The sequence below is a fragment of the Eriocheir sinensis genome, chromosome 67, assembly GCF_024679095.1.
Source record: "Eriocheir sinensis breed Jianghai 21 chromosome 67, ASM2467909v1, whole genome shotgun sequence".
Lineage (NCBI taxonomy): Eukaryota > Metazoa > Arthropoda > Malacostraca > Decapoda > Varunidae > Eriocheir > Eriocheir sinensis.
The window spans coordinates 5,738,088-5,859,983 of NC_066575.1; the positions used below are offsets into that span (position 1 = coordinate 5,738,088).

The window sequence follows — 121,896 nt, forward strand, 5'->3', positions numbered from 1 at the left end:
TTTTTACAGCTCTAGATGCGGTCCTGTGTCCCATGGTAATGGGTTCTCACCCCCCACAGGCTCAAGGTCCAATGGAATGGAGATGAGTGCCGAGGCCACGCTTGGCTGTAGTGCCACCCCATACCTTTATCGTTGCTCTTACTTGTGATTCATTATTGTTTCTAATAATATAGATCATAACTAATGAGCTTTTATGGAACAGATAGTTTTGTTTGGGGCCCATATATTACCACATGATAAACCAGGGCGTGGTGGGAGCCCGATACGTTTAAGAATAATTTTCTTAATCAAACGTATGCGGAGAAATAGAACGAGCCAGTGGCTGATCCAGGGGGGGGGGGTACCTGGTCACGTGCCCCCCCAAAAATAAAATATTATCATTTTTAATAACGGAATGAATAATAATAATAATAATAATAATAATAATAATAATAATAATAATAATAAGTAGTAGTAGTAGTAGTATCATCATTATTATTAAAATGAATAAATGAATGTTTATCTATTAGTTCGCGTTAACATATGTTTTAAAGCTAAAAAGAAGAAAAAAATGTTAAATACTCCCCCAGAACATGTATCTACACTACAGTTTATTCACGCTCTGCGAGTTTCGCCTCGCTGAATGACTGTCTAGTATGCATACCGGGCGGATACTGGACGCAGGGGAGAGAGAGGCTGAGAGAACTGCGGCTGGTCGCTATTGATGTACATACAAAGACTACCTCTTAATAAATGATCCAGTTCTGGGCCTGGGATAATTTACATGATTATGTCACTTAATTCAGAATGTGGAGATCACGTTGGTCTTCTAGCTGTACCTAAAAGCTCCTTGCCAAATACTGTATTTGACACATATGAGCAGTGCTTACAAAATTATCCTGTTACAAAGAAATTATTACTTATTTATGCCACTTTGCCCATTCCATCTGCTACAGCTGAACGAAGTTTTTCTACACTTAAACATATAAAATCATACAGACGGTCAAATGGGTGAGGATCGAGAAATTGAATGGGCTTGCGAAATTATACATTCACCGTGAACTGACCGACGGTGATCTAATTGAAAATTTTGTTACGACTGTCACTGATATATTAAAAAAAAAAGTGCCCCCCAAAAAAATTATTTTCTAGATCCGCCACTGAGAACGACTGTATGGGCATTGTAAGTCCCATTAGTAGGCCTTGAATATCACTTGCACGTTATCCATCCCAACCATGTTAAAACAAAGATCGGGAGAAAATTTGTCCTGACCTTTGTTTTAACAAGGTTAAGGACAGGAGACTCCGAGCAGGGCGTGCGGCCGCAGTGACCCCTGGCAGAGGCCGTGCTCTGCTGGACGCCGCGCCGGGGTCACGTGGGTCACGCCGAAGGAACACACCGGAACACACAGACTCGATCTAGGAAAACTTCGTAAAGGAAAAGGAGCAGCATTAACATTCATGAAATTCTTAAGTACTCCCCATCGAGCAGGAAAAGTTATTCATTTATTTCCAGTGAGAGCTCTAGGGAATAATTGTTATACTTAAAACCCAAGAGTAATAACACCCCTGACAGTGAACAAATATATTATCAAGGTTCTTGTGTACAAACCCTGAACTGAATTACATTAGCTATTTATTATATTAGATGAGTGGGATTCCTGCGGTGTCACAATATATGGTTGCTTTATGACCAAGGCTATGACCGTGCGTGTGCCTTCTGATAATTAAATAAAAAAATAACTGAATCTGTACTAAAGTCAACCCGGTGACCTTGATCGAGGCACCATTACAATACTAAGCACTTCGTATGAGCCAAGGAGGATCTGTAGGGTGGTGCATGCAATTTTGGTGTTTGGAGGGGAAGAAAAAAGCCTTGTTTGCTTCCTGTAAGGGGAGGCAGGATGCTGGGGAGGGGGTGAGGATCGAGGCACAGCTGGGGTGGTGGGGTGTTAAGGAGGAATGGCCGCTGAGGAGGGGATGGGGTGCTGATAAAAGGATGGGGTGCTGAGAAGGGGATGGGGTGCTGAGGAGGGGATGGGGTGCTGGGAAGGGATGGGGTGCTGAGGATCGAGGGGATGGGGTGCTGAGGAGGGAATATGGGGTGTTGAGGAGGGGATGGGGTGCTGAGGAGGGAATATGGGGTGCTGAGGAGGGGATATGGGGTGTTGAGGAGTGGATGGGGTGCTAAGGAGGGAATATATGGGGTGCTGAGGAGGGGCTGGGGTGCTGGGAATGGATGGGTGCTGGGAAGGGATGGGGTGCTGGGGAGAGCTGGGGTGCTGAGGAGGGTTTGTAGAGGACTAGGGGGGTGGGGTGCTGAGGATCGAGTGACTGGGGTGCTAAGGAGGGACTGGAGTGCTGGGAAGGGATGGGGTGCTGAGGAGGGGCTGGGGTGTTGAGGGATGGGAAGCAGAGGTGCTGAGGAGGGTTTGTAGAGGACTGGGGGGATGGGGTGCTGAGAAGGGGCTTGGGGTGGGATGGGGTGCTGAGGCGGGGACGGGGGGGTGACGGGGAGGGGCTGGGGAGGCGGCTGGGTGCTGGGGGATGCCGGGGTCCACCAGAGGGCAGCACTACCATGGCGGAGGATCAGGTACGCCTCAAAACAACACTCTATATCAGCCTTGTTTGTGGTTTCCTAAATGAACAAAGTTGTCGTGTAGCCCCAGATCGAGAGGTGCGGTGAGGGGGCTTGCTCTCCCCCAGCTGTGTGCCCCAGGGTGAAGAAGAAAGACGCAAACCAGCCATCAGAACAGAGGGAGCCCCCACTTCGTCATTGAGAGCAAACTTCGTCTGTCTCCCCTGGGCCCGTGACAGCCTGGTGTTGGGGACCTGAGGCACCACCCGGGGCTCTATAAATAACGCCGGGGCCTCAGAATGCATGTCAGTATCCCTGGTGTTCCATGTACTCGTGATGTCTTAGCTAATGGGGCCCAATTTACACGTCGGCCAGGGGTAATGTAGCCCCTGGAAGCCTCACAGCGTCTCGCACGGGCACCAGGAGGGGGCATATTACAGCTCCCTGGTGGACCCTCGTGGTGACAGGCATATGACCCTCTAGGAAGGGACTCAGGGCCCAGGGGAAGGGGTCAAATGAGTCGTGTAGGGCCATGGAGGGAGGGGGGAGAGGGCCCTTTGTTGTGCATGTTTCATCAGGTTTACTCATCACTCCACATAGGTTTTACATGGACCAGAATAGACATGTTGTACCCTTACGTTTTCAGAGGGGGAGGGGGTCAGTTAGCTACAATGTTGCCCTGGTCCCTCATGGAAGCTGTGGAGATAAAACTCATCCCCTTCAGCATTCATCTTGTACTCATCACTCAACATAGGTTTTACGTGGACCAGAATAGACATGTTGCAGCCTAAAGTTTTCAGAGGGGGAGGGGGTCAGTTAGCTACAGTGCTGCCCTGGTCCCTCATGGAAGCTGTGTGGGCTGAGTGGAGATAAAACTCATCCCCTTCAGCATTCATCTTTTACTCATCACTCAACATAAGTTTTACATGGACCAGAATAGACATGTTGCAGCCTTATGTTTTCAGAGGGGGAGGGGTCAGTTAGCTACAGTGTTAGCTTGGCCCCTCATGAATGCTGAGTGTGGTGAGTGAAGATAAAACTCATCCACTTCATTAATTTTGTACTCATCACATAGGTTTAACATGGACCAGAATTGGCAAGTTGCTGCCAAATCTTTTCAGCCGGGGGCGGAGTTAGTTTGTAGCCAGTAGCTTCAGAGTTATCTAGAAACATGCCTGTGGTTACCAAGGAGACATGGCAGCACTATTTGTTTTCATGCATATTTAAGTGCGGCTGATGGTGAGGTTAATCCACACGGAATGGAAGCGTCCTGCCAGCACGTAAACTGTCATTCCGGTTCAAAGTTATATGCTGAAGCCAGCCGCTGCATGCATTTGTTGGGGACTCAGACATCTTATTCTCAGTGTGATATAAGAGATTTTACTCTTCCTGTCTGCTTAATTTTGAAGAGTTTAATAGTAAACAATCTATTTCAGAAGATTTTTAACAGAATTTGGATTTCTGAGCAGTACGTATCCACCTTGTTGAACACATCTTAATAAATTAGAGGATTTTGTTGTATTGACTCATGGGAACAAAGACAAAAACACTTTACCGGTAAATCTAATAAGGTTATTTAAGAAAAAAAAAATATCCCACAAATGAGCATGATTGATTAAACTTTAAAATGAAAATTTAAATGACTGAAGAGAATTATTGGCATAAGTATCCTTTCCGGAATTTAGGAATGTACAAGAAGTGTAAAATGAGTATTTGGGTCAAATCTAGTGCTATGTAGGTTTCAAATGTGGCTTTATGAATGGTTTCTGGCTTATTATTAGTACATGCAATCTATGGCATGGTCAGCACTGCTTGGGGGTTAGGTTATGGTGGTTCTGTTGTAGTGTTGGTTTTATGTTTACAAATTTGTGCTCCAAAATGTGACAGCCTCTTGACGAGAAGTGTAGGACTGCATTAGCTGCATTACTTGCATGTCGTAAAGTGTCTCACTCCATTCAGACAAACTTGCTGTTATAGTTTGTGATGAGTTGTGATTTTGTTATGTATAAACATTGCATGGATGTATCCAACATACTTTGTGCATGTGTGGAGGGTGCTGTGGTACATTTCTTGGGCCAGTCTTTCCTCCTCATATATATTTCCTTGTTTTAATCTGATTCCCCCCCTCCCCCCCAGTCCAAAAACATGATGATGATGAGTCATTTCAGTTGTATGGCAATTTGAATGCACCTCAAGATAAGACATACACAGTAAAGAGCCAGGCAAGATTTGCTTCAATTAAGGTAACAATAAGCAACATGCGTGTTATGCACCTGATTGGTGCCCTGCATTTTATTGTCCAGATCCAGATAAGCCTGTGCACTAGAAAAAGACTTTAATACTAAATTATTATTCTCTACTAATGAGTCTCCAAAAATCTCAAAGTTATAAATTAATTTGGGTATTATTAAATCTTTTCCTATAACATTGTCAGAAGATACAAGTTGATTTAAAAAAAAAAAATTGCTCAAGGCATATTATATGTTTTCACCCAGTATTCAAAAGTTTTATCTAACCAAACCACTTCATACATTTTAAAAACTCCATTTAAACACTTGCTTGTCTAATGCTTCTTGACTTTGGGCAGACACTGGTGTCAGTTTCAAGGGGATTATATATTGTTTGAAGAACAGGAAAAAGTTGTTAAATTCTCCTTATCTGACTTAGATAACTGACCAGTACAAATGTGACTCCCTCCTTGTTCTTAAATCAGAGCTGTGAAAAGTCCCAGGAATAGAATTGATCAAGTGACATTTTTGTTTAGATTTACTGCATGGGCATATTTTCTTTACATTTTGGTGATTACTTTTTGTTCAGGTTGTTTTCTGCACGTGCAGTGATGGGATAGACAAACACTGAATAAACTAAAGTCCTTATATTCTATGGAAAGTAACAGGACACGAACATGTACATGCGGGTGTGAACTGGGAGTCACCGAGGGACAAACTGCTGACACTATAGAATTAACATTGTCCACCAGAGGATTAAAGGTGCCTGTACCCCAGACTATCATTACCCACATTACTGAGCTACTTAGTAATGTTGTCTGATGATTTAGACATTTGCTTCAATCTACTTTAAATTCTAGTGAAGGAGGTGGCCTTGGACGAAGACTCCAATTCTCCTTATTCATTCCCCTCTCCTCTCACCTTTCTTTCCTCCCACTTTTCACATGCATTCTCCAGCTTAATATCCGTCCATATGTCTGGTGATGTTCAAACTGCCCTTCTGTTTAACTTCCTGTGCTCGTCCTTGAGATACATGATATTTGCACTTGTGTCTGAGCATGCCCAAATCATCTCAGTTTATTATGGCCCACCTTTTCCATTTTTTCCACAACAGCAGTTACCTATCTCATTTGCTCTCCCATTCCATCCATTCCCTTTGAGTCTGTAGGCCATCATTTTAGAAGCTTTTGACCGAGCAAAATCTTTTAACACAAGGTCTCGTCGTATCTTCACAAGAGGTGGTGAAACGTAACATGGCACAGAAAATATTTTAGGGATCGGCTCGTAGACTTGGCATACTTCGGGGGATTATTATTATTATTATTATTATTATTATTATTATTTTTATTTATTTATTTTTTTTTTTTTTAAGCATCCATGGCTGTCAAATCTAAAGTAGGAGTGTGCAGTTAGCTAGAGGCCATGTGCATTAATATAGCCTTTTGCTCTCTCTCTCTCTCTCTCTCTCTCTCCGTCCATCTCTCTCAGTAATGACGCACGACACAGACCCCAAATGCCTTGACCTATGTCGATACCCTTTGGCATGTCACACTAGAGTTGTCCACCTTATGCCCTAAGAGCCCAGGTTCGACTCCCGGACAGGATATTGAAGGAAAATACATCCCGAGTAGATCAATTTCTCATGTGGTCCAAGTACTTGCAGGTCACCCCCCCATGACAGTGATAGTAAGGCTGTGGGTATCCTTTTCTTCATTTTCTTTCTTCATAATGGAGCAAGAAATGGATGCCTAATGTCTTGAAAGCAGTTAGGTTTTTCTACCATGGAAAATGTGAAGAAAATCAAAACACAAAGAAATTTATCTAAATGGGAGAAGCGAAGTCATGTAATGGGCTTAGACGTGGATATGACTCCGAAGGCCTTGAGCCACGAGGATATCCTTTTGCTCAATCCCATTTTGCTCACTCCACTTCTTCATCACAGGTTCTTATAGTATAGTAAAGAAAGCAGCTGAAGGGTAAAAAGAAAATAATAATGAGAAAAAAAGAGAGTCAGAAAAGAGGTCAATTCCTGGGTGGTAGTTGGAGGTTCAGTTAGATTAGAGTGAAGCAAGAGTAGTTGATTGGTGTCAAGGATTGGTAGAGGTTCAGTATCATTGTTAATATGCCTCATTTATTATTTTCTGCTGGTAACTGAAAATTTTTATTGTGTTTTATGTTGTCATTTGTTTTATTTACTTGTGTTGGGATGGATTAGGTGTGGCATCCCTGAGTGTTAGGATGCAAAATGTATACCAGTGTTCATTGTCATAAAAGTTCATTGGTCACGTGGAAAGTTTGATTTGGTTGTTTTTAGGTTCGTGTTCACGTTCTCCACATGGTGAGGACCTGTAGTGGCATTTAGTCTTGTTCTGAGTTGGGATGAAGGAAAGTGCATTAATTTTCTGACATTTATGAGGTAAAGAGGCAGATACCCTTGAGAATTCACAGAATTTACAAATGATAGTTATTATTGACCCTCAAAATGACTTTAACCCGGTAGCAGCGGGGATCATGTTTCTTAATGGCCCCTCTAAGCGAGAAAAATGAGAAAAAATCATCACTCACACAAACCATTTCATAATATATATCAAAGCATTTGTGATCAGTTTATGCATCATCTATTTTGGGGGGTTTATATCATGGCACAAATTTGGCCTGTCGCTGCTACACGGTAAAGCCACAAATTTGGCCTGTCGCTGCTACCGGGTTAAACTTGTTTTAGTACCTGAAAACAAAACTACAAACATCAGAAAGTGTTTAGCTCATACTACAGTGCACATCATGTTCATGGAAATTCTCATGAACTTCTTTGTTGGCCATTAATTATGTTCAATGGGGATCTCTATTTCATGAATATATGAATTCACAATTGTTGAATCCATAAGTGTTTGCAGATTTTGGTACTAAATAGACATATTCACTCAAAGATACTCGAACTGACTTTATTATTATTATTATTACTATTATTATCATCATCATCATCATCATAAGTATTGCGTTGTGCATCTACGGATTTATTTTCAAAGCTGTGTAGTGTGCGTTAGATGTTTTGTGTGGCTAATCACCCTGCATTGTGCTCCCTGCTGTCCTGTAGCTCTCTGCTGCCATGTTGCTTTGCTGCTGCAGGCACCAAACTCTAGGTAACTGCTACTACTCATCTCACCCTTATGCATTTTCAGTCTGTTTTTATCTGCATGTCACTAGCATGCGACTAATGAAAAGTCTCGGTAAATAATTTATTCTGCTGCGAGAGGCTAAGCATGTGTGTAGTGCTGGACCCTGCGGCTGAGGACTTGTCTGGGAGGCTGAAGACACTAGAGCAGAAATTTTGGCCAAATCTTGACTCACACTCTTTTGCAGATCTGCCTCAGTGTGTTGTGTTCTAATTTGACCCGTTTTTGTATTTTCAGGCAAGGTGTATGTGTTTTATCATTTGAATAATGGGTATAAAATATAGATTATGTGCCCTGATGTGCTCACTTATCAGTACATATTAATTAATTTCTTAAATGACAGTGAGTTTGTTTTAAGCATTTTTTCATGCAAAACTAGTCATTAAAACTTGAGAAAATATTTTTGTTTCATTTACCCACTTGATGATTGACTGGAAGGTTCAAGTGACGCATCATAGGAGAGTGGGCACATCCCTCTTACTACTGTAGCTTATTTCAATGTACTTAGAAAATAGACGTGCTATAGATCTTACCTCCTATGAACTCCTGTCATCAGATCATGTAAATTGTGTAAATATTTAGACATTCCTTAAAACACTTCACTTGTAATCAAACACCAGACGAGCTGTTCAAACTGTATTAGCAAAAAGGTGCAAGTTCTCATTGAATTTAACCTAATTAAAACAACAATAAGGTAATTTAGACAGTTCAGATTCTTAACATGTGGATTCAGTACCTCTTGAATGGCATTTGAACAGCTATTAAATTTGCCTAACATCTGCCTTTACTGAGTGGGTACAAAAAATTTAGTCAAGTACAATCGTGAAGCTGCTCACTCAGAAGAAGAATATAAAGTAACTTGTAAGAAATGGCATCATAATGGCAGCAATCAGAGGTCATGCATGGATGTAAAGGAAATATTCTCATTTAATAGTCAACCCTTCAATGGTTGGATCACTGAGCAAGTCCACAGCTTTCACAGGACTTGACCCGACACCGAGCAGACCAGCTTGTGTGGCGGTCAGCTGTGTGGTGTCTGGAGCATTGTGGCTGAGTGTGGAGGGAGGAGTATTGGCCAGAAGGGAAAGCTGGTCTTTACTCCCATCTCCAGCACCTTCCTTCCCTCCCTCTCCCTCAAGTGCTTGCCTCCAGTGCCTAGACTCTTCATGCTCTATTCCCTCCAAATAATTTCTCAGTTATTCTTTGTAATTTCTTCTAGTTCATCACTGAAGCCTTTTGTGTATTCCTGTATTCTCTGAAACGTGCAAAATTTCTTGCTCGAGTATTGACAATTTTTTTCCTTTCCTGCCTTTCCTCCTTTATTGTATTACTGCGAGCTCTTAGCTGCACACACTTCCAATCCCACTCCTTCATGCCACCTCAAGAATACATCTCATCAACACAGAACATTTACTTGCTTACTGTTTAATCATTTATGCTTGTTGTATTGCCACATATTTGCATTTACTTCTTAATCAATAGGTTTAAAGTAATCTTGCACTATATATATATATTAATTTATTGTAATGTTTTATGAATATTGAAAATCTGCAAAAGATTAAGTTTAAGTAATTCCCACTAATGTCATTGATGAAGAATACTGTTATTAAGATGAGGGTGAAAATAAGCATTTTTCTCACTGATCGCCTGTTGAGCTGATCTTTTCCCCAGTACTGGTGTGGTGGCTGCAGTTGGATGGAGTCTTTGGCTGATAATAATTTTTTGTCACTGCACTAAACAGGAAAGCCTAGGAAATATACCTGAAGTTTTGATATCTGCTGTATATTACATGGCATAGATCTCTGAAATATGCTTAGAAGAAATATTTTGTTCAAATCCATGCCAGTTCGTGTGCAACATACATGTATGTCAAAATGGAATTCCCAAGGACTGGCATAGTTGGAATAACCAAGGGAGCCATTTCCCTTTGCAGGAGGTGGTGAAGCTCGAGCTGCTGTGCAAGCAGCTCCACGAGGCCAACAATGGTGCACAGCGGCAGGAGGCGGAGAAGGCCCTCGTGGAGTTCCAGTCAGGCAGAGGAGCCGCCACACTCAGCCAGTGCCAGTTATTGCTGGACCGTGCCCAATCATCATACTCCCAGTACTTGGCAGCTACCACACTTACAAAGCTGGTCTCAAGGAATCCCTGCACACTCTCACTCCAGCAGAGGATTGACATAAGTAAGTGGTTCTTGTTCTCTAATACTTTGTGGTTATCGTCAACAGTTTTTGTTCTCATTTTTAACAATGCGTGCTTGTCAGTCATGCTACTTGTACTTGTGAGATGAGTCAGCTGCCTCTTCCACATAGATTAAATCATAGTACAGTCTGTTTGCATTTCATGGATAGGTTGCATAAATTTAATTTTATTTTATTATATTTGTACATATATTTTTCAATCTCCCTAACATTTTTTTTTCAGTTTTTATGTTCAGTGAGATAATTTTACATATCTTTGCAGGAAACTATGTGCTGAACTACCTGGCCACACGGCCCAAGCTGGTGCACTATGTGACGCAGGGCCTGGTGGTTCTGTTTGGCCGCATCACCAAGCTGGGCTGGTTTGACGGTGTAGACAAAGAAAAATGGGCATTCAGAAATGTTGTGGGGGACGTGTCCCATTTCCTTCAAGTAAGTAAAGATGATTCATTCTCAACAGAGGAATTACCTTACCTATAACAATGTCAGGGTGACATGTATGACAAATTTTATCATTACTTTTAGCATCTGATTGTTAATTGTGGCACATTCCGTTGATTGTTGTTATTTAATATAAAAAAATATGTTTCTGACTTGCTTCCTCCAGGGGTCAGTAGACCACTGTGTGATTGGGGTCCAGCTCCTTGCTCAACTGACCGCTGAGATGAACCAGATCTCAGAATCAGATGCAAACAAATCCCTCACCAAACACCGCAAGATTGCAAGTTCATTCAGAGACACTCAGCTCTTTGATATCTTCCAACTGTCCTGCACACTACTAGGAACAGCACTCAAGAACTCAAAGACACTCAATTTCAATGATGAAAGTCAGCATGGGTTGATGACACACCTCCTTCGGTTAGGTGAGTTCCACTGGTGTGCTGTGTGTTGTTGACTTGTGTATGTATGATCATATGGCATGCCAACTGTTGATGGATATCTGTTGTGGTGTATGTAATATATTTCATTATGCCACTTTTATAAGTTTTTAATGCTTTTCCCTCTATCCAGCACTCAACTGTCTCACATTTGACTTCATTGGGACGTCTGTGGATGAGAGCAGTGATGATCTAGGCACAGTACAGATCCCCACGTCCTGGAGGCCTGCCTTCCTTGACTCCTCCACTGTTCAGCTGTTCTTTGACCTGTATGCCTCCCTCCCTGCAACACTGTCCCCTGTGGTGAGCCAAAACACCAAAGCAGTCTCATCATTGGAGATTCAGGAAAATTTACTGATTTAGTGATTCAAATGAAGTATTAGAAAACTATAATTGAAATCAATTTTGAATCATCAAGTTATTGTAATAAAATTGTATACTTAAGTATTTGCATACACCAACTTTTTATTTTGTAGTAATTAAATAACAAAGAATTTTTATTATGTATATTCTTACTCATTCCCCAAACACCGTTTGATCAATACGTTTCTTTTCAGACGTTATCATGCTTGGTGCAGATCGCCTCTGTGAGGCGAACTCTTTTTAATAATGAGGAGCGAGCCAAGTTTCTTTCTCAACTAGTCAATGGAGTTAGGAATATTCTACAAAATCCACAGGTTTGTGTGGAGTTGTATTTCCTGTTTATATTAAAATTAATATCATTTTGTCCCCACAACTCATTCACATAGAAGATAATGAATTTCTAATTGAATGGGAGACACAGCTTAGAATGTTGACTGTTGAGCATCTGCCTGTGTGTTACAGCCCCATCAGGCTGTGCAAGGTTCAGACATTAAGTGTTGTGATATTTTGACTGTTCTGTTTTGCTAAGATTATTCTGAAGTATGGTAATTGTCCTACAAATATGAAAGTATTGTGTTAGAATTATCACTTCAGTGTTGTGATGACCATGCATGTTTCAGGGCCTGAGTGATCCCGCAAACTACCATGAATTCTGCCGACTGTTGTTGCGGCTGAAGAGCAATTATCAACTGGGTGAACTGGTGACGGTGGAGCACTACCCTGATGCCATCCAGCTCATTGCCAAGTTTACTGTGGAGTCCCTGAACATGTGGCAATTTGCACCCAACAGCGTCCACTACCTGCTGTCCCTCTGGCAACGCATGGTGGGCTCCGTCCCCTACATGAAGGTGTGTGTTATGAGAAATTGCTTTGACAGTAGTTGCTGCAGTGAATAGGATTATTTTTCCTCCAGTTCTGATGGACGTAAATTGAAAACATAGATGTGGAAGATCTAATTATGGATTTAAAAGACAGGTGCCTCCCCCCCTCAGTAGCATCAGTTCAATCATACTTTACAGTCGTCCCTCAAATAGTACGGTTTCCAATAGTACGGTTTCGGTTTTATATGGATTGTCATGTAAGAATTTCTTAGGATTTTTAAATTTCCCGCTCATCACACCAAGTAGCCATGGTGTGAGTGGCAACACTGTTCTACCAAAACACCTGCTGAAAGCACCCAAAAGCATTTGAGAATTGTAGAAGAATTCAAATTTATAAGAAGTCACGTTTTGGACCACAGCTGGCACAGGTATTCCACAACACTATCATAGTGTAAAAGAAATTCTTGCTGCAGTCCTCTGCCAATGCTCCAAAAGTGCTGCAAGAGTGGAGATAAAGGCTCCTCTCCTCTCCTCTCCTTTGTTATGACCCTCTCCTCCCCAGCAAAATGGGGTGCTGATCTTCTGATGCAATGGAAGCACTTATGTGTGTTTTTGTTTGCCATATATTTGCTGATGACGTCATCACAGCACTCCCCTCTCGAGACGAGCCGGGAGCGGAGCGGGCATGCCGAGTTGGCAACTTGTGCTGCCGCGTCACGCATTTGAGAGCACTCGGGACGTACCGAGAGTCCCAATTCCCTCTCTCAAATGCAGCGCAGGAGTGTTTCTAGGGGGGGCACTAATATTATACGGATTTTTGAATAGTACGGGGGTCGTGAGTCCCTAACCCCTGTACTATTTGAGGGACGACTGTATTGCACTTGTGTCGTGTGTCTTGAGCCTCATGAAATGGAAGTAAACCAATCATGGCATTTACAGTTATGAGTGATGATAAATGTATATGTTAGAAAGAATTAGTTTTTATATAGCACTGTTGAGATTTGTTGAACCTCTTCATGTTTTGCTTGTCCCCCCACAGGCTGCAGAACCCCATTTACTGGAGACCTACACTCCTGAAGTGGTGAGGGCGTATGTGTCGTCACGCCTGGAAAGTGTGAGTGTGGTGCTGCGGGAGGGCTTGGACGACCCGCTGGATGATGTCACAGTGATCCAACAACAGCTAGACCAGGTAACTGTACATGGGGTCATCAAGCGTTTGTTTTCATCTCAGATTATTGTCGGTGGAAGTCCTACCAGTATTGCAAACCTGTAGAGATCTTAGGCTTATGAATCTGATTCCCATGTGTGCAGCTGTGGCTTAACTGATACAGTACATCTGACTTCAAAGGCATGGATAAAGTCATCAAAAGGATATTATCAAATTACATCCAAAGTTAACATAATATTGAAGGACTGGCTTTAGTAGATATTTTTTGTGTGTAATGACCATGAATTGCTTCCAAATGTTGCCAGTATTATTTGTACATTTGCCAGTCCTTTCAATCGTCATAATAACTTAAGCTTCACAAGACTTATGCTTATGTCTTCTTAAAATTGTTTGACTGTTAGTTGACTGATCAGTTGCCTCCTGTGTAATGTTTCCTTACCTCTTTTGATTTTTTTTTTTTAGGAGCAGCGAGTTGCGGGCTTTTTTTTTTATTATTGTTTCCTTTTTTGTGTGCCCTTGAGCTGCCTCCTTTGTTGCAAAAAAAAAAAAAAGTCAGCCTCAGTCAAGTGCACATATTAACCCTTAGACGGCGGCAGTATTGGAAAAGTAGCTCCACCCAAAATGAATCGCCTCTATATAGTCATTGTCGACCTTAGGACCGTAGCATAAATATTGTTACGCCGCATAATAGATGTTTTAACTATCGTCTATATATAGATTCTACTGCAGTCTGGAAGTGTTATATTTCTGCCATACAAAACTGACTGACTGAATTTTGGACCGTCTATATATAGTTTCACCACCATCTAAGGGTTAAAGACAAAGCTGATTGTTCCCTCAGCTTTCAACAATCGGTCGGTGTGAGTACGGCAAGACGTGTGCCCTGCTGGTGCAGTTGTTTGAGCAGACAGCACAGCGTTATCAAGAGCTAATAACAGTACAACTGAACAACAGATCACAGCAGCACTCCATGGAAGACATTGCAATATTAGAAGGTGGGTCTCATGCCGGCTGTGAAATTGACTGCTTGTAATATTTAGGCTTTCTTTAATACATGAGTGGATGACACGGCCATATTTCCCTTCAAACTGTGATAGACTTGTTGAAAATATAATAAGAGAAAGATGAATTGAAGCTTATAAGAAATATTTCCTGACAGGTGTCTCATTCCAGTCCCTCTCTCAGAACTCTTGGGTCACTTTTACCGGGGACTCATTATTACACATTGCCTTTGCCACTGTCTTCTATCACTTATGTTTCCCAATAGATAATAATTGCATTCCTTCAAGTTTAATTCACTAGCTCCTCAAGATACCCTTCCTCTCATTTATTATTGCTCTTCCTTTCACACACGACCCATCACACTCCCAGTCAGTTTACCAATGCTTGTTGTCTCCTTTGTCAACAACCAAAATAATTTTAAATCTTCATTTTGTGCTTCACTCAGCTTCATTGTTTTGTTCATAACTTTTTACTGCCTTACCCTAGTCCGTGCCTTGATTTTGATGAGCCACTCTCTCCTTTAGGTCAGCTAACGTGGCTAGTCTACATGATCGGCTCTGCAATTGGTGGGCGTGTGTCTTTCAACACCAGTGACGACCACGATGCCATGGACGGGGAGCTGGTGTGCAGGTGGGTGGCCGAGGCATTTGTACCACCCTTGTAGAGACTGCTGACAGGGGATAGATTAACATTACATTTCAGGACACAAAGAAGGAGGTTTTAACATGTGAAATTTTCCTTCTTTTGTGTTACTTTGAAATAGTTTGAAAGTTACCCTACCTGAGGAGTGTTGCATTACAGGATCCTGAGTAGTGATGCTAGAATTAACACATCCACTGCAATTGGCACAGCTTTGACTGGTAGCCTGGTAACATATACTCCCAGGTCTTTCTCTGCCTTTGTGGTGGATAGTGGAGTGTTTCCCATGTGGTATTGGTATGCTGGATATCCCCTCCCATGGTGCATGACTTTACATTTTTTTATTGAATTGTAGCAGCCACTTTTTGTTCCATCCCTGTAGCTTGGTGATGTCTTCTTGTAGGAAATCCGTAGTCAAGAGGTTAATCATCCCATTCAAGAAGTTTGTCTTAAGATCTTGCTGTATTCCATTTATTTTTTCTTTGCTTTATTTTATTCATTTGTTTATTTTTTTACAGTAATTAACTTTGTGCTTTCCTTTCAGGGTGCTGCAACTAATGAACCTCACAGACTCGTGCCTGCCTCAGGGGGGCTGTGAGAGGCGGGAGCTGGCCACAATATCCTTCTTTGAGCAGTTTCGAAAGATATACGTCGGCGACCAAGTCCACAAGACCTCAAAATTTTACAGAAGACTTTCGGAGATCCTGGGGCTTAACGACGAGTCTATGGTGTTGGCAGTGTTTGTGCGGAAAATGTGAGTGTTCTGTCAGGTGTTGTGAACCATATTGCTTCGTTTTTGTTGTGAGTTTGAAATGTTTAACCTGGCAGCAGCGGAGATCATGTTTCTTAATGGTCACTCCAAGCGAGAAAAATGAGAAAAAATCAACCCTCACACAAACCATTTCATAATATATATCAAAGCATTTGTGATCAGATTATGTATCATCTATTTGGGGGGGTTTATATCATGGCACAAATTTGGCCTGTCGCTGCTACATGGTTAAGCCACAAATTTGGCCTGTCGCTGCTACACGGTAAAGCCACAAATTTGGCCTGTCGCTGCTACACGGTAAAGCCACAAATTTGGCCCATTGCTGCTACACGGTAAAGCCACAAATTTGGCCCGTCGCTGCTACACGGTAAAGCCACAAATTTGGCCTGTCGCTGCTACATGGTTAAGCCACAAATTTGGCCTGTCGCTGCTACATGGTTAAGCCACAAATTTGGCCTGTCGCTGCTACATGGTTAAGCCACAAATTTGGCCTGTCGCTGCTACACGATAAAGCCACAAATTTGGCCTGTCGCTGCTACACGGTAAAGCCACAAATTTGGCCCGTTGCTGCTACACGATAAAGCTACAAATTTGGCCCGTCGCTGCTACCGGGTTAATGTGTTAAGAGTTGTGGTTTGTGTTGAAGCGAGTCCTGGCTGGAGCAATGCATTAGAGTGCTTATTCATTGTCACGATTGTCCTGCCATCATTGCTAGTGCTGTAGACAACATAAGTATGAGTGATGAGGTCTTACTCTAGAGGAAGTTATCTGATTTATGAAGGGAAAATAAATATCAGACTATGTAGGCCGTATCAGTAATTGCGCATTTTATACATATTTTCTGAGTAAAATTGGTAATATGTCTCAAATTTAGGGTCTCATGCCAAGTATATGATCTTAAATAATTTGCGTTAACTCAGTTCTGTTCTAAAGCTGAAGATTAACATCCCACCTTGCCTAGTCAGTAATTGCGTATTTTATACATATTTTCTGAGTAAAATTGGTAATATGTCTCAAATTTAGGGTCTCATGCCAAGTATATGATCTTTAATAATTTGCGTTAACTCAGTTCTGTTCTAAAGCTGAAGATAACATAACTCACTTCTGTTCTAAAGCTGAAGGTTAACATCCCACCTTGCCTAGTCAGTAATTGCGTATTTTATACATATTTTCTGAGTAAAATTGATATGTCTCAAATTTAGGGTCTCATGCTAAGTATATGATCTTAAATAATTTGCGTTAACTCACTTCTGTTCTAAAGCTGAAGAAGAGTAACATCCCACCTTTGCCTGTCAACCACAAATGCTTCCTTGTGAGTGCCAACAATCTGCCTTTCCAGCATCACAAACCTGAAGTACTGGGGCCACTGTGAGCAGATCCTGACCAAGACCCTCACACTCCTGTCAGACCTCTCCATCAGCTACAACAGTGTGAGAAAGCTGGTCAAACTCGATGCAGTACAGTTTATGCTGAACAACCACACAGTAAGTAACCGCACTCCATGGTTTTTGTTGCGTGAAACCTTTGCCGCCGTGCATTGGATGGTGCGGGATTGTGTCTATCTGTCAGTGTTAATATGAGCATGTGATCAGACCCTTACCATATGTAGGTGTAGCTATGTGTGTAGGTGTGAATATATCCCACCCTTATAATTTCTGAGTGCAAGGCATTACTTTTGCATACATGAGTTTGTCCCTCTGTACTTTGAGCAGCATAGATATTTTTTTTCATTGACCTGAGCATGGGGTTGTGAATTTATATAAAGCATTATTTCACAAAACTAAGATAAGTAAAGACAACCAGCTTGCTGTCTGACAACCTTTTTTTGCAACTGTTTGAGCGAGTACATGTAGAGAAGCAGCTAACATCCTTGAGAGGTAACATGTATGGATGTGTTTGAGTATAACCATTTTAACCTCAAACGCACAAGACAAGAGAAGGTTCATAAGCCGCATATTACTGATGATGCTTTGGTCCTCAGCTGCTTAATAGGTTGGCGAGTCTGCAGAGGGTAAAAGAGCTGTTCTTGCTGTGACCCAAATAGCTTTCCAGATGATTACATGTGCTGAGAGCTGCAGTGATGAACATTTTATGCCAATTTACAAAGTGATTTTAGAGGATTTCTGAAAAAAAGGATATGATATTTTGCTTCCTACTCCTGATATCTTAATGAGAAGGGAAATGAATACAGTTGTCCCTCAAATAGTAGTTTCCAATAGTTCGGTTTTCAGTTTTATGTGAATTTTCATGGAAGATTTTTTGGGGATTTTTAAATTTCCAGACAAGCAGGATATTTAAAAATCCTAAAAAGATCTTCTCTGAAAATCTGTATAAAACCGAAACCGTACTATTGGAAACTGTACTATTTGAGGGACGGCTGTAATATGAGGCGCCAGTGTAGTGAGTGGAGCACAGTCAGCACCAACAATATTGTGATCTGCAAATCAAATGAGGAACTATAATTTTGTTCTAACCAAGAAAAACATTCCTTCCCATAAACAAAACTCACACTATTTTGGAAAATCTCTACATTGTACCTTTTTTTATTTAATTTTGTATTTTGATGAATATGGGGAAGACAAGGAAGCACAACACAAGGATTAGCCACTTATTGTTTCAGAGAAGGGTGACAACATTACTGTCTTTACCCCACCATTTAAAAAACCACCCCCATGTTAACCCGGTAGCAGCGGGGATCATGTTTTTTAATGGTCCCTCCAAGCGAGAAAAATGAGAAAAAATCACCCCTCACACAAACCATTTCATAATATATATCAAAGCATTTGTGATCAGATTATGTATCATCTGTTTGGGGGGGGTTATATCATGGCACAAATTTGGCCCATCGCTGCTACACGGTAAAGCCACAAATTTGGCCCGTCGCTGCTACTGGGGTAATTAGTGCTGAGAATGATTATGAAGTCGAAGTGCATGTGTTCCTAGTAGACCCTGCAGTAGGTGGTCCTAGTGAGGTAGCCCACAGTTATGACGTAGACCGTAGTGGTTCATAGTTGCAAGTGAAGCGTGTGCAGATTTTCCAAAGTAAAAGTGTACACTGTTTAAATGATGAGAAGGAATGATTTTAATGCTTTTCCTGATTTGAAGTATGATATTAAGATTCTACTGTATTTTTACCTTTCAGAGAGAATTCAGGGTCCTTAAAGAGTCTGGTCCTCAAAATGTAAGTCTAAACTGTGCATCCAAACTGAAAAGAAACAAAGAACAAAATATTAACCATTAAATGTTTCTTGGGACCCTTGAGGAATTACTGACTAACACGGTGCAGTTTGGCTGTGGTGGAGGAGCAGTTTGAGGAACCTCTCTCTTTGTCTTGATAACAGAATGATAGTTGGCTCTCTGTAAATAGTCACCTCCATCATCAGGAAAGCTTGCGGCTTACTCAAAGCATTCCTCATTATGTAGCGGCTTTTTATTACGAGAATGTTTGTGAAATTTATGTGCTTGGATCATCTCCTTATACAGCTCTTTTGAGACTTTTACGCTGTTTTCTCCTCCTTATGTAGCTTCCATTTTTTTCACCTCCAGTCTCCCGAATAACATTTTGGTGATTTTTTTCCCGTCTGCTGTGCCATGGCAGCTGCTTCTCAGGGCGTGGATCCAAGAATGTCATTGTAGCCTTGTCCTCCCTTCTTCCTGGTGGTAAAAGAAATTATAAACTCATCTGAATGTTTTTTGTAACAGGAGAGAGATATAGAGATACATCAAAGTCCCTGTTTCCGATTCATCTATCAGTGTGGCATTTATATTTGGTATTTGAAGGTGTTTATGTTTTTGTAAATAGATGCTTTGCAAATGGCTGAGATTTTATGACAAGATATGCGTTGTCGCTAATTTGCATCAAGAAACCAGGAAGAGTATTGCTGTAAAGAGTTGATGTCGTTGAGAGGGAGGACAAGGGAGGAATAGCACCCTTTGACTGGCTAGGTGGCAGGTGAGGCAGAGGCAGACATTTGTGGCTCCCTGTGAGACGAGGATGGGAGGAGCAAGTTTGGGCCTTCACAAAGTTGTGGAGGAGGTGGGTGGTTCCTCAGAGTGTAGGGCAGGTGGGTGGCTACCTCTTGTTGTGCTCTTTACTGGGTTGGTCACTGTATGAACATTTGTTTTTCACAGCCTTGGCACATCAAGTACAGTCATCCCTCAAATAGTACGGTTTCCAATAGTTCAGTTTCGGTTTTATGTGGATTTTCATAGAAGATTTTTTTAGGATTTTTTAATTTCACGATGAGCAGGAAATTTAAAAATCCTAAAAAGATCTTCTCTGACAATCCGTATAAAACCGAAACCGAACTCTTGGAAACCGTACTATTTGAAGGACGACTGTAATTGCAGCTACAACGCCAGTTTGTGTACTGGTAATGAGTACTTGGCTTAGCTCATGCAAACCCTCTGGCATCTGATCCTTTTGTGCTTTTCCTGCTTCTGCATCTGTAGCTTATATGGTTCATAAATATTTAGTTGGAAGTGGATTTGCTTGCCATAACTTTCTCACTGATAGAGAAAGCCTAGTATACTGAGGCTGCTATAGGCCATGATATATTAGTCTATACTACCTTACAAATACAGGGTCATAGCTGCCCTGCAACATCTCAGTACTGAAGGGTCTAAATGCCAATGGACAGAAAAATGAAGCAATGTTATGCATAGATGTCATTTTGCAGTGGAAATATTGGAAACCTATTGAGATTGATTTTCTGCAGTTCTTGCTTGCTTTCAAGATCCATGTATGATGCCAGACATAGAAACATTTTCTATTAATATAAAACTGACTTTGTCATATTTGTTCTATTCTAATACTTAAGCCAACACCCCAGTAAGAAGCAGACAGTTGTAATAGCTTCCTCCGTGCCTTACTCTTATTGGACTGCACCTGACGTCACTCACTCTGAAGAGCTTTTTCCATGGGCCCCTCTGCTGACTTACCATTAACAGCAATGCTTGTGTCCATGTTTATGTTGTAACAGCTTCTGTTTAGAATTTTTAGTGAATTAATTGGTAAAGAGTTTTCCTTGTAGCAGGTTTTACTGCAAAGTTGCTCCTTTCAAGCTATGCTTTAACCCAACATGTGCTGTTAACCCTCCTGTAGGTGAAGGTTTGCTGTCAACACATGAAAATTTGCCTCCTGAATCAGGAGTGCCTGAAGTACAAGAGCCTTGGGACAAGCACGTCTTGCTGACACGCTGCTCTGATTCACATTGCAGAGTGAGCACTTCCCCTTCCTGGGCGTAGGTGTGTCCGTGCAGGAGATGCGAAGCCGAACACTCTTTTACACCTCCCTCGGCCGTCTTCTTATGGTGGAGCTCGGGGAGGACGAAGAGAAATTCACACAGTTCATGATCCCAATTACAAGTAAGTTCATTGTGCTGCTTGCTGATGAAACTAATGAAGCATCATTTCCTTCTTAATCTGTATATGTATTCTCTTGCCCATGGCCTATAAGAAAAAGATCAACCTTGCCTTCCCTCGGTAACCCTGCTTTTCTTCCCCTTCCCATCAGGTGCATTTGACAGTGTGGGTCGGCTGTTGGCCCAGGCAGAGACCCCAGTGTTCCAGGCGGAGGAGGCCAAGAAGGGGCTCATCGGCCTGGCCAGGGATCTCCGAGGGCTGGCCTATGCATTTAATACCAAGACCTCCTACATGATGCTCTTCGACTGGATGTATCCTTGTTGGCTTAGGAGCTGTTTATTGATAAGTCATATTGTGTCTCTGAATCAACAGTTTAGCGTTCATGCACTACAAATTATTGAATCTTGCTCTTGATCTTTGTTTCTATAGCTATTACTGAGTCCCCATGCGTATAATTTTAGGTAGTGGATATTGGAGATGCAGATAACTGAGGGCGTACTTTATATTTGTTTTGTTATTTATACTCTATATTTACAGTACATCATTATTATTATTTTTTTTTTTAATATTACTACTGTTGTGCACTTGAGGAGTACGCGTGTTGTTTCATCCTGTAATGGCAATGTAGGGCTTTTTTGTTTGTTTTTTCAGCTTTTCTCTGCCTACTAGCTTAACTCTTAGATGGTGGCAGTATTTGAAGAGTAGCTCCCCCAAAATGAATCTTCTATAAATAATCATTGCCGACCTTAGTACCGTAGCATAAATAGTCACACCTCATAATAGATGTTTTAACTATCGTCTGTATATAGATTCTACCGCAGTCTGGAAGTGTTGTTATATTTCTGCCATACAAAACTGACTGACTGAAATTTGGACCGTCTATACATAGTTCCACCGACGTCTACTTGTTAATGGTTTGCCACATATTCCCGTCCGCACCCTTCCTTGACTCTGCCTCTTAGCTACCCCACCTACACCGGCGTGCTCATCCGGGGGGTTGAGATCTGGTCCCACGATCCCCAGGTCACCACTCCAGTCCTCAAGCTTTTTGCCGAGCTTGTTCAGAATAGATCTCAGAGGCTGCTGTTTGATGTCTCCTCACCCAATGGCATCCTGCTGTTCCGGGAAGCCAGCAAAGTTCTCTGTACATATGGTGGGTGATGTTTTATTCTGTCCGTGCTGTTTTTTCCGGGGGTGTGGAGTTGGGTATAAAATATTTTGACTCCTACTCACCTCTCTTTCGGCCACCTCTTTGGATTCTTTTTAGGAGCAGCAAGTAGCAGGCTTTTTTATTAGTTTCCTTTTTTTGTGCCCTTGAGCTGTCTCCTTTGTTTAAAAAAAGGGGGGGGGGGGAATTATTAGGTTGCGACTCAGACTCCAACTCCACTCCCCCTCCCCCTTTCCCTCTTCTGCAGTATGGTGGTAGGCAAATCAAACCCCACCACACCACACTCCACATCACACCCAGCCACACTCCACATCACACCCAGCCACACAACATCACACATATCGTAAAGGAGTTAGTTGGCGATACTTTCCCGATGCCAACTCCACACCCCTGTTTTTTCATTCCTCTAAATTTTTTTCATGATTTTGTGGGTGACTGCTCTATGTTTTGGGTTTTCCATGTCACATTAAGCTTGTATTTATGGTATTTTTCACTTGTTATAATTTTCACCAGTTCCTATTTTGCTAGTGAATGGGTACCAGGTATTAATTGGGGGTTGTGTCCCGTCTCCTGAGATCTGTTCCCTTCTCCTATAATTCCTTCCCCCTCCTTTCTCTCTCCGGCACATGACCAGTCACACACTCTTTCACTTTTTCCTCAGGTTCTCGAGTCCTGGCCCAGGGCGACAACATTCCAAAGGATCAGATATACCCCATGCGGTTGAAGGGCATCAGCATCTGCTTCTCCATGCTCAAGGCGGCATTGTGTGGCAACTACGTCAACTTTGGGGTGTTCCGGCTATATGGCGACGATGCATTGGACTCGGCCCTCCACACTTTCGTCAAGCTGCTCCTCTCCATACCACAATCTGATCTCCTGGTGAGCATCCTGTACCTGTTTTCTCTCTTGTTTTGGTGTCCTGATGAGCTCCACACTCTGTCCTGTCATTATATACCATTAAATTTTGTTGAAGTGATTTTAGAATTTCAGTCGTCCCTCAAATAGTACAGTTTCCAGGAGTTCGGTTTTGGTTTTATACGGATTGTCTGGAAGATCTTTTAAGGATTTCTAATAAAATCCTAAAAAAATCTTCTATGAAAATCCACGTAAAACCGAAACCGAACTGTTGGAAACCGTACTATTTGAGGGACGACTGTATGTAGCTACCATTTCAGTAAGGCAGAATGATGAAGCTACTTGTAAAGAACCAACTAACGATGTAGTCAGTTTTCTCAGAGGGTAACATGCAAGGTTTCGTGTTTCTCTGCAGGTGTATCCAAAGCTGTCCCAGACTTACTATGTTCTCTTGGAGTGTTTGGCACAAGACCACGTGAACTTCCTTTCTACTCTAGAGCCCAACGTGTTCCTCTACATTCTGTCCTCCATATCAGAAGGACTCTCAGCCATAGGTAAGCAATTTGTCATGATTCCTCTCCCATGGCCTCCTTGGGTACTGCCGTCTTGTGGCTAATGGTTGAATGTAGGCATTAAACAAAACACTCACCTGTCGCAAGGTAATTCTTTGCAGCATTAACCCGGTAGCAGTGACGGGCCAAATTTGTGGCTTTACCATGTAGCAGCGACGAGCCAAATTTGTGCCATGACATAAACCCCCCAAATTAGATGATACATAATCTGATCACAAATGCTTTGATATATATTATGAAAGGGTTTGTGTGAGGGGTGATATTTTCTCATTTTTCTCGCTTGGAGGGACCATTAAGAAACATGATCCCCGCTGCTACTGGGTTAAAAGCAAATGTTTTAGGAAACAAAAAGTTTCTAGTGAAATATGATATCAAGGACAAGATCCTGATGCAATATTAAATGAATAATTGTTGTCTGTTGCTGGGAATGAGTTTTTGTAGTAGGAAAATGTATCCGTGAAAGTCAAGGTTTCTCACAATATGGATGGAAAAGGAAGTCAGCCATGGGCATTGTACTCATATACATTGTCCTGAAAAGTCCAAAATCAGTCTTAGACTTTGATATTCTGTATAGCAAGTCTTTTAAAAAAAATATATAAGTAGCAAGGAACTGAGTGTAAGCTTTTCCTCACTCGGTAAAAGTCACACATTCTTAAGAGTTTTAACAACTAGAAAACTCTGAAATTTGATTCTCTTGTGGAAGTTCATTTATTTTCATGTAGTTATCATATTTACATTTTCATAATACTCATGATATAATTTTTTATTCTTTTTGAATTTTTTTTACATTACAAGCCTGGCCAAACTCTACAGTGCCTGGGAAAGGCCCGCCCATAATACAGTACTTAAACCCATCAGCTGAACGTGAGTTTGGCTCTGACTAAAGGCTGATGGCGGGGCTTAGCCTTCTTCACTCTAGTTTGGCCCTGCTTATGTACTGCCAGTGTAATCACCAGCAGAGTTGAGAGACAAGTGCACTGACTCACTGAGGGATTTCACAAACTTTGTCAAAAAGTAGCCCAGAGCCACCTGGCTTAGTGATGTACAGTGTCTCCCTGCCTTCAGTTCCTTGCTTTTATAAGGGATTCAGTGTCCTCTAACTCTCCTTTCATTTTCATTTTCGTAGTTTATTGGGATGTAATTGGAATCTGTGTATTTTGTAATTGTTCCCAACCCAGAGCAGTAATATGAGAGGTCAAGGTTTTAATTTACTCTTTATAGAAATGTGTAAAAAATAAGCCATGTCAGTGTGTTGCATTGTTTCACCTCGGACTCTCACCTCACAGATCCTGTGTATGGTAAGACGGCTCCTGGCTTTTTGAAAGCTATGTATTATTATCGTATTCTTAACACAGTTGCATCCCTTTGGTCTGACTGATACTAGACTAAAGCATATATCAGAAATTCTGTGAATGGATATGGTTTGCTTTTGTAGCTCCTGTAGCTACATCTTGGCATTTGGGAGTGATGTGTAGACATTTTATGTTCCAGTCCCATAAGTTGGCAATTTGATTATGTCAGTAAGGTCTTCTCCCCAGTTATGCTGAGTTCAAGAGATTTTACTCTACTCTGCCTCCCCAGGGTCCAGTATGTGTAGACATTTGTGGTTGAAGGGATGGGGGAGGGGGAATGTAAATTAATGGTGTGTGTGTGTGTGTATGTGTGTGTGTGTGTGTGTGTGTGTCATTCACTATGGTTGGATCACAAGCTGAACTCTCAATTGCTGGTGTGTGTGTGTGCAGGTAGGTAGGCAGGCAGGCATAAAGTAAGAAAAAAATACAAATACCATTTCATTGGGCAATCATTTTGCCTTCAATTAACTTTCTTTTCTTAAGTTCATAGCTTTTACTGCACCCACTGCACCCTACCTGATTTCCCACAGAGAATAGGATGAAGATGATAATGGTAATGATGATGCCTCCTGAAAGAGATCATTGTCTCCTATAAAGTTATCAGGTGGCAGATACATTCATATGATTTGAGTTCCAGCATTTTCATTAATTTACAGGTTGTGAAATATATAAACTTAGGGAAGGTGGTAGAAAGAATTGGTGAGGTGTAGTGCTTTTGGCCGGCCAGCGCGTAGAGGAGGCAAGCAGGGGTGTAGCATTGTTTTGGGGTCCTAACCTGAGTGTGGTGTGGAGGCAGGCAGGGGTGTAGCATTGTTTTGGGGTCCTAACCTGAGTGTGGTGTGGAGGCAGGCAGGGGTGTAGCATTGTTTTGGGGTCCTAACTTGAGTGTGGTGTGGAGGCAGGCAGGGGTGTAGCATTGTTTTGGGGTCCTAACTTGAGTGTGGTGTGGAGGCAGGCAGGGGTGTAGCATTGTTTTGGGGTCCTAACCTGAGTGTGGTGTGGAGGCAGGCAGGGGTGTAGCATTGTTTTGGGGTCCTAACCTGAGTGTGGTGTGGAGGCAGGCAGGCAGGGGTGTAGCATTGTTTTGGGGTCCTAACCTGAGTGTGGTGTGGAGGCAGGCAGGCAGGGGTGTAGCATTGTTTTGGGGTCCTAACTTGAGTGTGGTGTGGAGGCAGGCAGGGGTGTAGCATTGTTTTGGGGTCCTAACTTGAGTGTGGTGTGGAGGCAGGCAGGGGTGTAGCATTGTTTTGGGGTCCTAACTTGAGTGTGGTGTGGAGGCAGGCAGGGGTGTAGCATTGTTTTGGGGTCCTAACCTGAGTGTGGTGTGGAGGCAGGCAGGGGTGTAGCATTGTTTTGGGGTCCTAACCTGAGTGTGGTGTGGAGGCAGGCAGGCAGGGGTGTAGCATTGTTTTGGGGTCCTAACTTGAGTGTGGTGTGGAGGCAGGCAGGCAGGGGTGTAGCATTGTTTTGGGGTCCTAACCTGAGTGTGGTGTGGAGGCAGGCAGGCAGGGGTGTAGCATTGTTTTGGGGTCCTAACCTGAGTGTGGTGTGGAGGCAGGCAGGGGTGTAGCATTGTTTTGGGGTCCTAACTTGAGTGTGGTGTGGAGGCAGGCAGGCAGGGGTGTAGCATTGTTTTGGGGTCCTAACTTGAGTGGGGTGTGGAGGAGGCAGGCAGGGGTGTAGCATTGTTTTGGGGTCCTAACCTGAGTGTGGTGTGGACTAACCAGCATGGTCCCTGCCTGTCCCTCAGAAGGAATCAGCAGCTAATGTATGAGGTGCAAGAAATGTTTTATTTCACTGCATGTCATAAATTGTGTTTTCTCACCAGTCTTATTTAGTGACTTGAAAATAGATTCATTAATACATTGTAATAGACCACACAGAGGTAGGCAGTTGTATTGAAGCATCACACTCTGCTGTCATGATTCTAAACTTCAAAGTGTTCTGTGATATAAGAAGTGACTGGAATGTTTTAAGAAGCTTTTGTTGTTTTCATTGCTTCTCAGGCAGCGAGTTCATGCTTCCCTTTTTGTAGGAGATCTTGAAGTGCTAGAGTTTGTTCACAAGTAGTGGAGTTTGTCTTGATTTATGAAGTCATGATGGTAGACAGCACAGTAGGTTAAATAGCCAAAGCAGATGTTAAGAATATTTGATCAGTTTTGTTGGAAACAGTCATATTTTTTCAAGAGTAAATGTATCTGCTTGTAGCTGATATGAAGGGCAGGATGGACTTCTTTAAGGGACTTCCTTACCGTGAGGAGCTGAGTGAATGCATTGATCACCTTGAGGGACTCAGTGAAGTGGTCCTTCAGACAGGCTGCAGCAACTGCTGAAAACTACTTTGTCTTGTACATTCTGTATTTGTCTTGTTGCTTACTTGCCATATTCCACCATGTAAAAGCACAGCATTACTTGTACATTATTGATACTTTAGTATTTGATATTTCTCTAGTCAGTTTTGGAAATTAGTGTCGGAGAAGCTCATGGGCCCCCTAACAGTGGTAGCATTAGGTACTGATCAGCATTGATGTTTTTCAGACACAATGGTCTGCAGTGGTTGTTGTGCAACTTTGGACCATGTAGTCACTTACCTTTACAAACTTTTACACCATAAAAGTAAGTGACAATCTAGACTAAGAGTTGCATGTGTTTGCTCTGTCCTGTTGCAGACACGATGGTGTGTACAGGCTGCTGTGCTACCCTTGACCACATAGTAACATACCTCTTCAAAACCTTACATCACAAGAGTGAGTAAGACTTTGACTCTAATGAATGCCTCTCCCCTAATTCTTTGGCATGACTAACAGCTAGTTTTGTTTGTGTCAGAAAAGGTAATTGCTTGCCCCTTGGATTCAGCTCATTTGCATTTGTTTATTCCCATATGCAGTTCTTATATCATTTGTTGTTGCTCCTTGTTTGTTGATTACCATTAACTTTTTGTGGTGTTACTTTGTGCCCCCTTTGTAGACCTGGAGGGAATGATAAGAACTGGCATGCTCCAGGGTGTAGAGATGAATATTGTTTTACTCTAACTTCCCAGTGTTTCTTTTTATAGTCTCCCCTTTATATAGATGTCAGTGTCATCATTTTACTGTGGGGTAGAGTAAATAGCGATGGTAGTGGTGATTATGGGTGAGACTGTGATGCTGAGAGTGAGGGTTATGGTGGTGATGGTGGCTAAAGGAGGACTTCCTCATCCTCACCTCTGTCTATACGTATTCTCCCCATCATGGTCATCATTAGCACCAAGACCAAAGTATTAGAGGTTATTGTGCTGTGATCCAAGGATTTCTAGATGAGTTTTTTGTTGCTGTTAGTCACATGAAGTAATGGTGATATGTGTTAGTTACTCTACTGCTTTCCCTGTTGTAATCTTAATTAGACTTATCTGTAAAAATGCTCAGACAGGTGATACATAAATAAATAATAAGGTTAGCATATTGTATTGAACTTCTATATTAATAATTTGTATGTGTGTGTGTGTGTGTGTGTGTGTGTGTGTGTGTGTGTGTGTGTGTGTTGCAGGCAAAAAAGGCACGGTGGACCTGGAGAACGATGCCCTGGTCAAGGTGATGAAGCACCAGCCCTCCATCCTGCAGCAGATGTTGGCCACGGTCCTCAACACCATCATGTTCGAGGACTGCAGGAACCAGTGGAGTATGTCCCGTCCTCTGTTGCCGCTCATCCTACTCAATAACGAGGTAAAGTTGATCCCATTTGCTCGAGGGGCTTTGTGGTGCAGTGGTTAGCATATTCGGCTCACAACCGAGAGAGCCCGGGTTCGATTCCCGGGCGGAGTTGAAAAATTTGGGCGGCTTTTCCGATACCTTACGCCCCTGTCCACCCTGCAGTGAATGGGTACCAGGTATTAATCGGGGGTTGTGTCCTGTCTCCTGGGGTCTGTTCCCTTCTCCTATACTTCCTTCCCCTTCTGTCTCTCTCCGGCATATGACCACAGATGTTGCACCGACTAAACAAAACTTTCCAACTTCCCATTTGCTCATTTTCTCCTCATTTCTCTCCATGCCCATTTTTCTGTTACTCATTGGACCTTTTTTATATTATCCATTGTGTATAACTTCATTTTTATATTTTAGATGAATACATTTGTCTCTTTTTCTTTATATTTTGTCTTTTCTCCTCACACCCATATCCGTGCTTCTCGTTTGAGCTATATGACTCATCCATTTTGCCTGCTTCCATCATTCCTTTTCATCCCCTCATTACATGGGTGTGTTACCGTGACTTCATTGTGAGGGAAATGAAATCCACCTTTTTAGTTGTTTGGTATCTCCGTCATCTAATTTCTTTCGTCTGTATTTTCCCAATCCTGATCATACTGCTACAAATTAACTCTGTCCCCGCCCTGTACAGTAAACTCACTTGTTCTCTTTTGTGATGTCCTTATCTTGTCTTCTTTGTTCTACTCATGTCACTTCAGTTTTATTCAACATTTTTTCCATTTTCACTTAAACTTGTATTTGCCAGAACTTGTAAATCATTCAGTGTCTATCAGCAAGTGAAAAAAATATGCTCCTGTAACCCGTCTGCTGCGATTGGCACGGATTTCACCTTCACTGGTAGCCTGGTAACATATACTCCCATGTCTTTCTTTGCCTCTGTGGTGGATAGTGGAGTGTTTCCAATATCCCCTCCCAAGGTCCATGACTTTATTTTTCTTCATTGAATTTTAGCAGCCACTTTTTGTTCCACTCCTGTAGCTTGGTGATGTCTTCTTGTAGGAAATCCACATCCAAGGGGTTAAGTGTCACAGACTGATGGTTTCTTTTTCTCCTCTTCCATCAGTACTTTGGGCAACTGAGACAGCAAATCATCAGCCAGCAGGCACCAGACAAGCAGGGGGCGATGGCTCAGTGGTTTGAAAGCCTCATGGAAGGAATCGAGCCCAATCTTCTCACCAAAAATAGAGACAAGTAAGGCCGTCATCTCTTTCAGCCAATACTGCCCGTGCTACTGTCACATTAATTTAGGGATCTCTCTTTGTTTCAGCTCTCGTGTGTTGTCAGTGTATTATGTACATAGACATGCTTTATTTTTGCTTCTCATATCTTTGCAGCAGTTTTTTCTATGAATGCAAAGAAAGAGCCCCTTGCTTTGATTTTTCTTTTGAGTAGAAAAGAGTTATGTTGAAAGCGTCGTCATATATCTAAAATATACTCAGACATATATATTTGGAGGATATTTTGGGGATGGGTTAGATGCTCTGGGTACTGGCATTAATTTTAGATTTTTCACAAATTTTGGGAAGGTCTTTTCCCTCTAAACCCCAATAATGTCAGAAGACACCTGTCTTTTTTTTTTTTTTTTTTTTTTTTTTTTTTTTGTGTGTGTGTGTGTGTGTGTGTGTGTGTGTGTGTGTGTGTGTGTGTGTAAACCCCTGTATTCTGTACATTAGTTTGAAACACATGTTGGAGTATTCTTGCATCATATTCCATCATCATAACTAGCCTAACCTGCTTGGCTGTTTGAGCCAGTCCAAAGACTGACCAGCCACAGCCAGCAGCTGGTCAGGTTAGGGTATCTTCAAACACATGATGGCCAGCACCATATGGTATAAATCAACACAGAATAACCTCACTTTGTTGTATAGAAAGTCTCATTAGTAAGGAAGCATATATGAATTTTCTGAATCAAGACCTGTAGTAACTGTTTGGGGCTTTGTTAGGCTAGGTTAAGTTTAGGGTATCTTAAAACACATGATAGCCAGCAACTTATGGTTTAAACACATGGTATATTCACTTTCAGATTCACCCAAAACCTATCTGTTTTCCGGAGGGACATCAACGACTCTCTGAAGGGACCAGTGACCAGCAGCGGCGGCGGGGGAGGGAGTGAAATGATGACATCGTGACGTCAACACCAGCAAGCCTGTCTGTCCAGCCACCCTCACCCCCGCCAGGACCTCCCCAGCCGTCGCCGTTGCTACTCCTTGTCCGCAACCACCGCCACCCTCGCCGGTTCTACAGTGACCAATGCTACCCTTAATGTTATGGCAGATTCAAATTGCAATCACTTTGCTCTACTGTGGTTGACATAGTTACATTAAAGAAGTCTTTTTGACTACCCCGTTTTGAACCATATTTTGTAATTAGACAGTTTTTGCAAAAGAAAATTACTTTTTGTACAGAAATGACAAATGGGACCTGAATGAACTTTAGTAGTGTTACATGGTTTTGTTTGTACTAGCTTCATCACAGTCTCTCTGAGGTCTTGTATATCCATGGTAGTGTGGTGATGCCACATTGCTGTTTGATCTTCACTAATAGATTGTGCCTCAGTAAACTACAGTGGGAAGAACTGATGTGGCTGAAAATACCATTGTAGTGAGTGTGGGTGTATGTGTAGCAATGTGAGTGTTGCTGGTTCCCTGTGTGCAGTTCCTTGTGATCTAGGGGGGAGGGGCAGTTAGTGGTGTCCTGTAGTTCAGAGCTCACAGCTACATCCGGCAACCACTGAAATGAAGCATAAATAACGAAGTGAACGGCCACAGAAGAGCTACAGTTGCTATGTAACTGAGATACCACTACCCTGGGAGCCTTGTCAGGTGGCATCAGTGTCCAGTTTGAGGACTGAGCACAGTGTGTAACGGGCGTGCAGGCGTCACGGGGAGGCAGTGGAAACAGGGCACTGGTTGGCACACTTATAATTTCAGTGATCACTCAGCAAAAGTGATGCTGTAGGTTGCCTTTTAATTTTAGCTTATTTATTCATTTATTTTGTTTTTTTACTATTTAAAGTTAAAAAAAATCTAATATTAAAAGTGAACTTGCATGGTTACACAAATTTTTAGGCTAGCTGAATGGAAGTTTCATTTCATTTTAGTTCATAAAATCAGTCATCAGTGCCAGTGTCTCCATGAAGCAGAGGAGTTGCTCAGAGCATTCTTGGGTCCCATGTGGTTGGTCAAGAAAACCAACAATTAATTTTGACTCATTATTACTATCTTTAGTCACAGGTTATTTCAAGTCATTACTTTAGAGTTGGGGGCAAATGGCAGCCTTCGTGCTCTCCTATCACCTAGTTTGTCTGTGTAGTAGTAAGGGCTGCAGCGTGCCTGGCCGAGGGTGTGGCCAGGCTCTAGGGCATCAAGCGTACCTCCTCAACACTTGTGAAACACCAAAATTTTCTGGCTTTTTGTAAAGTTTCAGTTATGTATATAATAATGAACAGATTATGCTAGATTTCTCTTTTTTTGTTTTCTTCAAGTTAGTGTTTACCTCATTGTTGACCTTTCTGGACCAGATATGCAAGTGTTATCTACAATGAGCAGAAGAGGTTGAATCATGACAGGTCTTTCAACATGAGAGCTGCTGGACAAACTTTCAGCCAATATGAATCTGCCACAATCCATACTTACAGAAAGAGAATTGTACAATGTTTCTGTGATGGAATAGCATATTGTTTAAATAAATAGGAAAAATTGTTTGCTGTTTATGTGATGAAGAAAAGACATTGTTGTACACTGGCATAAATGCAAGGTTTTTTCCTGGGCAGCTCATAATAGGTGGTGCTATTGTGTATGTATTGTATAGTTGAAAATAGTGTTTTCAAGATCTCTCAAGAATAGCAACTATATTGTGCTGTGAACCACACCTCTGTAGTCGGTCAGTGAGCCATGCTTCCATAGTCAGTCAGGGAGTGAACAGAGCTTCCCCACATGCAGTCAGTCCGTCAGTGATTGTATTGAAATGTGAGTCATCGTAATGGTAGTCTTGGAGTCCGGCAAATTCCTCATGAATTGAGGCACAATAAAAAGATATTGAAACTATATTTTCAATGACAAGAAAGTTGCTCGGGAAATCATTTGAAGACAGTTTACATTATGATGACAATTTCAAGCAAAAAACACAAAAAAGGCATCAGGAGGGGATTACAACATTATTATTCACTGCTGTCCAGCACCCAGACACTCAAGTAAATTCTTATATTAAGAGAATTCATAAGGAAGCAAGTAAACTTGAAATGTTTACTATTTTTCTGTCATTTTCAGTCTCTCCACCTTGCCGTGAAAATGATGATGGTAATGTATTATCATCATTGTAGTGTTGTTTCATGCAGAGGCAAGGGGGACAGAGGCTACACTTGAAAACCAGAGTTCATCAACTTTCAGAAAGGAAATCACACCAAAGTAATAATCTGAAGTATCATTCACTTAATGGACCATATTGGCAGCGCCACATGTGGCCACTCAACTCTAAGCTGTATTTTCCATAGAGTTCAAGTTATAGACTAGAGTGCGTCTGAGGCTGTCTCACGGTACACGGCCATGATGGCACCGTCGCCCCAAGACGATAATTGCACACACTTCACTCCTACCCGATTTCAGTTTTTCTCCATGTCAAATAGTAGTCAGGAAATCGGGTAGGAGTAAAGTGTGTGCAGTCGTTGGCTTGGAGCGGTGGCAGCGCCAAGGCCTTGTATCCTGGAGGCAGCCTCAGACACACTAGTACATAACTTGAGTTCTATGGAAAGTACTACTTTGACAGTTCACTGAGTGGCCACGTGTGGCGCTGCCTGTATAGCCAATACGGTCCATTCTCTCATGGTCACACCACACTCACACATTGATTATGGCACTGTTACCAATGCAATGATATATCACAACTTATAGTACTTGATTTATTTTATCAAGGGAAAATGCACCTGCCATAGAGGTCCCCACTTTCAAGTGCAAGTACATTTATGCTTCAATAAAAAAAATTGAGTATTTGGAAGGTCAGACTATGGTTATGAACAATATAGGCTTCAGCTCCAGTTTATTATGTCCTTTCCTAATCATCATTGTCATTCATCATTTCTATAACGGCCTGCTCCTACACTGTATGCTCCCAGCTCTTCAAGGGTTTCACCACCTTTGGTCTTCACATTTACTGATGTGTTCATTGGGGAGGTGGTGGCTGAGTGGTCACCATTCAAGCATGGTGTCCTGGAGGACCTCAGTTCAACTCCCACTCACTGCTACAAGCTGACAATATCCAGCCATTGCCGAGTGGCCTAAGAATACCCACATGCTGTACTGATGACCACTATCAACCCAGACTAGTAGAATTCCCTTGAGAGCAGTATGAGCCAAGCAAGACGGCACCGCTATGAAACACTTGTCTGTACCATTAACGGACAGAGGCCTTCCAGCAGGCTCCATCAAGAAAGCCTTCTAGCTGAACAAACAAGTAGTAAGATATAACAACAGCCACTCAAAATAAAATTCACCTGTGCCACAATCGGGTCATTTTTTTATGTTAATTATATTTTGAAGTTACATCTGTACTGCATTTGGAAGGTAGGAAATTTTAATATCAGTATAATAAATATTTTTTTCACGTTTTATGAAATGACCTTTTTTTTTTTTCATAATATATCTATATATCTATCTAGACAGTAATCCAGCCTACAGTCTTTGATCCTTATCTTATTCGTTTGAATATAAAACTGCATTTGGTAATAGCTGCACAGGTCTTGAAGTAGATACAACATTCATGCGAATTTTTTTTATTTCGAGAAATCGATCGCCACAAAGTTTCATTTCACAAAATATAGTGATGTAAATGTGCAGGTATTACAGCTGTTTTTTTTTATATGATATATGTATATAAGATGCAATTACCTGATATGCTTAGCACCTTGTCCCGTCCTTTTGCAAGGCATATTATACCCTGGGAGGTGTGGGTGTCATGAGGCGCCACCTCACTCTTTCTTGCAAGGTTTTGCATCTTAGAAGCCTCCAGGTTGGTAGTCCTCCTCATCCTCCCCGATCTTCCTCTTCTTGCTTTTAGGAGTCTCCATTCTTTTCTTTGTCCTGAGGTCCTTCCTCTGGAGATCAAGATGCAAGCATGTGTGGGGAGTTTCGGAGCCCCAGTGCCAGCAGGAAGCTGGAGTCCGTGTGGCCAAAGTTGTGCTCGAGAACGGTCACTGTGTTACAAAAGTGACTGATAGATTGATAGTTTATTGTTGCAAGTAAACAACAAAGGAGAAGGGAGGAGCATGCCAAGTGACTCCACTGAGCCGTTACAAAGACCTGACTGACATGGGAGGAGAAATCCGAAGTCACGTGTGACATCAAGATCAAGAACGATCCAGACACAACAACAACATGGATCCTTCAAACGAGACCGCGCAGACTTGGGTAATTATGGCGATTTTAGCCGGTTAATGGCGCCACCTCGCCCTTAGGGGTATGATAATTAATCTTGGCGGTGTGAGGAATATTAGGGGAGGGTATGAAGGCTCAGAATGGGCTGTAAGGGGAAAAGAAAGGGAATGAGCGGTTGGCGCCGGGCATGGAGGGAAGGTCCGCAGGGTTGTTTTAGGACGTGTGAGGTATATTTTATGGATTATCAGCCCCATTAGCTTATTTCTCGATTTTTTGTCCTGATGGGAAAACCATGGCATATATCCGGAATTACACACAATTCACTCTGTAGTGGCAGTGAGTCGTGGTGCAGAGTGGATGTGTGACGCGTTTAGCTCCACATGGAAACTGCTGCGTCGACGTGGCTGGCCGGGCAGGGGCGTGATGGCTCTGTGTTACGACTGTGAGGATTTCACAGGCGAGAAGTGGATTGGATGCTGTTTGTTTCTTAGGCGGTGTCATGTGAAGTGTATAACACTATAACAACGGGCTGGGCCATACCATCAGGCCCCTCCAAAACAAGCTTACAGGCGCCAAAGGAGAAGATGTAAAGGTAAATCTTAGGAATAGCGGCTCCTATCGGGTGCGCGTTTAGGGCACGGTGTGGTGGTAATTACAACATTTCTAGCACGTACGACGGGGTTTTGACAAGCAGACAGGCGTGTTTATGTCACAATAATCATATATAAAGGTAGTTATTTGGGTGATGAAAGCAGCAAACATAAGAGGCAACGTTGCACAAAGGGTGTATTTTTCCGCGCGGGCTCTTCCCTTTCTTCACCCTGGAACTCGCAGTCTCATCGCCCATCGACTTGGAAGAAATCGTGAGGCCAGCACGGAAAAATACACCCCTAGTGACATAAACACGCCTGTCCCCTTGTCAAAACCCCGTCGTACATGCAAGAAATGTTGTAATTATCACCACACCGTGCCCTAAATGCGCACCCGCTAGGAGCCGCTATTCTTAAGATTTACCGATGTAAAAAAAAGAAAAAGAAAAAAACTGTTTACTGCTCCCTGATTTGGTTCTTTGTTATAAGATATTTTATGGTATAAATGTAAAAACGTGCTCTACAATTTAATCTCCTGTAGTAACAGTGGACGACTATGTTAACTGTATCGATAAAGAACCCTTAACACTCGACAACACATGACAAGACCTAGATACTTGAATGCCCTGAGTTCAAGACTGTCATTTCAAAATCGTACACAAACCTGACTTACTTTTTTTTTTTTTTTCTTTTTCAATTCTACAGTGCCTTTTTCTTGACATGTCTCTGCTTTTATCACCATTTCCATTTGTGTTTTGATTTCCTTTCCTCTTCCCTTATCCCTCTGGACCTCAGGCTGTTGAGGACAATGTGATGGAAGGGAGAATGTGTGGGATCATGTCGGGCCTTGGCTCCTTCACACTCTTCCCCCTACAACCAGAGCACACCAGCCAGGACACTGGTAAGAAAACATACTTTTTTCTTTATTAGCATTGTTACTTCCATATTGCAATTCAATCAGTCAGTCTGTTGGGTCATATGCCTTGCCACCCTGTAAAAGTTGTAAAATATAAAATTTGTAAGTCAGATTATACTAAATAATTTTTGTACATGACAGAGTACAGTAAGGAGCATGATAAGTAGGATATGTCTGTATATAGCTTTGAAGGCCTGCTTCCTCTGGGAACTCACCTGAAGGAGGTGGCCAAGGCATTGTAGGATTTGCAGTATCAAGAGATCTCATACGTTGAATTTGAACCTCCATTTTTGGCATCTGCACAGCTCCTTGTAGGAACAATACATAGCAGACTCTATATCTTTTTGTTTCTCCTTAGAGCTGTGATGTATGTGAGAGCTAAGTACATATAGTTATTAGATGTGTAATAATAACACTCAATTCTCCCCACAGCTTCTGGATCTCAAACACAAGGCGAGCCAGTAAAGCTGTACCAGCTGCAGCTGTCCTCCTGGCTGTGGGGGCGACAGGCAAGGAAACTTGTCAACGAGTCCGTGGGAACATTTCTTTCACTACAGACAGCCATATCTGAGGCAGAGCCAGACCGCCGCAACACTGTGCTGGTCAAAAAGTGTCGAGAGTACAGGTGGGTTATCTTTTGCTATGCTTGTAGTTATAGAAATAGATGTAATATCATTAAGAGCAGGAGCAGCATGTCTGTTCAAGAAACTGGCTAACAATGCTTGGCCTTCCAGGTCCATCATCCAGGCATGTCAGCAGGAGACAGAGAGTCTGCAGCAGAGGGAGGGAGGAGACGAGACAGAGACACAGGAGGACCTGATGTCCCTGCAGGATATCCTCTACAAGATGGAGCTTATTCTGAGCCTTGTGGAGCTGCTTTTTATCGACACCGTGCCGGGTAAGAGTACAAAGGGGGTGATGCTGAGTGTTAAATAGTTGTGCTCAGGTCTGGTGTCATCCTTTGAATAAATTTCTCATGTTAATGTTTTCTTGAATGAATATTTTTTATATCTTAGTTTTTTTCACTGTTGACTTTCACTTCTTCATATACTTAAACTTTATGCTTGAGGTCTTTTAGATGTAGCCTTTAGTTATAGGCAAGACCATTAAAGGCAGGAGCATTTATTTTACAGCAGTTGGTGCTGCAGTGTGCCACTGATAGTTTGTTTAATATTACTACATGGTTTGGTCAGGGCTGACAATATCACACATTTCCAGGAGGCCATCTGTTGAACCATCTGGTGAAGTGGATCCAGATGCACTTCCCCCAACACGAGAGGAAGAAGCAGGTGGTGCTGGAGAGTGACCGCCCACACCTGCACCCAGACTACTGGCAAGCTGTGAGCGCTCCAGCAGTATTTCTTGTTCTCTGTGGTCCCTTTAACCTGTGCAGTTTTCTATGGCCATTCCTGTCCAAATGTGTTTAGTGTCACAGGGTTGGTATGGTCCATGGTGTCCAATGCGTACAACCCCAATTTTGAGTAAAGGGGGCCTGCACGGAGGCTTGCTTGAAGGGATCCATGGGGATAGTGTCATAGGGTGGGTGAGGCAACACATTCCTAAGCATATGCCAGTATTAATTGATTCATGGCAGTTTGTATTAAAACTGAAAAAGTACGGTAATGTCGGTAAAGTATGTTTGTCACTGACTTTAAATTCATGATTTAAGCATAAATGTAATAGAGTTGTCTCCTGCTTTTCAAGTTGATGGATCAGTGCTGTAAGGGAAAAGTGTAGTGTAGAGAGATGCCAAGGCCCCAGGCCCTTTAGGGGGCAGTCACAAGGAGGGAAGGTAGAGAAGTATGCTGGACACATAATCCAAAGACATAGGATAAGCATAGATATAATAGAGTTGTCCTGCTTTTCAGGTCTATGGCTCAGTGCTGCAGGGGAGGCTGGATGATGCCCGGCTCATGCTGTCCAACCACCCAAGTGCCGACACAGACCCTTTCCTCTCCATTGATGAACTGCTCAGGAAGATGCCAACTTTCCAGGTGAGTGAGGGGGCAGATTTTTTCATTTGCATAGAACAGAGGGAAGGAAGATAAGATATTCCTAAGTCTAAGAGAATGTCAGGGAAAATTAAGGGATTTGTCATGTATACTTGGCACTCCAGCCAGAGCCGGATGTAATGAGTTTGAAGGGATGAGAACCAAACTAAGCAAGCACTAAGTACAAGTGTGGACTGGTTAGTATGGGGCCATGAGTATGGCGTAAAACTGAGGAGCAAAACTGTTGAGTGTGGGTCTGATATAAGGACAGAAAGCAGTTTCACATTCACGCATGCCACTACGACAGACCCCAGCACTGTCAGTGCCTCCTTTCCTGACACTGTGTCTCCCCACCACCAGGCCTACGGGGGAGTGTCTGTGGGAGACTTTGAGGTGCGGTGGCAACACTGGCAGAGTGAGTGTGAGCGTCGCCTGGAAGAAGGTCACTTTGCCAGCTCCCACCACCTGCGGGTCATCTGCAAGGTATCCTAGGACTTACAAACTTATCGTGATAATTGCATTTCTCATTTTAGTCGTGTCCAAAAGTACTGCATTAATTTACAATTGGCAACCATAAGTTTGTTGTATGGCAGATTAGTGGACTTTTTATGACATAGTAGAATAGCTATATACTGTTCATTTATCCAAAGTTTACTGGATCAAATGCACTGAAGACATCTAGTTTTAGTTTTTATTTTGAATGGATATACTTAGCAGTCACTGACTCCAGCCAGCTGTCAGTAACCTTTTGATATACTCAGTCTCCTTGCTAATCTTCCTACTCTACTTCATCTCTACTCGGCAGATCCTGTGCGGAGACCCAGAAATACTGACCAAGCAGATAAACCTCATGGAGACATGGTACCACCTGATGGTGTCCACGCTGCTCTTCACCAAGCCCACTGTCAAGCTGTTCCACCTCTCCAACGCCAGCCAGGATGCCATAGTACGCATGCAGGACCAGCAGGTCATCACAGCCCTGGACCATGTTCTGCTGGCAGCCATGGAGGCAGACATTTACCAGGTTAGCACCAGGCAGTGTTTATGCTGTCATTCCTGCCTGATGGACCCAGTAATAGTCTAAAGTTATAATAGGGCAGTTAAGTTCACAGGTCAACTATTATGTGGACGCTGCTTTTAAGGGGCTGAACTTTATATTGAAATTGAGGCCATCATAGCAACATGTAATGCTGACACAACGGAGAAATTGATCCTTTCTCCACATCACATGCTGAAAATGAAATGTGGCATATTTCCTGTACCCATCTCCACACTACACTTGCCCCTCTCTATTATATCTCTGATGCCCTGTTTCCTCACGAGAACTTCCCTTGAGGTGGTGACCATGGCAGAAGCATCTCGAACTTTCCCTGTTCTGCCACTCAGCTCATTCAGCCCCTTGCCTACTGACTCAGTCTCTCCAATACTCATCCCCTGTATTTGATTGGGCATGTTGTTTTGTGTGTGGGTGGGGGTGTATGTGAAATGAAGAATTAATGGCATTGCTGGCATCTGTCATCATCCACACATCGTTTATTGAGTTGTTAACACGAGTCTTGTTGCACAGGTGATCAAAGAGTGCCAACAGGTGATGGATAACCCCTGGTTCACCACACACCTCACAGACCTTCTGTGCCACACCATGCAGCACAAAGGAAAGCAACAGTGAGTCACCCAGAAGGAACAGGCATCAGAGGGGACAGACAGGTGTAGATTCAGAGTTGCCTCCTCCCTTCCTGAATTTGACTTGTCTCCCTAACCATCTGTCCACTATGCTTTTTCTATTTTCCCAACTTTCACCATTTCTATCTGTAGCTCTGATGCACTGTTCCTGCCCGAAACTCTTCCTAAGGGGATGGCCAAGAGAGGAGTGAATGTGTCCCTCTTCCCTATTCAAGGAGCACAACAGCAGCATACTAATATTGATGATAGGATTGCCACTAGCTTATCTTTATTATTTTGTTCCTCAAATTTCAGTTTGGTACAGGATTGTTTATAAGAATGCCTGTTGTAGATTCTCCATTGATGTCAGTGTTATACAAGCAAGGAACATAAGTTAGTGCAGTGACTGGAGCCTGTTCCTCCACACAGGGTCCTGCCGCCACTGAGGGAAGCACTGCTTCTGGATTATGCTGAGCTGCTAGCCAGCCACTCCAGCTTGTGGCAGGTGAGCCTCCTCTACCTGGACTACTGTGGCCCCCGGGGTGTGGCCATGGCCCAGGAGGTGCTTCAGAGACTCCCCGTCACAAGTGATGCGCGTGCCCAGAAAATCATCCAAATGGCCAGTGAAAGGGAGTTTGATGGAGTAGGTAAGTAGTGGTGACCTAAGACATGGCACTCGCCTGTTAGGTTAGGCAGTTTACACAGTAGGCTCCTGAATAGCAGGACATCAATAGCCAGGTTCACAAGTTCAAGCTCAAAATATTCCATAAAAATGATCAAAGGGTGAACAGGTCTCTGATAACACAAGTTCCACTGAAGTGAATGAAATTTAATGTGAAACCCAGTGAAAATCAAGTAGTATGGCCCATAGAGTATATGTAATGATTAGCCAATATCACAAATTCACATGGTACAAGCTTGTGTATCCATAAAAATGTCACACTATTTAAGAGCCTACTGTAGCAGATGCTTGTGAAGTATCTTAAAAATGATAATGGCGATGGAATACCTGTGTGTCCCAGTAAGTAGCGGGTGTATCATGTTGGGGCTATTGGCCACAAATAACATTACACACACCTGCCACTCAAACAAAGCTGTACTCCTTCTCTTTAAGGTATTATGATCCTGTTTGTAGGTAGATTGAAAAGGCATATCTATCCTAGGCTGCACTCATTGTCATCGCCACACGTTAACTCTGAATCTAAAATGACACCAAGAATCACCATGTCCTTAGATACATATAATGCTGAATTATCCAGAATCAGTGTACCATCAACATTTGTGAGGGAGCGAGACTGATAATCATTCTTTTACTGTTCGTTGGATTTAACTTCATATTCCATTTGGGGGCTTCATGGTGCAGTGGTTAACATACTCAGCTCACAACCAAGAGAGCCTGGGTTCGATTCCCAGGCGGAGTGGAAAAATTTGGGCGACTTTTCCGATACCCTACGCCCCTGTCCACCCAGCAGTGAATGGGTACCATCTCCTGGGATCTGTTCCCTTCTCGTATAATTCCTTCCCCTTCTGTCTCTCTCCGACATATGACCACAGATGTTGCGCTGACTAAACGAAACTTTCCAACTTTCTTTTATATTCCATTTCTCGTTACCAGCTGGAAATTATCGAGGTCTCTGTTCGGTGATACTTATATTGTGTGTGCCTTGTTTTGGTTCAGTTGTCAGTGTGTGTCGTGTGATGGGACGCCAGGCACTCTCTCAGGGACGCCTTGGGGCTGCCATCTGGTGGGGGGTGCGGTCAAAAGATGCAGCCTTCACTTCACACCTCGCTCACCAGGTAGGTTGGTCTTTCACAGTTCCTTCTTTCATACTCTGCTTTTCGTTTAACATCCTTATTTTCCTTTATGGGGTTGGATGGGTCATGAGTCTCTCCCATTCTTGACGATCATATGCTCCCTCCTCCTTGTTCATTCTTCTCATGCCTTCTTATCTACATCATCTCCAGGTCTTCTTTGGTCTTCCAGCTGGTCTCCTTCCTCCTACCTCTATATCCACAGCTCCTCTCACGTTCCTTCCTTCATTATATATTTACGTGTTGTATAGAATATATGTTTTTATTTTCTACACCTTCCAATTTTTCTCTTAACCCGGTAGCAGCGGGGATGTTTCTTAATGGTCCCTCTAAGCGAGAAAAATGAGAAAAAATCATCACTCACACAAACCATTTCATAATATATATCAAAGCATTTGTGATCAGTTTATGTATCATCTATTTTGGGGGGTTTAAATCATGGCACAAATTTGGCCTGTCGCTGCTACACGGTAAAGCCACAAATTTGGCCCGTCGCTGCTACCGGGTTAAACATGGCACCCCTACTTTCCTGATAATTCCCAGACACCCTTCTTTTCATCCCTGACTCTTCATGTATAATTTGGTGCTCCAAGCCTCACGGAATAACCAGGAATTTCTTTTCTTTAATATTACAGATCCTTCACAAATACATTGCTGATGGGCAGTTTGAGTCATCCACACTGCTGGACCACCTGGGCCCTGCCATGCTGCTCTCTGACACACTTACTTTCCTAGGTGGGTAATGATACAAAGATATGTTGTCTGAAGTTTAATATTCTGCCAGTAAACCCAGCTTGATACTTTTTTGCTTCTTAACTGTATGCTGAAGAGTTGTCTGTCTGTTAGAGGAGCACTGTTGATGTCAGTATTAGTCATGTGATAGTAATGCAGAAGTATATTGCTGTAAGTTTTATCTGCTTTTATTGTTTTTCCCCTCTGACAGGATGCTGAAGAGTTGTCTAACTTTCACACTGTTATTCAAGTTACAGTATGAGTCATAAAGATACAGCTGTTTATATGTTATTCCCTTTTATTTGGGAATGGAGTGCTAAACCTTTGGGAGTTTCATCCCCCTCACTGGTAACTTGCTTTGTGTTGCAGGGAAGTACCGGGAATTCCACGTCATGTACCAAGAGGGCCGTTATGAGGAGGCGGCAGCACTCCTCGTGTCACTCATCTCTTCCAGACTTGCTCCCGAGTAGTGAGTTGATAAGTGCTTGTTTTCTGCTGGACGGAATATTGAAGAATGTAGAAGGAAGAGACGGATGCAAAGAATATCAGTTATTATAGAATTACACACCCAGTTTTGGAGTAATTTGATAAGCACTTGCTTCCTGGTGGCCAGGATACTGGAGAATGTAGAAGGAAGAGATGCATGCAAAAATATCAGCTGTTAATTACACACCTACCTGTGGAGTAATTTGGGTGCTAATCATGACTTTTGAACATTTAGTGTGGTCTATTCCTTTGACAGTATGTGCTTTTGTTTCTCATGCTCAGCCCCAACCCAATATGTGTTTTCAGCTTCTGGCCAGTGTTGTTGGTGGATGCCCTCCCCCTCCTCAAGGCAAAGGAGCCTGTCATCTCCTCAGACCAGACTTACGAGCTCATGTACATCCTGGACACCCTCAGTAACACCACCAGGTCAGTTCACCCTTTGCAGCAGCAGCATGTTGACAGGATGAAGGATTCTTCCTCTTGGGCAGTGGTTCCCAACTTTTTTTGTCCTGCTCCCCCTTTTCCAGTCACTTTTTTACCTGTTGACCCCTAAAATGAAGTAGGTTGAGCGGGCCACTCACGACCATCCCAAGGGCCAAATTTGTCAGGTGGGCCATGAGCTTGACACCCCTGGTACTGTAAGCTAATGTAGAGCAATTCTAGCATTTAAGCATTCAGTTTAAAGGATTGTGTACAGTAGTATGAATTTTATTCTGAGTCGCATGTCTCCTAATTCCAGTATAATAAATTTAAAAATAATTAGAATCTATATGAACCCCTTGAAATTGTTCCATGGACCCCTGGTTGGGAGCCACTGCTCTAGGCTTATCTGTGGATCTTTGAGTTCTTTGAACTTCAACATTTCACTGCAAATGAGTATAGGCGAAATTTCAATATCATTATGACTCGGACATGTAAGGTATTTGTATCCTAGTATCCTAGCACTTGGCAGGGGGACCATGTGCACTTAAATCTTACATTTGGGACTGTGATAAGTTTCACCAAGAGAAATAGTTTTGATTTTAGTGAGTCAAGGGCTGAAGATCAAGGCTAACAACACACACATCATAGGGTTCAGCCTTTGTCTCCAAGGATCCAGTCTGTCTTATCAGGGTTAGACAGTCTAATTAGCCGTCAGCTAATTAGCCGTCACAGAAGTCCAAACCATTGCTTGAGAGTCATGCTGGTGGTGAAGGAAAGTGTGAACTTCAATATACTTATATCCACCCTTTTTTTCAGGGATAAGGAAGATAAAATGGAAAATGAAGCGGCTTTTGCCACGTTTTCAGACAGGGAAAAAGAAATTCGGCTTGCCCTGTCCCACAACCTGGCCCAAGCCATAATCTGTGAAGGAACGGTTGAGAGCTAAGTGGTAACATCATTTAAGATAACAACAATGACAGTGGTTTCTAATTGTGTATTTTCATGTTGTTTGTGAAGCTTGCTTATGTTTAATAAAGACATTTTTTAGACAGATTTTTTGCATTGGAATATTTGTAGAGGAGAGTATTACTGGATATACTCGTGTAAAAGTCACCTTCCCCACAAGGTTATAGAGTAACCTCTAAACACTCCAGAAGTCATCTCCTCCGCCACATGTTGTTTTGTTGCCCCTCCAGAGCTCGGGAAAGTAACCCCGTTGCGATGGTGAACACTTACCCTCATGCACGCCACCTATATTATAGCTTGACATGGCCATGATGCTCATGTAGTCTGTAGTGGACAAGATCTCTTAACCCCAGAACACTGGGCAAGTGTGACATCCAGGTTACTACAGTTTACCTTTCTCAGGTACCCATTTATCGATCTACCCAAAAGGCACCAACTGCCTAGGCTGGGATTTGAACCTGGCCCTGCGAGTTTGGAAACAGGCATGCTAGCCACTACACCACCACAGAACAGGATATTAGAGCTCATCATACCTTTGTTGATGAGGGCTGACCGCAGTCAAAACTTAACCCAATCTATTTTGGCACACATTTTAAAACATCATGTTTCATATTGTATGTATTCCTACCTTGCAAAACTTTGAATTTATTATTTTATTTTGCGTGTTTGGTCATAACATTTAATCTTGCAGAATTCTGCGTTTGAAATTCAACTTCTAGAATTTGATTTGTTGGGTTCTTCAGACCAGTGGAGCTTGAATTAACTGACTCTTACTGCCTGTGGACAGCTATAGCCACTCATCAAGAGCTTCAGGGATCGGCTACAGCCATTCTCTGCTCAACTTAAAGCTATAAGTCTTCCCAGCGTCATATCTCTGCCATGCTGCAATCCAAACAATTACAGTTTCTTTCATCGTGGAGACAAAAGATTGCTGGTGAGAAAACACTAAACGTTATTTTTTCTATTCAAAATTACAACACAGGGCACTGATGGAAACACCTAGTTTCCCCACATAGCCCACGCTATGAGATCACAATTGCTTTTATGCGTGTTATGCACCTTCTTTGGTGCCCTGCGCATTATTATCCAGATCCAAAAGCTTCAACATCAATAATGTAAAACTGTTGAGCTTAGCCTCTAAAGTTCTCTTCTCTTTATTCAAATCTTTAAATTTTCCAAGGCTCAACTTTGCTAATGTGAGAATACAGGTTAACTTGTGAAGATAATAGATACAGGTATATCAGATTTACCTTCAGCTCGAGTAATGCAATTGCAGACACCTGAATACTAAAAATAGTAAGGAAAAGAAAATACCAAACAAAAAAAAATCACATTGTTATTGTAGCTAAGGTGTCCTTAGCATGTTCAAGAAGTCATAGTTCATGGAAACAAAAAGTTTAAATTTGCACTGTACAAATATATACTAACTGACCATTATGAAATAAGGCAAGGGATGGTAAATATAATTGTACACCAGTATAGGCATCAATGTGCATATGAATTCCTGCAAATTTTTAGCCTCACAGTAAGAAAAGAAAGCACCCTAACATTCACTTAAAATTATTTGTTCCATTTTGAAATATTTGGTTTGATCTATTCCACAACTCATTTCTGGTACTCATAAAAAAGTGCCTAAAACTAAAGTTAACCATGAGCTTTAGTTGTAATAATACAATTGTTGTAACTAAGGCTCCTTCAACCCTCAGAATTAACAGGATATAGAAGGATAATAGAAACTCTGAGGGTGCAGTAATGGATAATGTATTGGAAGCGTTGACAGCTGAATAGTGTAGAGGAGGCGGTCCTTGGAGGAGGGGAGAGCATAACTGTACCCTCCACCCCTCCCCCATATACACCACCAAGTGCTTCCATAAATATTACAAAAAAAAAAAGTTATAACTTTGACAAGTCATGGAATAGTTGAAAGTGATTTTTATTTTTTTTTCAGAATTCGCAAGAATTCCAAGTTTTATATTTTCCTTCTCTTTTTTGGCATATTTTTCACTTTTATGGTTATCACACACATTGTCCCGTCAAGAATGCCCTATGTACTGTCTCTCCGTTCAGTGCTAACGTAACCAGGGTGAAGCAGCCAGCAGCACCGTCAGTCACTACCACAACACTGTGGTACACAGTCAACACTCGCAGCAGATGGACTGGTTTGTTTTACTACTGTTGTTGGTAACCTTGTCCACGGGGGCCCGGGTACCCACCACCACCAGGACCACCTCGACCACGGAAGTTACCTCTCATGCCCTGCCCCCTGAACCCTCCCCGGCCTCCTCGAGGGCCACCTCCCATTCCTCCGCGACCACCTCGGAACCCCCCGTATCCACCGTAGCCTCCACGGCCGTTCTGGTAATTGCCACGGCCACCACGGAAGTTTCCTCGGCCAAAGCCTCGGCCTCTGCCGCGGAAGCCACCTCTTCTGTCATAGTCACCATGTCCATTATGGGGACCACCCCCTCCTCCCTGGACCTCCTCATAGTCCCCCCAATTTCCGCCATCAGCACTGCCCCACTTCTCTTCTCCCCCATTCATGGGAATATCTTGGGCACCCCAATCTTCCTCTGGAGGTGGCTGCTGTTGTGGCTGTGGAGGGGGTGGCTGGGGTACATTGCTGAGAGGTGCTGGGGGTTGTGGGGGAGGAACCTGCTGACCTGTCCAAGGGCTTGCTTCAGGATTGAATTCTACCTTCTCCTGCGGCCGAGCCTGCGGTGGCAGGGGGATGGGGGGCGGGGGATTGGGTGTGCTGTCAACGACTGTGTTGCTGGGGTAGACAGGCACACCCTGGGAGTAGGAGGCTACGTTGTATGACTGGTTGGTGAAGGTCTGTGTGGGGATGCTGGATGGATGTGTCGGATCCTGGCTAGGAGGAACCAGCGGAGAAACCTGCTGGGGTGGCTGTGGAACAGGGGAAACAGATCTCTGAGTGACTGAATCTGTCTTGATACTGCCAATGGAAACCACTGCTGGGTCCATGTACACAGTGGGAGGTTCCTGTGCCACTTGACTTTCCTGCAGGAAGTCAAAGCTTCCAGGAGCAACAAGATCATTCAGAGAGATTGGTTGTAGCTGTGGAGGGGGTGGAGGCTGTAGTGGAGTCTGCTGGGGTGGCTGTGGCTGGGGTGGTTGCTGTTGTGGTTGCTGAGATGGCTGGGGTGGCTGTGGTGCAGACTGTTGGGGAGGTTGTGTCTGAGGCACAGGAGGTGGAGGTGCCTGTGTGAAGTAGGATGGAGCAGGTGGCAAACCTGCTGCTGCTACAGCTGCCACCTGGGAGGCCCCAGGCACACCAGCTGAATTCATCTGTGCCATGGCTGCTGCCAGAGCTTCCTGTGCTTGTGTGACTCCAGTGGGCTCCTGGGGCAGGGAGGGAGAGAGAAGAGGTCCTGCTGAGGGGGGAGCCAAGCCAGGAGGGGGACCTTCTGTGACAGGACTAGTGATCACTAGCTCAGCAACAACAGAGACCTCCTCCTCCTCTTCCCCTACCAAACCATTTGTGTACTCAGGAACAACCTCCTCCTGCTGGTAAGAATACCACAATAATACACTAGCATACAAACTTGTACTTCATACTATTCTTATTTAATAACAACAATTTCAGACTGCAAATATAGCTATTTCTATTAAAAGTGGATGAGTTGTTGGTAAAACAAAACCATATCTCCTGAGAGTAGAAAACAAGTCGATACTTAAATGACAAACTTGAAAAATATGGTTTTGCTATGAACCTAATCTCTTTGCTGAATTTGTATACTGAACTGTTCAAATTCTTTTTATAGCTATTTGCCATACAATATTATGGAAACTGCCAGTGATGGGGATAAAATTTATGTACAGACAGGGCAGCTTAAACATTAGTCAGGTGCAGTGTCCAATATCAATCAGTGGGGGCATACGCCGGGGGAAGCATCACCCCACCCACCCTGCGATGCCAAACCTGGGGCTCCTCCTGGCAAGTCTCTTTGCAGGGCCCCTTTCTGTCCCAGGTACCTCACGACAGGATCTATCAATTTACTCAAGCTACAAACCCTGTGGACATACCCTTGACCTCCTCCACTTGAGGTTGTCTCTTACAGAAACAACCAGGTGAGCAGGGTCGGCATCTGGGTAGCTTGCCACATGCCCATATACCCGGAGTTGGTGCTGATCAACTATACTGTTAATAGATGTAGAATAACTCTCATTGAGCAGTTGCTCAATTTCCCATGATTCTGAGTAGGCAAGTATTACCAAAGGCATCGATCCGCCTCTCCATGGCACTATTCACTGTCCATGTCTCGCAGCACAGAATAAGACAAGGAGCACAAATAACTTGAAGATCCAGATCTTTGTCCTTCTGCACAGGAATCAACAATGCCATATACTCTTTCTTAGCAAGTCCATAACATCGTAGGCCAAGCCAATCCACCATACGACTCCTTGATGAGACCTCCATGCTAATAAGCTATGTTAAATTTTCCAAGATCTCGATGTCCTTGCTACACACATGGACAGACTGTACTGTTTCATCTAGTAAGCCTCCAAACACCTGTATCTTGGTCTTAGCCAAAGAAACCATGACTCCTTAAGCTTATCACAAATGGCTGTGAGGTGCCATGGGTGTGGCAATCCTACTTTTCACTTCCCTTACTCCTCACAGGGGAGAACTGATAACCTGCCCCCTTTCTCAAAGGCTTACCAAGCCCTATGATGAAATTACTCCCACTATAGCGGTGTTGCAGATTGCCTCTGGGTTACTAATCAATCCCCAGAATTTCTTTCCTTTCTGACACAGCTTAAGTCTTCTACCTAGACTACAGCCTCCACCTTAACTCCCCTATTAGTCTATACACTCTTCCTTCCCACCTTCTTCATTACCTACCTCTTCTGCACACACTTCCGACACTTCCCTCAAACCTCCACCATCTTCATAGCCTTCCCCCCCCCCCCATAGTCACCCTAGAATCTTCCAAGATATTCAAATTCCTACAGATCCTCTCTTAGTCTCGTATTCTTACAGTCTGAACCATCAACTCCCTCTATTGTCCACCCACTACTGCTCATTTTCCCCCTTCTCTGTCTTTGCTCTTTGCCCCTTGACACTAAAGTACTTTACTATCCTTGCAAATGATCTTTACTAATGACAACTGGATTCAATATATGGGAAAAACAGTAAGCACTAAGTCCCCAATGGAAAGCAAAGGCTTTCCATTATCCCTACTCACTGTCTCCACGATAGGGTGTGGTTCTTGTTCCTCCTCGACTTCTTCCTCCTCCTCCTCCTCTTCTTCTGGGACGGTCGGCTTCCTTTCAGGGTAGGGGCAGTTTGCTATCTCTTCCACCATGTTGAGAAGAGCCTTGTACGTGCTACCAGCCACTTCTTTGTTCTTTCCCTCCCGCAACAGAACCATGTGCTCCGCCGCATTCTTCATGTCATTCTGACAGCCACATGCAACAGTTTTAGTGAACCATGCCCACATATGAAGTAATAAATCAATAAAAACTAAAGTACAGTGGTACCTCAAGATTCGAACGCCTTTCAATTCGAACAATTCCCAATTCGGACACATTTATCAAACAAATTTTGTCCTACAATTCAAATGTGAGTCTCAATTCGAACACAAACAAACGGCTGCAGACGAAGCCACCAGTGTAGCCAGGTCAGTGAATGTGATACCGCGGACTCCAGCCTCAAAAAACGCCAACCCGCGACTGCCATTTTTCCCCGCACACTCCCTTGAAAAATAGCCCAATTGCGCCGGAAAAACGTGGACCTGGCAACACTGGAAGCCACTCTTGTCAGTTACACTTGCGTTTCCCTGCTTTGAACACCACTCTTTGTTGTTCTTGATATTTTAGCATATTTTCTTGAAATTAACCCTCATTATGGGTCCCAACAAAGTGAAAAGTGACAGTGCAAGTGGTGGTAGGAAGCTTAAGCGTTATAGTATGGAAATGAAGGAAATAATACAAAACCAGAGAAACTACCAGCATACCTTTCATCATCACTGTCATCATCAGCACTCTCCATATCCATCCGTTTTTCCTTCATTCGTGATCCAATTCCTCTTCTCTTTGGTGTATTCCACCCCAAGTCATCTTCCCTCCCACTCATCTTACAACCAGGTCAATAATAGGAGACGAGTACCACAGTGAACATCGCCTAGGCCCTTTGTAAACATAACTCTAGGCCCGGTTGGAAAAAGCGCTGATCAGTGGGGAGCTCGCCAACCATACGTCCTTTCTCCACGGTGCCCCACAAAATGCATTTACATGTGTTGGCAATATTTAGTTGACAATATGTATCTGGTTGACAATATTTGAGTGATCTGGTCACAGGGCACAACATAAACCCATAAAAATGTAAAAAAAAAATATGAGGATTTTTGGGCCTGGAACGGATTAATTTTTTCTACATTAATTTCAATGGGATAAATTGCCTCCTAATTTGAACACCCCAAATGAACCAATTAAGTTCGAATCACGAGGTACCACTGAGTTGAAATTGAAGTAGTAGTTGTGACTATCTATAAGTACTTACCCAAAAGATCTTAAGAATACTTCTTCCTTGATTTATAAATTGGAAATACATTTTCCAGAAGATTAACTTTCTATATCACTATATTCATTTGAAACTGAGAGGGAAAAAAAAATCAAACCAGGTGAATACAAACCCAGTGAACCTAACAGATTAAAAATGAGTGACAACATTTACCTGCATCTCTGGTATTGACTGTCCTGCAACTCTGGTTGGTGTGGTCAACTTCTGAACTACCTGTAGACTGTCAAGGACTTCTGCTGAAACTTGTACTGCACCATTGGTCCCTGCCAGGAAGTCAGCCCGCACCTCCTCCTGCACCAACTGCTGCAGGGCTTCCTGAGGGGAACACCAAGGACAATAATCATCAGCAACATTGTTCTCCATCAGATACAGGCTCTAATACATGGTTTTCATTACCATTACAATAGATCTAGTAGTTAAAAAAGCAATAAAGATGTTAAAATTAAGGAAGAACTCTACCATCAACAGTAAGGTAAATGTAAAGCTTGGGCCATATGTTGTAGCTGTGTGGCCTCCATGCTCATCTCTGTCCCTCTGGCCCTTCAGCCTGTGGTGAGTGATAACTCATTACCCCAGAACACAGGGAGATGCAATTTACCTGATAATAAGTAGCTGTATTAATGATTAAATTAATAAGATAATAAATACGGTTGATTTTCTCTCTCTCTCTCTCGCTTTTTACACCTGGAAACTATTTATGACGACATTTGACACCCAACCCTCCCATGGGAGCAGGGGATGGAACAGGCGCTGCCACATCTACCTCAGTGAGTGACAGGCTGGGTGTTTTGGACTCAAAAGCAATGCTCACAATAGTACCTAAACAGGGGGCACATCCTGTACATTGATAATTGGGACACCAGCCCTCACAACTGCCAGTGCCACTCTGCATGAAGATAGGTGTTTGTGTTGCACTGAAGAGGAACATGTAGCATATGCCCAAATTCACCATGACAAAAAGACCCCCAGGAGTCACCCACTTTACAGCAAAAAAAAAAAATTCTATCTCATGGACAGATACACAACATGTCAGCCTCCTCACTACCATCCATAACTGTGTCATGAAGCAACCCAAAGCATCTCAATACAGGACATCATGATGCCCATGGTACACAGAAAAGGACACTAACTACTAACACTGACCAGCACTTAATGCTTATATATTTCTATTAAATTAGATCACAGAAATTCTATGATTATATTGAAAAATAAGTTCTAACCTCACAACCGGTGAAGTGGGGGAGTTGATGGGACTGAACATCAACAAGTGGCATAGTGATAATGAACTACAATATCTAAAATATGTTTCAGACATAGAAGCCAGGCTTACCTCACTACATACGAACATACAAAACATGCGCCAATTCTATCTTATGCCCCAAGGTGACCACCTACCTGAAACTTAAACACATCCTTCATCTTGTTGATGTCTTCCTGCTGTTTCTCAAGTTGTTCTCTCTTCGCCTGTTTCTTCATGAGCTTGTTGTGGTCAGTCAAGATGGCAGTGAACTGTTGGTTCAGCTCCCGCACCACCTCCAGGTTCCCCAACACACGATCATAGTTAGCCACGGCCTGCTGCTGATCCTCATTCAGCTGCTTTCCTGCCTGTAGGTCCACCCGGTACTGCTCCAGCTTGTTCTGTGTGTGGGGGGAAGGCTGATTACAATTCATTGGTGGATGAAAACACTAAGAACATTGTAGTTAATCAAAAAGATTATTCTGCAAATAGGGTTAACCTAACTTTCTCTCTCTCTCTCTGAATATGGACCAATCCACATTGTTTGATAGATGACACACCTACAACGAGGGATAATGGCACAAAACTTAAATGTAAACAAATAAATTCAAATCACCACTTTTTTTCACCAACTTTGTGGCACAAAAATGGAATAAACCTCCACCACCAATGCTTCAGTACAGCACGACTAATTCATTTAACCCTTGACTACAGGCATCAGGATTGGTTTGATTAAATCAAATCATTTAAATCAATTTAAATTAGAGTAAAAAAAAAATCATGATTTAAATCAAAATTAAATATACTGTATTTAAATTTATTTAAGTGTTATATCAAGGGTAAGATATCTAATGATTAAAGTTATATATATATATATATATATATATATATATATATATATATATATATATATATATATATATATATATATATATATATATATATATATATATATATATATATATATATATATATATATATATATATATATATATATATATATATATATATATATATATATATATATATATATATATATATATATATATATATATATATATATATATATATATATATATATATATATATATATATATATATATATATATATATATATATATATATATAAGGAATAAAATGTGAAGCAGTTGTACAGGAGAAGTATCAACTATCAAGTCCACTTGTCCTGTAGCAAGTCAGGCACCAGTGAATCATTGCCATCTCTTACAAGAAAAATATTCAAAAGCATAAAAAAATAGTATATAAGGTCTTTTTGTTGATAATAACAATAAATGTAATTATGAAGTTTAAAAGGTGATCACACAGCTCAGGAGATGAGGTGTTTAGGTTGAGGTGATATGAGAAGGGAGATACAAAGCTACTAAAAATTAAGGCTCAGACACAAGGCATGATAACCAATAGCATTAACAGAACTTGGAAACTAGAAGCACAGAGGGTTTCAAGGAGAAACAAATGATGAAGAAAGACCAAAAGTAAGGAAGAAGCTAAGAAAATAGCCAATGAATGGAGCACGGGAAGGCAAGCTCATACTGGCATGTTGGGTCAGATGCGAAGGAAGTAGAAACTACAGAGAGGAAGTGAGAAGGGCAGAATAATCAACAACATAAAAAGGTTAGAAAGTGGCATATATTAATCTTAATGGTTTAATCCAGAAGAGGCTGGAGATAACAGACTCCTTAAGGGAGACTGAGTGAAAACACCAATACCCAAGCAGTAGCAAATGTCTTACTTCAAGGTCACATTTTGTACACATGACACTGGCGGGCACAACTTGGGTACAGATAAAGCTCAGTGACACATTTATCATCCACAAAGAAAACTGCAGGTCATTCATTTATATGTATGACATCTAGTATATTTCATCCCTTTGCCTGCAAAGGTAGACTTCAAAAGTGGAGTAAGATATGGTTTATAGTTTAATGCTGGCAAATGTGTGTATGTGGGGAACAGTTTATAGTTTAATGCTGGCAAATGTGTGTATGCGGGGAAGTTTATAGTTTGATGCTGGCAAATGTGTGTATGTGGGGAACAGAAACCATTAACTTGCTTATGAATCAAAAGGAAGTACTCATCTTTTAATGCTGAGAAAGACTGTGATCATTTCAACTAATCTTAAACTAAGTGAACATGTAACAAAAGCAGCAACAAAAGAAACAGAATGGTTAGTCTGATTGGAGTAAAGTTTCCTATTATGAACATGATATATGCAAAACATACTTTTCCTGAGTAACTTTATTTCGAGTACACCATAATACAAGACTGGAGAAAGTATAAGAGAATAACTGAGATAAAATGACTGAGTACAAGGGATAATGTGAATGGTTGATGTTGACAACAATAGCACAAAGCGGAGACTGAAGAAATTAATAGAAACTTGTTAAATCCTGAAAGGGATAGAATATTGAAACAATAATGTTTTCTTTGAATAGTGTTTTGCAATACTAGATCAAACAAAAGTAACCTGAAAGGGGTCACTAGAGAATATTGATCAGAGTAAATTCCTTTCATACAAGTGAAGTCAATGCCTTGGAATTCCTTCCTGATGGGAGTTGCCACCTCCCATTTTGTTGGTGCCAGTGAAGTGTGGTCTTGATCTTAATCTTGACAATAATGTGCAGGTGCATAACACACACATATACGTGGTTTCACTAGCGTGCTGATTTATAACTTCCTACTTAATCAATTGGTCTTCTGGTATCAAATATGCATTCTACTGACCTTTAAACATCCTGGAACACCATAGGAAAGTGTAAAGATCAAAACAGCTAGTAAAATAGCCATGAAATGTGTGGGGAACCTTCAATATATTTGATATTCCATTGTAACAAGGTAAGATCGTAAGAAGCCATCTTTCAGGAGACATAAATAAGTTAGAAAGGCTTCACCAATCTTATAGTGCCCATAAGCCAAGCTGTAGGAATCTTAGGTATAGTGAGTCACAGATTTTAGCTACAAAAGGTGTGGGCTACTTCATCGCCTGCAGCGGAGCTGGTTCCTACACAAATATCATGGTTATTTACACACTTGTATTAATCTCAACACTCTTTCCCAAGGTTTTCTGAGAGGTTTGAAAATTTGCAGAATATATGGAATAACAGAAGAGCTTTTATGAGTAGGAAAATATATACTACCAGTATGTTAATAAAACCAATCTTTACCCTGGTATCCTCAAAGCTAGATCAATGGTATTCCAGTAAACTGAAACTAAGTCATGTCTGGTGATTGGTACATTATAACAAAGTGCTGTATACATATATAATTATTCACAGAGATGTTTATTTTAAAATAGTATTTTCAGTGATATATCGTGGATAGACAGTTTTATTGAATCTACACTAATATTATATTTTCAGGAAATCACTGAACGATTCACTTTTCAATGCCTGAGGTGCACCCGCCGCTGCCCCACTCCCACTTGTTATCACTGGCCAGTGAAGTGGACCCACCCCTACCACTGCCCCGCCCCATCCCACGCTGAGTATTTTCACTGGCCCACACCACATGCCGAAATAACCTAAACCAAACAGTAGGGCTGTGCCCCCTCGACCCCCCCCCCCTTCAATTTTCTGGAAGTCTTTTGTTACTGTACTGTATTCAGGGACCAAAAAACATTCCATAATATAAGTATTAACTTTGCAAGAGGTGGCTGCCCCCTCTTCAACATTAGCCTTTGTGGAAAGTCCGAAAAGAAATGCAGGTCTCTCAACCTTCCATGTGCTTGAACTGGGCAGGTCCTGTGAGCCAGGGGAGCAAACCGCTCTAGGGGCCGTGGCCACTAGGTAGTGAACGGTATGGGTAGCGCCCACACCAAGGCCAGGGAGGTCCCGGGCACCGAGGCCCTGGCGCGGCAGGCCCGGCCAGGCCACGCCAGGGCCGAGTGTAGGGCGCCGCGGGGCAGCACGTGAGGCAGCACCACGACCCGCAGCGGCAGCAGAGGGGCCGCCTGCCCTGCCCCCGCCGCCCCTGCCTCGTGCACGCCGCGCCCCGCCCCTGGCCCCGCGCCGCCCCTGCGAGCACCCGGGGGCCGCGGCGGGGGCGGGGGCGCGGCGTGACAGGTGTGGGGGGCGGCGGGGCGCACATGGCAGGGGCTCAAGGTAACATGGCCGTCGCTTTGTTCGCCAGGCCTCCACACCCAGGCCCCGTGTTACCCGTCCCCGCTCACCTTGCGCTTCTCCAGGTTGCGGGTCTTCTTCTCGACGAGGTTCATGACTTTGTGGAAGGGGTCGAGGGCGTCTTGGGACCCCTGGTGTTCCAGCTTCACGGAGGCAGAAGGCATTCTTCACAGGGCAACGTCTCGGGTGATCTTTCTCTTACGCACTGCGCCCCGCCAGACAGCGCTGCCACCGACTCCTTTCCAGACGTGCTACACTCACCCTCAAAACCCGCTACACCGAGGCACAAAATCTCTCAAGAAATACCCTCCAAAAATGCCTGAAATGGTATTTTCATATAAGTACATTTTTTCACCGAAGCAGTCTAATTATAGAGCAAAATTTTCATTACGTACCGATTACCATAGCAAGTCTGAGGCAATGGCTCACAACTCCCTCTTTTTTTTTCAGTCAGCCGTTCTAGTTTTATAAACCTTTGAATGTACTGTGGCTTAGGCAAAATTAATAGATTTACTAATAAATGATGAAAATGAAGCAAATCAAAATTATCAGCACGTACGTAAAAGCGGAGGCCGGGCGGCAAACTGTGTAGCTGCTGAGTAGGAAAGCAACGGCAAACAAGTCAAGACACAGCCAGAAGGGGCGAGGGAGGGGAGGGGGCAGGACTGCCAGGTGTTGGTCTATTATTTTCTGTAGTTTTGCCAATAAAATTTCTTGAGATTCAAGAAAAAAATGGAGATATTTCTTATATATATAAATATATATATATATATATATATATATATATATATATATATATATATATATATATATATATATATATCATATTATATTATCACATTTTTTTAATAGTCGCTAGATGACAATTTTCATCGCTGGATTATGACCCAAAATCTCCAGGTCTAGCGAGAAAACTGCTGGAATGGCAATGCTGGCCCCAGCTCTCCCCCTGCAGCCCCCCGCTGCCCCTTGTCGGCCCCCACCAACACCCCCGGCAACCAAAGCATAGCCTAATAGCATTCTACAGATATTTGTGTGCATCAGAAGGGTGTAACTCCGCACTAGATATCCTTGTAGTATGTTTTTGAAGTCTTTGCTTGTCCACCGAAGTTTATGTCCTCGCGGGAGATTTAAATTTGTGTACAGGCAGTCATCACCTATCACTTTTTGCTTGTTTGTTTTAAGATTACGCTAAAAGGCTCTTCCATTTAGTTAGCATAATTAAATTCCTACTAAAAAGGAGTATGAACGAAAAAAGTTACCAGGGTCCATCTGGAAGACCCGATAAGGCATACAACAACATATATATGCTAGCTAGGTCACATATATAAAGACTGTTGTATCAATGCGTTGTATTACTTCAATGGGATTTTACTAGTTTTTTCTTTCAGTAGACTTATATTTTCTCAGTTGACCCATATAGTTATTGATTATGCAGAGTATCATTGTTAGCCAGGGCACTACAGTATAGGCCGCTACCCAAAACTAATGTTGGTGAAGTTAATAACAAAATATATATTGTTGTGAATGAATTTGGGTGTTGGTATATGATAGGACGACCTAAAACGCGCCCATATACTAGAGAATGGGGAAAGAGTGGGAAACAAACACCCATCTCATTGATTGATTGATTGATATAGTTTATTGTTGCAGGAACACAACATACACATACGAACTGAAAACTGAAAATGAGGCGTTGGCTTTTATAGTTTTGCAGTGTTACAGGCTATTAAAAGCGGTCACACGTTAAATGCCTTGCAGCAACTCGATCCCCCTGCAGCCCCGTCCCCCCTCAGCTATGAAAGTCATCGTAACGTAATTTCTTTGGAAGGCTCTTAGATTCTCTCCTACCCATGTGGTGTTTGTACCTCCCACTCCTCTAAAGTTATCATTTTGGGGGCACCTCGATCATCCTACCCCGAGGAGTCCGACCCTGTGATCCTCGTGGGAAAGAGGTGCCAATTAAGTTCTCGTCCGCTGCTCAGTGGGTTGACATATTTTTACGCTACCATGGCGCACTTTGTCTGTACCATAACTAATGTGAAAAACAGAAACATGACGACACTATATATTATAAGGGCCGTATTACCAACCATTTCGTCGCCAAAGCTCACAAGTTTGACAAGGCTTTGGTGACCAGGTGGTGGTTTGACCCTTCTTCTGTACCATGACCCAAAAGAAACACCGGCGTACCATAACTAAGTGAAAAACAGACATAACGACACTATATTATAAGGGCCGTATTGCTAATCATTTAGTCGCCAAAGCTCACAAGTTTGACAAGGCTTTCGTGACCATGGTGGTAGAGTTTGACCCAATTCTTCTGTACCATGAACCAAAAGAAACACGTACAACCCGATTGATCCCCTCTTTGACCTTTAGAAATAGTTGATATGATAAGCTAAATGTCTTATAATACCGACCTAAAACCTCCTTGCTTAAAACAGATGCCACACAGGTCCCTTGTTGTGCTAATTCATTCCTACCATTATATCTTTTTAGTTTCATGGTGCTACCTACACATGTATTACTAGTTGTATAATCACATTCCGCCCTGCCTGGGGGTTGGGATGGCATGTTCCTCCCTTCTCCCTTATAATGATAGTAATGAGGATATTATAATAATTATCCCCTTCATTAATTCACAGAGATCTTATTCCTCAACCCTTCTCCGTTGTTGTTTACCCTGCCTGGGGGTTGGGATGGCATGATATCCTCCCTTCTCCCTTGTTGTTTACTTGCAACAATAAACTATCAATCAATCAATCATAAACTATCAATCAATCAATCACACAGGTGTTTGGGCAGCGGCCGAAGTGTGCCCTGCCCGAACCCTCCCCTTGGGGTAAACAGTGTGACGTCACGCTACACGAGTGCTGGCGGGCCGCCCAGGGTGAGGCAAGAGGCCCGGTGGGATGTGGGGCAGCAGTGACGATGAGATGGAGCTGGTGGGGGCCTGCGGCGGGGACGACCACGACCACGATGACGACCTTATCGACATGACGCCCGTCACGTCCGGCTGCCGGTGAGTCGCGGCGGCGCGGGTCCTCGCTGTGTGGGGGCGCTTCCTGCCTGCCCTCACTAGCGTAATACATGCACTGCTTCTTCATGGGGGGCTGTCACTCCATGATGTCACCTGATTGATGATTGATTGATAGTTTATTGATGCAGGTATATTCTCTCTCTCTCTCTCTCTCTCTCTCTCTCTCTCTCTCTCTCTCTCGTTTTCTCTTTCTCTCCTTTTCCTCTTTATCTCTCCTCTTCTCTTCTTTTGCTCTCTTTCTCTATTCAATCTTCTCTATCTTCTTTTCCTTTTCATCTTTACTCTCTCTCTCTCTCTCTCTCTCTCTCTCTCTCTCTCTCTCTCTCTCTCTCTCTCTCTGTGTTCTTGCTGAAAATTTCGTTATTTTTGCATTTCTGACATTTCTTCACATTAACACCTTCGATAAATCTGAATGAATAAAATCCAGGGTTGATGATTATTTACAATTTTGGGAAATGTATTGCTTATATATTTACATTGTCAACTTCCTCAAATTGATCTAATACATAAGAGAATCAATAGCACATACCTAGATTGATCATAGTAGATAGCTGTTGGTTCTGAGAAATAAATAATCGGATAATTAAGGAATAACAAAACTGTCACCCAGCTGGCACTTCAAAATTTATAAACCCCACATCTCAGAGTCATTTCCAGCCACCCAATAGGCAAGGGATAAGTATGTGTCCTCTGTGTATTTCATATAAATCATCTTGAGATTTTGCATGTACTACTTTTGGTGCTTTTTGCAGATATGAATACAAGGCTAATAATGAGCTAATAATTGCATGAAAACGTTTGTAATAACTGTTGTTACACGCTTAGGTTTCCCAAATAATATCTAGAAAAGGTATCATTGATGGGCACCAATTCTTCAGGTGAGATGGTGACAACTAAAAATCAAAGTTTTAGTCTCGATATAACTAGCATGGAACAGACATATACCTACTTAAAAAAGATTTGTTGACTTTTCTTGGCAATATTTTTACTCACAGGAAAAATGGTGATGATGGGAGCTCAGAGTTCTTCAATGGAGCTCCATTTATGCAGGTGAGCTATGATGGACACACACACACACACACACACACACGCAGAAAAAATAAACTGTCATAAGTTAATGGGACCTGACAGATCATTGCATTGCCAGACTGCCTGGAGTTAATGGACTAAGGCCAATGGTGTGGCATACATTGCAAAACTAAATGCAGATGCATGATCCCTCTGACTAAGTTTGCTGATATGACTTGCCTACCAGGGTCTAGTAATTTTTTCACTATGTGAGTTTATGCAATAAGCCTATTCCAAAAATTCAGTACACATAAAAAATCTTGCATACTTGGTATTAGAGCTTTGGTATTTAGTTTCAACTACCAAGCATCCTCATTTCTTCAGAAACTTTTAGGAAAGCTTGCAGGCTTTCACTCTATTGTTTTAGTGTCCATAACCTCAGCAATTAACTCATCAGACAGTATGCAAGATTTTTCTGTCTGCATTGCCAGAGAATATAAGGTTCATCACATGTCAAGCCAATGCAACTGGTTATATTGTTATAAATAGTTCCCCATCATCAGTCTTCTCGGTCACCTGTCAGACTGTCATGCCTCCCTGCATGTATGGTGTGCCAGCTTCCCCTCCTCTGAGCTGGGCCAGTTGGAACTTGCTGCTGGTAGAGGCAGTGAAGAGTCTCCTATATTTAGAGACACTCAGAAAATGGCTGCTACTCAACCACGGCAGTGTGCTGAGTGAAATCATTGTTATGGCAATGGAAAACTAGTGATATACCACAAATACCTGTGAATGAATGTGCATACTGCAGTATTGTACAGAAAAGTGTTACATAATTCTGATAAGACTAAAATTTTGTGAGTTTGGATTTTTTTGGCTCTTGGCATTGTTTTGATTTTGCTGTGACAAAATACCACACTGTTCTTTCACACTGTGTGGAGCTACACCACAATCATGGAATGTGAAACAATAGAAAGTCTTACTTCAAGTTATGACTCAATGACCTTGGTAAGTATTTGATGCAGCACTAAAACTACAAGACTTAGCTACATATGACATGCTTAAGATACATTCTGATATAACTTCATGGTAGCTCATTCACCCAGTTCTCCAGCAGTATGCTGTCCTCTAGTATTTTAATATAGCTTTTTTTTTTTTTTTTTACACTGGAAAAGGTGGTTATTGCATATGAGAAATTGTTTATGTTGAAAATAATTGAGACTTAGAATCACAAGCTCATAAGCACCAATTTGTATCATGTGAGAAAATACTATATCAAAGTTATTTCATCTATACATCCTAAGAGTTGCTGTTACAGAATGAAGTTTTGGACCCTGTTGTATAATCATGCTGCATTAAGGTGTTTGATAATAAAGCTGGATACTAATCATAATGTCTTAACCCCCACAGAACATGTTGCTGGCAAAATATCTCTCTAGACTGTGGTGGTGCTGGTGCCTCTCTGCTTCCAGGAGGCTCTGTTATGAGGGCAATTTTAATTCATTGAACATTTTTTTCATGTCCAGAGTGTAAGTTCTATGGGCTCTGATGCAGCAAATGAAAGGAACCAAGAAGCAGTGGATGGGGAAAGCCTGTGGAGTTCTGAGCCTACTGTCAATGGTCACTCTCTTTCCTTGCCTGCTGACCACCACAATGGCTATTTGAAAGGTGAAACTAATTAAACGTCATTTTTAAATGATTGCCAGGCGCAGTTTTGAAGTTTAACATTTTTCAGCTATGTTACATAATGGAAAGTCATCCATAGAAAACATAGGTATTGAGTAAAAGTTAACTGAAGTGTTTCAGTTCGAAGTACGTAGTCTTAATTACAAAAATATCTCATGCATACCTATTATTTTCAGACAGGTATAGTTCTATGTATTCTGCATATGGCTCCATAGTCTAATTTTCTCATTGTCAAATGTCTCCATGAGTGTTGACAGCCTTCCCCTCATGCACAGCTCCCAGCCCAGCCCCCTCCTGTGGGTCCACCAAAAGCCGCAGCCCAGGGCCACACAGGAGTGGCTCCAGAAGGGAGATCCGCATGCATGAGGGGCATTCACTTCCCTTGGATGAGTTACGTATGGCAGCAATGCACGGCAACCTTCCTGTGGTGAAGGCACTGCTTAAACAAGGTAAGTGAAGTCATCAGAATACATACATGTAGCTGGATGCAATATTAGTCAGTGAAACTGACTTGGTATGTTGAAATATCACTGAATAATTATAATTTTACTAGCATGTATATTACAAAAACTTCTTGTTTGTACTCACAGGTGTGGCAGTGGACCAAGTGTTGAAGGGAGGCTGGACATGCCTCCTGTTCGCCAGCTCTTCAGGTCGGCCTCAGGTGGTGGATTATGTCCTCCAGCAGGGAGCTAATGCAAACATGCACAAGGGTGAGCTGACACTGCCTCACTTCTGTTGTAACTTCTCCACTCTGTTCCTAGAAACAGATAACTAAAATACTGACATGCTAAATTACCTAAAATCACCTTTGTGTTTCCTTTCAACTTCAATTCTTGACTATGAGCAGTGCCAAGGTATAACAAGGGCCTTGATAGGGACCACCGTAAACAAATGTATGCCCATGCCAGCACACTACACCTCAACCCATCCATAGTCAAATAAATAAATATTAATTAATAACTAAAAATAAAATAGTAAAAATCAATAAACATAATAAATGAATAGTTAAAAATGGGTATGATGAAAATGCTCTGTGGTATAAGTTAGGAAAAGATGCATCATAAGGTTTTAACATTATAGCATTTGGAAGTGATATGTACTTTTCTAAAGGTTTTTACTTGTGAATATGAGGCACATGTCATTATTATATATAGTGACAAGTTACAGCTAATGATGAACTTTGCTGGAGACTGCATCACCTCATCAACTTGAAAGTCAGGCCTTGCCATCCCTGATCAAATATTTGGCTCTCAAGTCACCATTATAGCTAGTGATCTTAGATTGAGTAGGAATTACAAATAAAACTGCCATCAGGTAACAGGAAATGTTCAGAATCAAATAGTGGTGTTAAAAGGACTAGGGGAATAAAATCAGGCACCTTGGTGTGCATCTGAAGATAGCAATGACATAAGGCAGGAATGGATTACATCATCAGACAGTTTGTTGTTCTTATAAGCTGCAGTATTATTATCATGTGCCAGCAATTCAAGTGTTCATATCTCTTAACGACTGTAGACTTACAAATAATGATGAATAAAAGTCTCAGAGATAAGTTAGGGTGGTGAGTAAGGAATGTTTACTTCAGCTCTATAAAAAGTCCTGGCACCATCTTGCAGCCACCTGTTGAGAGAGAGAATCTCTCTCTCTCTCTCTCTCTCTCTCTCTCTGTCTCTCTCTCTCTCTCTCTGTCTCTCTCTATATATATATATATATATATATATATATATATATATATATATATATATATATATATATATATATATATATATATATATATATATATATATATATATATATATATATTTGGTGGAAGACTGAAAACTCCTTAAAACTTTCATTCTCTTGAAGCATGAAAGAAACAAGAATACATGTACTGTTTTTTTTTTTTTCTTTTTCTTTTTTTTTCTTCTATAGTTCTGTTATTTTATTAATCTTTCTTGGATATCACTTTGTAGGTGTGGAGAAAGGCCATTTACATGAAACATAAGTCAGTGGAAAGAATGGAAACCACATTAATATTATTACTTGTGAGAATTCATTTCATAGTTATCTGTGTTATATGAAGTAATATTTGTTCTTCTGTGGATTAAGCTTAGCCGTGCATCACCAAGACATTATAGGATGTTTTGTCCTGTGCCTTCCAGAGCTCTTCACACCCCTGATGGCCGCCTGTGCGTCCAGCAGGGAGTCTGAGTCTGATCTTCTTGAGTGTGTGAATCTGTTGCTGAGCTATGGGGCCAAGCCAGACATTGCTGAGCGGCACCGCATGACGCCACTCATGTTCGCCAGCAAGGAGGGACGCGTTTCCCTTGTCCAGCGACTTATTGATGCAAAAGTTGATGTCAACAAACAAGACAACAGAGGGTAAACATGATCTTGCAATGTATGTGGAAAGATTTATGTATTCATCTATCTATTCATCCTTCTTTCCCTCCCTCATCATTCCTTAATCTTCCTTGCATCTTCTCTTGTGCCTTTCCCATTCATCCTGCACCTCTGCTGTAGGTGGAGTGCATTAAGCTGGGCAGCTACAAGGGGACATGGGCGTGTGGTCAGGTTGCTGCTGCAGCACTCCGCCGACCCTACCAGGATGAATAGCCATGGACAGCGCCCAGCTGACATTGCCCTTGCTGCAGGATTCCCTCAGGTAAGGACTGAGTTGAGTAGCCATTACCTGGTCATTATTATCATCTTCATCCTCATCCATTTTTTTTGTTTTAAATGTATTGAGGATCACACCAAAAAACAAGAAAATATTTATAACTGACGTCACACATCATGATTGAGTTGAAAGTTTCTGTAATTTGCTCAAAGCTGAATAATTTGGCAGTGTTCTGCTTCCTATACCTAAAAACAGATAAACTGCAAAAGATAACAAATTGTCAAAAATGGCAATTGACATAAGATTGACATACAAAGAAAATTAATAAAGCTAAACTTGGAGTACAGAGGGCATTGATATCATCATAATCATTATTTTATTGAAGTCTGCCATTGTTTATATAATTTTTCGTGTAGTGTCAGTTTTTATCCTGTGACCATACATATAATGATACAAATTGAGTTTGCATGTGAATGTATTTTTAAGATAATGATGGTGCAGTGCAGTTAATATGAATAAAAATGTCTTAACAATGTTTTGAGAAAATTATGTAGACTAAAAAATGATTAAAAAATTGTTTGTAAAGCATATTATATGAACTGAAAGGTGAGGCTGAGGTGAAGCTTTCCTTACCCAGGTTGCAGACATCCTGGAACGCTTCTCTGCCCAGTGGCTGAATGGGAGTGTTGACACCAGTATCTTGAGTAGTGTTGGAGAAGCTGCCGCCACCTCCGCTGCACCTCCACCATCAGCGTTGAGCAAGATGGCAGAGACTTTTGGGGAGCTAGAGATGGTGTTGACAGGTCTCAATCTTCCTGACATGATCCCTGTCTTCAGACAACATCAGGTAGCTCACTGGCTGGTATACCTGTGCATGAAGAATGATGTGCAGTGTAGGGTGCAGTAGTTACTCTTGAATTGTCATATGTTTGAAATTTTATTTTGTACACCTTTTGTGCATCTGAATATCACACATGAAATTATTCAGAACCTGCTGACCGTATTGAATGATCTGAACAGATTAATATTGTAATCAAGACTTGTACCATCAGAGTTAGCTCTTTCCTTCCCCTCTATACAGGCATCCTCCACTCTATGATTGGGTTAGGTTCCTCAAAATTTTTTCATAAAGTGATTGCATACTAATAGCGCTATAACATGGGTTTATTGGGGAGATATTCCTAGCCAGGTATGCCTGAGTTCATCATTGTGAATCCCACCTTCTCCATTAAAATTTAGTGTCTTCCATTGAGTAAATGAACAAATACTTACATGCAGACTACGCATATCAGCGATGACTTAACCCGGTAGCAGCGGGGATCATGTTTCTTAATGGTCCCTCTAAGTGAGAAAAATGAGAAAAAAATCATCCCTCACACAAACCATTTCATAATATATATCAAAGCATTTGTGATCAGATTATGTATCATCTTTTTGGGGGGGTTTATATCATGGCATAAATTAGGCCCGTCGCTGCTACACAGTAAAGCCACAAATTTGGCCCGTCGCTGCTACCGGGTTAATGATGATTGTTCTTTTATTTCAAGTAATAGATTTGACTCTGAAGATTTAATTCTGTTCATCCTTTAACATAAATTTTCTTGATACCAGGTGACCTTTGAAGTCTTTCTTCGGCTGACAGAAAAAGACCTTGAGAACATGAACATAACAGCAGTTGGAGTGCGCAAGAGCATTCTTCAGGCTATAAAGGAAATAAACAAGAAAGAGTGGGAGACTTCAAGCCTTCCTAATGTGGCATTAAACACACAAATGACGTGAGTAGCAATGAATATTTTTTCTAAATGGTATAGAAATGTAGGGTTTATTATTATAAATTTCCAATTTCAGGGTTTGCATTGCATTTCGAGACTTGCCTTTTTTTGTTTGTTTGTTATTCAGTAAAAGTTAATTATTTTAGAAGTGTTGCAAAACTTCCTGACTCTTGTACATGAATGAAGAGCTAACACTTGCTCATCACAAGGCTCCCAGAGTGTGCAGCCATCATGACCAACATCGACAAGCACATCCGCTACATGCATGCCACCGTGGGCTACTTGAGGGACCAGCTGCAAGCCAACCCAAAGGTCCTGCAGCTGGGCCAGGAGACTCACACAGTGGCCAGTCTTGCCTCCCAGTGTGGGGATGCCCTCAAGCACCTCAGAGGCTTCAGTGAGGAGGTCAAATTCCTAAAATGCCATTTGGACAAGGTGATTTTCTCTTCTTAATTTTGTTTTGAAACTCAAATTATTTAACTGATTAATAAGGTGGTGCTAATGGGCTAAATTAATCAATATGTTGTAGATATCTGGGGATGCTGAGCACACCCCAGCAGACCTGATCGTGGAGCGGGCAGACAGTGGGCGTGTCTGGCAGCGGCGCCTCTTGGCCTCCCTGGCTACTACTACAGCCCTCGCCACTGTGGTCTGGTACTCCCGGCCCAGCTTCTTCGCCAGGCTCTTCAATCTCTCTGCCCCGCACAACATGGTTACTCTTGATATTTAGTTCTACGTATGTTTCAAAGGTTCTTGTAGGAATAATGCAGTCTGGTAACGTTGTGATAGAATATGGCCTTAAAATAGTTATAAGTCATAAAGTTTATGATCTAAAATGGGTAATCCAACATGTGTAAAAAATTATGTATGTTTGGATAAAAATGGACAGTATAGCTGAAGTTATATTACTTAACAATTTATATTTAGTTATATAGATTTTTTTGTTTTTGTTTACAATAGGAAATGCAAAGTTCTTTATTTTTATATATCATTGTCTGCTGAGGGTACAACTGACCTTGTTTGAGGAAGAAGATGCTGATCTCCAGGTTTCAGCACTTCACACTTTTCTTCATCAAGTGGAAGGCAATAAGTGATTGCTTATTTTCTGAGGGCTAGTCATATATTTTCAGTATGCTCACTGCAGAAGTTCCTTGTTGCAGCAGGCTGTGTGTTCTGTAAATATTAAAACTTAGTACTAGGGAGTGTCTTGTAGAATTCAGTTGTCCATGCATATATATATATATATATATATATATATATATATATATATATATATATATATATATATATATATATATATATATATATATATATATATATATATATATATATATATATATATATATATATATATATATATATATATATATATATATATATATATATATACACACACACACACACACACACACACACAAGTATATACTTCATTTAACATTATTCTCCCTTATGGGGTTGAAAGGGTCATTGTTCATCTTGGTTTGGAGTGGGACTTTTTCTGCCTCAGGTTGCCTCTCCTGGCAGGCAACTCCAGTTTTTGACTGAGGGCTAAGGTGGATTGCCTTATGATTAGCTAATGAGCCCCACCTGCCTGGGTTTGTAGCCAGAGTTGTTCCTCTCCTAAGTGGACTACCTGTCATGGCTGCAAGTCCCACCCACCCGGGTTGGATTGGTGAAGTGGAAGGGCATGTCCACATGTCAGTGGGCCATGCACACAACACCTCTGGGGCTCCAACCTGCTCCAAGACCCTCCAGAGATTTGCAGTCCCAGTTAGCAAGGCTGCCATGAGGAGGCATTCTGCAGGTCTTGACAAGGAAGAGGCTGTATACCAGCAGGAAGGACTAATTAAGCACTCTGCCTTCTTTTTGCTGGAACTATCTTGTGGCTGCAGCTGAAAGCAAGAGATGGCAAGCAATCTACCTCACCACAGCACTAGATGCATTCCCTGTTCTGCTGTGGAGGCTTACCCTCAATATATATATATATATATATATATATATATATATATATATATATATATATATATATATATATATATATATATATATATATATATATATATATATATATATATATATATATATACACACAGTAATAATTGGTGCTGAGTTTGTTTCAAATGTACAAGACGGTTGTCTTCCCTTCAGCTGTTCTGTACTATTGCTAGGAAATTGAAACAAATTATATCTTTGTTACAAAACAAGATCTATTCTTTCCATTGCTGTTACTTAGTAATTACCAGGTTTGCAAGCTGCTAAAATATTTAAAATTATGTACACCAAAGATCAATAAAATAATAACATCAATTTAGTGGAGGTGATATGATGCAGACTCTTAATTTATATATGAAAACACATTTTTCTTGTTAACAGTACACCAGATCAGATATTACAACTACAAAGTAAAATGGAATGGTTTAAAAATATAACAAAAGATGTACTAAAAGGAGTAAAACATTTCAATCCATAGACACCTGCAGTCTGTCTTGAACCTAAAACTTGACTAGACAGCTGTGGCCAACCACACCAAGACAGTGTGTGTGCTCCACCCTTGCAACCCTCAAGGTAAGACATTAAATACATACGGCTTATGATTCTTAATTTTAAAGTACAGTCATGAAAGGAAATGTTGGGAATGGTGCCTTGCATTTTGGGTACGATATGAAGTCTGTAACAAGGTTTCTGCCATTGTGGTAACAATCACTCGTCTTGAAATTCATCATATACAACTGTACCCGTTTATTTTTTCTTATTTTCTTTTGTACTAAAAATATGAAATGTCATCTTGCATTCTTGCTCTTCCTGAACATCTAAAACCTAATACATCATTGCAAAATTTTAATATCATAAATGCAACATATCCTTACTTAATGTTTTTTTTGTGCGTACCATTTGACTTATTTTCTATGCAGATTGTGATTGAAAAATCCTCAAAGAAGTCTTAAATTAGGAATCCACATAAGATATATACATTTTAGTCACAAATGACAACAGAATGTAAATGTCAAGTAAAGAAGGAGCACCAAATATCAGCATACCACTTCAAAGATATAAGGCTTTGCGTCAATATCAACCATGTTGATTTTGACACTACCTCACCTCCAGGCCTGGGCAGCGCAGTGCTTCACACACACGTCAGCAGACTGACACCTCGCTGATGACTCGGGTGAACTTTTGGTCTGCAACAAGCATGATTGTAACATGTCACCAAATCACAAAAATTACTAGTTACACCAACAAGGGGAAAGTGCTATCACAGCCTTCATTTGGTACATCCAACCCTTGTGATTACATGATCAAATAATCGTATTGAATTATCTTTCAAGACAATGAAAACTGGACATGCTGGGTTACCTGCAAGTGAAACTTCATGATGAGTAAAGCAGCTGTTAGGTGTCCAAGGCCTCCAAGTCTGGCCATCAGGCACATTAATGGCCGGGCCACTTTTAGTGTAAAATGCTAAGCTAATTTAGTCTTTTTAGTATATCTTTTGATGACCAAAGTTAGTTAGTGATAATTAGTCACTTGCATATCTGGCATGAAGGTTGATGAGTTTTAAGAAGCCTACACTAAATCAATGTTTAATTCTAATCAACTGCTCATTCATATTTGTTTACGTAAACCTAAACTTTTGTCAAAATTTAAAATATAACATATGAAACAAAGTCACAAGAGTATTTACCCTTACAAAGTTTTCTAATAAATTTTAAGACCTTTATATGTAAGAAATTTAAATGTTGCATACATTACAATCAACTTAAGATTATTGCTGTGGAGACACTGCAGTAACAATGGGCAGCAAAAGTGTCTCCCTCAGATAGTGATGTTGCAGTCTTTGCATCACATTTGAGGCACATCCATGGGGTCTAATCTGTGCAGCTTGCAAACATGTTAATTTTTCTGACCGACACACAACAGCCTTTCTCAAACTCCCACTCAAGAACTTTTCTATGCATTTCTTCTGTTCTCACCATCACACTTATCTTGAGTTTCTGAAGAATACAAAACTACATCTCCAAGTGTGTCCACATTCACCACATACAAGGTTCATTTAGATTGTGCGGTTCCATAAAAGTCAATGTCACTTATTGCACACAACATTCACATCTCTTCACTGTATTCTGTAGTCCACCATTATATTATATTACTTTCAAGCATCTATGTTCTGGTCTGGATGAATAATCACATTCAACCAGAAAGTTCTTATGTATGCTTATAATCCAAAGCTCATTTGTACACTGCCAATTCAAATTAGCAATAGGTTGGTTATATATGAAGTAGAAATGTCAGTTCATCCAAAATATTACAGCTTCAAGGAGACACTTCCCCTACAGCTGCATCTAGTTTACAAAACACATTTTACAGTCGGTCAAGGCAGTAAGCTACTTGTCAACTGAATCCTCATGGACACGAGCAGGCAGCATCATGATTATTCCAAACATCAGAGTTGGAGCAGAGATGCGTCACATTTCTCTCTATTGTCCGGTGGTTCTTTCACCAATGTTTGTACCACTAGACACATCTCATGTCTGATGTCCATCATAATTGTGATTCTGGCTGGTGTGGTCGTGTTGTTCTACTCTTACTGCTGTTGAGAAGTAATACATTGATAATATTTCTAACTTTATACCTTCACTTGTACTGCTGAGGAGACTCACACCTTTGTAACGAAACCTCGTCATGCTCCCGAGAACAGAGTCGACTTGCGCTAAGGAAAACATCAGTGTCATTAAATCAATGCAATAAAATCTTTCAATAAGTCAAGGTGGGTCCATAATGTGACTGAACTATTCCTTATTGTTCAGACATTTTATCTGACAATAATGCATTTGCATGAAACAGAAGAGAAGCAAAGTATTTGTAGCTCTTGAGTACAGCAGCTGTTGCCTTGACAACTGTTAGATTAAAGAGGAAAACAGTGCTGACATAAACAAATGTAGGCAGTAACATCCTCCTAGTTGAAGGTCAATCATCAAATAATAACCTATTTCATCAAGTTACCTGCTTCCCTGTAAGCTGGAGGCTAATGCATGCTGACAGGCTAATTCAAAGAGACAGTATCAAACCATCATTATCACATCACCAGTTATAACAGTGGGCAGTGTCATTCTTCCTGTCTCTTGAATTTCTATTCACAGAATAGTGAAGGATAAAGCTTTGAAAGAAAAAGTAAATATTGAAGCAAATACAGAATAATCAGAAAACAGACCGACTCCAATGAAACATTAGGGAGTATCATTCTTAGATCAAGCATTTTGCTGTCAGCATTACTGAACAGATTTAAGTGCAGAACAGCATTGAGAGGGTTATGGCCAAACAAAAAATTCTGAATCCTGAAATCAAAACCCAAGCATGTTTTCCTTGATTTCCCAAACTTCTTTAGGTATTGGTGCTCATACTAAACATAAAGGCCAAGCCCGAAGAAGAGGGTAAAAAAAATTAAACAAAAAATCAGCAAGTTCTAGATTTTTAAAATTAAATAATTTAAGTTTCCCACAGATGCCCTTCAGTTACTTTCAGATAATTACTCAGACTCCTAACTGTGCCTGTGTGTGTGTGTGTGTGTGTGCACGCAATGGCTAAAAATAAAAAAAATGCTCAATTAATATTACCAGAATCAACTTTGTGAAAACATCCATTCAGTGACACATTGACAAAATATGGAGGTTGCAGAGTTCATGATTGGTCTTTGGTATTAGAATAAAAGTAATAATGAATAAGAAAAGCACTAAAGATTAATATGGTCCCCACTGCATTTTTAATTACTTTGGTGAATTATACTGTAATACTAAGTAGACACCCAAGCACCTACTCCAGGACACACCTCACAGTGCTGCACCTCCCCCCCCTTCCCTAGCTGCTGAGTGCTGGTGCTGAAGGGCTGGCAGGAAAATACTACTAGGAGTGACAAAATATCTCAAACAAAAATGATTACACTATTTCACATTTTCTTACCTTTTACTTTTTTCTCAAATGTGAATGGCTAAAAAATTACCATAATTACTATCATAGCTTTATGAGTAGCAATTTTGGTAAATAGTGCTGTGTATATAATTTCAAATTTCAAGTTGTGTATAAAATAATTGCTGACTGATCCTTCGACTAGTATTTTTTCCAACTAAACATTAAATCTTAACCCACCTCAAAGACTGTCGGTCTCTACGGCTCTATCTAAGGTTTCCTGGAGACAGCAAGGTGCCTGCCTCTAGAACAAAACTCCCCATATTCTTGTAAATATAGCAAACTGTTTCAAAGAACATTTTGAACTGTTAAAAACTATATATATGAAATTTTCTCATAATGGAGGCCCTCTGTTTATCTGAACACAATGAAAGATTTCTGGTCAGGATGTGAATGATGCACATACAGATGGTTTAAAAGTAACTTAGCAAATAGTATGATTTCTTTCATATCTGGCATTCCAATCAGCTGTTTGGAAAATGCTTTATTTCCTGATAAAAACACAGATGTAATGCATACTTACTTGCCCTAAACTTCACGCATTATATTGTTAGGACTGATACAGACAGCAGATAGAAAGGCAACCAAGAGTTAAGAGAGGGAAAGAGGAAGAAAAGTGGGATGGCATTTACATCCATTTTTAAAATAACAGAAATAATAAAATTATTGGTGGGGCACACAAGAACTGGGACATCAGCTTACACATGAGTGTGGCTCAGGAACATAGGTGACCCTGTGCCACACCCTTGCTGAGTCTTTAGGGGAACCGGGAGCAGACACGGCCAGCAAAGTCTCCACGGGCCACGGAGGGTCTGTACAAGATTGGGCGGGGCTCGGCTGGTCTTCCCTGCTGCACTATGAGTTGGAGGTGGAGTCTGAGGTGTGGCCATTGTCTGTGTACGAGGCTGATGAATTGCCATTCACAACAAAGGATGTCCCCAGACCATACAGGTGGCCACAGTACTTGGCATCGTCGATTTTGTCCTCGAAGAACATCTAAGAAATACCAAATATTAAGTATAATATGATGACTATCTACTTTGTATCTACTTAAGATCAATTTACAGTGGCGTAGCAAAGGGGGCCAGTGGGGGTGGGCCGCCCTGGGCAGCACTTGTTAGGGGATGGCAAATAAAGCCTTTCATTTTTTTTCTCTGTGGCACTGAACACCAATTTTTTAACAGTGTGGTACTGAATATCAAATTCTAAATTAAGCCAACAATAAATGAAGGGTCGAGGGATTAAGTGGGGGGAGGAGTGCCAAGTTGAAAGTCTGCCCCGGGCGGCATATCACCTAGCTATGCCACTGTCAATTTAGCATAGTACCCTAAATTAAGGAAACAATTCAATTCAAAGAATGTTCCCCATTTAAGGAAATTCAGCCTGTCATACTCCCTGCACTTCCTCCACTATCACACTCCTTTTCACTAATGTCTGGGGCAAGATGCCATTACCACCAGACCAAATTTTGATACACATTTGTTCATCAAAATGTTGATGATATTCTAGCAGATTGTAATATTAAGGAAGCGTGTGCCTACTGGCTTACATGTATCAGCCTTGTTCTCCTTGTGGCAGCTCTTCCTGCTCTTCAATCTTTAAGAGTCACTCTTTTTCAGTCCAAGGATCTATGGGTCATTTTGTTCTACTTTGCTATAAGGTTAGTCTACCTCCACCAACCCTACTACTTCCTCCCACACCCTCATCACCCTGTGACCAAACCCTCTCAATCTGCCCCTCCTTGTTCCAACACTAATGCACACAAGACTCATCCTCTCTTCGCAATTAACGTTCCCATTTACTGACGAATAACTTGGTGATTATGAGCTAAATTGGTACTGCTATATCTTCCATTATCTACTGTAAAGTTATTCTCTTCCCTTTGTGAGACAAGTTAAACACATGACCTACTTCTTTCATTTTGAAGAACGCTGCGCCAGTTAGGAGGGAGTCAGAGCCAGCCTGGTGCTGGGGGCCCACCCGCTCCAGCTCCAACTGCTCTGCCACCTCCTGCAAGCCTCCCTTCAGGTTCTTGCAGGACTTCATCAGGTACTGTGAACAAAATTTGAATTATTTTTTTGGGGGTGCATTTTATTTATGCATAACCCTTTTATAAATCAGTATAATAAGAAATCCACAGTGCAACAAGACTAAGATGCTATATAATGCTTCTGCCTCTGTTGAAAACATCACTGATGATAATTATCATCAATATACAGAATAAGAACATGGAAACAATTCAATTCCTTCTCACCTTAACATCATAAATCGAAGGAAAATAAAGCCTCAGGAGTTCAAAGAAATCACTCTCTTCTGAAGGCAGGTTCTGGTCTGTCAAAAGCTTCAACAAGTAGCCAAAGTCATACCCACTGTCAAGGGAGAGAAAATGGTCTGTATCAGCTCATTCCTCCTTGTAGAGCATGTGGTAAGCCAAGAAACCAGTGGAGGCAAATACTGAGGTTATGAAGTACTAATTACAAGAATGCTTGGTTATATAATGTAAAAAGTCAATTAAATAAACGTTAAGTAGGCCTATTCCACAGATATGAAAAGACACAAAAATATAATTCAGAAACCTGTGGAAGGAGAGCATCTTTATGTTGTCGAACAGCACAATGCCGGAGGTCATGAGGAGCTCAGCAAAGTTAACGGGTTCAATACCGTCCTCCTCATGCTTCTTAAACTGTAGGCCGGAGTTCTGGAGAAGGTCTATGCTGTCCTGGGCATACATGTCCTCTCTGCCATCAATAAAAACCTATGCATTCAATTTGTTTTGGAGAAGGTATCTACAGCAACCATTTATCATATACCACTGCTTCCCTCAAGATAAACCACACATGTTAGCTGTGTGCATAAAATGGTATTTTCTCATTTCAACATTCTCAAGAACGTAAAAACAGCATAACTTACGTAAGATTGAATTTGAAATTGAATTGCCAGGTGCTAAAGCCTGGTGGTGTCTTGCCCTGTTCATCAAGGAAGGTGAGACCCAGCTGGATGATCTTGAGGAGGTCAACATTGCATCGCAGCAGCTGGTATTGGTAGTCTGCATTGCTTCTGAACTCTCCAATGGGCCTCGCCACCACACCGGGGAACTCGGTGTCCTGCAGAGTAAAATAACGTTGTCTGTCTACTCATACAGGCATCAGATGCAGGCTCCTCCAAGCTTTCCTAACATTCCATCTTGAGGGTAGACATTTGAAGCTACCATAGTTATTTTAGTGATGATTAAGAAGGCAATGAGGCAAGACACATAGCAGGAAACCCTTCTGTTCTCTCACATTGTAGCTAACACATTTTGAAGCTTCAAATCCTGTGATGTGCTTTGAATGGGTGAAGCATCTCCTCATGTTGTTGGAGAATATGAAAACGATTTATGGAAAAGAAAGTCTGAACATGCAAAACAAATCAACACACTTCTGACAGGTATGATGAAAAATTCTATTGTAATGTATGTATCTATGGTACACACAGATTTAATGATGAAAATATTTTTCCCTAAGCACGGAATACTGAAAAGTAAACAAATAAATAAAAATTAATACAAAATAACTAACACATCATTAATATTCTATAAAAACTACATTTAATGAAAAGAAAAAAAAATGCACCAGTTGTAAGTAACGATAGAGCTACCCACCATGGCCACGTAGGGATACTGGTGTACGATGCGACGGATGTGGTGAAACTCTTCTTCCATGTTGTGTGCCCAAACCTCCCGGATGCCACACTCCTCATTGGACATAGGCCGGTGACCTCCACTACCCCTGCCGCCGCCCCGTGAGCCCCCGCCGTCCACTCCATCTCGGTCGCCTGTGCTGCTGCTGCCTCCGCCCAGCACGAAAGGCCCCGTAATACTTGGCATTACACTTTGCACCATTCAAAAGCTGTCACGACACTCTGAAAGAAGAACACCTCTGCTTTACCTTGTTGTTCTTAGGAGACAAAGATGTTTTTGTGATGGACTGAATTGGCTTAAAGTAAAAAACGATATGACACTACATTTATTTATTTATTTATTTTTAGTATGCAGCTACAGTAAGCGATGAGGAGCAAAATGCACAAAGATAATACCCAACTAACTAACTAACAGGGAGCATACACCTGAGGTAGCGTCGCTTCACTCACTCGCTCCCTCCACTCCCAACGGTCCCCCCAAGCAAGTTCCCACACAGCTACCCTGTCCATCTCAAGTCCCTCCTGGCAGGATCAATCGACTTACCCCATCCATGAATTACGTGGGCATTTTTGACCGATTTTCTTCGTTTTTCGCCCGGCTGGCCCCCTCAAACTTTAATATATGCAAAGTTTAATAAGTACCCTAAACAGCGCAGAAGCTATTTTTTTAAGGTAAGAGGAAAGGCGTAATCGTACAGATTAACCAAGCGAGTTGGCAAAATCTGTAAAAAATAGCTTATAATTGTGAACTATTCATAAACTTACATAATTTCACCTAACCACCTTAACTAAATAGATAGTAACCCATCGCATTAACCCCTTCACTACGGCCGGGCCAAAACAGCTCCCTGCGCCGTATCTGAGATCACCGTGCACGCCAAATTTCAAATGCCGCTATTGAATATAACAAGTTTTCAGCCATAAACTCAACACAATCATCATGTATAATATATGAAAACATGCAGAATTAAATGGTGCACATAGAGAAGCATAAATTAATTGATAATGTTGAGATGTAAGTATAAATAAAGAGATAAAATAACTTGTATATTGGGTCAAGTGCGCCAGGATGCAGGATGCGCGTCCTCGGATATGGTACGGGGCACGCAAGGACGCAGTATACGCGTTCTCGTGTTGAAGGGGTTAAAATGGTGATGGCTAGACTGCACACTGCTCAGTAAAATGCCCCTCCGCTGTCCAGCTGTGTTGCCTCAAGCCTGACAGGGAAGTATGCGTAAATAGATACCACTCAAGTTTTTTGCATTACTAGTGAAGCAAGAACACCTTTCTGATGTTAATAGTAAAAACTCTTATCCTAATCCTAACACCACGATGCACTACTGCCTGTCTGTGTTACCTCAAGACTAACACATAGGCATGGGCACAAACTAACCCCTTATTGTCTTGCTTCACAAATTCATGAAACCGAGAACACTTTTTAGACCACATTAATGATAAAAATGAACAAAAACTATCCTGGTCCTATTGCCATAATGCACTACCTTCCATATATTTTTCCTGCAAGCTAACACAGAGGCAGGAGCACAAAATAACCACTTAACTATCTTATCTCACCCACTGAAATACTCAAACCACTTTTCTGACCACTTAAATGATAAAAACTAAAAAAAAAAAAATAATAATAAAATAACCAAACTCATTACTTACAGGCTAACACAGAGGCAGGGACATACACTAACCACTTAAATGTCTTCCCTCACCCACTGAAATGCTCAAACCACTTTTCTGACCACTTAAATGATAAAAACTAAAAGAAAAAAATAACCAAATATCATTACTTACTTAACTTACAGGCTAACACAGAGGCAGGGACATACACTAACCACTTAAATGTCTTTCCTCACCCACTGAAACACCCAAACCACTTAAATGATAAAAACTAACAAAAACTAACCAAATATCATTACTTACTTAACTTACAGGCTAACACAGAGGCAGGGACATACACTAACCACTTAAATGTCTTTCCTCACCCACTTAAACACCCAAACCACTTTTCTGACCACGTAAAATGTAAAATAAAGGCAAAAAATTCCTAACTATGTATTAATTCAATGTTACCTGAAGTGCTTAATTAGAGGTGAGGGTTACCATATCACCAAGCTAAGCACAAGGAGGACTTTTCTGACAACATAGAGGAGGAAAATAATATAAAATAACGTCCAGGGGGGAAATAAAACCCAAATCTGAGGAAAAATTCTCACCACCACCTTCAAAAACTTTCAAGACCCATTAGGTTTATGTCTTTTCTGTCCCTCTCCCTTGCCCTCCACGTCCTCCTGCTGGTAACTTACTTCCTGGAGACTCTGAGGGCGGCTTTGCACAGTGCTAGTGGAGACAGGTCGCTAAAATAAGGGAGATACGGGCATTCAAAGACCACGGCCACGGCTCCACACATCCACCACAGCTGACAGGGACGAAACTGAGGGGGGGAGGGATGTTGCCAGGTTATCGTACTCACAGCCTCGTATTTACCGGTTTTTGACGCCTAACTATTGCCAAGAAACATCAGGGATTTATTACTTTAACGATAACTATATATGAAGGCAGTTATTGGGGTCGAGGAGGCAGTTTTGGGGTCGGAAATTGGGAAACATTAGAGGCTGAGTACGACAATCTGGCCGCACAAGTTCTCCCCCTCAGTGACAACGTTGCCAGATTGTCGTACTCAGCCTCTTATGTTTGCCGATTTCCGACCCCAAAACTGCTTTCATCACCCAAATAACTGCCTATGTATATGGCTATTGTTTAAATGGTTAATTATTGGTGCTTCTTGGCAACAGTTATGGGCCAGAAACCGGTAAATACGCCGCTCTGATTACGACAATTTGGAAACGGTGCTTGGGTCAAAGGGTGAACTGAGCTAAACTTGAGGCTGATATTTGAGGGCATTACCTTTTTTTTAATGATTTGACCTTAAGATTTTTTCTGCTTACTGCTTTTGACATATATTAAACTGTCAAGCCCTCTTTGCCCTGGGTCACCTCACTTGGCTAAACTTGAGGCTGATATTTGAGGGCATTACCAAAGCCCAGGACCAAATACATACTTTTTTTAATGATTTGACCTAAAAAAAAATTCTGCTTACTGCTTTTGACATATATTAAACTGTCAAGCCCTCTTTGCCCTGGGTCACCTCACTTGGCTAAACTTGAGGCTGATATTTGAGGGCATTACCGAGGCCCAGGACTAAATACATACTTTTTTTTAATGATTTGACCTTAAGATTTTTTCTACTTACTGCTTTTGACATATAATGAACTGCCAAGCCCTCTTTGCCCTGGGTCACCTCACTTGGCTAATATTTGAGGGTATTACCGAGGCCCAGAACCAAATACAAACTTTTTTTTAATGATTTGACCGTAAGATTTTTTTCTGCTTTCTGCTTTTGACATATATTGAACTGCCAAGCCCTCTCATCCCTGGCTCACCTCACATGACCATCACTCTCTGGCCTCCCAAAGTCCCAAGCTTAATTAGGACATATATATAGGTCAGTATTTTCAGACTCTTCTTTCTCCCACATCAACTAATTCCAAAGGCCAAAAAGAAGATCATTCGGATTCTAATAAGTTTTTTTAAGGTTCATAATCATACAGAAAAAGGATCAAACTACTACCAGGGTCATAAAACTACTCATGGAAATGCCCAGAACTCCTTTGAAAGTCTTGTCAAATGCGTGTAGCCTACTGCTTGGGAGACAAAATGTTTAAAATGTCTCATACTTGTTTTACCCAGGCAGATCGTAAAACGTACACCACTCCAGACAAACGTTCACATTGCTCATTGTACTTATATATTCGAAAGCACTCGTAAAATTGTCGAGTAGTTGGAACCCGAGTACAAATCCACGTATGAGTCCTACATATATATAGTACCGTAGTTGTATATAAACGTCTCGGCACCTTTAGCCTGTTTGAATTGCCTCTCGTAGAAGATCAAGAAATAGCAATAGTCAAGTCGTATACACGCAGGAGACATAAAAAACTGAGATTGGGAAAAATGGCGTAACAGTAGAGGCAAAGGGGCCAACTGTACGTAATAGCTCCTAACAGTCAAAAGTAGAAGGCATAACAGAGGCAAATGTATACAAGAAAGATAAATGGTTAGGTCATACATGCAGGAGACACAAGAAAGGATAAAAACGGACATATTGAGCGATAATGGCGTAGGGCAAAATGGCACAGGTGGGTAATATAGATCAGCCCGTTTTCTGTGTTTTTAGCTCCTGCCAGCTATTGATGATGATATGGACGTACTCCTCGGCTCATTAGTCAGCTGTAACATCGGAGCAAGTTTGGACGCCGTCGTTTGTTTGTGTGAGAAAAATCCCAGAATATTTTATCACCAACTGATCTATTTGTAAGGGTCTGATAAAATCGTGTTTGTAGGAATACGTACTGTGACTCATAGTTTCAGGTGTTATTGTATGATTCTTTGGTGTTACTCTGTGAATGAGTCTGACTACTGAAACATTTTTTCTGCACCGTGCCATTGTTCCGCCGAGATTGTTGTTAACATTTTCATTGCCCTTGGGGCAAAACGGCCCACTTAACAATAATTAATTTTCGGGAGGGTACCTGCTAGCGAAAGCGAGTCCAACTCGTGATCAGGCCATGGTGCATTACACACACACACACACACACACACACACACACACACACGATTTTAAGGTAAAGTTGGATAAGAGAGGATAGAGACGGGACGGCGCGAGCGTAGCTCTTTTCCCGTGTGTCACAACTAGGTAAATACAACTAGGTACACACACACACACACACACACACACACACACACACACACGATTTTAAGGAAAAGTTGGATAAGAGAGGATATGGAGACGGGACAGCTCGAGCGTAGCTCTTTTCCCGTGTGTCACAACTAGGTAAATACACACACACACACACACACACACACACACAGTTAGTTAGTTTATTGACAAAATAGTTGGGTTTACATAGAGAGAAATACAAATGACTATATAACTTTATCTTGTCCAAAATGAAAATCACTTCTCTTTTGTTCCTTGTAGGGGCGATTTCATAAGTTGCCCACTTAAAAATACTTTGTATAAAAACACACAATGCTTGATTCACTTAGAAGAAATTATATGAACTTATGGTGGTCGTGATGGTGTGGCTGGTCGTCTTGGGAGCGGTGTGGCCTTTTTATCTTAGTTCAGTGATCAGTCGTCTCTCGCGCCTCCTTAACTCCGCTAGACATGTTGCATTCTGGTACCATTTGCCATCCCAAGCACGTACGAGACATGGTTGATCTGTCTCTATGGGGTCCACTACGCCTGCCATGACATGGTGATCAATCTGGGTAAACAAGGATCCCTCATTAGTCAAAAGTTCCCCTCGTCCATAAATTTATAGTTTGCGCGGATTGCCCCAGGAAGAGGATGCAAGCCCTGTGCCTCTGTACCCAAAACTTAAGTTATATAGCGTGACACATAAACCTTTAAAAACATTATAAGACACTCGCTTCTCACATCACCTATTTCTAAAGGTCAAAGAGGGAGTCAGTCGTGTTCTAATGAGTGTTTCTTCAGGTTCACGGTACAGAAGAAGACTCACACTATCACCAGGGTCATAAAACTACCCCTGGAAATGCCCACGACTCCTACGAAAGCCTTGTCAAATATGTGTTCTTGGGCTGCGATATGTCTTGTGATACGACCCTGAGCAATACCCTGCCTCTTATTTTTCATTTAATTCTACTCTTGAAACGCCTCCTTTACTTACAGGAGTCCTTTCAACACCAGCAGTTGTAGTTGTAGGATGAGGAGTATGACATTTTGTAGCTGAAAGCAGTTGAGAAACAGCAGCAGGGTAGGGTTGTTGGATAGGGCGGTGTCCAATCTTACACCCACACACGCGGCTGACTGATGTGGTGTCCCAGGTCAGCAGCAGGGGGAGCAGAAGGAGCGCCGGCAGAGACCAGCGCATCGTGGTGGCTTTAGAGCTTCTCGTAGGACGCTGTGCGGGTCAACGGCGAAGACGAAGAACACTGCTTCACCCCAATGGTTCGGGTGTCTTTATATAAATAAGTACTTAAGGGTAGGGGGTGCGACTGGATCGGGGTAAAGGCACAGGAAGCAGAAACACTCAGAGTCACACTAACTCCCCTCCTCATATACACACTTTAAAACACCTGACACCACTGGGAAATGACTAATATGAAAAGTCCAAGGGAAGCTGTTTATCATATGTTAGAACGGAAGATACGATTTAGAAATATTAGATGTAATTTTGGTCCTGATGAATAAAAGGCAGTTTCCGAGATCCGTCAGGAGGAAAGTAATGAAGGAAATTAAAGAAAGAAAGAATTAAAAAGGGAAGGAAAGAAAGAAAGCAAAGAAAAAAGAGGGAAGGAAAGATTGAAAGAAGAAAGAAAGAGGAAGCGAGAAAACCTAAATAAAGAAAGAAATTAAGAAATAGACAAAGAAGAGAGAGAGAGAGAGAGAGAGAGAGAGAGAGAGAGAGAGAGAGAGAGAGAGAGAGAGAGAGAGAGAAGAAAGAAAAAAAGAGGCAGGGAAGCGGAACCGAGTTAAATAAGTAAATAAAGAAAGAAAGAAATGCACAGAAAAAAAAGCATAATAAAGAAATACAAATAGCCTATACGAAACGGACAAAGGACAGCCACCGGTACACCATGAAAGCAACACAAATGAACAACACAAACTGAGAAATAAACAAATAACCAAACAAATAAACAAACACATACAAAAAAAAGTCAATGCAGGAAGCTATATACCGTTAAGGAATGACAAGACCCACAAGTGCATGTTAGTGGTGGCGGAGGGAGACCTACCGAGCTGTGCCTAGGTGGAAGAGAGAGAGAGAGAGAGAGAGAGAGAGAGAGAGAGAGAGAGAGAGAGAGAAGAGAGAGACAGACAGGTGGACAGGTAAAGTGGAAGAGAGTGCACGTGCGTTGTGGTGGAGGCGAGGAAGTGGACTCGTGATATGAAGTTGAATAGTGGAGTGGATGAGTTGTGGTGCCGGATAAGTGGATTTATGCGTTTATAGTAAAAAATGGACGGCTAATTAGGTAAGTTAAGTGTTATATATGGTGGAGTAGTGTATAGTGTTAGTGTATGAGTGGAATAGACAGGTGGATTAACTGCATTTTCTGGTGGATTAGAAGTGGAGTTGTACGATTGTAGAGTCAAATACAATAGTGTAGATAAGTTGAGAATGAAATGCATGTTATAGTGTATAGTGGAAAAGGGTGGGATAGAGATGTGGATTGACTGCATTTCCTGGTGGAGTAGAAGTGGATTTGTGCGATTATAGTCAAATATGGTGGAAGGAGTGAGATGACTGACCGTGTACGTGTTATGGTGGAGTAGTGGAAATCGTAGTGGAAAAGGGTGGAGTCAGAAAGTGGAATGACTGCGTGCATGTTATGTGGAGTAGAAGTGGAGTTGTGGAATTATAGTCAAATATAATGGAGTAGATGAGTTGATTGCATGCGTGTTATGGTGGAAGAGTGTAAATCGTAGTGGAAAAGGGTGGAGTCAGAAAGTGGATTGACTGCGTGTTATGTGGAGTAGAAGTGGAGTTGTGGAATTATAGTCAAATATAATGGAGTAGATGAGTTGATTGAATGCGTGTTATGGTGGAAGAGTGTAAAGTTTAATGGAAAAGGGTGGAGTCAGAAAGTGGATTGACTGCGTGTTATGTGGAGTAGAAGTGGAGTTATGGGATTATAGAGTCAAATATGATGGAGTAGATGACTTGACTGAATGCGTGTTATGGTGGAATAGTGTCAAGCGTAGTGGAAAAGGGTGGAGTAAGAAAGTGGATTGCCTGCGTGTTATGTGGAGTAGAAGTGGAGTTGTGAAATAATAGTCAAATAGAATGGAGTAGATGACTTGCCTGAATGCGTGTTATGGTGGAATAGTGTCGAGCGTAGTGGAAAAGGGTGGAGTCAGAAAGTGGATTGACTGCGTGTTATGTGGAGTAGAAGTGGAGTTGTAGAATTAAAGTCAAATATATTAGAGTAGGTAAGCTGAGAGTGGATGCGTGTTATGGTGCTGTATAGAGTGTAGTGGATTAAGATGGAACAGAGGGGTGGATTAACTGTGTATTCCGGTGGGGTAGAAGTGGAGTTACGCGATTATAGAGTCAATTATATAGTGGAGTATAGGTGAGATAACTGACTACGTGTTATCGTGGAATAAGTTCAGAGCGTATGGTGACAAATGGTGAAGTATAGTGAAGTGACTGCATAGCGTAGAGTAGAAGGGAACTTGTACGGTCAGTGATATATGGTGAAGCAGGAAAGCTGACTGACTGCATGCGTGGGTAAATGGTTCTAATAATCGTCTCTGTGTAAACTGCTATGCAAAAAATAACAAGGGAAAGAGTGTTGTGTCAGAATGAAGAGTTTGAGGTGACTATAATAGGCTAATGGTCTGCCAAAGCTTGAGAGAGAGAGAGAGAGAGAGAGAGAGAGAGAGAGAGAGAGAGAGAGAGAGAGAGAGAGAGAGAGAGAGAGAGAGAGAGAGAGAGAGAGAGAGAATTATATAGCTACAAAAGGAAGATACGGAATTATTCAACGTAAAATACCTGCAAAATAAATAAGTATAGAGACAGAAAATACGAATGAATGGATGACTGAATAGATTAATAAATACAAAGACAAAAGTTAGTGATTGTTTTACGTGAAAGTATTGCAGTATATTATAACATGGATGGTATATTTACTGATACAATATTATCTTTCTGCTTATTTCGTTCCTCTTTTCCTTCTTTCCTCTCTTCTTTCCTTCGCTCCCTCCATCCTGCCTCCCTTCCGTCCTTCCTTCCTTCCTTCCTCTCTTCTTTCCTTCCCTCCTTCCTCTCTTCTTTCCTTCCCTCCCTCCATCCTGCCTTCCTTCCCTCCTTCCTTCCTTAAAAGAGCTTAAACAACAAATACTTCAGCCACTCACTAACATATTCAACCAGTCTGTTCAATTGAAAAAGGTCCCGGAAGACTGGAAGATGGCGAACGTAACACCAATTTTCAAAAAAGGAGACAAAAGCGTTGCATTAAACTACAGGCCCATAAGTTTGACATCAGTGGCAGGAAAAATACTCGAAAAGATTATTAGAGACAAACTTGTTAAGTTTCTAGAAGACAATAATGTAATCTCCGACACCCAGCATGGCTTCAGAAACAAGCGCTCCTGCCTAACGAATCTATTAGACTTCTTCCAAGGCATATATAAGAACTGGGATGCCCACATCCCCAGTGATGTTATATACCTGGACTTTCAGAAAGCCTTCGACAAGGTACCGCACGAGCGACTCCTTAAGAAACTGCACTCGGCGGGCATTGGAGCCAATCTGATCGCGTGGATAAGAGATTGGCTCACCGACAGAAAACAACGAGTACTACTCAACGGACAGCCTTCCGATTGGCTTCCAGTCACTAGTGGAGTGCCTCAAGGGTCAGTGCTGGGACCCATTCTCTTCATCATATATATCAACGACCTTCCTCTCTTCTTTCCTTCCCTCCCTCCATCCTGCCTTCCTTCCCTCCTTCCTTCCTTAAAAGAGCTTAAACAACAAATACTTCAGCCACTCACTAACATATTCAACCAGTCTGTTCAATTGAAAAAGGTCCCGGAAGACTGGAAGATGGCGAACGTAACACCAATTTTCAAAAAAGGAGACAAAAGCGTTGCATTAAACTACAGGCCCATAAGTTTGACATCAGTGGCAGGAAAAATACTCGAAAAGATTATTAGAGACAAACTTGTTAAGTTTCTAGAAGACAATAATGTAATCTCCGACACCCAGCATGGCTTCAGAAACAAGCGCTCCTGCCTAACGAATCTATTAGACTTCTTCCAAGGCATATATAAGAACTGGGATGCCCACATCCCCAGTGATGTTATATACCTGGACTTTCAGAAAGCCTTCGACAAGGTACCGCACGAGCGACTCCTTAAGAAACTGCACTCGGCGGGCATTGGAGCCAATCTGATCGCGTGGATAAGAGATTGGCTCACCGACAGAAAACAACGAGTACTACTCAACGGACAGCCTTCCGATTGGCTTCCAGTCACTAGTGGAGTGCCTCAAGGGTCAGTGCTGGGACCCATTCTTCATCATATATATCAACGACCTCGAATCAGGACTGAAATCCACAATATCGAAATTTGCTGATGACACTAAGGTGGGGAAAGGCCCTCACAAAGACCGACTGCGAAATCATTCAGAAAGACCTCAAGCACATTATCGAATGGTCGGAAAATGGCAAATGTCCTTTAATGTTGACAAATGCAAAGTCATGCACATTGGGTCCAGAAATAGTAACCACACATACATCATGAATGGGAGACCTCTGCAAGCGATGCAGGAGGAAAAGGATCTTGAGTCACTATCAGCAGTGACCTGAAACACGCGAATCACTGTAAAAAGCATACAACAAAGCCAACACTATGCTCGGGTTCATAGCGAGGAACTTCGAGTGTAAAACGCCAGACGTGATGCTATCCTTGTATAATTCCATGGTAAGACCGCACCTCGAGTATGCAGTACAGTTCTGGTCTCCTAATTACAGAAAGGACATTGATTTACTGGAAAGGATTCAACGACGCGCCACGAAAATGATACCAACCTTAAGGGCTCAACCGTACGAGGAACGACTCAAGCGACTCAATCTCTTTACATTGGAGAAAAGACGCCTACGAGGAGATATGATTCAAGTCTTCAAGTATCTAAAAAAATTCAATAACGTCGATTACTCCAATTTCTTTGAATTGCAAACCAACCTAAGAACTAGAAATAACGGTTTACCCATTCAGTCTAGTCGATGTAACACAGACATCGGAAGGAGTTTCTTTTCAAACCGAGTCATCCGTCACTGGAACAATCTTCCTTCAGAAGTAGTAAATGCGAATACTATCAACTCCTTCAAATATAGAATCGACCGTCACTTCGCTGCGTCGGGAGTAAACTGAATATTGAGTTGCTTTCATCTGCTCCTCAATATCGAGGCGCTTTCATCTGCTCCTCAATATCGAGGTGCTTTCATCTGCTCCCCAGGCCCCAGGCTGTCGAGCAGATTAAATCACCAGAACGGGCAACCTCGTAATGAGCCAATAGGCTTTCTGTTGCCTGCGTTTCCATGTTTCCATGTTTCCTTCCTCTCTTCTTTCCTTCCCTCCCTCAATCCTGCCTTCCTTCCCTCCTTCCTTCCTTCTTTCCTCTCTTCTTTCCTTCCCTCCCTCAATCCTGCCTTCCCTCCCTCAATCCTTCCTTCCTTCCTTCCTCTCTTCTTTCCTTCCCTCCCTCCATCCTGCCTTCCTTCCCTCCTTCCTTCCTTCCTTCCTCTCTTCTTTCCTTCCCTCCCTCAATCCTTCCTTCCCTCCCTCCTTCCTCTCTTCTTTCCTTCCCTCCCTCCATCCTGCCTTCCTTCCCTCCTTCCTTCCTTCCTTCCTCTCTTCTTTCCTTCCCTCCCTCCATCCTGCCTTCCTTCCTTTCTTCCTCTCTTCTTTCCTTCCCTCCCTCCATCCTGCCTTCCTTCCCTCCTTCCTTTCTTCCTCTCTTCTTTCCTTCCCTCCCTCCATCCTGCCTTCCTTCCCTCCTTCCTCTCTTCTTTCCTTCCCTCCCTCCATCCTGCCTTCCTTCCCTCCTTCCTTTCTTCCTCTCTTCTTTCCTTCCCTCCCTCCATCCTGCCTTCCTTCCTTTCTTCCTCTCTTCTTTCCTTCCCTCCCTCCATCCTGCCTTCCTTCCCTCCTTCCTTTCTTCCTCTCTTCTTTCCTTCCCTCCCTCCATCCTGCCTTCCTTCCTTTCTTCCTCTCTTCTTTCCTTCCCTCCCTCCATCCTGCCTTCCTTCCCTCCTTCCTTTCTTCCTCTCTTCTTTCCTTCCTCCTCCATCCTGCCTTCCTTCCCTCCTTCCTTTCTTCCTCTCTTCTTTCCTTCCCTCCCTCCATCCTGCCTTCCTTCCCTCCTTCCTTTCTTCCTCTCTTCTTTCCTTCCCTCCCTCCATCCTGCCTTCCTTCCTTTCTTCCTCTCTTCCTTTCTTCCTCTCTTCTTTCCTTCCTTCCCTCCATCCTGCCTTCCTTCCTTTCTTCCTCTCTTCCCTTCTTCCTCTCTTCTTTCCTTCCCTCCCTCCATCTTGCCTTACTTCCCTCATTCCTTTCTTCCTTCGTACCTTCCTTCCTTATTCATCATTGCAAGTGTTTTTTTTTTTCCTTTTCAGGTACGCCGCAAAAAAGGAAGGAAAAAAAGATACCTTGAATAGTAGCAAAAAAAGAACTTCATCAACATCTATACCACAAGAAACACACACACAGCCCACCACGAGACCATTCCCATTGCTCTTCCTCTGCTCGTGGGTGACAAGCGCTAAGGCCTCTGGGGGAGCGCACCGGGGGAGGCATGGCGCTGGGGGAGGGGTCGCGTAAGGTGGGGGAGCCTTGCTGGAGCCACGCCCAGTGCAAACGATCTGAGAAAAACTCCTACTGCTCCCACCTCGTCTGCGTTTGTGACAGGTGAGAGATAGATATATAGATAGACAGGTGAACATATAGATAGATAGATAGAGAGATAGATAGATAAACAGGTAGACATATAGATAGATATATAGATAGACAGGTAGACAGGCAGACATATAGATAAACAAATAGATAGATAGACAGATAGAGAGATAGAGAGATAGATAGATAGGTAGACAGACAAATAGATAGACAATTAGACAGACATATAGATAGATAGACGGATAGATAGATAGACAGAGACAAAGAGATAGAGAGAGCATACTTCAAAAACAACTTCATGTCATATTGCAAACCTTATCACTATTCAACAAAGTGTATATCTAGTTCATAAGCATACAGGTTTACTAACACGTACCATAATTATACGTCTATCAATATTGTAAGTAAATGATAAGGATGATAGTAAAGAGATAGAGGACGATGATAAACTAGAGGAAGATAAGAAGTTCATGATATGCCGCCCCTTCGACCCATCTCTTCAAAATGGTAGTAAAATATATATAGATAGAGATAAGAAACTAGAGAAGATAAGTAATTCAAGATATGCGGCTTCTCCGATTAATTTCTCCCTCCAATCACTCTTCCTCCAATCAGTCTCTCCCTCCAATCAGTCTGTCTTTCCAATCAGTTTTCCTCCAATCAGTCTCTTCCTCCAATCAATCTCTCTCCAATCAGTTTATCACTCCAGTCAGTCTCCCTCCAATCAGTCTTTTTCTCCAATCAGTTTTCCTCCAATCAGTCTTTCTCTCCAATCAGTCCTCTTCCAATCAGTCTCTCTATCCAATCAGTTTTCCTCTAGTTTTCCTCTAATCAGTCTTTCTCTCCAATCAGTCTCTTCCTCCAGTCAGTCTCTCTCTTCAATCAGTTTCCCTCCAGTCTCTTCTAATCAATATATCCCTCCTCCCAGCTCTCCTGAACCCTAACAATCTCAAGGGAAGGACCAAGGCACTGAAATAATAAGGTGACCATGTATATCTATCAGCAGCAGCGGTTGAGTAGGAGAGGGTATCTAGGTCGGTATTGTAAAACATTTTCGCTTTTCATATCAGCTATTTCTAAACGTCAAAGAGGGGGTCAATCAGATTCTAATGTGTGTTTCTTTAGGTTCAGGGTACAGAAAAAGGATCAAACTACCACCAGGGCCAAAAAAACTGATCCTGGAAATGACCCAAATTCCTACGAAAGTCTTGTCAAATATTGAACTTGGGCGACGAAATGTTTAGCAATACGGTCCCTAATGTCATGTGTCTGTCTGTCTTGCAGCGAGTTCCACGACCACGATGGGCAGTGCTCGAGGAACTACTGGGAGGACCTCGGTGAGTCTGACATGAGAGTTGTGTGAGTCCGGTTGTGTGTTCGAGTGAGTGGACATCTTTGTCGCTAGTATACTGAAGGGCATCCCGCTGTTAATGAATATGTTTACCGTTGTCATTATTGCAGTTATTGTTATTGTAGTTCATGGAAATGGGAGAATACATGTTGAAGTTAATGGAGAACAGATAGATAGTTAGAGATAAATTGATAGATAGATAGATAAACAGATAGATTGAGATTGAGAGAGAGAGAGAGAGAGAGAGAGAGAGAGAGAGAGAGAGAGAGAGAGAGAGAGAGAGAGAGAGAGAGAGAGAGAGAGAGAGAGAGAGAGAGAGAGAGAGAGAGAGCACAGTATTTTCTATTCAAATTAACCACGAAAATAAGCCCCTCCCCTTTTTTTATTAACTGTAAATCACTGACTTATCCACAAGCAAGCCAACCTATCCCTCAAAATCAGACCATGTGATTAATAGGAAGATGCTGGGAAAAGATAGATTACAGTGGATGCTTAATTGGCGTAGGAGGAGGGACATGATTTCGTAGACAGAGACCAGCGATTTTTGACCCATAACTATTACCCAAAACATCAATAATCAACAATCGGTATTTGTGTGGCATCCGGGATTAATAAACTATCAATCAATCAATCATTTGTGTGGGTACGGCAGTTTTGGGGTCTGGAAAGAGATTATATATGCGATGTTATGAGTACGATAATTTATAGTGACGCGAGACTCAAGCAGCGTTTACCCCGTCCATAGGGTTACAGAACTGGCAGCTGCTTACGATATCCCTGGTCATCATGCTGTTCTTCCTGGCTGTGTTCGTTGGCTGCCTCTACTACGTCTTTCTACGGATTGTCAGGTGCGCGTGAGGTTGAGTTTTCATTCGTTGATATACGCCTTTTTTTTTTTCTTTTTTTTTTTTTTGTGTGTGTGTGTGTATCGTTGTTTGTCGCAGTTTTGTTGTTCTTCTTTTTCGTTTGTTCCTCTTCCTCCTCCTTTTTTTTTTTCATCTAAATATTTTTTGTCCCACTATTCATCACAGTTTCTCTATAATTATTCTTTTTTTGTTTATTCTCCTCCTATTCCTTTTTTTTCTTATTATCCTCTTCCTCGTATTGTTCTTTTCTTGTTCTTTTCTTATTCTTCTTGTTCTTATTATTATTATTATTGAGATCCACGAAAGAGCACCAAAGTAAAATATATATCGAAAAACAGATATAGACTCAAACAGATTCCCCACGATGAGCAAACACGAGATTAATGATTGATTGATGAATTATTATTGCAAGTAAACAACAAAGGAGATGGGTATATAAGAACAAACAATAGAGACAGTGACGGCAAAGCAAAGCAAGAACAAGGAGAAGCACAAAACAAAAGGAAGGGGTAACCAAAACAATATCTACCTTTCCCTACGTGTTCGCAGGAAATACAGAAGAACGCGACCATCGGGAGACCCACCGCCGACTAATAGCTTCCAAGTCATCGGCGGCAGCAAGAAGAACAGCCTGGCGGAGGACTCGGCAGCACAGGACGTGAAGAAAGTGGAGATGCGACAGTCCATGAGAAGAAAGTCCCTGCGGATAGAGAGAACGAGATCACAGCTTCTACGGGAGAGGGAGATCATGGAGAGGGAGAGAGAGGAGCAACAGGAGGAGGAGGAGCGGAGGATGAGGAGGATGGCGAGGATAAAGACGGTGACGGAGGTTGATGTTGGTGAAGGTGGTGGTGATGTTGTACCGGTCACCTCCATCAGGCCCTTGACCAAGTTCATTCTTCCCCTGCACTACAGTAACAACCAAGGTGACGTGTGGACAAGTGCGGCAGGAATGATAGATAGATACTAGTAGATGGATAAGATAAATAGATATGGATAGATTAATAGATGTAGACAGGAAAGAATATAAAAGACCGTTATAGAGATAGAGATAGATTAAGTAGCAGTGGATGATAATGGAATGATTGGTAGATATATCGGCAAATAGATAAGATATAGATAGATATATACAGATAGATAGACATAGATAGCCAGACAGGTATATAGACAAAAAGGTAAAGAAACAGACAAATAGGTAGATATAGACGGATGGACCCAAGCCTGACCCCTGTGGTTGACATAGATAAAGATACATAGATAACCAGACAGGTATATAGACAAAATGGTAAAGAAACAGACAAATAGGTAGATATAGACGGATGGACCCAAGCCTGACCCCTGTGGTTGACATAGATATAGATACATAGATAGCCAGACAGGTATATAGACAAAAAGGTAAAGAAACAGACAAATAGATAGATATAGACGGATGGACCCAAGCCTGACCCCTGTAGTTGACATAGATATAGATACATAGATAGCCAGACAGGTATATAGACAAAAAGATAAAGAAACGACAAATAGCTAGATATAGACAGATGGACCTAAGCCTGACCCCTGTGGTAATTCGCCTGCAGTAACGCCAACCCAATTTGATATTTCACGGTTAGATCCACTTCTCTTTATTCTCTATCCCACGGGCTTTTAGATTCAACATTTGATCCACTTTACTTAGGACCGCTTTCAGTCACTTTGTTTTGATCGTTACCAATGGTGGAGATCGACGCTGTAGTTTTCCACGTGAAACTAGCCTATGGGGTAGTGGCGGCTGTAGAGGAAGCGAGAGGTGTTGAGAGTGTGTGGCAAGGTGCGGGGCTAGGCTAACCCCGCAGCCACCACGACCCCATCGGACAGTTTTACGTGGAAATACTATAGCACGATCGCCGCCATTAGTAACGATCAAAACAAACAAGGTGACTGTGAAAGCGGCCCTTAATCTCGTGAGCTTTTTGTTTACTTAAAAATCTCTGGTCAGTCACCTTGTCGAATGCTTTACTTTAAGTCGAGATATCGATGTATGGTTTTCGTCCTTATCCGCAGCTTCGAACGCATACTTGTAAAATGACAGGATATCAGTAAGACACGAGGTATACTTGTAGTGAACCCGTGGTAGGAATTATGAATCAGCTTATGTCTCCGTATATGTGCACGAGTATTCCTACGTATTTCAGACTGCAACAACTATTCCTGCAACCGACGCCAGATTTACCGCTAAGTATCCCAACGTCCTCCTTATTTGATTGCCGGTTTTCATTGACTTCAGTGCTGTCTAGATTGTAGATGCTGATTCTGCCTACGTGCTGTTAAGTAGTGTGCCTGGTGCCCTGCCCGCCTCACTGGTGTTTCCTGAAGGCTAACGACAAGCACTTGCATACACCACAGCAGGTGAGGGCGAGGAGCGAGGCAGGCAGAAGCGTAACCTGAGGCGCAACAGCAGCTTCGGATCATGGTCCCTCTCGTCGTGGGAGATGGAGCCCCTCGAGGCGGGTCTGGACTGGTGGCCGAGGAGACAGTTCCGCCGGCCCATCAACAAAGGGTATGCACCCCCAAGGGTGAGGAGCAAACTAGGCTGGCAGTACGGTGCGCTAGGACACGAATCGAATATTGTAGGGTAACTTGCCAATAGTGTGTGTGTGTGTGTGTGTGTGTGTGTGAAAAGATGCAAACTTCATTCGAAACGGCTTCGAAACGTTGCGTTCATCATAGATTTACATAGCTAGAATTATTTCGCTTCACTGTGTGTGTGTGTGTGTGTGTGAGAGAGAGAGAGAGAGAGAGAGCTCTGAAACACTAATCATCTCCCCACTATTGCTATAGGCAGTGCGTCTTAACGACAATGGAAGGAGTTTGAGGTGATGACTGACTCGTGCCCAGTCGGTCCCTCCCGTGGAGCGGCCGGGGTGGCGGGGCTGCTGGGCACGGCGGAGCGGTCACTAGCTGCGGTGGTTGCAGCCACGGTATTGCAGCCGCAGGTTAGGCCACAAGACTTTGTATGAATCAGTAAAATCAGCCACTGACTAGGCATTACAGTTTTCTCTATAATGGAGAATACTTTTTTTTTCCAATATAACATCAGTTCAGTAAGGACCCATGACTGAGTCCATAGGATATGAGGGAGAAAATGATGAGTGCTCATATATTTTTACATGATGAAAATCGCACTGGGCCGTACTGCCAGCCTTTTGTTAAGGAGGGAGTATCAGATATTCCGTTGACTTAACAGGTGAATGATGATCAGCTTTCGTATAATATATGTCTCCTTGCTTGCTTGAATGGTCGGTGTATAACACTTTAATTTTTAATACAGCAAACAATGGTGACTTTCAGAGAGGCAGCCAGCACCAGGCTGCCGCTGCTGCTCAGCGGATCAGCCTCCGAGAGTGACGAGTCGGAGTGAACCTCCACTCACACCAAGGCAACAGCATGCATGACACAGCGACACACACACACACACACACACACACGTGCTATCATCTAGTGCCGTGCAGATGCAGAGCTGTTGTTCTGATACACTGAAGCCACAGAAGGCATCAAGAATAAGGCGAAGAAACGTGTTGCTGAAAGTGTAAGGCTTCGTGACCGGCACGGCTTACAAAGTCAACTCGGTGCTGACTCTTTTGTACTGACTTTCAACAACTGCAGGTGTGATATTCAGTTCGGCACTTGACCTTGTTTGAGTCATTACAAGTGTCAATAAAACTGTGTGAGGGACCATTTGCATTATTCATACAGATGTCAATATCTTAAAGTCAGTGTGAAATAGATTAAGGGAAATGAACGGATCTTTGCAAATGTATATTGTAAATAAATGCAATATTGTGACCATTGTGAATTTAAATTACCAGAGAGAGAGAGAGAGAGAGAGAGAGAGAGAGAGAGAGAGAGAGAGAGAGAGAGAGAGTATACGTCAACCCTCAAATATGCAAGCCGTCAATGTATGCCGCACACAACCCCCAACTCACCACGGTCCTACTCATTTCAAAAGACAAAGGGGAAAGCGACTGAATGAAAAGTAATTATGTTAGTATCAAAAAACCTAGACTAAACTTATTCTTGATCCCTGGGTGAAAATGGTAAAAGAAAGCGTATGAGCTCCCACCTTCATTGATTAAAAATGCAACACGCTTGGTTAAACTCGACCACCACTTCCAGAACCTTAATTCGTGGAGACAGAGATGCAATGTCTTGGGCAAAGGACTCTGATATAGATACTAATTAACCGTCGCCGCTTAACTTTGCGACGGACACGGTTATAAGAGTGATTATAAGCACGTTTTTATCTATCAGAAAATAGTTAAACACTGGAGTTAAGCGTAATTCTGTATGCTGTCTCTATAATCACTGGATGAAAAGTGACACGTGATAACCTAGTTCTACACATCAAGGAAATAAATACATATCTCCAGATTTATGGAACATTGACTTCCTCTTTCTCTCACAAGCACAGTATCTGAATATATATCAACCAAATTAATCTATTCAGACTTGTTTCAACACGTATATTGTTTAAGATGATTTATAATTAATTAAAAATCGTGGAAAATCGACTGTCCGCATCACCACGAATCTAAAAAAACATAGGTTACGACTTCAGTGTTTTTCATATATTATTCTTTTTTTCTTTTTCTTCGCTTTGTACTTGTTCTCCTTCCTTCTCTTCTTCTGTCCTTTTTTTCCCAATTAATCCACCCGTGATTTTTTTCTGTTCTTCCTAAATGGATGTTAAAGAAGGGAAATTGATGAAGAAATGGAGAAAAAAATGGAAAGCAGAAGTGGAGAATAGTGGAAGGAATGGAATAAGAAAAGGTGGAGGAAGGAACAACTGGATAACTGTATAATTATAAAAACCACACTCCACTTCCAGCACGAGAGGAAAGTATTCATGTTTTAAAGCAATATCTCCGCCGTGCATGATTGTTTCCCCTTAATACTGCACAATCCGCTACTTCCCATATTCATGTAGTGAGAGCTTAACGATGCAGCCTAAAAATATTACATAGGAGGTACAAAAAAAACATAATATCTGACCTCCATCGAAAAGTACAGCCCTGGCGGTGTGGTTTGTCCCTCGTGGTTCAAGGCCGGGTATTCGACGCTTCCATCTCCAACATCAACTATTTCCAAATGCCGAAGAGGAGATTAATCGGGCTTTTAAGAGAGTTTTTTCACATTCATGGTACAGAAGAAGGGGCACACTACAACCAGGGTCATTAAGCTACCCCTGTAAATGCCCAAAACGCCTACGAAAGCCTTGTCAAATATGTGTAGCCTACCTGAGCGCCCTGTTCCGAATATTCACGCAAAGGTTCATATTTTCAGGCACTTTCAGCTCTCACAACTATTTCCAAAGGCGACAAAGGAGATTAATCGGGTTCTCATGAATGTTTTTTTTAAGTTCATGGTGCAGAAGTCTTGTCAAACTATTACTAGGCAGAGAAAGCTACCCATAGAAATTACTGTACCTACCCACAACCTCTACAAAGGCTTTATAATGTTGAAAGGATAACTGGCAGAACAAACCCTACTACTGAACCCTGACAAAGATTAGATTAGACCTATATTATCCTGAAAAAAAATATTAGCCTTCTCATATCTCGTTTCTTACCTAACAAACTACATTTCTTTTATCATATATGTATTATAATAACCTTTAAACCTGACAGAAAGCCATAAAATGCGTGTAGAGATCAAAATAACTATAAAAAATACATTCCATCAGCCAGACGAACTGATACCTCTTTTCCTACCTAACCAACTATATTTATTTTATCATATTTATTATGTATTCTAGTAACCTTTAAACCTGACAGAAAGCCATAAAATGCGTGTAGAGATCTAAATAACTATAAAAAATACATTCCATCAGCCGGACTTGAACTGATATCTCTTTTCCTACCTAACCAACTACATTTCTTTTATCATATATGTATTCTAGTAACCTTTAAACCTGACAGAAAGCCATAAAATGCGTGTAGAGATCAAAATAACTTTAAAAAATACATTCCATCAGCCGGACTCGAACTGATGTCTCTTTTCCTACCTAACCAACTACATTTCTTTTATCATATATGTATTCTAATAACCTTTAAACTTCACAGTCATAAAATGCGTGTACAGATCAAAATAACTATAAAAAATACATTCCATCAGCCGGACTTGAACTGATGCATGTCTCTTTTCCTACCTAACCAACTACATTTCTTTTATCATATATGTATTCTAGTAACCTTTAAACCTGACAGAAAGCCATAAAATGCGTGTAGAGATCAAAATAACTATAAAAAATACATTCCATCAGCCGGACTTGAACTGATACCTCTTTTCCTACCTAACCAACTATATTTATTTTAGCATATATGTATTCTAGTGACCCTTAAACCTCACAGAAAGCCATAAAATGAGTGTACAGATCAAAATAACTTTAAAAAATACATTCCATCAGCCGGACTCGAATTGATATCTCTTTTCCTACCTAACCAGTAACCTGAACTACATTTATTTTATCATATATGTATTCTAGTAACCTTTAAACCTCACAGAGAGCCATACGATGCGTGTACAGATCAAATTAACTTTAAAAAATACATTCCATCACATATTTCAATTCAATTCAATTCAATACATTCCATCAGCCGGACTCGAATTGATATCTCTTTTCCTACCTAACCAGTAACCTGCTGAACTACATTATTTTATCATATATGTATTCTAATAACCTTTAAACCTCACAGAGAGCCAGACAATGCGTGTACAGATCAAAATAACTTTAAAAAATACATTGCATCACATATTTCAATTCAATTCAATTCAATACATTCCATCAGCCGGACTCGAACTGACATCTCTTTTCCTACCTAACCAACTACATTTATCTTATAACATATGTATTCTAATAACCTTTAAACCTCACATAAAGCCATAAAATGCGTGTAGAGAACAAAATAACTTAAAAAAATACATACAATACATGGACACAATGTAAACAAACCCACGTGCATTCCTTGGACCATCAGCTGACTGGCGGCCTCCACTTGCCTCCACTCCTGTCAAAGCTCCACATGACCACCTAGCGCAGGCCCGGTGGAGTATTTGCTCTGTGTTTTACGTTTTCAGTGGCTCATCTTCACCCAGAGACCCTGAACGAGGACATCAGTTGAGGTGAGGCAGAGGAGAGAGAGGGAGAGGTTAAATCCTAGACAGTCCTTATTTTTTTATTTTCTTCTCCCTCTCTCGTGTTTTCCCAGGGTTAAGACTTAAAAGTGTTCGCCTTTATGTAATTTTACCCGTTTTTTTATTGCTAAGGTTACTGGCGCCAATTTGAAATATATCCGGTTCACTCGAGGGTAGAGATCAAATTTGAGGTGTTTCATGTGGGTATAATTTGAATGTTCTTCCGTTAGTTAATTATCCTTCTAAGTTGATGATCATATAGTGTTTTATTTGGCAGTCGTGTGTATAATTTATACCTTAAGGTGTGGATGGTTTATAGTTTCTTGGTTGTAGATAGGGAGGCAGTGTGTTGATTTTTTTATTCATTAGTTTCTGGTTAGGATGGGGTTAGCCTGGGGGTGGTGGTGGTGGCCCATGGAGGGAGGGGTTCTGGCAGTGCTGGGTATGGTGGTTGGGTTGCTGTGGAGGGGTGCTCTGGAGGGGTACTGGGTGTGGTGGTTGGGTTGCTTTGGAGGGGTACTGGGTGTGTTGGTTAGGTTGCTTTTGAGGAGTGATGGGTGCGGTGGTTGGGTTGCTTTGGAGGGGTACAGGGTGTGTTGGTTAGGTTGCTTTTGAAGAGTGATGGGTGTGGTGGTTGGGTTGCTTTGGAGGGGTACAGGGTGTGTTGGTTAGGTTGCTTTTGAGGAGTGATGGGTGTGGTGGTTGGGTTGCTTTGGAGGGGTACTGGGTGTGGTGGTTAAGTTGTTCTGGAGGGATGCTGGGTGTGGTGGTTGGGTTGCTGTGGAGGGGTGCTGGGTGCGGTGGTGCGGTGGCCAGGTTAGTCAGCATGTAGCCACCCAGTTGTTCATCTTCCCTTACAGGCTGGTTGATAAATTGGTACCCAGAGAAACCTGTAGATGGTTAACTGTGGTAAACCGTATGTCACACTGGCCCTGTGTTCGGTGTAATGGGTTCCTACTCACTATAGGTACAAAAGCTAATGTACCTGAGATGAGCTCCGAGGCCACGTGCTGCTATAATATTTGCTCCAATTTAAAAATATAAAAAAACATTCTTACCATGAGAGGAATTAACCACAGGATTCATAAATAGCCACTGTATTGTATTTTTCAGAATTGGCCAGTGGGAACATGCATTATTGAAGTGTGAGTCCTTAAACCTAACTTTTCCCAAACCATGCACGAGAGCTTTGCCGTCTTTGCTCACATGATATTCATTTAATTTAATTCATAATCTGGCACACTTGACTGATGTGGTTTACTGGATGTTGCATGGAGGATGTAAGGTGGGGTGGGTATAATGTATAATATTTCTGATGATTACAATTTATAACAGAGGATTTATAGACACCGGCTGTGCAGGTTGTCATGGTCACAGGGTATCTGAGGCTTCAACAGCAGCAGCACCACACCAATGCCATACCGTTTGAAGGTGACGGAGGAGGAGGTGAGGCAGGAGCTGACCAAGATGGGCTTCACAGGACTCTCAGATGACACCGTGGCTGCCATGCGCAAAGGTAAGCTGTGTCATTCACTTTATTACTTCACTAGTGACAACAGATATAGGCATTCTCTGGTATACGAATTGTAGATGTGCTCTTAAGATGTTATATGTTTATTTATTTTTCTTTTAAGACCTCCTGAAGTTGATCAAGAGTGATCTTCGCAAACTAAGGCAGGAGAGACGAGATGAAACGTACACAGACAGCAGCAATAATCTCTCCCCTGCAGTGCCTGATCTAACCCAACCTGCTCCCTCCAAGCACCTGGCTACATCAAGAAAAAGACACACCAAAGAAACGTGCTACAGGTAGTGCTCTACTTAATGGTTAGCTGCCCAAGGGATGTAATTAAATTTGAGTGTAATGAATTTCTCTCATCAAGAGCCCTTCCTTAGTCATACAGTATATCATGTATTATTACCACCTAAATAATGAGTTGTAGAGAAAAAAAGTGGACTTCAGTGATGTATGGTATTTTTATTTATACAGTTATTGGAGGATAAAATAGTTATATGATGTTTTTAAATGCTGCACGTTATTGTATTGAAAATTAATAAGGGAGAGTATTGATTTGGGATATTGAAATAGTTGTAACCACGAGTTATATAGACACAATGATGTTTCTGAATTTCCTTTTTGGATTTTACTTTATAAATGGTCATAGGCATGGCAACCACAGCAAGGAGATAGTTACATAAACACTGAACATTGTCTTTTCAGTTCCTTAAGTGCGTCACACTCTTCAGAGGAAAATGACGAGAGTACAAGAGAGAGCGGCTACTCTGAATATGAGGAGAGTACGTCATGCCTCTCAGAGCCAGCCAGCATTTCACTTGGTGATGTAATTCCTCAGAAGCAAATCAGTGCTGAAATTCAGACAGAGAGAGTGAAGGAAGAACTGAAAACGAAATCTTTGAGGGAAAAAAGCAAAGAAGTTGATTCAAGTACCCTCAGAGAACCGAAGATGATAAGCAAGAAAAAGACTAAGCCAGTAGAAAAAAAAGGTATGTTAGGTGAGCCTTTTTTATGCTGGGAAGTTGTTTTTCCTTCTATATTAAAGACACACAGTAATTTTCTGCTTTTTTTCTAAAATTAATTTTCAGTCATGATGGACTGTAGGACAACTTTGAGATTGTGACTTTTACACTTGAAGACATTGTATTGTTGTGTTCAGTGAGTAATGTTTCCTTCTGGTGAGCACTTTATCTATTCATTACGTCTTTGTTTTTACAAGGTTTTACTTTTTTTTTACAAGCTGTTTTTAACTTATTATGCATAAGCAGGAAACATTTTATTTCATGAGCTGATCAGATTGTAAGCATTTAAAGTTAAGATCATGCTTAAAACATGAGATAGATGCCCTATTTAAAAAGAATTCTTACAAAGTTCAGTGGATAAGCAATTATTAATACATGATTTGGCAGTTATGAAATTGTAAGTATTGCTTTATAAGAAAATAGACATGTCCTGCCCCACAGGTTTGCCAGACTATCCCTCGCGCCCAGACCCAGTCAGACTCTACCACTACTACAAAGCTCACTGGGACCAGTACAAGGTGCCGGGGGAAGATCCTCGCCTGAAGCTTCGCTGGGCCATCAGAAGTAAACTGTTTTATGCTGAGTAGAGCTGATGGACTTCACAGTCCTCCGTCAGGGAAGTTTTTAAGTCTCAAGATTTTTTTATTTTTGTAAATGTCCTACTGAGAATTCATTACCTGAAGATGCATTCAAATGACATAGGAACACTAACCTCCCCAGACTGTATACTCTTTAAAGATGTTGTTCTCTATAACATTGATGTTTATAAAAGAATTGCACCACTGAATCTCAGGTTTGGCAAGATGAATAGTTAGTACTTGCAACATGATATGCATCCTATGCGTGTTGTAGATGTAAAGGTCCTTTTAATTTCATACAAACCATTAAACAAATACTGCCTCTAAGAGTGCCTTAAGAAGTCTTAGATATTTCTGCTAATTGTTATAAGATCCTATTTAGGGTGATTTAAATGTTTACCAAGTGCCTTGACCTGATTGAAACATAAAATGTCTGCAAGCGGTTGTCAAGCCTAAACAGGGCAGCTCCTGTACTTTGTGATGATTCAGTCTTGTCAGAGCTTTTATATTTTAGTATTCAAATTCAGATATTCAGAAACAGAAACATAAGCAAAGAGCTGGAAGTCTGAGCATTAAAAGTGTTTGATAGGATTGATAGTTTGTCCTGAGCTCTATTTAACTCTTCAATAAAAGGGAACTCCCATTTGCTCACATAATTTATTTTACATTCGTTTCCAGTCTTTACTTGTTTCTAAAGAGGCGATGAATTTATGAAAACAACAAAACTTATATTTGTATCCTTTTATTAAGAATAGTTACAATAATAATTATACAATGAAAAATATATCTATATTACAAAACGTCCTCAATCTGTACAGATTTGTCAAAAGTTAAATATAACAAGCCAGGTTTACACCAGACCAGGCCAGGGCTGTGTGGTTGTCATGTACTGGAAGGTGGAGTTGCTTCAGCACTCGTCCTCTGCAACCCAACTATTGCATGTCCATAGCTAGTCTTGACTCTGACATGGCCTTCTGATAAGTACTCTTCCTAAATATAATGTAAGTAACAATTAAATGGGGCAGTACTGAGGAGCCTCTGAAGTACAAAGCTGACTCCGAGGCAACTGTTCTTGTAGCTTCATCGCCACAAAAGAATTAATGGAATGCCACAACTATAACGGTGGACAGTCTTTTTAGGATTAAGTTGGGATTGAGCTTCTCTGCCAATGTTAGGGAAGGTAATGTTGTACCACTTCCAGATAATGAAACGAAATCATCCACTTTCCCTATCCTCATAATGTACTTGCAAATTTATAATAAAATTTGTGCATGTAAAATTATCATATTGATTTCACAATAAAGATACCAAGTCCTCAGCTCGATAATGAACCAACTATACACCAATCATTTTCCATACTTTAGATAATGTTAAAATGTCTACACCTAGCATGATTACTCACTCCAGTGCTGGCTCACACAGAACCTATACATTAGCCAGTTTGTGGTATACATATATTGAAATGCAACCAGCAAAGATGGACATACTTTTTCTTGTGTAAAAGTAAAGTCAGAATGATAATTTGATGGTTATGTGGCCATTTTTGATAACATTTCCTCTTAGTCCATTACATAAAAAAAGAAATTAAATTACTACAATACACTATAACATACTAAGTTCTGTACAAAATATTTTAACCATAGCTCTGGCTAACACATCTATTTTGGCTGTTACTCTAGTTTAGCAGCAGTACGGGCTTTCAGAATTGAAACGGTGGGTCTGGTGAATAAAAATGGGATCACATGGAACTGTATGATTAACAATGGACTTAACAACCTGTGTTTTCAAAGCTAACTGAATTTAACTCAAACTATATGTACATACAAACTATAAAAATGAATGTGAGAAATTAACACAAAAGAAATTATACTGGTACTGAGATCTGGCTATTCATTGAGCAATCACTAAAAATGTGACATAAACCTGTCTTCTTGATTCCTTGAGACCCGAGAGAGAGAGTTTTGTGTGTGGAAGGAAGAGGAAATAGTTGTAGGTAGGAAGAAGAAAAAAAAAAAAAAAGGAAATTAAAGAGTATGGAAGAGAGAGAGCGAGGGAAAGGGGGAGAGAGAGAGAAAGAGAAAATTGGGTGCAGGGGGCAGGCAGGATGAATGCAGAAAGCTTGGGTGTACGTAACAATGTTTCTACTTGTCACCCTGCCTCTGTGTATGGCAGCTACCTTTCACACTCCCAAGATGTCTGAGAGTTCACACCTACACCCTACAGCCTGCAGATACCACCTTAAAAACTGTGACACCACCCTATAACACAAATCACTGAAGCTCAGAAAAGCAAATTCTGTACGACGTAAGGATCCCACGTGTGTAGTTAGCCTTGACTTACAAGCCCTAGAGGTCAGGTGTAAAGCTTTCAACAACAGCTTGCAAAATATGGAATACAGTCTTGCACTTTCAAACCTACACCCTCATTTGTTAATATCATTCTTATTAGGTACATGGAGATATACTGATGGTAAGTTCATTATGTGACTGAATACTTTGAATGAACACATTTTTGACTGGGAAAAACTTGCAAAAAAAAGGTAAAATACATAATGGTCCCACCTGAATTAAAAAAATCCACATCACTACTGAAAGTAATGGCCAAAATTTAAAGCGGGGCAATAACAATGAACCGGTGAGGGAATCCATAAGCTTTAGGTTCTTACACACATAAGTCACTTACAAAATAGGGATGGGATGTGGGGAAGGTGGTGAGAATGCCGCAGCATTTGTCTGAGGATTATATTGGATGTGATAAAATTTGTACTCTCTGTTTGTGATCAATGCTTGAAAAATTTATATAGGGGGAAAATGCATAAACAGATAAGGGAGGAATAAGACCTTTAGATTTTTTCCATTCAAAACTAGAGAACTAAAATATAATACCACACAAATGAGTTTCACCTGAGCCAATAAATATTTGAACTTTAAGTGTATGGTAGCCTGGTTAGTGAAGCAATTTTACATGTATAGAGTATTGTATCAGTTTATCATAATTCACCACATAAGGCTTCCATGTGTAAAAAAATTTATAAATTACATCATCTGACTTAAATGCAAAAATGATTCAGCTCTTTATGAAAAAGAAGTTGTATGGCTCTCCACACCCACACACTCATGTACAATAGGCGCACAGGCATGCGTGCACCCACCAACACACACACACACACACACTTTAATGTAGTTAAGATGCTTCTAGTCACTTTCATTTTTCCAAAATAAGTTGGAATATCACACTAAAACAGGTAAGCTTTAGTTCTCACCCAAACACCACAGCAAGGGTCAAAATATATGTTTCAGTTTTTTCCACACTAGCCTGGGAAAGGTTGCTGTATGGCTCAGTCTGCCTGCCTGTTAGTGCACCACCACCACTACTATTAACTAGGTTATGACCACGTGTGGATAAACAGGGCATCACAAGTTTCTGGTGTGACCCCACATTACTGTATTAACACAAATTAAGAAAATATGCCCATCAGCCTGTCTTTTATCAGTGTTTTCACCACATTTTCTATCTGGAAGGCAACTGGCCTTATATGGGAAGACACCATTTGCAGGTCAACTCTTTGTCTTTGTAAGTTTACTGTCTTTACACTGCAGAATAGTATACGGAGCACTGGGCAGTTTAAGGGTAACACAGCTGATATGTGGGGTGTTAACAATGTACATCGGACGTCGAACAGTTCACTCTGAGAACACTTGAGGTTGCATCATGGAGAGCTTTGTACAAGAGGTGCATGGATGGTTCACTTTTCGTAGTAAGCAAATGTAGTACACTTAATATTAACTTTTTTTTACATCACTAACGCCACAACACTTTAGGGCCATCTTTACTACGTCTTTCTGTCTCACATCCTCAAGATTGATCCACAAGGCTTAAGTAAAAAAAATCCATACAATATATACCTGATAGTTATAAATAAAATAAATAAAAAACCTTCTACGCAGAAATTAATAATCTTGAATAAATAATGCTATCCATTCCTCATCTAAAAAAATTTCAGCAGTGACATTACCTCACTCCTGACTGATTAGCACACTCAGTAAGTGTATCTGGCAGAATGATGGATCAAGGACCAAACATGCACAATGGACAAAATTCAGTTGCTCAATGGCAAATGAAGCTTAAAGCCATTTTTAAAGTTATACACAGGCAAAATAGACATACTTTAAGGCTTCCAGCATTTTTAAAGCAATGCTGAAACATAGTATAAAAAATCCTAAATCAAGATAGGATGATAAAGAAAAATAAACAATAATTACCAATATCCTATTTCTTGGGAAAATACAAAATACATACAAAATATATGACAGCATTACATAACACAGCTTCTCAAATTTATGGGAATGCATTTTCCTTTCATCTCTCTCTATACAAAAAAATCAGATGAGCTCTGAACAGAATATGGTCTTATAGTGTAATACCATTTCACAAAATTATCATAATTTATCACCATTTTTTCATCACAATCCTCAGTTCCTATCTGTATCTAAAATCAGAAATATTGCCTGGTGACACGGGTCACACTACTAAACATTCACACACCACCTATGTGCTGTCTATCAAATAGAATAAAAAGGGACAGATAGAGGCAAGTAAAAACTAATAGAAAAATGTTTTGAGGTAACATGTGCATGACTAATGATTGAGGAACTATGGGGACCAAAGGTATTGCTGGCTGACATTTTCATTAATAACATGAAACTTACCCAAGAATTCTAATACTCTGATACGATCAGAAGCCTAAACTGTTCCAAGTGTAACCTACTTTCTGTAGGTTTTTGCCGACACACTATTACTCTACGGAGCCAATCCACCAAACACGTTGTTACTATTTGCACTTTCAAATTTATAAAGATTTTTGTGCTGCACATGCTTGAAGGGAATCTGCATATCATTCAATTTTCCTATTATAAACAGTAGTGGATGTGTGTTGTATAACTGTTAAATGACTAGTGACAGCAAATAATTTTGGAGCCAGATAGCCTAAAAAAATATTTAGTTTCACGGTCTCTGATTAAATGATATAAATATTATAATAAAATGAATGTTTGGAATAAAAAAAATATAACATAAATATAGTATAAAAATAACAGCACAATAAAGGTCAAAACAAGATGCATTCCAATAAATTAAGTCTGAGGAAGCAGTCCCACAACCTACACTCTCTCTGCATGCTGCATGTGATGCAGCCACACCAGTTAGCCACAAGCCATGAGTTCTCATTCCAACAAAACGTGTCCAATAAAGATGACGCGAATAAAAAAAGTAAACTGTACCACCAGTTGACGGCTAACATAAGTGGATCAGAGTAAGCAGCCACGCCACTCACATGTGCCTCTCAGTAGTAAAAATGACTGAAATATTGCCATACATTATAAACTGGTTTCCTCTAATGGAGGGACCAAAGTTAGATAAGTGTTTCAAGAATAATTAAACCCTAAGTTTAAGGTATTTGTTGTCACATACACGTCACACACATGTGTGCAGTCACAGCTTCCTCAGGGATTGGAAGCTCTGGCCAAAATGTCGAAAAAGGAACAGAACCACTTGCGGATATTCTCTGAAGCCAAGACGACGGTCAGTGCTCTTTATATTGCTAGGACAATGATGACTTGTGGGAAGAAGCTGCCTGCATCAACTCAGAAAAGGAGCGTTCAAAGCACCTCTTCAGCTCACTGTATGAAGTCACAAGGATGTTCTGTTCATCGTGGGACATGAGGCAGATCTGAAAAGAAAAAAGTAAAAAAATTGTTTAACACCAGAGTTAATGATGTAATAAGGTCGAGTGAATAAAAACTCACCCATGAGTAGAAACAGAAGAAAGACGTAAGCATCAACGTATTAGAAATAAGGATAAGGAGAAATAAAGATTGATCTATTGGAACATTCACTGAATATTGCACATATCTCATGGTCTCTCAAGAACCCACCACATCAACATGGCCACGCTTCATTACCTTGTCCGGGGAACCAGCGTCCAGCTTGTTGAGGACCTGCACCACATGGGCCAAGTCAAGCCACGGCCGGCCATCTTCTGTCACCTGGGGAGAAGGAACATTATCATCATTAGTCATCAGCATCATCCTTTGTCACAAAAAAATTACACTGAGCAGGGTTTAGGGGTCAAGAACTAAAGGAATAGTCATAATCAATCCTCACTCGACATTATCAAACTGGCTTTAAAGTATAGCAGACAAAGACATAATTTGAGGAAAAATGGAAATAAAAAACATACAAAAGGAGAAACATACCTGGTGAAAGACGTAATCTCTGAAGAGCTTCAACATGTATCTGTCACCAGTCTCACTCCAGGAGGTGTCCAAGTGCAGCCTGTAACAGATGTTTTGGTAAAGATATGCAACCTTTCAAATTGTTCATTCATTCATGTAACAAAAATTCGTCTTTATATTAAATCCCCTAAAACATTTTTCATAATTGAATAAAACCATTCCTAATATTGGCATTGCCTCCATTACAATCAGGTAATTTGTCATTTGCTTCCTCTATATCTATTTCAATCTCATCGGTTGCTACATGTGAAACTGGAGATTATTAATACTGCTGACAAGGGTTGAAGGAACTCACTGGTGTCGGTCAACAATGGTGTTGAGCTTGGTCAGGAGGCGGAAGAGGCGTCCGTTGTGCACCTCCTTCGATATCTCTGCCTCATACGTGTCAGCTCGCTGGTTGGCGGTCTCCAGGGCAGTGTAGAACCTGGGGAAGGAAATAGTTCACTTAATTTAAATTCATTATTCAAATTATTTGCAAGGCTTCATAAGTTTTGGCAACACTTCCCCAGGCATGAATTCCTTGCATACATAAAAAAATTGCCATAATCTTGAGTGAATTAGAAAGTAGAAATTTAAGAAAATTAAATGTTTGTATCATTAGGCTATAAATAAGAAAAGCATTAGGCAGCTACAATACTGTGATGTGGGCAGCCTTACCTTGCTCCAATCATGGGCATCACGTCATTGATACTCTTGATGCGCTGGGAGGTGAGGAGACACACCACCAACATTGACAGGTCCCGGGAGTAGGAGCGGTTGATCAGCTCAATGGCCGTCTGGATGCTGTCTCGTTGCAGGGCCATGTAGGAGTTGCATGCAAGGGCCACCATAAGGTTCCCAAGGCTCATCAAATCATCTTGCTGAAAATTAATGCATACCAAGTAAAATACATGAACTCTAGACCTCCAATTATATTTCCTCAGGTAAGAAAAACAGCAAAACGATGTGTGCTCAATAAAGATAAGGGTAGAAGAGTGTGACCCACCTGGTACTGGGGCATGTTGGCCAGAGGGTTGGCAGCATTGGGGTCAAAGTTCAGCACATCATGAATGCCACAGCAATTTATCCTGATCCTGGATTTGTTGTCTGTGAGAAGGATCTTGGTGGGGTCAAGGGTGCGGCAAGCCAGGCCCTGAGTGTGGATGGTTCGCAGTGCTCCGGTCAGCTGGATTATGTAGTTCCATAGAGTAGCTTCAGGTAGCAGACCTGTAGGAGGAAACCACAAATATTTTAGCCGGATAGTTTGCCTGGGACAGGATTAAGTTTGCCATTTACCTATTCACCCGTGCCCTGTAACACATGAAAACTTTCCCTGAGGGGATATTACATATAGAAGGGTCTTCTCTTTACCATTTTCAAATAAATATCTATACATCTAACCAAACCAACTCCACACCTTTCTATCCCCACAACATTATTCTCCCTGTAAACCCTGAATTCTGTTGACAATGCCTTCATTCAATCAAATTTGTGAATTTTACAATGATGCTTTCAGATACACTAACATCACGTTCTACACCCAAACCCACAAAGACATTGCAGACAAAGAAAGTTTGGCAAAGTGTCTTACCATTGCCAGAATTATGGCGATGAGTCTTGTGGATGCCACGTGCTGAGGGTTCATTAGCCCCATTGCCAGGCAAGGAGGAAGCCATAGTCTCCCACCCGTTGGTGCCAAGTGCACTGGCTGAGGTGAAGTGACGGGCAGCGAGGGTCTCTGCTCCAGGATGGTAGTCATACACGAACACAATGGCTGGAGAGTAAAAAAGTGAATACATTAGCAGATGATCTGTTATGTAGGACTTTATCCTGGTTGTCGCTTGTTAATTCAGACATCAAGAGAGTATTTGCGAAGTGTGAGAAGTGCTTGTAAAAACAGCCTAAAGGAACTGCATTAAGTATAACTGCCTTTTTGAAAGCTATGACCATTAAGCATCTGGTGAGTCATTTACAAAGATGGCAACATGAAAATGAGGGAATAAAGCCAATGCAAACAATCCATAGAGTGAATGAACAACACAAGCACCATCACTGAAGCAAAGAACAACTGTAAGCCTAATCTGTTTAATATTGACTATTTTAATGCTTGTAAAACAACAAAGGTGTTAATTTTATTACGGTTACAAACTTACAGTTATCACCGAAGACTTTTGAGGTGAAGACCTCTCTCAGCTGAGTCACACTGGAATGTTGCAGTTTCTTCCACAGGTCCACGAGCTGGGTGACCTTCACGTTGTTAAGACGGTACCCGTGGATGCGGTAGAGACAATAATGCAGGCCTGTCTTCACGTTGGTGGCCTGGGAGGGATACATGAAAATAGTGTTAAACCTGGGTAGGATCACGTGGGCTAACAGGAGGGATGGCAGAACAAAGATGTGTGCAAGTGAGGTGTAAATGTGAGCAAAAAAAAGAGTATTGAGTACATTGTCAGAGGATCCAAATGGATGAAGAATGGTGATGTAGTAGGTGGGGAGTGTATGAATCAAACAGGTGGGCAGGGGATGCAAGGAGCTACAGGAAAGAACATGGAGTCCTGGCTAATATGATGGTAAATTTCAACAACAAAAATTAAGCTTAGAAAATTGATCTGAATAGCTGATTGAAAATACACATTTTCCACCAAGAGTTTTCAAATATCGTATATTTACAGTAACAACAATTAAACTATTTGCTCCATTTAATATTTTTTTGCAATCAAACCCTGATAATATCTTGGACAATTTTGACTTGTGTGCAAGAATCATATCATTTTGGAATATATAAAAACTGAATATTTGCCGAGTAAACAATTATATGACTACAGTACTGACTATCATTACACTTCAGCCAATCAATGTTAGTTGCTTTTCTTAACCAAGCTATAAGACACACACCTTGTACACTGAGGTAGCATAGCCAAATATGGAGGATTTGTTGACATTGTGCTGGGGCTCCAGAGGCACCAGCTCATGGAACATGTCCAGTTCTTGAGGCAGGTCTGCAACATAAAGGAGGGAAAAAATGCTTTATGATTCTCAGAATAAAGAGAATAGAATTCTTATGTTTCACCAGTATAAGAATTCTATTCTATTATTGATTTAATCACAGCAACATGAGGTGCAACAAGCTACAAGGCATGTCCTGTTAGACACAATATTCATTTCCCCCGAGCTTCTAGTGGCTTATATAGCCATCTTGTTGGACAGTTTACGTTACATTCTCTGATGGGAAATGTCTTACAAACAGACAGTTTATAAGTGGATCTAGAGCAGACAACACCAACAAAAGCGGTCAGGCTCACCAGGAAACTGTTCCGGGTCGACATGTGCCAGAGTAAGGGCGTGTTTCTCCAGGAGGTGTTGGCGCAGCTCATCACCCATGAAGAAGTGCGGGGCGTTGGCAGGGGCCCGCATGTGGTGGACATGGGTAGGGGTGGGAGGCAGGACATGGTATGGGGGAAACACCAAAGTGGGCTGAGGGGCTGCTGTGAAGGGGGCTGGGGAGGCTGTGGCTCCAGTGCCGGAGAAAGGAGGCTGGTCCTGGGCAGTGTAAAAGTAGGTGGTGCCTCCTACATTCTCCTGGTAGGTGGGCAGGTTGGAAGGATTGCCATTGTCCTCCTGTCCCCCAGCGTTAGGGGGAGAACACCGCCCTCTGCTGGGTGAGTCCTGAGGGGACACTGGCCGCTGGGGAGAGGCAACTGATGCTGCAGGTGAGGAACGTGCTATGGAGGCAAACCCCAGCGAAGAGGATGTCGACAAGCTGGGTGAGACGAGCCCAGAAAAATTGGACTGGAAAGAGGGCGTGGAGGAGGAATGAGCCAGGCCTCCACTATTGGCTGTCCCGGGGATGAACTCTGCAATGCTGTTCACAGACGGCTGTAAAAGAGGGAACAGATATTAGAACACTAATAGATTAGTGAATAATACTAGTTTTCTGCCTCCAAATGTGCTAATAAATCATATAGCTATATATATGCAAATATAAAAAGGTAAACAATGGTAGAAAATACATCCTACAAGTAGATTTGGAAATAAACCATCACACCAGCACAAGTATCGTTCCATAAAGATAAACTGCAGTTTCCATTCCCAGCTTTCTTTTATTAATCTTACCATAAGCTACTTCTTTTCACTTATGGAGTGACACCACACTAGAAAAAGCCCATAAACAGACACTGTGGGTGAGGCCATAAAAGACAGGTAAGCACAGTTATGCCTGACTCACCATTATCTTCCGTGGTCCCACACCATCGAGACTCAGCGCTGCCACACTCTTGGTGAGGGACTGTTGCTGCTGCTCGGCTTGTTGTGGAGCTGACAACTGCTGCCGATTCTGTGTGAACAATAGCTTGTTAATTTTACTACTTCACACTACCTTTACGACTACTAATTATATACACTGGTCAGTGGACTTAGAATCAGCCAGAGTAAACTAAAATTGTGAGAGCTTCCTCAATACTCTTTTCTACCCATAAAGAATCCATACTTAGCATTATTCAACATTATTAACCAAAAATCTAATATTGAAAGCTTTTCATAATATGTGAATCACTTGTAATGGACCAAGTTGGTATGCTAATACTACTGAATAATCATAAGGACCTCACACATTCACAACAAAAGATTTAAGATGAATATTATCAGCGGGGCCTGCAACCTCATCAAAGTGAGAACATGAGACTATTTGTTTGCCAGTTTGCACACTGTTCAAATAAGCATTCAAATAAAAAATACTCTGGTAAACTGAGTCAACATATAATGATTTAACAAACTCAAAGTAAAAGTTGACTACTATCTTTTTTATCCAAATTTTTTTCATATGAATACTGGCTACTTTGAATGGTGCATACCAAGAACCAAACAGCCTGCTATACTTGACTTAGTACTGCCTAAACCTTCACCAAGACTCACACTGATGTACGTAGCAAGTTTTGATTCCTGCGGGAGGCCGTTGACCTGGCTGGTGACCGGAGGTACTTGAGTGGCGGCGGTTGGCTGCGGCTGCTGGGGCAGGGCCAGGTTCAAGAAGAGAGGGTGGTCCATACCGTAGGTTTTCACACTTGGCTGTCAAGAGAATTCAGACATGATGATAACAATAAGAGGTGGTAACAGGAATAAAACTACTTCAGGAGTACAATTTACCTATTTTTTAGATTTTTCCATAGCAACTCAACTTGGAAATATATTATGTTATATGATGAATAGGCTCATTCCCTAAAGCAGTTACAATTATCACTACTCCTCTTTTCTCTTGTGTGAATCAGTCTTCTTGCACCTCACCATTTCTACTCTAGGTTAGACATTCACTCTACAGACGTATCAATGCATGGGGCCTTTTCTACTTAAATTAAACCCTCAATCTATCCACCCCCCTGTAGATACAGCTATTCTGCATCAGTTTATACTCTCGTACTTGTCACTTCTGCTCTCTCTCTCTTGGAGGGATTCAAAATGCCTCAATCACATTTGTCTCCTTACTTTTAAGAAGCACCCGTCGCTTCTTTATGTTCGCCAAGGAGTAATATGCCAGCAACTTAACTGGATGCTATTTTGGCACATACACTATCCCTGGAAATTTATTTGCAACATGTTTGCTATCTGAACTTTCTCTGAATAGCTAATCATAAAAAGTTTGCTTGATTTTTTTTCTTTTTATTTGTGGCTCTTTCTATCAAGAAGTCAATCTTCATGGGATACTGTAGTAAAATTCAATAGGTTTTCTTGTTAAATTAGGTTGTTTTCTTTGTATTCCACTGAAAAGACAATTCTATCATCAACCTTGACGGTGATAGTAAAAAATACATCTTGTTCAAGGACGAGTAAGAGCTGGGAGGAAGAGAATCACCAACCCACTCCATTTGAAACAAACATCCTACTCTGCACTGCCACATTTGTTTCTCACTCATGATGATGAAGATGGAAGCACAGGTATCAGGTATAAGTGGTAGTGCTAAGGCAAGTCTTGGGAGAGGAGAGGTCAAGGGGAGGAAGGAGGACGAGTATTTCACAGTCACTACGTCACTAATCGGGGCGGCCAAATTACATTATTCAAATGCGTTTGGTATTTTCTTTCTTGAAAATATTATTTTTTTTCCAGTTGAATTACTAAATCAAACAAAAAATTTGATTCTGAATACCTAATTCTGTAGTAATACAAGGCCAGGTGTAGCCGTAATAAATTACCATGGAAATGACTTTGCCTAGAACACCTAGGGTTCCATAACACAATATTCTTGATGTTAAGACAAATGCATCACCCAAATGTGTTTGTTTACATACTGAAAAAAAAGGTAACATGACTGGCTAAAATGAGCTTGACAAAGCCATTCTTAGAATGTGATCTTATGTAAAAAAAAGAAAAGTATGTAGTGGCCCTCCCAATGCATCCTGCCATGACCTAGATAATAAAAGTGACTAAACTGATGAACAATCTTTGCCCCTCACCCCTGATGCCCAGTGTGGGGGTGCAGGCTTCACCAAACAGTCAACATCTATTGGCTAACATTAAAAAAAAAACGAAAAAAAAAAATCCACCCAGAACAAGGTCACGATGTAGAAACTAGAGTAGACGAAATCTATAAAGAAAACACCACTGAACTGTAATCCCAACTGTGTCCTTTGGGTTGCCTTCACTTTCCCCTGCACCCCATTTGAAGAATTTCTCCACCCGCCCCTGACACCTTGACAGGGCAGCCCTCTGGCACCCACCTGCAGGGCCACTCGCCTTCCATGGGCCCGCCACGCACCCACGCCTAACCCCTGACGGCAGGAGGTCAAGCTATGCACCAAGGGACGCAAACCAAGCCTCGGAAACCTCGACTTGGGACAATTATCACACGCAAAATCAGCTGTTCCCCAGTAGGCCACAGGGGAGCTGGCGGGTTCCCTCGCTCCCCGGGGTCTGTGCTCGGGCCGCCACACCCGGGGGACACTCACACTCGCGGGGGCACTACACAGGGGCCTCCATGGGCTTGAAATTAGGGCAGAGAGCAGTGTAAAGACATCGGGCTGCGGGAAGGCGCTGGGAACGGCTGGCAACACACAGGACAGGTGAGCATCGCCAGCCTCAGCCCGTAACAAGGGAGAAAGGCGAACTAACAACACTGGAAATGCGAACTGCCCTTATAAAACCACTACAGGAGACCCGCCAGGAAGACTCCTCTCCCTTATAACACTAAACAAAACAATGCGAATTTAACACTGTAGCTATGTAAATGCGACTGCCCTCATAAAACTTATAACGAGACCCCACCAACTGCACACTGTAAATGCGAACTGCCCTTATAAAACCACTATACGAGACCCCACCAACAAGTCTCCTCTCCCTTATAACACTAAACAAAACAATGCGAATTTAACACTGTAGCCTATATAAATGCGAACTAATAATTTGTTGTTTATCTGCAACAATAAACTATCATCAATCAACGTACACTGTAAATGCGAACTACCCTTATAAAACCACTATACGAGACCCCACCAACAAGTCTCCTCTCCCTTATAACACTAAACAAAACAATGCGAATTTAACACTGTAGCCTATATAAATGCGAACTTATAGCAATGAAGAAAGGCGAACTATTAACACTGTAAATGCGAACTACCCTTATAAAACCACTATACGAGACCCCACCAACAAGACTCCTCTCCCTTATAACACTGTAAACGAAATAATGCGAACTTAAAGCTGTAGCTAAATAAATGCGAATTAATAACACTGTAAATGCGAACTACCCTTATAAAACCACTATACGAGACCCCGCCAGCAACAATTAATTAACTAAGACTCCTCTCCCTTATAACACGTAGCCTACTGTAAAGTTGTGTAAACAATTGCGTGAAGATCAGCTTTATAATTTCAGTAATATATTTGAATGTTTGTGTATATAACAACAAAAAAAAAACAAGACTTCTTATATGAACCGCAAGCATACCGATTTGCATTAATAAATCTACTATACAAGCTCATGAAAGGACAGTATATAGTCTGATCATACTCGAACGAATTATAGCCTCTCAGATACGCATATTTCCAGGTACATAAAGTGACATCTGACTCTGCAAGTGTCTGTGCATAAGGAATTTTGATGCGTGGCATGTAAATTAATAACATGGGTAGCCTAGCAAATATTCGAAATACTCTAGCATCGCATTCAAGTTAATTAATAATCATTATTTAATGTTATTTCGATTATTAATCGTTATCTACAGGCAGTAAATTATTAAAATACCCTTTATTTGCACTTGCAGAGCCAGATGTATTTTAATATACCTTAAATGAGCTACCAATCAATGAATTTGAAAAAAAACATCGATCGTTCGAGTATGATGTGACTGTTATTTGATACAAGCTTGTCTTTTCGGATCGTGTGCTTGTGTGTTAGATTATCGATGCAAACGACGGAGTTGTTTTTTGTATACATAAATATTCAAATATATTATTGAAAAATAAGCTTGAATGTCTATCACAACAGTTGAATTTCACGAACTAGAAATGCGCAGGTGCCACATCCATCAAAGTTCACGCTTTCTTGGTGGACAGATGAAATGAAACAGACTATTGTCTTTTAAACAGTAACAAAATAAGCAAACTAAGGCTTATAAACCGAAAAGGAAAGGCCCTGTCTGATACACTCACATGCGATTAAACATGCTCTTGTTCTGTAGCTTACAAAAATCGAGACCAAAATATAGCGAAAAGGAAAGGCCCTGATATGCTTCATGCGATTATTAGTATTTTAAACAGTAACAAAGCTTACACGCAGTCATCTAAACATTAACAAAACTAAGCATGCTCATGTTATAGCTAAAAAACAAGAAAGTCGAGATAGAACAAAGTGAAATGGAATGGCTCTGATACAATCACATTAGTCGTGTAAGATTAGACTTCTAAAACAACAAAGCAAAACCATTAACACTTACCAGCGATGCGGTCACACTGATGATACAGATTTCCTCTTGAAGACGGCAAAACACGTCCGACCAACAGGAGGTCACGACACACACTGAAGGCCAAAGATACAGACAGTGGCTTCCAAGGATGACCTCAAAGCAGGGATATCTTGAGGTCTCGTCAGTTCTGGAGAGGGTGCAACTGCTACTGTCCTGAGAGTGAACTGTGATGGTCCTGTGAGTGGTAAGCCCAATATATACCCCGGGATCAGCCGATCAGGACCTGACGGAAGGGGGGACAGGTTGACCTGACATGACCTGACGCATCTCTGTCGCCATCTGGAGCCAATGAGACTTTTTTTTTTACTGTTCTTTCAATCAGCGTGTAATTATAACTCCTTGTAACTAGTGAAAAGTAAAAGTATAGTGAGAAAATAATTAGTGTATTACGTAGTTTATTGATGAAATATTGCAAGAGAAATACACGTGTGAATGGTGGAGGCGGGAAAAGGTGAACTCTGATTGGTGGATGCTGGACTGTCATGGGCGGGGCTTCAGTTTTTAATTCGCAGATGTGAATGGGGGAGGAGAGGGGTTACAAGTTGCATCCAGGCCATATGTTATCTCTCTCTCTCTCTCTCTCTCTCTCTCTCTCTCTCTCTCTCTCTCTCTCTCTCTCTCTCATCTACATTTTAAACATATGTATTTAAACTCTTAGACGTAATTTTTATTTGTTTGAAGTAATTTCAATAACGTTTCTTCTATATTAGTTTGTAAATCTTATGGATGTATATTCTAATTTGAAGTTTTGTTTATACGTGTCGGTTCTTACATTAGTTTTTCTTTAATAGCACTTAAGGGTTGTATGAATTATTTTGTCCCCGCTGTATCGGCTGATGGATTTTACTTTGGATATATTGAAACCTGGTGGAGTTTTAATTAATTTCTACCATTCTGATCAGCTCATTACTTGTGTTGTTATTTTGTTTTCTGGTAATTTTAAACGAGGATACACAAGGACATGAGGAGACTACAAAAGGCCAGGCGACCGACACAAGGCAGCTCCTGAAATTGGGTTGCTCGCCAAATTCCCTTTCCGCCCATAAATGTATCTAATCTGTTTAATTAACCCGGTACCAGCGGGGATCATATTTCTTAATGGTCCCTCTAAGCGAGAAATATGAGAACAAATCATCGCTCACACAAACCATTTCATAATATAAATCAACGCATTTGTGATCAGTTTATGTATCATCTATTTTGGGAGGGGTTAAATCATGGCACAAATTTGGCCTGTCGCTGCTACCGGGTTAAAGGTTTCGATTCGTATTGTAGTCAGGATAATGTGTTGTTTGCCAAGTGTTTGTTTTGACTTGTGAGTTTTCAAATGTTGCTTTATTGGTTACGGTTTTCCTTAGTTTGTTTTTGCAGCTTGATGTATTACTTTTCAATGTTTGCTCATGCTGCCGGGAAATGCTTCTTATGGATATTTTGCGTTAAGTTTACCCTTTTTATTTGTGCGTATTGAATTCATTTTTACAGGATCATTTTTTTATTATTATTATTGTTATTATTATTATTTTCCCATGTGGTATTGGTGTGCTGGATATTCCCTCCCAAGGTGCAGGACTTTACATTTTTCCTCATTGAATTGTAGCAGCCACTTGTTGTTCCACTCCTGTAGCTTGGTGATGTCTTCTTGTAGGAAATCCGCGGTCGAAGGGTTAACTACCTTGATCGTCATGTTATGCTATGTTGTGTTATGTCAGGAGGATGTGAGTTATCTTTCCCTTTTCTTCCTCTTACTCTTATCTCTCCCTCTCTTAACTTCATTATCCTGAGCTCCTTTTCTCTCCCTCATTTTTCTCCTTATTCCTTACCTCTTTCCTCTTTCTCATCATCCCCGTCAATCGTTTACATTTTTCTCATCGCCCCGCACACTTTTTTTTTACAACAAAGGAGACAGCTCAAGGGCACACAAAAAAGTAAACAATAATAAAAAAAAGCCCGCTACTCGCTGCTCACAAAAATAATCAAAAGAGGTGGCCGAAAGAGAGGTCAATTTCGGGAGGAGAGGTGTCCAGATACGCAATCAGATATCTTTCTCTTCTCTCCCCCAAAGTTGACGAGCACAATTTTTTCAGTCTCTCCTTATATGTCAAATTATTAGTTATCTGTTTATTCATTTATTTATGTATCTATTCCTTGATCTGCCTCTTTTCTCCCTCCTCTCCCTGCTTCCCTTGCCTCACCTCTCACACCCATTTTTAATCCACCCAGTTCCCCGCTCATCCCCTTTCTCCTTCCCTCCTCAATTACCTGCCCCCTCACCTTACCTCACCCCCCTCCCCTTCCCTCACCACACCCATTTTCTAACCCACACAGTCCCCCGTCCATCCCCTTCCTCCCCCCTTCCTCACTCACCTCACTTTACCCCGCCCATGCCCTTCCTCCCTCCTCACCTCACTTCACCAACTCCCCTCCTCCCTTCCCCTCACCTCACCTCCTCTCATGCTCAAGTTCTCCGCCTCCGTCCAAAATCTTCCTGTTAATAACGCTTACTATTTCTCCTTTAAGCTCCAACAGCTGTTTATTCGGCTATGATATCTTAATTATCCTGTCGAACCTTTGCCTCCCACTCCTCCTCCTCCTCTTCCTCCACCTCGCACACCTGGCGGCCTCTACTCCTACGCTTCACTAACTTCTTCGTCATGTTATGTTATGTTGTGTTATGGCAAGAGGATGTGTGTTATCTTTTCCTTCTCTTCCTCTTCTCTCTTTCTCTCTTAACTTCTTTATCCTTAACTCCTTTTCTCTCCCTCATTTCTCTCCTTAAGTCTTAACTCTTTCCTCTCCCTCGTTATTCTCTTCTTCCTCTCCTCCTTCTTACTTCTCTCCTCATTTTCCTGTTTGTGTTTCTTAGCTCCCTCCTCTCCCTCATCCTTCTCTCCTTCCTCTCCTCTTGGTTTCCCTTACTCCTCTTGCCTCTTCCTCATTCCTCATGGCGTGTGTTACAGGTTAATGGTCTGGCCGTGTAAGGTTCCTCTTGAGACTTACTGACTATCTGCGATCAAGATTACAAACTGTTCATTTCCATATCCGTCACGGGAAGGTGTTTCCAACGTAACTGTTCACACGCACAAACCTTGCTCAGTAAATCCTTCTTTTCTTCTCTCTTCTCAATAAGCTCAATAAATGTGGATGATATATATTACAAACTGTCCATTTTCATATCCGTTACGGGAAGGTGTATCCAACGTAACTGTTCACACGCACAAACCTTGCTCAGTAAATCCTTCTTTTCTTCTCTCTTCTCAATAAGCTCAATAAATGTGGATGATATATAATAAGGTATCATATACATTCACACATTTTCCGCCCCATTCATAAACCTTTCAAAACCCCATTAAACCTTTGAAGTGTCTGCCTTAGCCACGCATCTGTTCAGCCTGTTCAAGCCATCCACCGCCCTGGCCCTGTCCGTGGTGGTGGTGGTAATGTACTCTTGCTTCACCGCCCATCTAAGTACATACATAATCGATATTCGTAATCATAATAATGTAGAGCTGCAGCAATGACTGTATTAGTTACGTACTACAATTGTTTTGGAGATTTCACTGTAGTGTTATAGCATTTATTGGAGTAGTTATGTTGCGGTCTCTCTCTCTCTCTCTCTCTCTCTCTCTCTCTCTCTCTCTCTCTCTCTCTCTCTCTCTCTCTCTCTCTCTCTCTCTCTCTCTCTCTCTCTCTCTCTCTCTCTCTCTCTCTCTCTCTCTCTCTCTCTCTCTCTCTCTCTCTCTCTCTCTCTCTCTATATTTTTGTGTGTGTGTGTGTGTGTGTGTGTGTGTGTGTGTGTGTGTGTGTGTGTGTGTGTGTGTGTGTGTGTGTGTGTGTGTGTGTGTGTGTGTGTGTGTGTGTGTGTGTGTGTGTGTGTGTGTGTGTGTGTGTGTGTGTGTGTGTGTGTGTGTTTTCCTAGTAGTGACACACAGGAAGTGAGCTACATTTGTGGGTTCCCGTCTCTAAATCCCAGTTCGTCGTGCTTAGTTTTGGCCTATAATGTCTTCTTGTCGAGGTCCTTCCAGGTGCCAATACATCTACAAGTATGAACAGAGCTTGGTTTCTTGATATCCCTCAGGCGTCTTGTCTATCCCAACTTAACCTTTTGTATTTCTGGCATCCCATAAATCATCCGAGTGTAGGAATTAATGTATTGTACTGATTTAGGTAGAAAAGACAGCGGCACAACAACTAGGATCATATGCCAACGGGAAAGTTTGAAAAGGGAGAGGAGGGAAAGCAAGCATCGAAGAGAGAACAAGGAAAGGAGGGAAAGTAAAAGCTGAAAGTAGTTGATTCAGGACCGAAGGGGGAGATGAATGAATGAAGGGAGGGGATGTTTGCGGGGGGAAATGTCCAGAGGGGAATATGCCCAGGGGGGAATGCATGCAGGGGGGAATGTGTCAGGGGGAATGTATGCAAGGGGGGAATGTCTCAGGGGGTAAATTGTCCAGGGGGGAATGTGGCCGGCACCCATATCATCCATGTCAATCGTTTACATTTCCTTCATCGTCTTGTATACTTGCTCATCTTTAGTGATATTTTAAGAGGCATAGGAGTTAGTGCTCATAAAGGGTGCCTCTTCTCAGCTTCATACTTGCATCGATAATAATGGTGTTGAATATCCTCCTGACATAACATAACATAACAAAGGAGGTGGTGAGGAGAAGTAGTAGTTTAGTGATTGTTTAAGAGGCATAGGAGTTTGTGCTCATAAAGGGTTCCTCATTGTCTCAGTCTCATACTTGCATCGATAATAATGGTGTTGAATACCCTCCTGAAATAACACAGCATAACATGACGAAAGAGGTGGCGAGGAGGAGTAGAGACCGCCAGGTGTGTTAGGAGTGTCCTGGAGACAAAGGTGCGGCAGGGTAATTAAGGTATCATAACCGAATAAACTCCTGCTGTAATCATATCTCCTCCTCCTTTTCTCTCCTCCAAGGTTACCAAACTGTCTTTTCGATTTCTTCTCATATGTCGACTATCCCGCTAGCTGGTTAATTAGTTATAGCTTATTCATTTATTTATCTATATATTTATCTATTTATCTATATATTTATCTATTTATTTATCTATCCTTTGATCTGCCTCTTCTTGCTGAAAAAATACGTCCCTTTTGTCTCCCCCGGTGCACGGTATAAAAATGTCACGGTAAAAATGTCACAGGTAAAAATGGCACGGTAAAAATGTCACAGGTAAAAATGGCACGG

The 121,896-nt window shown here is 41.5% G+C and overlaps 8 protein-coding genes and 1 long non-coding RNA gene across 70 annotated transcripts; 5 read left to right on the forward strand and 4 right to left on the reverse strand.

Annotated features, from left to right (window-relative positions):
- Positions 1-2,480: 2,480 nt before the first annotated feature.
- LOC126987982 (exportin-7-like) lies at positions 2,481-32,554 on the forward strand. Of its 6 annotated transcripts, none has more exons than XM_050845686.1 (22): positions 2,481-2,572; positions 9,892-10,138; positions 10,419-10,588; positions 10,764-11,019; positions 11,168-11,337; positions 11,592-11,711; positions 12,018-12,245; positions 13,258-13,407; positions 14,228-14,381; positions 14,913-15,018; positions 15,572-15,781; positions 17,139-17,283; positions 18,942-18,980; positions 21,019-21,166; positions 21,315-21,474; positions 22,126-22,316; positions 22,993-23,210; positions 23,602-23,740; positions 27,649-27,726; positions 28,636-28,811; positions 29,917-30,044; positions 30,877-32,554. In XM_050845686.1, the coding sequence occupies exons 1-22, from the start codon at positions 2,558-2,560 to the stop codon at positions 30,980-30,982; spliced, it is 3,354 nt and encodes a 1,117-aa protein (XP_050701643.1). In that variant the 5' UTR covers positions 2,481-2,557; the 3' UTR covers positions 30,983-32,554. The 6 variants fall into 6 exon arrangements, with proteins under 6 accessions (XP_050701643.1, XP_050701642.1, XP_050701648.1 ...); XM_050845685.1 differs by lacking the exon at positions 27,649-27,726 and adding an exon at positions 27,780-27,857; XM_050845687.1 differs by lacking the exons at positions 2,481-2,572; positions 27,649-27,726 and adding exons at positions 2,579-2,862; positions 27,780-27,857.
- LOC126987983 (nuclear pore complex-interacting protein family member B3-like) lies at positions 25,401-27,641 on the reverse strand. 49 transcript variants are annotated; one of them, XR_007741345.1, is made up of 5 exons: positions 26,701-27,641; positions 26,534-26,590; positions 26,371-26,476; positions 26,045-26,207; positions 25,401-25,938 (listed from the first exon to the last, which is right to left on the reverse strand). XR_007741345.1 is itself a non-coding variant. In XM_050845694.1 (4 exons), the coding sequence occupies exons 1-4, from the start codon at positions 26,838-26,840 to the stop codon at positions 25,756-25,758; spliced, it is 441 nt and encodes a 146-aa protein (XP_050701651.1). In that variant the 5' UTR covers positions 26,841-27,641; the 3' UTR covers positions 25,401-25,755. The 49 variants fall into 49 exon arrangements, 3 of the variants coding, with proteins under 3 accessions (XP_050701651.1, XP_050701650.1, XP_050701649.1); XR_007741356.1 differs by having other exon boundaries at positions 26,424-26,590; positions 26,814-27,641; XR_007741339.1 differs by having other exon boundaries at positions 26,424-26,647; positions 26,814-27,641.
- A 2,575-nt stretch (positions 32,555-35,129) lies between the features above and the next one.
- Positions 35,130-44,882, forward strand: LOC126987985 (nuclear pore complex protein Nup85-like). The gene is made up of 15 exons (XM_050845702.1): positions 35,130-35,254; positions 36,607-36,712; positions 37,160-37,352; positions 37,462-37,625; positions 37,946-38,067; positions 38,596-38,721; positions 39,079-39,201; positions 39,524-39,742; positions 40,286-40,383; positions 40,810-41,027; positions 42,059-42,177; positions 42,828-42,927; positions 43,294-43,393; positions 43,717-43,836; positions 44,650-44,882. Exons 1-15 carry the CDS (start codon positions 35,222-35,224, stop codon positions 44,777-44,779), a joined length of 1,971 nt encoding a protein of 656 aa, XP_050701659.1. The 5' UTR covers positions 35,130-35,221; the 3' UTR covers positions 44,780-44,882.
- Positions 44,883-46,118: 1,236 nt separating this feature from the next.
- LOC126987984 (caprin-1-like) lies at positions 46,119-56,939 on the reverse strand. Of its 3 annotated transcripts, none has more exons than XM_050845701.1 (5): positions 56,764-56,939; positions 52,739-52,981; positions 51,497-51,658; positions 50,007-50,219; positions 46,119-48,159 (listed from the first exon to the last, which is right to left on the reverse strand). In XM_050845701.1, exons 1-5 carry the CDS (start codon positions 56,875-56,877, stop codon positions 46,969-46,971), a joined length of 1,923 nt encoding a protein of 640 aa, XP_050701658.1. In that variant the 5' UTR covers positions 56,878-56,939; the 3' UTR covers positions 46,119-46,968. The 3 variants fall into 3 exon arrangements, with proteins under 3 accessions (XP_050701658.1, XP_050701657.1, XP_050701655.1); XM_050845700.1 differs by having other exon boundaries at positions 46,119-48,321; XM_050845698.1 differs by having other exon boundaries at positions 46,119-48,324; positions 56,764-56,936.
- Positions 56,940-59,520: 2,581 nt separating this feature from the next.
- LOC126987986 (ankyrin repeat, SAM and basic leucine zipper domain-containing protein 1-like) lies at positions 59,521-69,295 on the forward strand. Of its 3 annotated transcripts, XM_050845703.1 has the most exons (11): positions 59,521-59,738; positions 60,752-60,806; positions 62,288-62,429; positions 62,723-62,896; positions 63,038-63,160; positions 64,595-64,814; positions 64,956-65,097; positions 65,690-65,899; positions 66,664-66,827; positions 67,034-67,259; positions 67,354-69,295. In XM_050845703.1, exons 1-11 carry the CDS (start codon positions 59,629-59,631, stop codon positions 67,552-67,554), a joined length of 1,767 nt encoding a protein of 588 aa, XP_050701660.1. In that variant the 5' UTR covers positions 59,521-59,628; the 3' UTR covers positions 67,555-69,295. The 3 variants fall into 3 exon arrangements, with proteins under 3 accessions (XP_050701660.1, XP_050701662.1, XP_050701661.1); XM_050845705.1 differs by lacking the exon at positions 60,752-60,806 and having other exon boundaries at positions 59,577-59,738; XM_050845704.1 differs by lacking the exons at positions 59,521-59,738; positions 60,752-60,806 and adding an exon at positions 61,406-61,769.
- LOC126987987 (CCR4-NOT transcription complex subunit 7-like) lies at positions 69,007-79,064 on the reverse strand. Its single transcript, XM_050845706.1, has 7 exons — positions 78,779-79,064; positions 76,426-76,685; positions 75,696-75,889; positions 75,362-75,523; positions 75,040-75,154; positions 74,697-74,837; positions 69,007-73,781 (listed from the first exon to the last, which is right to left on the reverse strand). Exons 2-7 carry the CDS (start codon positions 76,663-76,665, stop codon positions 73,641-73,643), a joined length of 993 nt encoding a protein of 330 aa, XP_050701663.1. The 5' UTR covers positions 76,666-76,685; positions 78,779-79,064; the 3' UTR covers positions 69,007-73,640.
- A 3,165-nt stretch (positions 79,065-82,229) lies between these two features.
- LOC126987988 (uncharacterized) lies at positions 82,230-95,001 on the forward strand. Of its 2 annotated transcripts, none has more exons than XM_050845707.1 (7): positions 82,230-83,534; positions 88,683-88,974; positions 90,244-90,296; positions 91,056-91,158; positions 91,726-92,102; positions 93,559-93,712; positions 94,504-95,001. In XM_050845707.1, the coding sequence occupies exons 2-7, from the start codon at positions 88,862-88,864 to the stop codon at positions 94,571-94,573; spliced, it is 870 nt and encodes a 289-aa protein (XP_050701664.1). In that variant the 5' UTR covers positions 82,230-83,534; positions 88,683-88,861; the 3' UTR covers positions 94,574-95,001. The 2 variants fall into 2 exon arrangements, with proteins under 2 accessions (XP_050701664.1, XP_050701666.1); XM_050845709.1 differs by having other exon boundaries at positions 93,562-93,712.
- Positions 95,002-98,152: 3,151 nt separating this feature from the next.
- LOC126987990 (uncharacterized) lies at positions 98,153-102,780 on the forward strand. 2 transcript variants are annotated; one of them, XR_007741360.1, is made up of 5 exons: positions 98,153-98,334; positions 99,682-99,862; positions 99,981-100,155; positions 100,568-100,851; positions 101,326-102,780. It is a non-coding gene; the product is annotated as an uncharacterized LOC126987990 (long non-coding RNA). The 2 variants fall into 2 exon arrangements; XR_007741359.1 differs by having other exon boundaries at positions 98,154-98,334; positions 99,708-99,862.
- Positions 102,781-105,716: 2,936 nt separating this feature from the next.
- On the reverse strand, positions 105,717-116,788 carry LOC126987989 (PAN2-PAN3 deadenylation complex subunit Pan3-like). Of its 3 annotated transcripts, none has more exons than XM_050845712.1 (13): positions 116,657-116,788; positions 112,646-112,798; positions 111,960-112,067; positions 111,037-111,610; positions 110,630-110,733; positions 109,888-110,053; positions 109,326-109,508; positions 108,741-108,961; positions 108,413-108,615; positions 108,051-108,179; positions 107,717-107,795; positions 107,423-107,506; positions 105,717-107,190 (listed from the first exon to the last, which is right to left on the reverse strand). In XM_050845712.1, exons 2-13 carry the CDS (start codon positions 112,775-112,777, stop codon positions 107,062-107,064), a joined length of 2,112 nt encoding a protein of 703 aa, XP_050701669.1. In that variant the 5' UTR covers positions 112,778-112,798; positions 116,657-116,788; the 3' UTR covers positions 105,717-107,061. The 3 variants fall into 3 exon arrangements, with proteins under 3 accessions (XP_050701669.1, XP_050701667.1, XP_050701668.1); XM_050845710.1 differs by lacking the exon at positions 116,657-116,788 and adding an exon at positions 114,671-115,007; XM_050845711.1 differs by lacking the exon at positions 116,657-116,788 and adding an exon at positions 114,443-114,664.
- Positions 116,789-121,896: the final 5,108 nt, after the last annotated feature.

Excerpts from the sequence above, each read along its gene's own strand:
- LOC126987985 (XM_050845702.1), top strand. The coding sequence starts at position 35,222 with ATGGATCCTTCAAACGAGACCGCGCAGACTTGG. Across the intron at positions 38,068-38,595 it reads ACCCAGACTACTGGCAAGCT|GTCTATGGCTCAGTGCTGCA; the intron begins GTGAGCGCTCCA and ends CCTGCTTTTCAG. Across the intron at positions 42,178-42,827 it reads CTTCACACCTCGCTCACCAG|ATCCTTCACAAATACATTGC; the intron begins GTAGGTTGGTCT and ends TTAATATTACAG.
- LOC126987987 (XM_050845706.1), bottom strand. The coding sequence starts at position 76,665 with ATGGTGCAAAGTGTAATGCCAAGTATTACGGGGCCTTTCGTGCTGGGC. Across the intron at positions 75,155-75,361 it reads AAGATGCTCTCCTTCCACAG|TGGGTATGACTTTGGCTACT; the intron begins GTTTCTGAATTA and ends CTCCCTTGACAG. Across the intron at positions 73,782-74,696 it reads CGTTCTTCAAAATGAAAGAA|ATGTTCTTCGAGGACAAAAT; the intron begins GTAGGTCATGTG and ends GGTATTTCTTAG.
- LOC126987988 (XM_050845707.1), top strand. The coding sequence starts at position 88,862 with ATGGCGCTGGGGGAGGGGTCGCGTAAGGTGGGGGAGCCTTGCTGGAGC. Across the intron at positions 90,297-91,055 it reads GAACTACTGGGAGGACCTCG|GGTTACAGAACTGGCAGCTG; the intron begins GTGAGTCTGACA and ends CCCCGTCCATAG. Across the intron at positions 93,713-94,503 it reads CGCCGGCCCATCAACAAAGG|AGAGGCAGCCAGCACCAGGC; the intron begins GTATGCACCCCC and ends GGTGACTTTCAG.
- LOC126987982 (XM_050845686.1), top strand. Across the intron at positions 14,382-14,912 it reads AGACATTGCAATATTAGAAG|GTCAGCTAACGTGGCTAGTC; the intron begins GTGGGTCTCATG and ends TCTCTCCTTTAG. Across the intron at positions 15,782-17,138 it reads GCAGTGTTTGTGCGGAAAAT|CATCACAAACCTGAAGTACT; the intron begins GTGAGTGTTCTG and ends CTGCCTTTCCAG.
- LOC126987984 (XM_050845698.1), bottom strand. The coding sequence starts at position 56,877 with ATGCCTTCTGCCTCCGTGAAGCTGGAACACCAGGGGTCCCAAGACGCC. Across the intron at positions 52,982-56,763 it reads GCAACCTGGAGAAGCGCAAG|AACAAGCTGGAGCAGTACCG; the intron begins GTGAGCGGGGAC and ends CCCCACACACAG. Across the intron at positions 48,325-50,006 it reads CACACCCTATCGTGGAGACA|CAGGAGGAGGTTGTTCCTGA; the intron begins GTGAGTAGGGAT and ends TATTCTTACCAG.
- LOC126987983 (XM_050845692.1), bottom strand. The coding sequence starts at position 26,840 with ATGCTGGTTAGTCCACACCACACTCAGGTTAGGACCCCAAAACAATGC. Across the intron at positions 26,208-26,476 it reads TGCCTCCACACCACACTCAG|GTTAGGACCCCAAAACAATG; the intron begins GTTAGGACCCCA and ends CACCACACTCAG. Across the intron at positions 25,886-26,150 it reads TGCCTCCACACCACACTCAG|GTTAGGACCCCAAAACAATG; the intron begins GTTAGGACCCCA and ends CACCACACTCAG.
- LOC126987989 (XM_050845712.1), bottom strand. The coding sequence starts at position 112,777 with ATGGACCACCCTCTCTTCTTGAACCTGGCCCTGCCCCAGCAGCCGCAG. Across the intron at positions 110,054-110,629 it reads ATGCTACCTCAGTGTACAAG|GCCACCAACGTGAAGACAGG; the intron begins GTGTGTGTCTTA and ends TATCCCTCCCAG. Across the intron at positions 107,796-108,050 it reads ACCATTGTTGACCGACACCA|GCTGCACTTGGACACCTCCT; the intron begins GTGAGTTCCTTC and ends CATCTGTTACAG.
- LOC126987986 (XM_050845703.1), top strand. The coding sequence starts at position 59,629 with ATGTGGGGCAGCAGTGACGATGAGATGGAGCTGGTGGGGGCCTGCGGC. Across the intron at positions 63,161-64,594 it reads TAATGCAAACATGCACAAGG|AGCTCTTCACACCCCTGATG; the intron begins GTGAGCTGACAC and ends TGTGCCTTCCAG. Across the intron at positions 67,260-67,353 it reads TAAAATGCCATTTGGACAAG|ATATCTGGGGATGCTGAGCA; the intron begins GTGATTTTCTCT and ends AATATGTTGTAG.